The sequence below is a fragment of the Zootoca vivipara genome, chromosome 7 (assembly GCF_963506605.1).
Source record: "Zootoca vivipara chromosome 7, rZooViv1.1, whole genome shotgun sequence".
Classification (NCBI taxonomy): domain Eukaryota; kingdom Metazoa; phylum Chordata; class Lepidosauria; order Squamata; family Lacertidae; genus Zootoca; species Zootoca vivipara.
In genome coordinates this window covers 93259493-93362818 of record NC_083282.1, presented here as the reverse complement: position 1 = coordinate 93362818, position 103326 = coordinate 93259493, and the positions used below count along the sequence as shown (strand labels likewise).

At 49.1% G+C, this 103326-nt stretch overlaps 2 protein-coding genes across 2 annotated transcripts; both read right to left on the bottom strand.

Annotated features, from left to right (window-relative positions):
- Window positions 1-227: 227 nt before the first annotated feature.
- CCM2L (CCM2 like scaffold protein) lies at window positions 228-18645 on the bottom strand. The gene is made up of 10 exons (XM_060277387.1): window positions 18571-18645; window positions 14544-14711; window positions 14115-14198; window positions 13220-13403; window positions 10358-10866; window positions 9312-9447; window positions 7347-7410; window positions 5721-5868; window positions 3991-4129; window positions 228-2792 (listed from the first exon to the last, which is right to left on the bottom strand). Exons 1-10 carry the CDS (start codon window positions 18598-18600, stop codon window positions 2479-2481), a joined length of 1776 nt encoding a protein of 591 aa, XP_060133370.1. The 5' UTR covers window positions 18601-18645; the 3' UTR covers window positions 228-2478.
- Window positions 18646-32723: 14078 nt separating this feature from the next.
- On the bottom strand, window positions 32724-83630 carry XKR7 (XK related 7). Its single transcript, XM_060277500.1, has 4 exons — window positions 83600-83630; window positions 78700-79204; window positions 36456-36655; window positions 32724-33685 (listed from the first exon to the last, which is right to left on the bottom strand). Exons 1-4 carry the CDS (start codon window positions 83628-83630, stop codon window positions 32724-32726), a joined length of 1698 nt encoding a protein of 565 aa, XP_060133483.1.
- Window positions 83631-103326: the final 19696 nt, after the last annotated feature.

Below are 103326 nucleotides of genomic sequence, written 5' to 3'. Positions count from 1 at the left end.
CCGCCCTGCCACCCCCTCTCGCCTGCCCAACCCTCCCGTCCTCTCCAGCCAAGCAGGGTAGCCGCCAACGCTGCCAGCCCCAGAAGCACAAGGTGGCCGCCGCTGCCGCCGCCACGATGTCATTGTGCCCGCTGGCCCTGTAGCCCCGCCCACATTCTCACTTTGTGGCCCCTCCCCTCCCATGCCCTGGCCCCGCCCCTGAACGACCATGGCTCCCCCCCCTAGTTTTGATCCTGGCTACGCCCCTGTTTGGGATGATGGGAGATATAGTCCAACAACGGCAGGAGATCCAAGATCGAAGAACGCTGGCTTAGAGGACTCTCTCGCTCAACCAAGGACTGTCCGCAGAGCTGCAAAGCAGCCATTGCAGAGACCTCAGGAATGGTGAGCCCAGGGGCTTCCAGATGTTGTTGGACTCCATCTCCCATCTGCCCCTGCCAGAATGGCCCAGTGGGCAGGGACGATGGGATATGGAGTGTAGCAACGTTTCAGGGACCCCAGTTTCCCCTCTCTGCGTTAGAGGTAGGGCAATGGGGAAGGATAGGATGGATGAAGTCCCATTGTATGAGTGGAGGTCCACTTGCAGAAATGTTGGGCTCTGCCTAAGCTTTTAATGATTTTGTTGTGAGAGGGCCATTGCATAGGGCTGAAAACCAGTCCAGGAAAGCTTCTGTTAGTATGAAAACAAATAAATATTGCAATTCCTAAAAGAAATTCTAACCTCATTTCAAAAACAAAAGAAAAACCCTGCCATTGCACAAATTGTAAAAGCTTGAGTCTGGAAACAGAACTTGCACATGAGGGTGCAATGTGATACCTGTCTTGGTATCACTTTATAAGCCCACTGCATAGGGTTCTCCAAGCGACCAGCAGAGGGCAGCCTTGCTCTATTGAAAATTGCTTGGCACTTGACCAACTTCACAAGGCAGAAGCCAAGAGGAGAAGACATTGGAAGTCCATCCGAGGGGGACTCTCCTGAACCTAGCAGACCAGCAGGACGAACTTGAGCTGCAGAGAGCAAGCCATAGGTGGGACAGGTGCAAAAACATAGGCAGAATTCCTGCATTGCAGGGGGTTGGACTAGATGAACCTTGGGAATCTCTTCCAACTCTACAATTCTACAATTCTATGATTCCTGGTGGATCGGGCCAGAAGTCCATCTGGTCCAGCATCCTGCTTCTCACATTGCGCAGCCGGATCTTTCTGGGATATACAAAGGCAGGACATGAGCTCCACAGGCTTCTCCCAACCCCACCATTCAGCATATGATATTGAATGGTAGACTGTCTCTGAACATGGATGTTTCAATGCAGATCAGTTTCACAACTGGGGATAGAAAGGTGTCTCTCACCTTTGCTCGCCAGGATCCATGCCCTCCAACATTTCTCCGATGAAAATAGGGATGTCTTATTCAATAACAACAACAACAATTATACCGTGTCCATCAAACTGGGCTGCCCCAGCCACTCTGTGAGGCTTCCAACATATATAAAAACATAATCAAACATTAAAAAACTTCCCTATACAGGGCTGCCTTCAAATGTCTTCTAAAGGCTGTATAGTTATCTCCTTGGTTCTGTACTTATTCTACATTTCTCTGATGAAAATAGGGACACCCCAAGGATACTGGTTTTCCCAGTAGTGATGTATGGAAGTGAGAGCTGGACCATAAAGAAGGCTGATCGCCGAAGAATTGATGCTTTTGAATTATGGTGCTGGAGGAGACTCTTGAGAGTCCCATGGACTGCAAGAAGATCAAACCTATCCATTCTTAAGGAAATCAGCCCTGAGTGCTCCCTGGAAGGACAGATCGTGAAGCTGAGGCTCCAATACTTTGGCCACCTCATGAGAAGAGAAGAATCCTTGGAAAAGACCCTGATGTTGGGAAAGATTGAGGGCACAAGGAGAAGGGGACGTCAGAGGACGAGATGGTTGGACAGTGTTCTCGAAGCTACGAACATGAGTTTGACCAAAATGCGGGAGGCAGTGCAAGACAGGAGTGCCTGGCGTGCTATGGTCCATGGGGTGACGAAGACTCGGACACGACTAAACGACTCAACAACAACAACAACAAAGGATAAGCAGGACATTCTGTGCTCAAATCAGAAACTGGGATGGCTTCTGTAAATCTGGGACTGTCCCTGGCAAATAGGGGCAATTGGAGGGTCTGCAGGATCCAGATATTTGCTGAATAGAAGGCTCAAATAAGGATTAGCTGCCCCTCCACTAAAAATAAATGCAAAGGGCTGCAGCCCCATCGTAGAGCATCTGCTTTAATTGCAGAAAGACCCAAATTCAACCCCCAGCATCTCCAGGTAGGGTGGGGAGAGACCCCCCCCCATCTGAAATCCTAAAGAGCTGCTGCCAGTCGGTATAGACCATATTGAGCCAGGTGGACCAATTGTCTGACTTCATATTAAAGAGCTTTCAGTGTTCCTGGCTCTCCTCCACCATTCAGGCCTAGGTGGTCCCCCCTTCTCACAGGTAGTTGTCTTCATTATCATTGTCACCGCTGCCATTGCTGTCATCGCCGTCTTCCTCCTCTTCGTCCTCATCCCTCGCCAGGGCTTCGATGTCGTGGGTGATGTCCGTGATCATGCGGTTGAAGGACTCCGACTCCGAGCGCAAGGACCAGCTGTCGTAGCTGCGCACGGCGGAGGCCGAGGTGTTGCTCATGCTCTTCTTGATGCGCCCGAAGCTGTCAGTCAAGATCCCCCCTTCGCGGATGCCGATGTTCTCCAGGAAGCCCTCGAAGTAGCCGATGTCCTGGTCGGGAATGAAGGGGCGCATCCCTGGGGAGGCAGAACAGACAGGGAAAGATGCGAGGGAGATTGGGCGAAGGCTCCCTGGCCCATCAGGTAACCAGGAGCCCGTCCCTGCCATCCCCCCAAAGGGCAAAACACCACCCAATCTAACTCATCACCACGGAGGTCAGCCTCTTCCCAGCCCCTAGGAAACAAGGTTCATGTTGCATCGCACAACACAGACTTCTAGCATTCTCTCTTTGCTACCTGCCTGTCTCTCTCTCTCTCAATATCTCAAGGACCACAATACTTCAAGGACAGCCTCTTTCCATATGAACCGACCTGGACCCTGAGATCATCTTCTGTGGCCCTCCTTCGTGTATCTCCTCCTCGAGAGGTCCGGAGGGTGGCAACACGAGAACGGGGCCTTCTCTGCAGTGGCTCCCCATCTGTGGAATGCTCTCCCTGGGGAACTTCGCCTGGCGCCTTCATTATACACCTTTAGTCACCAGGCAATCACGTGCCTTTTTAACCAGGCCTTTGGTTGATCTGATTTACATCCTATGCACATTTAAAATGTGGTGGCTTTTTTGTGTGGGGGGATATTGGGCTGTTTTTTTAAATTTTATTATGTATTTTGTGGTTTTATATCTTGATTTTATTCTGTGAACCACCCTGAGACCCCTGGGGAAAGGGCGCTATATAAATTCAATAAATAATGATGATGATGATGATGAGCACAGAAAGTGGCGCTTGAATTCCAGGGCCCGAGAATCTCAGCTTTCGTTTTTTAAAGCGGAGACTATTAGGTCTGCAAAGACAGGCGTGGCAGAGCCTGAGATCCATTAGCCAAAGGTAACTGGGAATGAATGTGGGGAACAGGAAGACTTTGTGCTGCAACATGAGATGGGATTTAGTGGCAAGAGACCATATGCCATGCTGAGCATCCCAGTTTCAACCTCTGACACCTCCAGGTGTTGTTGTTTTTAAGGTGATGCTTCTTCTCAGTTCCCTGGAGAGCTGCTGCCAGTTAGTAGAAAAACCTGGCTGAGGTCATAGCACTGTAGTTTTGGAAGGGACCCCAGGCATCATCTAGTCCAACCCCCTGAAATGCAGGAATCACAGCTAAATGATCAGACAACCTGACCTGACCTCCTCTGTTAATTCCCATGATACCTCCCCCAGTGGCGATTTCCCCATCTCTTTCCTCTTCTGCCCCACCCAAAAGCAGAGATTTTTCATTTACCCAGCAGAAGGAACTTCCGCTTTTCTCCGTAGAGCTGGAGGAGGCCATCACAGTATCCCTCCACCGCCAGACCCATCCGGTACTCTCTCAGCAAGAAGGCAAACTGTTGTATCTCCTGCGGGGTCAGTTTGTTCCTGAGCTGCGGGGGGGAGGCAAAGAGACAGGACACGTTGCAACGAGGAACATTTATCATTTGCAAAGAGGGAACTGTAAAAACAGCCGTCTTGCACCTCTTTCAGACTTCTCCTTTTGGCAGCGGGTGACAAGGATTATAAATGAAATTACTGGTAGGAAAATAAGCCAGGGGAGGGGAGAGGGCTCTTGTGCTTGGATGCTTGCAGTTTTCCCACTGTGGGCCACTGTGAGAACAGGATGCTGAGCTAGACCCACAAGCAGGATTCAAGCACAACATCAGCTCTCCCCTTCCAGCAACTATCCTGGATAGGAGCCATCAATAGTCTTCTGCTCCATGGACTTCTCTAATCATATTTCAAAACCACCCCAATTGTGGCCACCACTGCCTCCTGGGGGAGGGAGTTCCACAGAAGTCCTTCCTTTCATCTGTCTCGAATCTTCCAAAATCCATGAGTTCTAGGGTTGCTAGAGAGGGAGAGAAACTTTCTTCTTCTTAACATATAGAACAAGAAAACAAGAAGAACATATGTTTAAAGATTGGAAAATGTTTATTGAATATACCGTAGGGGAAATAATTGTGTACATCTGAGAATGCCGGCAGCATTAAGATAAATTCAACGGTGTAAATAAGTTTTGATGGATGCAATAATGGAATAAGACAGGAGTGCCTGGCGTGCTATGGTCCATGGGGTCATGAAGAGTCGGACACGACTAAACGACTAAACAACAACAACAAAATAATGGAATAATGATTGGTATAGTTTTTGTAAATTATGCAGGGATTTATGATATGTAAAATGAACCATGGAAAGAGAATAAAGGACGCCATTGATATCTTAAGGATGTAAAATGAGTATTTTAAATTGTAAAACAGAAAATTTAGTAACACACACACACACACACACAGAGAGAGAGAGAGAGAGTGCTTTTTTTCTTTAAAAAATTGTTTTTCTAAAAAAAACCTCTCATTTTCCTACTCATATTGAAATACTGCCCCTCAATGAGACCAAACTTAGATTCACAAAATGTTTAGGGGTATGTGTACCCCTGCGTCCTCCCCAAAAGCAGTGTGTGTGTGTGTGTGTGTGTGTGTGTGTGTGTGTGTGTGTGTGTGTATCTTCTATGTACTTGCTCCATGCCCATGTAATGTTATAAACCAGGCATCCCCAAACTTCGGCCCACCAGATGTTTTGGACTACAATTCCCATCTTCCCCAACCACTGGTCCTGTTAGCTAGGGATCATGGGAGTTGTAGGCCAAAACATCTTGAGGGCCGCAGTTTGGGGGTGCCTGTTATAAACTTCTATCATGCTGCCTCCGTTTACATCTATAGGTGAAATAGTTTGTTTTGTAGTGATTTTAATTTTTGCAATAATAATGCTAATGGACATTTCCCAGGAGGAGGTTTCAGGAGCACCACCCAGTGCATAGCTGCCAAGTTTTCCCTTTTCTCGCGAGGAAGCCTATTCAGCATAAGGGAATTTCCCTTAAAAAAAGGGAGAACTTGGCAGCTATGACCCAGTGACTGCAAGGCTCATGGATTCAGGGCACCCAAAGTGCACCCCCCCCAGGCTACCCCCACACACCCAACTCACTGTGATCATGTAATCCTGCAGCTGCTCCAGGCCGGCATTGCTCTGGTCGCTGCCACTGCAGGCTGTGGCCAGGCTGTGATGGGACTGATGGAAGGAGGGGGACGAAGTGTCACTGCAACAGGCCTCAAAGGTGTCATGGGAACCATCGCTGTGGGAGGGAGGGAGTGGATCAGTAACCCTTCCTGTCTCCTTCTCCTCCCCACTCCCCAGTTGCCGAGAGCAGAGGAGGCATTGGACTTCCCCAATCTTGTGCCCTGGGACTACAACTCCCATCAGCCCCTGCAGCCAGCACGGCCATTGTGGACTACGACTCCCATCAGCCCCTACCGCCAGCGCAGCCATTGCGGACTACAGCTCCCAGCATTCCCCAGCCGGCGCAGACATTTTGGACTACAACTCCCAGCAGTCCCCTCAGCCAATATAGTTGTCACGGACTGGTTGGACGCAGAGGAATGGCAGGAGGCACCTGCTGGGGAACCGCCAAGGGAAGAAGGCTCAGAGTCAGGGGACTGGTAGTGGGACAGCGATGAGTGGTCAGAGGGGGGGAGAATGGGAGGAAAGAGGTGTCGGAAGCTGAAGAGCTAACAGGGCTTGGTGAGCAGGGAGATTCTGTGGCAGAGAGAAGTCCAGAACCAGAGGCAGAAGCTGAAGCGGGAGGGAGGCCAAGAGACAGAGATGGTTCATGCTGGTGAAGAAGCACGGGTGTCTTTTCTTTCTGCTGTGATGAGCTCCCCTTTGCGCTGGTCTCCCAGAACCAGGAGAGGCATGAAGAGGGCGGGGGAGAAGTTAGCTTCATGCAGGCGCAGTCTCAGATTGCTTGGGGGGGGAACCCTGGAGAGGAGGAGACTTAGGCAGCTGTGGGGAGGCAGGGAACTTCAGTCTCAGCAACTGCTTCTTGGGGGCAAGATCTGCCGGAGATGAGTTGCTGTGCTCATTAGGCCTGACGCCCCTGTGCAGATCCTGCTTTCGCTAATAAAGATTTAACTCTAACTCGCTCAGTGCAATTTATTGCTGGCTCGCTCCTGTCAACAGACATTTTGGACAACTCCCATCAGCCCCCTCAGCGAGAGAAAAACAACGACCAGACTTTTAGAAGACATCTGAAGGCAGCCCTGTTTAGGGAAGCTTTTAATGTTCAATATTGTATTTTAATATTCTGTTGGAAGCCACCCAGAATAATAATAATAATAATAATAATAATAATAATAATAATAATTGTCACCCAAAATATCTGGAGGGGACCAGGTTGGTGAAATCTGCCTTGGGATCATAGAACAGGAAGTGACCTCAGGCTATACATACACCTAGCAGGGCACATTCTAGCTGTCCAAGGCCTTTGAAGAAAAGTGCTCTTCCCAAATGGTGCCTGCTATCTTATCTGCACTAGTTTTAGAAATGATTTATTAAAGAATCCCATGGCGGATTAAGTGATTAAGCAGATGAAAAGGTGCTTAATTGGTTAACATAACCAACTAAATGGCAAATCAGGTCAGCCTTAAGAACCAGGTACTGTTCCGATGTCAACTCCCATCAGCCCCAGTTGGTGCAGCCATTTTGGACTACAACTCCCATCAGCCCCAGCCAAACATCCCGCTTGTTATTAGAGGTGGGGGGGGCAAGACTCACAAAGAGCTACAGCAGCTGAAATCAGCATCATAGCCGTACGTCCCATCCGTCCGACAGCTCTCACCTGGAAGCAGACAACACAAGGGGTGATACGGGATAGTATAGGAAAACAGGTTTCTGCGCTGCCAGACCTCAACCCTCCATCCTGTCCTCTTCAAATCTGTGGCCCTGGTGCTCATCACTTTGCAACCACCAGGTGGCCCAGGGGCAGCCCATGCAGTACTTGGCAGAGTTTTTGGACTACAAATCCCATTGTCAGGGTTGTTGTGACTACTCTTGAGTAAAGACCTTCCACATGCTTGTCTTTCAGACGTTTTTATTAGTGCACATTATTTACAGTGGAACGAACTGCTGGTTTCATGTCTACTCGCTCAAGTCAGATTCCGTCACTGCCCCCCTTCGCGTTCTTGACCAACATAAAAGCCTCGGAACTGAGAAGCGCATCCCTTTCCTCCTCCTCCTCAATTCCGGCATCGGGGAGACGGGTCTTCGGTCTGACCGATTCCTGTCCTCTCTTTCCGCCTCCCTCTCTCCCTGCCTATGGAGTAGGGGCTCTTGGATGTTGCCAGAGCCCTGGCACTTCCTTTCCGTTTCCTGACTCCCTCCATCAGACCCTTCGCTCTCATGACTGCTGGGAGATGTGCTGCTTCGGATGAGGGGGGGGGTTCTCTATAAACCCTCCCCCTTACACCCATTATCCACAGTCAGCCAAGCGCAATGGTCAGGGATGAGGCAAGTCATAGGCTAAAGCATATGGAAGGCACCCATAAACCTCTTTCCACCAGTTTTTTTTTAAAATCACTAACCAAAGGATGTTTGCAATGCTAAAAAAAATGTTTGCTTGCAATGAGATTCAGGAACCAATGGCACTGTTCTACTCATCTGAAGACCCATATCTAGTTTTGGGCACAAGAGTTCAATCACTGCTGGTCACAGCAGACAATACTAGGGTAGTATTGATTCTTCAATGTCAACTTCGTTGAACTGGTCATGTTGTTCGGATGCCTGATGATCGTCTTCCAATGCAACTAGGCTACTCTATTCCGAACTTAAAAATGGAAAGTGTAATGCTGGTGGTCAACAAAAGAGGTTTAAAGACTCTCTCAAGGCAAATCTTAAAAAAAATGTAGTATAAACATCGACAACCGGGAAACACTGACATGTGAGTGCTCCAATTGGAGAACACCCTTTACCAAAGGTGTCACTCAAATTCAGGACAAAAGGGAGAAACGTGCTAAGAGGAAGGCACGCTTGGCAAACCTTCACCATGATCAACTTCCGCCTGGAAACCTATGTCCCCACTGTGCATTGGCGTAGGGATATGGGGCGGTGGAGGGGCGCCCCGCCCCGGGTGTCATGCCTAAGGAGGGTGACAAGTTTGCCCCCCCGGGCGGATTGCCTCCACGCTGATCTGCTCGGGGAGCAATCTTGTCACTCCCGGCGGATTGCCGAGGTTTCGATCCATTTGCCGGGGGGGGGGTCCTGCGCAAGACTCGCAGCAGCGGCTGCGGTGGTGGCTGTGCCCGCACGAGGCTCATGGCAGAGGCGACGGCGGCCCCATGGGCAGGTTGCCCCACCCCCGCTGCACTGGGTACCAGAGGAACTAGCTACGCCCCTGTGTGGATCCAAAATTGGCCTCCACGGTCACCTATGGACACACCATTAAGACTGTGCTCATGGAAGTCAATCTTACTCGGCTACGTGGGATTGCCAAAGAAAGAAAACGCAAAAGTATCATGCACCCAATTTTATGGAACTCCTTTCCAGTTGAGGTCAGACATGTCCCCTCTCTGCTCAAATTCTTCATTCCAGCATGCATTTATATTTGTTTGAATAGTTTTAACTGATTTTTTCCCTATTGCAACTTTGTAATTTGCTTAGAGATGCTTGCAGTTAAGGGGTATATAAATTGTTCAAATAAATAAATGAGCTGACTCTGTCTAAGGCGGTTGCGTATGTACTCACTCCGGCTAGAAAGCCAAGGACGCTTCATGGTGGATGTGTAGTGATAGCCAGCCCGGTCCACACACTCAATGGTTTGGTCCCCGTAGATGATCTGGAAAACCTGGCAGATGAGAGCACAAGATTCCTCTGCCATGTCCTGCACCCAAGGGAGAAAGGGCAGTCAGATCCACGTTCCTGAGTTGCTTGATCATTTGTGACCAGTCTAGAGGATGTGGTTTTTTAGGTGGTATATCATACCCTCCAACATTCCTCCAATGAAAATAGGGATGTCCTATTCCATTACAAAATAAAAAAATTCCTTCGGTAGCACCTTAAAGACCAACTAAGTTTTTATTTTGGTATGAGCTTTCGTGTGCATGCACACTTCGTCAGATACACTGAAACAGAATCCACCAGACCCTTATGTATATTCAGAGGGTGGGTGGCGGGTGGGAATGGGTGATGGGCTGATAGGAGTGGTAAACCTGTTGATGGCTGTTAACGACTGCTGATGACTGCAATTGTTCCTGCGGGGGGGGGGGAGCAAGGGCTGAGGCGCTAAAGAAAGCTTGATCATGCATAATGCAGTCATCAGCAGTCGTTAACAGCCATCAACAGGTTTACCACTCCTATAAGCCCATCACCCATTCCCACCCCCCCACCCTCTTCGACTCAGACCAACACGGCTACCCACCTGTAACTAGAACTATTCCATTACAGTACAGTATTATTATTATTATTATTATTATTATTATTATTATTATTATTATTAACCTGCCCACCTGACTGGGTTGCCCCAGCCACTCTGGGTGACTTCTAACATATAAAAAAATACAGTAATAAAACATTAAACATTAAAAAACGTCCCTATCCAGGGCTGCCTTTTTCTTTTTTCCTCCTTTTTTTGTTTTCATATACATGCTCCGCCCCCTCTTCTTTTTCTGCTTTAGTTTTTATACAGAACTTTTTTTTATCTTGTTGATTCATAAAAAAGCTTTTAAAAAGATGAAAGAGAGAGGGATTGTCTATTTTGAAGGGAGGACGAGACCGGGCTCCTGGCCACTCACCCTGTTAGCCACAGCCAGGATGATGAGATTGCAGTAGGCTTCAGGGCTGGGCTCCTTGGGGTCCAGGGGGTTGTTCCCGGTGTGCCACCGGCGCTCCCAGCTGCCCCAGGTCTTGCCCCTCTCCCAGCTCCCGCTGTAGGCCTGCCGCCTCCTCTCCCAGCTGCCCCCAGCTTTGCCCGTGGGGCGGCGCTCCCAGCTCCCGCTGTAGGTCTGCCGGCGCTCCCAGCTCCCGAAAGGCCTGCCATCTGCGGGACCCTGCCTCTTCTCCCAGCTGCCCGTGCCCTGCTTCCGCTCCAGGCTCCCCCCTCCGCTGGGCCTGCCATCCGGCCCGCCCCGGGCCATCTTCCAGTCCAGGCTGCAGATGGTGTGGCGTCGCTCCATCGTGCCCCCCAGCTGCCGGCGCTCTGCTGGTCTCTTCTCAGCTGGCCCTCCGGGGAATTTCTTCTCCTGGGGGCTTCCAGGGTAAACATCCAAGCTACCTCCTGCAGGAACTGGGTCCACTCCCAAGCCTGGAAACAACAACAACAACAACAACAATTTATTATTTATACCCCGCCCATCTGGCCGTGTTCCCCCAGCCACTCTGGGCGGCTTCCAACAAAACATTAAAATACAGAAATCCATCAAACATTAAAAGCTTCCCTAAACAGGGCTGCCTTGAGATGCCTTCTAAAGGCCTGGTAATTGTTGTTCCCTTTGACCTCTGGTGGGAGGGCATTCCACAGGGTGGGTGCCACTACCGAGAAGGCCCTCTGCCTGGTTCCCTGTAACTCGGCTTCTCGTAGCGAGGGAACCGCCAGAAGACCCTCGGCGCTGGACCTCAGTGTCCGGGCAGAACGATGGGGGTGGAGATGCTCCTTCAGGTATACCGGACTGAGGCCGTTTAGGGCTTTAAAGGTCAGCACCAACACTTTGAACTGTGCTCGGAAACAACAACAACAACAACAACAACAACAACAACAACTCAAGCTTAACCTGAGCCAGCACTGTGATGTAGCAGCAAAAAAGGCCCGTGCTATTCTAGGCTGCATCAGCAGAAGTACAGTGTCCAAGAAAAGCTCACTAAATGCTGCTGAAACCTCCTCCTCTCAGTCTTCTCCTGCTTCTCCCTTTGACCACTCATCTCCCTCCCACCACCAACCCCCTGGCTCTGAATTTTCTTCCCTTGGGGGTTCCTCAGCTGGTGCCTTCCACCCCTCCTCTGCATCCAGCCAGTCCATGTCAGCTAGTACAGTGGAACCTTGGTTCTCGAACGTCTACATTGACAAACGTTTCGGAACCGGAACGCCGAAAACCCGGAAGTAAATGCTTCCGTTTCCAAACGCGCCTCGGAAGTCGAACGGCTTCTGCTGCGTGTTTTTCCGTTTTCTCGATTGAATTTGCCAACAGCCATTTGTGCCTCGGTTTTTCAACATTTCAGATGTCAAACGGTCTTCCGGAATGGATTACGTTCGAAAACCGAGGTTCCATTGTAGCAGCAGCAGCTGGTTGCAGAGAACTTCTTGGGATCTCCCTTTGGGACCAGAGCGAGGAAAGTTTACTGAACCGCAGTAAAACTTTGAAGGACTTTATTGCAGTGGAGACACATCATTTGTACGCAAGGTCCAGATCAGGGAACAACTCTAACACAGACTCCCTCGGAAGGTGGTGGACTCTCTTTCCTTTGGAAGTTTTTAAGCAGAGGGATTCTTTAGTTTTGATTCCTCCTGCATTGCAGGGGGGTTGAACTAGATGACCCTCTGGGTCCCTTCTGCCTCTGCAATTTTCTGATTTTATGCACAACAAGCGGTGGTGCTTAGGGAACTCCAGTGGAGAAGAGGCTGTACTTGCTTATCTCTAACCTTTCAGGATAATAGTGAATGGATTTTTCTTGGTCTAACCTCAGAACAACCTTGTGACGCAGGTTAGGCTGAGAGATATCTGACGAAGTGTGCATGCACACGAAAGCTCATACCAAAATAAAAACTTAGTTGGTCTTTAAGGTGCTACTGAAGGAATTTTTTTATTTAGGCTGAGAGATAGTAATGCTCATTTGCTTTCAAGTTGGCAACAAGAGGGCACACTTGTAACTGTTGCAAAACAAGACTGCGTTTTGGCAATGGGAGACCCATGCTGCTATAAGTAACTGGGTGAACAAATCCTGCACATTCACACATTACAGTGGAACCTCGGTTTATGAACACCTCGGTTTACGAATGTTCGGTTTACGAACGCCGCAGACCCATCTGGAGCGGATTAATTCACTTTCCATTACTTTCAATGGGAAAGTTCACTTCAGTTTATGAACACTTCAGTTTATGAACAGACTTCTGGAACCAATTACACCCATGCTTCGGGTTAAGTACGCTTACTCCGCAGACCCGTCTGGAACGGATTAATCCCCTTTCCATTACTTTCAATGGGAAAGTTCGCTTCAGTTTATGAACGCTTCAGTTTAAGTACTCCGTGGACCGTCTGGAACAGATTAATCCACTTTCCATTACTTTGAATGGGAAAGTTCACTTCAGTTTATGAACGCTTCAGTTTATGAACAGACTTCCGGAACCAATTGTGTTCATAAACTGAGGTACCACTGTATAGCCAAGGAGAGCCGGTTATCCTAGTTGAACACCTGAGCTCAGGAGAAATGTTTTGACTTGTTCTTGGTACTTCTTTGTATCAATTCCATAAAAATCCCAGTAAAAATTATGGCAAGAGAAAAGGGAAAAGATATTGCAAATAAGTGTGTACCAACTGAGCCAGCACATGCAGAAACACATATTCTGCCCTGAGGCCCATGGCTTGGAAGTGGCCTGGTCCATTTTCAACCAGGTGAGAATTCTCTAGTCGGGAATCCCCCAGGTTACCTGAACCGACCCACACCTGTTTTGAGCACCAGGAGGTGCAGGGCATCGTCCCGCAGGTAGGAAGCAGCTGCAATTTCATGGGTGGGGATCCTCAGGATCAGCTCCTCGTTGTCCCTCCAGGTAAGAAGCAGGCAGCGGGCTGAAAGGCTCAATATGCTATCCTGCTCTGGGGTTGTCTTCAGAGGAAGCTCCTTCAATTGCTGCAGGAAAGGTGAAGCAAAAAGGGGGGTAGGAGCCCATTAAATGGTGCCCAGTTTCGCATCCCTGGGAAGGACTCAGCTGTAGTCCTCCAGGCCAGCTGCTCTGGACCACAACTCACATCAGCCTCTGGAGGACTCCAAGTTGGGGGAAACTGGACTATGAGGCCATCCCATCAATGCAGAAAAGCACAGGTAGGCATTGCAGGGGGTTGGACCAGATGAGCCTTGGGGGTCCCTTCCAACTCTACAATTCTATTATTCTTTCACTCTTGGGGTTCCTCCCAACTCCACACTTCTATGAAATTGGCTCAGATAACTCAGGCAAGTCAGCCAAGCCACACACCACAGGGAAAGGCAGAATAGTCTCTGAGCCTAAAAATACATGCTTCACTGCTGCAAGATATGCTGATGATTGCCACCACCAGAGAGGTAGCTTCAGAAAGGGAGTAGAAGGACTGGTCCAATATGTTTTGCCAGCTGGGGTGGAGCACCTGGGATATATAGCATCCCAGGCCGGCTAAGTTATTTTGGCAGCCGAGACATGAGGACATAACTTCTTCATCCTAGTGGTTCTTTCTAGAGGCACCTGTCACAAGTCTCTGCAGGACCTCTGCATCCCTTTGCGTCCTCCCAAGCGGGCAGCTTCCGTTCCAAGCATATGACTGTTAATTGAACAACACCAAAGTGCATTGAAGTACATTGGAAGGTTACCCTTGCAGTGTCCAGTAGCTGCAGCAGCTCGTCACGGCTGGAGGGGTTCAAGGAAGTCGTTACCCAAGTCAGGTGACCTAAAAACTGGAGATAAAGAGATAAGAAGCCACGATAAAGTGGAAGAAAACTAAGGCAGGAATCTCCTAAGTGATGGTTCCATGCTGAAAGCAGAGGGGTGAGGAGGACAGATTGCGCAGATCCAGAACACACTTTGCGTCATTTTGGGATGATTTCGTAATTTAGGCTGTCAAATAGTTTGGAAGTTTTAATTGCATAGGAACACACAAAAAGCATGAGTTCTCACAAATGCAGAAGCAAGGGAAAAACCCTTTGCTCGAAATCCACATCGGCATAAAATATGTCACATGGCCCTCAGTTGCTGCATTGACACCAGCAAGTTTCGCACTCAGCCCCCTTGGGCACCCTCACCTTCACTTCCTTTTCCACGTAGTCGTGCAGGAGGATCTGAGGGTCGATGAGATAGTCGGGAGGGTAGAGTGGGACAGAGTGCAGGGGGCGGCGGCAGAGGCTGCTCTTGAGGGCCTGCCTTCGGGCTGCCTTTGGGAAGACCAGCCTCTTGATGGGTGACACGAAGCCCTGTTGGGGAAGCAGGCAGAAAGGGAGGCCCCATTGGTAAAGTTACAACAGGAGGGTGATGGAGAACGGGCTGCGGGTGGCCCAGATGCTGGAGATGCCCTCGTTGCAAACATGAGTCAACAGTGCAATGCAGCAGCAAAATAAGCCAATGCAATCCCAGGCGGCATAAACAGAAGTCTAGTGCCTAGTCCAGGATTCCCCAAACTTTGGTCTCCTGCTGTTGTTTGACTACAACTCCCATCATCCCTAGCTAGCAGGACCAGTGGTCAGGGGTGATGGGAACTGTAGTCCCCAAGCAGTTGGAGACCCAAGTTTGGGAAACCCTGGTCTAGATCAAGCTGGAAGGTGTGCAGAGGAGGGCGACTGAGATGATCAAGGGTCTGGAAACCAAGCCTGATGAGGAACGGTTGAAGGAGCTGGGTATGGTTAGCCGGGAGAAGAGGAGACATAGCCATCTTCAAATATTTGAAGGGGAATCACATGGAAAATAGTGCAAGCTTGTTTTCTGCTGCTGCAGAAGGTAAGGCTTGAATCAATGGATTCAAATGACAAGAAAGGAGATTCCGACTAAACATTAAGAATAACTTTCTGACACTAGGAGCTGTTTGACCGTGGACTGTGGAGCGGATTCCCTCACAAGGTGGTGGAGATTTTCAAGCAGAGGTTGGATGGTCATCTGTCACAGATGCTTTAGCTGAAATCCCTGCATTGCAGGGGGTTGGGCTAGAATAGATAACCTTTGGGAGTCCCTTCCAACCCTACAATTCTATGATTCCGTGATGAATGCAGATGGCTCTGAGCGCTCTCTCTGCCAGAAGGCCAAATTAAGTTCTGTATCAAGGAAATAAAAAGCCTGCAGCCTAATTGAATGCAATTTGCATATCATTGCTATTTTGCATTATTTATCTTTGCTCCTGCTACAGCAATCAATAGGAAGGAAGAGGAAATGACACCGGGCAAGGAAGCCCAGCCTCTGTCACCCCAAACAGACCCTCCTCTCACATTCCCAGAAAGCAACTAGGTAGCCCCTTCCTCTCTCCAGAGGTTTTGCCTCAGTTTCCAGCTAATCTCATCCAGTTACACACATTAAGGGCTCATCCACATTTACCTTTCGCCCCATGCTTTCCAGGCAACAATTACACAGTAATAGAATTTATCTATATCTATAATCTATTGAAAGATACAGATCATCATAAAAACATCTCAGCACCAGCCCTTTCCTTAAAAAGAGCCCGTGGTTTCCTCAGGTGGGCAGTAGCGACTCCTGGGGGGCAGTGGGGGATGCTAAGAGGCAGGGGGCACTAGAGGTCAATGACTATCAGATTTCAAAACCATCATATTTAATTGAATTTGATTGTTTTAATTGGATTTTGTGCAATTATTTGTCACTGCTTTGAATTTTATTGTGTTACTGTATTATCTTCCTTAGCGGGACATGCAAAGCACTCTTCTGGGTGATGCTTTCTATAGGGTAGAGGGCACAGGGGTCCACAGCATTTTGGAGCCAAGGGGGAGGCAGCTCAAAAAAGTTTGGGAACCACTGCATTAAGACAGTCATCACAAACAAATCGCAATGCATGTTCATTAACCGGCCGGTGTTACCCAATCTCCCTGCAAACAAATCAAGATGAATTCTCCATTGACAGGTCACCTGGCCACAAAGTGAGGTGGATGGATCCTTCAGGTGTGGGGGTTTGGAGATATGACACACACGCCTGGAGAAATTTTCCTGTGCAAAAATCTCACTGACGTGGGATCTTTTGCAGCTCCCGTTCATTTCTGTGGGGCTTCAACTGGACAACCTTATGACGGATCAGGAGGCCTCTAGACAGTTAGAGAGAAGGCAGGGGGACATTTGGATCACCTGCCTCAGGCACCCAAAAACTGCCTTCGCTTTGCCCCAAGCAAATCAATTTAACACGCTGGTCTTGGGATCGGCTGCTGCTGTTTTTCCGGCCAGGAGCCCAGGCTGCCAGCTGGGCTTCGCCTTGGGTAGCTGGAGGGGAAGTGTATCCCCAGAGGCTTCGGATGGTGCTGGATCCGTGACAGGGCAAGGAAAGGCCACCCAGGCCCATCTGCTCAGGATATGGGCAGGGCGGGGGAGAAGACATCATTGCCTCCCGCTCCTCAATTCCCAAAGAATTGCAAGCACATTTGCTTCCCTTGAAAAGATTTTGCAAGGCTCGAGATGAGCCTGGGCTGCGTCCTGGGACTTGCTGGGCCAGTTTAATGCCTGTTTGCCTCAGTCTTGGGGGAGTTCCTCTGATCATGTGCAGAGTACATCCCCCCCCAATCCCAGGGCTCCTCCACCTTGAAGGCATCTCAGTTGTGGTGAGTGACAAAATGAGACTGTCAGTGCCAGGTAAGGAAGAGCCATGAACAGCTTTCAGGTGATTCTGAAGCAGTCTGTGGCTGAATCCCAGTTCATAGAATTACCTGCACAAACACTATGCAATAGAACGAAAGAACATAACCCCCATGTCTCTCTCTCTCTCTCTCTCTCTCTCTCTCTCTCTCTCTCTCTCTCTCTCTCTCTCTTTCTCTTTCCTTTCAACCCCATGTAATCACAACTAAAGACTCCCTCACAGATGCTCCCCCCCAACCTCTGTTTAAAAACCTCCAGTGAAGGAGAGCCCAAGAACGTCTGTTCCACTGCTGAACAGTTCTTTCCATCAGAAAGATCTTCCTAAGGTTTGATCAGAATCTCCTTTCTTGTAAGTTCGGGTGCCTCCCTCTGGACGAGGAGAAAGCTAGTTTGCTCCATCTTCCGTGTGACGGCCCTTCAGATACTTAAAGATGGTTCTCCTGTCTCCTCCCATCCTCCTCTTTTCCAGGCTAAACATACCCAACTCCCTCAACCGTTCCTCATCAGGCTTGGTTTCCAGACCCTTGATCATCTTGGTTGCCCTCCTCTGCACACCTTCCAGCTTGTGAATATCCCTCTTAAATTGTGGTGCCCAGAACTGGACACAGGACTCCAGGTGTGGTCTAACCAAGGAAAAATAGAGTAGGACTATTCCTTCCCAAGGTCAGGCTGGGAATATAGGCTATCTGAAGCCCTGAAAACTTGCTGCCAGCCAGTGTGAGCAGTACCAAGAGAGGTGACCCAGTGATCTGATTCAGTCCAAGGCAGCTTCCTACATTCTGATGTGTAGCAGTTTGTTTCTAAAATCTGAAAGTGCTGGGCACCAATCCCAGCATCAGAGCCCTGCCACCTAACCCAAGATGGATTAAAGTTACAGGTAATTACTCAGTTTGCTCTCATGCATTGCACTTATTTTTTGCAAACCCTGGCACTCAACTTGCAGGATGAAATTCTGGGGCCAGCTCAATCAAAGCTCTGGGAGAAGCCGGATAGCAGCATGGGGCTGGGGCTGGGCAGAAAACAGTGATGGAAACGGTTCTAAAATAGATTCCGTGGCACATGGCTGTCTCCTTTCACTGCGTGCTGACAGTACAGTAGTGGCATCTTTCTTTGCTGGCTCCTCCTCCTCCTTTCTAAGGGCCGTATCCTTTTTGTGGCTTAGGGGAAAGGCTGTGTGGCGTTCGCATAGGGCAGTCGGGGTTCCCCGAATCCCTTACACAGCCCATGCCAGCCTGGTGCCTGCCAGATGTTTCAGACTACAACACATAGGAGTTTTAGTCTGAAACACCTGGACTATACACTTTGCTGCCGCACGCTCCCTTAAAAGATCCAAGGATCTGTTTTGCACCCGGGGCCACAACTCAGCCTGCCACATCAGGTCAGGTTGGAGAGCTGGAAACTGATGTGTCGTCCCCCCACCCCACAAAGCACCCAACACCCACTTACAGAAAAGCACCCCCATACGGCATTTGCCCCCCTCCACCCCGCACTCACCTTCTTGCCTTTCTTTGCTTCATGCTCCATGCCTCGTCCTCGCTCTGCTCCTGCCCCAGGAAGGCGGCTTTTCCTTTACGCCAGCCATCCTTTGTTTCCTCCATCCTGTTTCGGAAACTCCACCAAACGACCGGCCCTGATGTCAAATTGCCAAGTTCCTGCCCCTCCTGGGGATTGATAACCAGATGGAGCTGCTGTGGAACAGAAAGGGGGCTCGGAAGGGCTCTTGGATGTCGGAGAATGATCCAAGTGTAGAATGGAGAGGTCCCCCCCAAAAGCTCATCCAGTCCAACCCTCAGCAATGCAGGAATCACAGCTAAAGAATCCTTGCTAGGTTGCCAACCAACCTCTGTTCAAAAACCTCTGTGCAGGGGGCTGGGTGGAATAACAAGGCAGCGTGAAGTTTCTAGGTTCATCCACAATTCCTCTTGCCCTGCCACTTTCCCCCAGGATAAACCCACTGTTTACTGCTGAATCACAGCAAATGCCAACTAGGTTTTATCCAGATTGACATTTGCTCTGATTTAGTGCTAAAGAATAGGGACCCAGGTGGCGCTGTGGTTAAACCACTGAGCCTAGGGCTTGCTGATCAGAAGGTCGGCGGTTCGAATCCCTGCAACAGGGTGAGCTCCCGTTGCTTGGTCCCAGCTCCTGCCAACCTAGCTGTTCGAAAGCACGTCAAAATGCAAGTAGATAAATAGGAACCGCTACAGCGGGAAGGTAAACGGCGTTTCCATGTGCTGCTCTGGTTTGCCAGAAGCGGCTTTGTCATGCTGGCCACATGACCTGGAAGCTATACGCCAGCTCCCTCGGCCAATAATGCGAGATGAGCGCGCAACCCCAGAGTCGGTCATGACTGGACCTAATGGTCACAGGGTCCCTTTACCCTTTACCTTTAGTGCTAAAGAATGGGCTTTCTGGGAGAAAGCAAAACTGCTTGGACCTGTGGTTTCTAGGTATAGGAGTGGGGGTGGGAGTGAGGACAAGCCTGGAAACAAGAAAGACAAGTGTTTTCCAGTGGGAACAGAACACCGGTCAAGTCGTAGAGCTGTAGAGTTGGAAAGGGTTCTGAGGGTCATCTAGTCTAACCCTCCTGCAAGACAAAGGTCAGGAAGAATGGAATCTCCTGGGTGTGGGACGTACATGGAAATCATCTCTGCCGGCTGAGGCTGATGGGTACTGTAGTCCAGAACAGCTCGAGGGCACCAGGATTTCATTCAGGGACTTCTTTGAGGCAGAATGCGAGAAGGCGCCGAGCCCTCGCCTCCACCCTACAACAACAGATGATTTTGTTTTTCTCTGCCGTGGGGAGAAATGTTGGAAGTCGGCACCTCCTCTCCCCTCCTGCAACAGATAGGCGCTGTTCCTTTGTCCAGAAATGGCAACAGCTCTGAACGCAGCTGGTAACTTAGCTGTCTCTCTCTCTTTTTAATTGCTTGAAATGGCAGGAAGCCTGGACATGAGAAGCGGCAGAGAGCCAGCCAAGAGCCGGTCAGATGACAAGCGTAATCATGGCTAGTAGCCACCAAGAGACCTCTCCTGTGTTGCAGGCATCTGATCTTTGCATTAATCTGGAATAAAGGCCTGCGACCTTGCAAATGACCCCTAAGAAGGAAGACCATAAAAACAGCCCTGTCGGCTCCGGCTGAAGCCATACCATGCATTTAAAGTGCCATGATACCACACTGAACAGCCGCGGCTACTAGGGTTGCCAGGCTCAATAGAGGACCGGACTTCTGTGCCTTTCATTGCCCTGCTCTCTTTTGAGTCCGGAAACCTTGAAGAGAAACCAGCAGACCCTTTGTTTAATTTCCAAGCAATGGGTCTGCTGGTTTCTCTTTAAGGTTTCCAGACTCAAAAGAGAGCAGGGCAATTAAAGGCACAGAAGTCCTGTCCACTATTGAGTCTGGCAACCCTAGCGGCTACCCCAAAGAATTCTGGGAGCTGTAGTTTGTTAAAGGTGCTAAAGAGTAACTACGGTCCCTCCTGGGTGCTACCATTCCCAGAATGGTTTAACAATCAAGCCCTCTTCGCAGGGAATTCTGGGAATTGTAGGTCTCCTAACAACCCTCAGTGCCCTTAACAAACTACAGCTCCCAGAATTCTCTGGGGGAAGCCACGACTGTTTAAAGAGCACATCACTTCCCACAAGCAGGAAGTAAAGGCAAGAGAGTTCCTGGCAGCTGGGAGTCAGAGGGGCTTGTCCAAACTTGGCTTGACCATAAGTTGCAGGGGTGATTTGAATCCAAGATTTCTGGGCATCATTCTCATTGACGTTACCCTCAGCCAGAACCAACCTCACATTTTTTGTGTGTCTAGTGACTTTGGATTTCCCAAAACAGGGGCAAATCCACCCCCCAAAGGAAAACCCAAGGCAAATCTGCCTAGCTGCATACTACCTTTTCATGCAGTACATACTTAAACTATAGATCTCACTTGCATAGGAGGAGGGGAACAGGGTTTAGGCTGCTAGTTGAGCAGCAATGCTTCCGAATGCCAGCTGCTGGAAAGCCCCGAAGGAGAGAGGGCACTTGTGCTCGGATCCTGCTTGCAGGTTTCCTACAGGCATGTGGCTGTCCCATTTGAGAACAGGATGCTGGACTGGGTGGGCCATTGGTCTGATCCAGCAGGCTGTTATGTTTTTATGTACTGCCCCTCCTTGCATTCTCTTCAGTTACGGTGGAACCAGAAAGATCTACACCCTGTGGGGGGGGGGGCAGAGAATCCAGAGTGGAAGGGAAAAGAGGACCCTTTTCTGCTTCTCCACTTTCAGAGACCCGCTCAAGACAGAGTGGAAAGTGGGGGAGCATGGCTTTGATTTTGAAAGAGAATGGAGGTTTGTTTGTGGAGGGCTCCTTAAACCTTGTTAAAACTTCTGAGCACGTTGAAACTCTGAACGCCTCTGCAAGCAGCTGTTTGGGTCTCTTAGGTCTCTAAAGAAGCAACACTGAATTGGCTGTTTGGTTTGTGGAGCTGCGGGCTGCATTTAGGATCCTGCTTGCACTTAGGATCCTGCTTGCGCGTGTCACAGAATCATAGGATCATAGAATCATAGAATCATAGAATCATAGAATCATAGAATCATAGAATCATAGAGTTGGAAGAGACCACAAGGGCCATCCAGTCCAACCCCCTGCCAAGCAGGAAACACCACCAAAGCATTCTTGACATATGCCTGTCAAGCCTCTGCTTAAAGACCTCCAAAGAAGGAGACTCCACCACACTCCTTGGCAGCAAATTCCACTGCCGAACAGCTCTTACTGTCAGGAAGTTTTTCCTAATGTTTAGATAGAATCTTCTTTCTTGTAGTTTGAAACCATTGCTCCGTGTCCGCTTCTCTGGAGCAGCAGAAAACAACCTTTCTCCCTCCTCTATATGGCATCCTTTTATATATTTGAGCATGGCTATCATATCACCCCTTAACCTTCTCTTCTCCAGGCTAAACATACCTAGCTCCCTAAGCCGTTCCTCATAAGGCATCGTTTCCAGGCCTTTGACCATTTTGGTTGCCCTCTTCTGGACACGTTCCAGCTTGTCAGTATCCTTCCTGAACTGTGATGCCCATAACTGGACACAGTACACCAGGTGAGGTCTGAACAGAGCAGAATACACTGGTACTATTACTACCCTTGATCTAGATGCTATACTCCTATTGATGCAGTGCAGAATTGCATTGGCTTTTTTTAGCTGCTGCATCACACTGCTGACTCATGTCAAGATCCTAGATCCTTTTCACATGTACTGCTCTCAAGCCAGGTGTCTCCCATCCTGTATTTGTGCCTTTCATTTTTTTTTTGCCCAAGTGTCAACCTGCCCTCAGATACACTGCTTAGGAACACTGAGGTTCACCTTTAGCCATTGTGGCCCTCAGTCATCAGAAGGGAAGCCCTGCGCAGCCTTCCCCGCCTGCCTCCTCCTCCCCAGGCGGCGGCGCCCTCTCTGGCCTCCGGCTGGATGCCGACTCTAAATTTTGCCGCGATGTGCGGCGACGAGAAGGGCGATTTGCATTGTCACGTGCCTGGCGGCCGCCAATAAACAGCACTGACCCGCCAGAAAGGAAGCCGGCCGGGTCACGACGGCTTCCTTTCCGGCGGGTCAGCGACGTGACAATGCAAATTGCCCTTCTCGTCGCGGCACACTAGCCAGCGTCTCGCGGCACAGTAGTGTGCCGCAGAACACCGGTTGAGAAACGCTGGGGTAGAGTATAATCTCCCTGCAAGTTTTCTGCAAACAAATCTGGGTGAATTGTCAATAAAGAGGTTGTCCAGAGTCATTGTCCCCCCCTCCGGAGTCTGATCTGTTTTTAAACCATCTAAGTGAGTGATTCTCATCATATCCTGTGTCAATGAGTTCCACAAGTGGATTGCATGCTATGTTTTGCAAGCTATTCCCTAATGGCAATTAGAAGTGTGGGTGCCCTGCAGAGGAGAAGAGAAAGCAGCAGGAGGGAGAAGAAAGAGCCACACCAAGGCAGGCTTTATTGAAATGAATTTTAATATCATGTTGCAGCAGAATTAAAAATATACAAAAAGTTTGTGGTATACAAAAGAGTCTCAGTACAGATCCTCGGCTCCTCCCGCCCACCCGGCATGTGTCTGCGTGGGAGAGTCAAGAGAAGAAGGAGGCATTTGATGTATGTACAGAACGTGGTGGAGAGGACCAGATCCCAGGAGGGCGGAGGGAGAAGGGGAGGGAGGCATGGATGGGGAGGGGGGAATGTGTCCATGTGGGGTCCTCCGCCCCTCCTCCGTGGTCAGCGGCTGGCCCGTCAGCCAGTTTCTTGGCCTGGCATAGATCAGAGTGGCCCCGCCAAAAAGCCTAAACAGGGCTCTGGATTCTAAAACAGGTTTTCCTTGAGCATCATAACTCCATAGAAGATACTGAATGGCTCTTATCTCAGAACATCACAGCCACAGAGAGTCCTTGTCCTCCCTTTCCTCTTTTTTAAAAGTCTGATCTGACAGTCCTGCTCCTAATTTGCACCAGTGTAAGCCAGGAGTTCAGCATCCTCATTTTGAAAAGTGTGTGTGTGTGTGTGTGTGTGTGTGTGTGTGTGTGTGTAAAGCACCTCTGAAGACACACCTGCCCTGCCCCTCACCCCAAACCAGTGTTTCTCTTAAAAAGCAAAGCCGCTCTCCTTCCCCCTTCCACACGTGCTACCATTTCCAGTGAGACCTAAATCTATACAGAAGCACCCAGGTTCAAAATTCGGCACGTCAGCCTTCAACCTGGGCCAGAAATCCTCGTTTCTGGGTTGCTTGGTGGCCTTTAACTGGGGAGAGAAGGCTTAAGAGCGAAGCGAAACAAGGTCTGGTTTTTTAAAAATAGATTTCCTCATGGATACGATGCACTCTGGAGAGGGGGACCCCGCTCTCCCTCTTGTGGGGATCGCGGCATCCCTCGTTCAGGATCCAGGTAACTGCAAAACGTACATTTTTCAAAGGTTTCATTCTCCGTTTAGTTGAGTCAGCCCTATTTTCAACTTCCAAAAACAGTAATGGAAAAAGTTGCGAACGATGGGAGTTGGTTTTTTCTCTCTCCAAAGCTCCTTGGCCACCCATGATCCCGACTGATTCCCCAGCTGCATCCTGTAATCTCAGATGGATGTTCCAACATGGCAATAATAATAATTTTATTATTTATACCCTGCCCATCCACCTGGGTTGCTCCAGTCCATCTGCAGATCTCCCCCCCCCCCCAACACACACTTGTCCCAGGTCAAGGAGAGCTGTATGGCAGAGCTACAGAGACTCGGTATGGAAGGGGGACCCCCTCAGCCTGGGGAGAGAGGGGGGGATGCTATTGTGTTCTCCTTTTAATCTCCCTTCCATCACTGCCTTTTGCATGTAGAGACCCACACCAAACTCACGCACCTGTACACATCATCAGGGGGAGAAGATGCTGGCCGGCTGCAGGAGTGTCTGTTTGGGATCTACTCTGAGATTATTGCAAAGGTTGAGAGAGCTCACAGCCCAGAGGCTGAGAAGACCGTGGCGAGAGTGCATAGAGAGTAAACCCCCACTCCTTTTGCCAGCAAAAGCTCCCCATGTAGCGGATGCTGCAGAGATGCTGTGCATCTTAAAAGAATGGCTTTGCCCGGCTCTCGGAGGCTCCCCCAGCCCTTCTGAAAGACCCACAGAAGGTCGTTTCAAGGTCATTACTAATCACGCCATTTTCTCCACAAGGAGAGGGAGAAAAACACACACACACATTCATGCTCAGGACTGTCCAGTCCTTCATGTTCCCCATCCCAGAAAGGCCCGGCAAGCAGAAGCTTCAGTCCCTATCAAAACCCATAGCCATTATGGTGAGGGGGGCAGCTGGGCGCCCAAGAGATGTGTCACCAGGGGAAATGGTGCCTTTGGTTTGAGTGACAAGGGCATGTAGCACCAGATACCTAAAGCTGCATTGGTTGTTCTTTCCGTTTCAGCCCTCCTGAATTTCTGGTGGTGGTGGTGATGAAGGCGATGGTGATTTGCCCGTCCAAAACCATCCCCTCAACAGAACAAGTAGCATTGCGGAGACTTTACATTTGCTGCATTTTAAGAACCAGCCTGGCTGCGCTAAGCATCCCAAGTGCTTAGAAGGGCTACTATTTACTTAAAGGATTGGTGCCTGAGTGTGCTATTTTTCCTCTTCCCTCCCTGTTCCTTTTCCCTTTTGTGTCATGTCTTTTCAACTGTAAGCCTGCAGACAGAAGCTGAAACTCCAGGAACACAGGGGGTTGCCTTAAACTTTGTTGTTGTTGTTTAGTTGTTTAGTCGTGTCCAACTCTTCGTGACCCCATGGACCAGAGCACGCCAGGCACTCCTGTCTTGCACTGCCTCCCGCAGTTTGGTCAAACTCATGTTCGCAGCTTCGAGAACACTGTCCAAACTAAGTTGGAACAATGGTCTTTCTAGCTCAGTATTGTCAGCAATGGCTCTCCAGGAGGACTCTCTCCCTGCCCCACATAGGGAGGCCAATGGGGCCTGACCCAGAGACCTTCTGCATGCAGTGCAGATGCTCTGCAGCTGAGCTACTTCCCCTCCTCAGAAAGAGTGCAGAATCCTGCCCTTTCAAATTGGACCCGTGGCAAGACCTCAGACCAACAACTGCACATCTCAGGCAAAAGACCTGTGGGCAAAAGACCAGACCACCAAGAGCTGGTCCAATTCACCAGGCAGGTCACAAGGCAGGCAGGAGACAATGATGGGTGGCACCAGCCTTGCAGAGGAAGCATTTCTGATAGATGCTGCCAGGTGGCCTTTTAGGCACCTCTTTGGATCAACAGGATACGAACAGCAGGAATCAGCAGCTTCAGAGGAATGCTAAGGTACAAAAAAATAATCTGGGGGCCGTGGAAGTAATATGGGGGAGTGGAGGAACCTCCGAAAACAGCCTCTTGAGGACCAAGCATGCTTAGGAAAGGGAGTGCTCACTGATGCTTGCCGGTGGGGTGGAGGGACAGAAAATCAGGAGGGGAAAGGAATGGAATGGAGTCATATGCAGGAGGGCACAGCTGGCTGGCTGGCACAGTGAATGGGACCGCCCCATACTGCAGGTTCCATTTGCTTTTATGACTACATGGCCTGATATTGCTTCCTTCTTGCTGTCCCAATAGAGTCTCGGTTCCTAGGGAGCGAAATCAAGCTAGGCTGCCGAGAAAGGTGCAGGCAGGCAGCTGTGATCCGATTCGGAGCTATGCTCTGGACCTCGTTTTCAGTGCCAGGTTTCAGCCCTTAGATTGGAGCCCTTGGAGAGCTCCCTGGATCCTATGCCAAATCCCTTTCCCGATAATTGTGTAACCACAACCAGCCCCCCCCCCTACACTGCCCTTAACACGCACGAGAGGATAAGCCTTCCTTCTTCAGACAGAACCAGGGGAAGCTGGTTCAAGTGGGCTGCACCCAGAAGTTCTAAGACATCTAGTGGAAGTCTGGAGCACAGCAATGGCAGCCGCCAATCAAACCATCACCAAGCTGCCAAACACACGACCGAGCAAGCTCCTTTGCCAACCTGGCGCCCTCCAGATGTTTTGCCCTACAGCTCACACCAGCCCCATCCAGCAGTTTGTTTCCTTCGCACCTCGGTTAAAACTGTAAGCCCTTTTGTTATTTTTTAAATACCCCCATCTGCTTGGTGGTGTCCCACTAGTGAACTTTCCCTCACTGGAAGATTCAAAGCAGAGGTCAGGCGGGCATCTGTCAGGGATCCTTTCACTGCAATTCCTACATTGCAGGGGGTTGGACTAGATGGCTCTTGGGGGCCCCCATCCAATTTGACCATTCTATGATTCCGTGGTGGCAAGGAAGCCACCGGCCCCATCACAAACCTCCAGCTGGGTGAGCCCTCCCAGGACGCTGCCCTATGGCACCATGGAACTCAGTGAGATGGGAAGCTGCCTTCTGCTGAACCAGACCATGGCAATGCTACCTGGCAATGCTGCTGGAGATTGAACTGGGGGCTTCCTGCATGAAAAGCAAGAGTTCTGCATCTGAGCTATGGCCCTTATACTTTTTTGGAAGGAAAGAACCTGCCGCAGCCTTAGCCTTTACTAGCTTAGCTGAGCGATCTCCAAAGTGGCTTATATAAACTGGACTAGAGGTCTCAGCGCAAGTCAGGCAGGCACAAAGAGCCCAGGGCCCAGAGGAGGGCTAGATCTTCCATCAGGACCAGCATCTGCACCTGGCATTGGAGACAGTAATGTTTCTGAACCCCAGTTGATAGAATCATAGAGTTGGAAGAGACCACAAGGGCCATCCAGTCCAACCCCCTGCCAAGCAGGAAACACCATCAAAGCATTCCTGACAGATGGCTGTCAAGCCTCTGCTTAAAGACCTCCAAAGAAGGAGACTCCACCATACTCCTTGGTAGCAAATTCCACTGCCAAACAGCTCTTACTGTCAGGAAGTTCTTCCTAATGTTTAGGTGGAATCTTCTTTCTTGTAGTTTGAATCTATTGCTCCGTGTCCGCTTCTCTGGAGCAGCAGAAAACAACCTTTCTCCCTCCTCTATTTGACATCCTTTTATATATTTGAACATGGCTATCATATCACCCCTTAACCTTCTCTTTTCCAGGCTAAACACACCCAGCTCCCTAAGCCGTTCCTCATGAGGCATTGTACTCTTTGCAGCACCGCTTATTTTGCTAAGCCGAAAAGCAAAACACCACCGCCTATAGCTCCAGAGAACACAAAAGAGTCTGCTGGATCAAGCCAATGGCCCATCTAGTCCAACATCCTGTTCTCACAGTGGCTGAACAGTTGCCTATTATGGGAAACCAGCAAGCAGGATCCAAGCACAAGACCCCTCTCCCCTCCTGGGGTTTCCAGCAACTGGTATTCAGAAGCATTGCTGCTGCCAACTGTGGAGGCAGAGCAGAGCCCTCCTGGCTAGTAGCCATAAAGGCATCTTGCTTCCCTCCTGAAGAAGAGGGCAAACTTTGTCCGCTGCTCTCCTAACAGGTGGGGAACACACAAGCCTGGAACACACAGGTTATTCCACAATCACGCCACCCGTTTGCCCTCCGTTCTGTTTCCACACTGCTGCTGCTGCTGCTGGATTTTAGAGCCAGCCTTTCAGATCCTTTCCCAGTCCCGAAATAGCCCTAGCAGCAAGGAAGGCTCCCTGATAGCCGAGACTCAAAGAGTAGAGCAACAGGGACAAGACTGTCCCTTTCAAACGGCCCCCTTTGTCTCGGTGCCTTGGCAGGCGTTGGGGGCCTCAGCTGCAGCTTGCAGGAGTCGGATGGCACGGGTTCCGATCTGCCACAGAAGCTGGGAATGCTTTGCTAATTGCCCCGTCCGAGCTGTGCATGGGAAGATGGCATGACGGCACAGGCTGTTCAGGGGAGGGAGAATGCAGGGAAGACCCCCCATCTCTCCTCCCTTTGAGGGGCCCTCCCTGCTGCTGCTGCTGGTAGTGGGTGCTTCAATGGAAACTGCTAATCACAGCCTGAGGTAGATAGTTTTTCACATTGGGCGGAAGCAAAGCGATGGGCAACCGTTTTCAGCTGAGCTGGTGAAACAAGGTGGGAAATGGGAGCAGAACGGATCCGGGCCTTTTGCACAGCCGTCGTTCTTGCAGGGAGGTTTGAGGTGGGGCCAGGGGTCTCTCTCCCTCTCTGCAACATATCCTCTTCGCTTTTCTCTTCCTCCTATCGCTGCCCTAGCAGCTGCAGATAATTTTGCAGTAAATGTAGCACCAGGGGACTCTAAGCGGCTGCTGTGTAACTGCCCTTCGGTCTTGCACAGTTAAAGGCAGGGTCATGTGCATTCCATGCGCCTGAACCACGGCAGTGCAGAATTTAATATTGGCCCTAGGATGCGAGCGCTCCAGAACAAGTTTCTAGCCCTTATAGAACCCAGAGATAAACTCGGAAACGGCTGCGCAATGGCTGGTGGCATCTCAGGGGCTGAGTGGGTTCGAGTGCTCTCCATATCCCCATCAGAACCAATGGTTCCTATTTACATAATCTATCCACATCACAAAATTCAAGTTAGTTCATCACAGAAATATGGATGCACTGAGCACTGAATCTACAAGGCTTGGTTAGAGCTGGAGACTAATTTTCTAATCCAGCTAAGGAAAGCTTTAGAGAAAATTCAAATGGTCTGGACAATCAAATTCCACACCTAGCGAATGCCCAGGGGGGTCCCATCCACAATTGTGCACACATCGCTTAGCAATTTGGGTGGGAGCTTTTGCCAGCAGTAGGACTGACAGACAGTTTCTAAAAATATCCTGCTCACCCTCCAAAGCCTCGGCAGCAAAAAAAGGCAGCACAGAATATTTTCAACACAATAAACCAGAATGTACCCCCTTTCCATCTTTTACCACCCATATTCCCATCATCAGTAACGTCACTGCCCCCCCCCCAGCTGATAGGCCCCACCCCCCACCCCTGCCAAAATAGCTTCCCCTTGCTCCTCCCACCCTTATCACCCAAGTCACCTTCTCTACTGAACAAAAAGCACAGCCACTCATTCCACATTCTTCCTTCCACCTCAGCTGCCAATGCTAGACAAGTTGCGGGTATCATTCCACTCTTGACATGTGCGTGGACGATTTAAATGATGCTCCGATACACGCTAGCAGACACAGGGAGGCCAGTCCCATCACTGCCTAGCCTAGACCTAAGGATGCTTAATCATGTATGTGGCCTTTACCAAGGATGACACAGGTCCAATAGGAACCCAAAGAGCAAGGTTAGCACTTTGCAATCAAATCAAATTAGTTCCTTTTAAGATCTCTTAAGGGACTCAGGTGGCGCTGTGGGTAAAACCACTGAGCCTAGGGCTTGCTGATCAGAAGGTCGGCGGTTCGAATCCCTGTGATGGGGTGAGCTCCCGTTGCTCGGTCCCAGCTCCTGCTAACCTAGCAGTTCAAAAGCACGTCAAAAATGCAAGTAGATAAATAGGAACCGCTACAGCAGGAAGGTAAACGGCGTTTCCATGTGCTGCTCTGGTTTGCCAGAAGCGGCTTTGTCATGCTGGCCACATAACCTGGAAGCTATACGCCAATAATGCGAGATGAGCGCGCAACCCCAGAGTCGGTCACGACTGGAACTAATGGTCAGGGGTCCCTTTACCTTTACCTAAGATCTCTTACTCTTTTTCCCACTCCCTGCTGAGGTTCATATCAGTCTGGCCATGTCCTTTCACCTAGTTTTTGTTTTTATTTTTCTGACAAAGAATGCTTAAGTATGTGGGAACCATCACAATTTGCTATTTTGTTATTTCCCCTCCCCTCTTCCCCCCGTTGCCTCCCCCTCCCTCCATGCACATTGTTGGACGTTTTGGAACAGGCGGAAGAGACAGTTCCCTGCCCTGAGCAACTTACAATCAAATCTTCATTAGGGCAGTTGGTTTACTAGGCCAACCAGCATGATGCAGGAATACAGAACTCCTTTATCAGGCTAGATGGTAAACATTGACAGGAGCGGGTAAACATGGAGGAAAGGGATATCAAGGGCTACTTAGCCACGATGGCTCTGCTCTGACTCCACAGTTGGAGGCGGCAAGGCTTCTGCATACCAGTTGCTGGAAACCACAGGAGGGGAGAGGGGTCTCGTGTTCAAATCCTGCTTGCCAGTTCCCCATTGGGGCATCTAGTTGGCTGCTTTTGAGAAGGGTTTGCTGGCCTAGATGGGCCAGTGGGACTCTTTGTGTCATTATTTGCTCACCATTCAGCCCCATCAAGTCTTGCACATTATTCTGTAACCATCTGGCTGCTAGCTTTCCCTTGGAATCACGAAATGGTAGAGTTGGAAGGTCCCCGTGGGTCATCTAGTCCAACCCCCTGCAATGCCGGAGTCCCAGCTAAAAGCATCCGTGACAAAGAGATGCTTCTTCTTCTCTACATGTCATTCCAAAAAAGCACCAATGTATACTGATAGCGCTAGGGAGACGAATACCCACCCACTGCATACACTTCTGTTCTGGGTCGCTCATCCCGCGGGGGCAACACTGCTGCGATCGGCCTGAACAGAGCTTTTTGTCAGCCAGTTGGGGGGAAAATACATCATCTGGGAAGCCACGAAGCAGCGGCTGCTGCCACCAACCCACTCAGGTGAGAAGCCCTTTCCTCAGTGGGCTGAGCGGGGGGGGGCACACAACCCATTTGCTCCTGGCTAGAACACTCACAACACCTCCTTTAAGGCAGTGTTTCTCAACCAGTGTGCCTCCAGATGTTTTGGGACTACAACTCCCATCATCCCTAGCTAGCAAGACCAGTGGTCAGGAATGATGGGAGTTGTAGTCCCAAAACATCTGGAGGCACACTGGTTGAGAAACACTGCTTTAAGGCATATATCTACACTACAGACTAAAGTGGTGCAATGACCACACCCCTTTCCCTATGGAACCCTGGGAAATGTAGTTCTGAGGGGGGGAAGCTGGGGCTCTCTTAAACAGAACACTGTCGGTGACCTTGACCCGACTACAATCCCCAGGAATCTTTGGGGAGGGGGGAAGCTAAAAAGAGGTAAAGAAAGCAAGATAGGACTGCAATGTAGGTAACATGTCCTTAGAGACCGGCTCCTTGGCTTGGCGTATTAACGGTGTGTGCCCCGCCTTTTATGCCCACAGGGCTTGGAAGAAGACCCATTCATTCTGGAAGCCCTCCTAATCAATGTCAAATCTACATATATTTTAATGAGGGGACGTGTGTTGTGAGAAAACGGACACCCAATGGAGATGGACGAGGAACGAGACGGGCGGCCATGTTTTTGAGGGCTAAATCTGCTCTCGTTTCAGCCCCATGGTCTGTTTACAGAAAGGGGTATGAAATGCACCAGTGTGCCCCAGACCAACCTTCCCTTCCCTGGTGCCCTCCAGATGTTTTGGACTACAACTCCCATCAGGCTGGGGCTGATGGGAGTTGTAGTCCAAAGCTTCTGGAGGGCACCAGGGAAGGGAAGGCTGGTCTGGACCCTCACATCAAACCCACACAGATGCCAGCAGGCATCACACGGCCCCTGAAGGCCCATTCCCAGCCCCTATGAGCCACCCCTCCTATCTCCCCCCCCAGAAGCCATCTTTTGACTCTCCAGCACCCCTTTGCGTCCCCAGAATCAACGCCGCCAGCTGCCCACAGGTTAACTTTGACCCCATCATCACTGTCCGGCCACTCTCAGGCCGCCTATTCCCCCCATTGTCCAATGACCAGAGGTCAGCAAATAACCCACGGACTCGAGAGGCCTTAGCTAGCTGGGCTCAGGTGAACAGGTGAGGTAATTTGGGAGAGACCGCAGGGCCTCCACAGGGGCGTATCAACGGGGTGACTGGCATTGCCCCCTCCCCATTCAAGGCAGGAGGAGAAACAGCACACCCTGCCTGAGGGATGGGTGGTGGTGAGAAGCAACCTTACGGCCGGGCAGTGAGCCTGCAGAGGAGAGATAGCACCAATTGGCCTCGATAAAGCTCACCCCTGTCTCTGGAGGAGTTGTCAGTGCTGTGTGTGTGTAAGTTGGGGGGAGAGAAAGAAAGACCAAATCAAAGTTGGGGTCAGGATGCTACTTTCTGGGCCTCTGTCGCCTCGCCCTAAAGATGGCGGGGAGAGGACCACAAGGCCAGCTCGCTCTGGCTGCTGAGGAGCCAGGCGTGGCCCTCGGGGTCGGGAAGGGTCCCTGCAGTGTGGCTCCAGGCCCCCATGGGAGGGGGGACTCCGCTTTACACCGTGGTCTCGTACTCCAGCAGCTCCTGAGAGACCCCCACGGTGCGGTACTGCAGGCGGGGAGTCGCCGGCGAGGTGTACTCTAGCGCCAGGATGGTCTTCCGGAGGCGCCTGTCGATGAAGTGGGCGTCCCAGGCGGGGTATTTCTTGCGGGGCAAGTCGATGCGGATGACGGGCCCCTCTGTCCGTGGGGCCCGGGCGACGGGGGTGGGGGGCACGCTGGGCCTCACCTGGAAGACCGGCACGCAGCTGTCTCTGTCCCCCGGGACGCCCTCCCTCTCGGCCCCTGTAGTCCTCGGCAAGGAGCGTGGGGGGCTGGTGACGACGTCGGCCGGGGGGCCCGCCCCACAAGGGACCACGGTGGGCTCCTCGCCGCACATGCAGCTCCCGCCGTGCGGCCCAAAAATGGTTCCGTTGGGGTGCAAGAGGCAGTAGTAGATGAACATGAAGAAGACCCCTAAGGCGAAGCTGGAGGTGACCACGCAGACGACAATTAAGGCGTTGGACTCGGGGACCCCGCTTGGGTCCCTGAACCAGTACCAGAGGCCCGTCATGGCGGCGTTCTCCGACAGGATGATGACATAGTAGATGGACATGCGGCAGCGGCTGCGGCCTTCCTTGACGTTGAACCAGCAGAAGATGTAGATGATGCCCACCACCATGTTGTAGATGATCTCCTCCCACTTGGACATGCAGAAATCCGTCTCGCCCTGGATGATCCAGAAGGTCATGATGCACCAGTGGGTGACAATGAAGATCCCAAAGTAGAGGTGGAACACCGAGGCGAAGAGGGCGAAGGCGATGGCCCGGGCGGCGATGGTGAAGAGGTGCCAGAGGATTTGCGTCACCGCCCCCTTGTAGGACATGGGCATCTTGTCCTCCCGGGAGTCCCGCAGCACCTTTTGGTAAGAAGCCAGCGTCCAGGCCAGGGACACCAGTGAGGCGGAAGCCGAGAGACCTGCCCAGGCGAAAGAGAGAGAGAGAGAGAAAGGGAAAGCCGGGAATTAGGGGGGAGAGAAACGGTCTTACTGAGGGATTGCAGGGGGAGAGAGAGAGAGAGGGAGGTGGAGGCAGGAGGCGAAAAGGAGTGGATCAGCAGGAAGGCTGGTGTCCAAGAGGAGGACAGGAGACAGAGGTCATGGAGAGAGGCTGGAGTGATGGAAGGATGAGCAGGAGAATGCTGGTAGTAGCCTGAGTCTGTGTGCATGTGAGAAAGACACACAGGCAGGAAGAACGGAGTCATGGTTGATGAAGTCCCAAGAACATGGTGGGAAGGGAGCCAACTGTGGGTGCGGTGGTTAGAGTGTTGGACTAGGGTTTGGGGGAGGCTGGGGTTCAGGTCCCCGCTTGTTGGCCATGAAACTCACTGGGGGTGACCTTGGATGCCAGTCCTTGCTTCCCAGCCTAACCTGCCTCACATGGTTGTTGTGAGGATGAAATGCAGAGGGAGAGAATTGTGTGTGCCACCCTGAGCTCCTTTGAGAAAACATGGGATACAGGGAAATCAATAGATAAGAGGGGGTTGGGTCACAATTTTGTGGCCGCGTCTGTAATGCTGGTCGTGCCCACCTCAATGAAATATACAGCACACAGAGAGAGATGAGCTGTAGGAGGGTGGAGAAGTTTGGAAAGCAAAGAGGGGGGACACCCTGTAATTATCAGGAGGCCAGTGCAGTGCAAACACGATGGCAGGAGATCCTCTTTGTCACCTTCAGAACCATGCCCTTCTCTCTCCCAGTGATGCCTGTGACGGACCACTGCTGGGAGAAGGAATCTGTTCCTTATGAAGCATTTGACCTGCTTAGGGTGAGAGGTGGAGGAGCTGAGGGGCACAGGAGAGATTTGTGGAAGTATGGAGAGAGCATTGTGTTTTGCCTCCTCTTAAAAAAAACCCACTGGAGGTGCATTTGCACTGCGCCAAACTAAAGAGACTTGTAACTGTTGATGGAGCCAGCTTGTTTTCCACGGCTCCAGGAGGGGGTAGTAGAACCCAAACCAATGGATTCAAATGACAAGAAGGTGATTTTGGCTAAACATCGGGAAGACCTTTCTGAGGGTAAGAGCTGTTTGACAGTGGAAATGTCTCCCTCGGGAGGTTGTAGACTCTCATTCCTTGGAGGTTTTTAATCAGAGGTTGGATGGCCATTTGTCATGGATGCTTTAGCTGAGATTCCTGCATTGCAGGGGGTTGGACTACATGGCTCTCAGGGGACCCCTTCCAACCCTACAATTCTATGATTCTATGCTCTAGCCCAGCATAGTCGTTTTTATTGTGGAAACAGGAAGCATGAGTAGAGGATGCGGAGAAGATGGAGAGAGAAAAGAAAGAAGGTGACAGCCTGAAAATGGAAAGAAAGAGGTAAAATTGCAGGTGTACATCAAGGAAGCAACAGTAAGGTGGAGAAAGCGAGCACTACAGGGTAAAGGATTGAGGGACAGGAAGAGATACAACATTTCTGAAAATTTTGAAGGTGTGGAAAATATAACATTTTTTACAGATAGGTAGCCGTGTTGGTCTGGATCGAAGTAAAATAAAAAAAATTCCTTCCTTAGCACCTTAAAGACCAACTAAGTTTTTATTTTGGTATGAGCTTTTATTTTGGTATGAGCTTTCGTATGAGCTTTCTGAGTGATCCCCCCTCCCCATCCCCACCCCTCCCCACCCCTTCTCCACATAAGTGCCTGGAAACTTCCATTTCACTGTATCTGAAGAAGTGTGCATGCACACGAAAGCTCATACCAAAATAAAAACTTAGTTGGTCTTTAAGGTGCTACTGAAGGAATTTTTTTTATTTTATAACATTTTTTACCTCTCTCTTTCTTTTTTTAAAAATACGGAAATGCTAAGGGGGAGATGAAATAATTGCAGCAGTGACTTGATGGTTAATACCAATCTGAGCTGCAAATGCTGTTGCAGTCAAGCGTCACTTGCCCAAAACGATAGCTGGATTTGTGCAAAGGGCTCTGTGAAAAAGAGTGGGATTCTAGCCATGTTTGCTCAGAAATAAGCCTCAGCATGCTCAGTTCCTATGATAGTTAGGGAAAGGCAAAAGTGATGCTGTGCTCCCCACCCACCGAACCCCAAGTTACTGAATCAAATCCTCCTCCCATCACTTGGTCGGGAACCTATTGACGGGAGCAACAGACAACTTGCTCACGGAGCATTTGTTCTCATTTGTTTTTAGGGAGGTTAGATGAGGTTGCATCAAAGCCAGCGTCATCCCACACTTTCCTAGCGCATTGGAGATACAGAATAATGAAGGCGAGAACGAGCCGTCTCAAGAACAGTTTCTTCCCCGGAGCAATTTCGGCCTTAAATGGAAAGTCTGGACTTCGAAGTCATCTTGTTTTTACTTGCCATTTCATATTGTATTGTTTAATTAATGTTTTGTAGTTATCTTAAATTTATGTGGAGTGCCTTATCTGAGTGGATGGAGCAGCCGAGTAATTTTGTTGTTCCCGCAGGGGGGCAATGACAATAAAGATTATCTTATCTTATCTTTATCTTATCTTATCTTATTTTCCAATTTCCTTATCGCAAAAAAAAAATCAACAACCCATCTTTTGGAGAAGTGGGCTTGTAGTACAAGGCCTCCAGATCAGTTTTGCAGGCACCCCTGCACTTGGGTGCTATCAACTTAAATCACCCCCAGCTTGGTGAGGGCTGCTGCGCTTAGATGGGCTTTGATCTCATCCCTGGAGGGGGCTTCTCAGCAGGCTCCACTCACCCTGCAAAGGATCAATCCTGTTCTGCTGCACCATGATGCTGAGCTGCAGCACCAGCTGCGGGGCGCTCTTGAGGAAGGTCTCCAGGAGCCGCAGCATGCTGATGTCGGCGCTTTCGAACATCATCCTCCAGTAGAAGTGCCGCCGGCGATGCTCCGACTGCCAGCGGCTCTGGAGACCCAGGTACAGGGTCCGCAGGTACCTGCGCAGAAGAGGGAGGGTGCATGTGGAAGACAGCAGGTGAAGACTGGAGAACCGCAAGCCTGGGGGCAGGGCCGTCTTAAGCATACCTGGCGCCCTGGTGCCGTGGTGGAAAGATCCCTCCAGCGGCCCCCCCCTGCCCCGTTTCCCAGCGCGGCTGTCTGGCGGGCGGAGCGCTGCGCCACCCAGCCTTGCCGTAGGGCCGACCCTGCCTGGGGTGGGGGGGAGGCACCAAACTCTGAATTATTGCAATGGGATCAGGAGTCTTATCCTTGCACCTCTAGAGGGAGCTGCTGGCCTGATGCGCCACCACTGCAGCTGGCTGGAAAGTGTAGTGTGGTTTCCATCCCAGCAACGATCAGGTGATCGCACTAAGCCAATATGGTTGCATTTGGCCTCGTATAACTGGCGGCTCCTGCTTGGCAGGGGCGTATGAAGGGGGGCGGGGGGCGGTCCGCCCCGGGTGCCACCCTGGGGGTGTGTGACAAGATGGCCCACTCCCCCCTCCAGCTGTAGAGCGACCGAGGGCGCGTGGCGCCCATACAGGCTGCTGCGCATGTGTTGTCCGTACAGGCTGCCGCTTGAGCACCGTCCATTTGGGCACTGCTTGTGCACCATCCACACAGGAGTTGCGCATGCACCACCAGGTGGTTCGCCCCACCTCTCGACACCCCACACCCCACACTTCCTCCTCCACTGCTGCTCGGTTGCTCATTTTGAGCAAGAAGCTCTGATCAGTCTAGTTGGAGCCCTCCTTGAAAGTCTGCTACAAAGGTGGGGGGCCTGTAACACTCTGGTGTCATTGGACTCCGGCTTCCATCAACACCCTGCAGTCAACATGGGACAACGGTCAGGGATACTTGACATTGTAGTCCAGCAAGGACGGGAGGGTCTCAGTTTCCTCCCCCCCCTGTGCTTTACCAGGCTGTCTGAAAACTTGGCTTCTAAGTGGGTGGGTCACGCCTCTGCTCAGTTTGGTTTAAATAAATACAGTAAATGCACACCCTCCCATTCCACGGCCACACAAAGATAGCAACATACAAGATAGCATACAAGATAGCAACAATTTATACCCCGGAATAATCATTGCACAATTGTTCACACAGCACCACTATGCGAATCCCATGAGCTAGCAGACCGGGTCCCTGCCCTAGGAGTTTACTAGGAGTAAGGAAGAGAAGAGGAATTGGAAGTGCCCAGGGAACAAAGGGTTAATGTGAGCAAATGCATTCTCAGATACTGTACTGAAGCTGCATCCTGGTTGAGTTGGATCAGGGGTCAGCAAACGTTTTCAGCAGGGGGGGCCGGTCCACTGTCCCTCAGACCTTGTGGGGGGCCGGACTATATTTTGAAAAAAAAAAAGAATGAATCCCTATGCCCCACAAATAACCCAGAGATGCGTTTTAAATAAAAGGACACATTCTACTCATGTAAAAACACCAGGCAGGTCCCACAAATAACCCAGAGATGCGTTTTAAATAAAAGGACACATTCTACTCATGTAAAAACATGCTGATTCCCAAACCGTCCGCGGGTCAGATTTTGAAGGCGATTGGGCTGCATCTGGCCCCCGGGCCTTAGTTTGGGAACCCCTGAGTTGGATGATTGAGCGGGCTGGGGGGGGACGGGGGGGGGGGGGGGAAGAAGCAGCACCAACAGAGGTAGGGCACTTGGAGGAAGCTGCCTTACGATGAGACAGAACACTGATTTGTCTAGCTCCGTAGTGCTGACACTGACTCGAACTCCCAGTGGGAGGATTTGCAGACAAAATCACAAAGGCATGATTGCAAACCGGGACAAAGCTGTTTCAGAACCTGCATGGAGGGGACTCTATACTTCCAAACCTGGTGGTGGGGAAAATACAATGGGTTAATCCCTACCTGCCGGCCACTCATACCCTTTTCCCAATTTGCATTGAGTGAAGACAGTATCTTCGTTCTCCTCCAGAGAGCAATTTCCATGTTGAACTGAACTATGGATATTTGTAACATTTTAGGATTATTGCCTGCCTGATTTTCATCACTGTATATGCATATGCATCCTAGCAAGACTTTTGATGTGAGTAAACCTCGTGGTGGTGGTTTTTTTTGGGGGGGGGCGGCACGAAGGAACTTTGGCTCCTAGGAGTTTGCTCCTATGATTTCCAGTGAGATCTCATGAGCCTCGCCCCCCAAATCTCACAAGATCTCACCCCAAACTGCCACCACTTCTTACCGCCACAGCACAACCTAGGGAAAGGATGCTTCAACAGGGGTGGCAAGGGGGTGGCAGAAGGGCAGGGCGACAGTTTCCGTTCCTCCTTAAGAAAATCAACAAGCAGGAGTGTTTTTTTCCCCCGCCATCCTTTTCACTTTTAGAATCATAAAATCATAGAGTTGGAAATGTCCCCAAGGGTCATCTAGTCCAACCCCCTGCAATGCAGGAATCGTGACTAAAGGTTCCCTGCCAGCCAGGTGACCATCCAGCCTCTGTTTACAAACCTCCAGTGAAGGAGAGTCCGCCATCTTTAAAAGCCCATGAGCCATGCCAGGCGGTGGCGAAAGAGGTAGCTCTGATAACTTGTTACCAACAGAGTAGGCTTGTGTCTGTTGGTCATCCTGCACTTCCTTTGCACTGCTGTCTCCTGTCCTCCAGGGGGCACTCATACCTGTTGCAGGTAGATCCTCCCCTCAGGGCAGCTGTAGGCAGAAAATTAGCTTATATGGAGAGGGAAGGACTTCTGTAGAACATTTGTCTATCTTCCTCTAGGTCTGCCAGCTCCAGAACGAACCTTCACCCGACTTCTAGTGAAATGCCCATCAAATGGGTGCTGTGATGGGGAGCAGGGGGTGGGGAGGAGATTTTATAGACAGCGGGTGCAGCTCATTGCACTGATCAAATGTGCCAGAGAAGGAGGCAGGAACAGCTGGTCTCCCAGAGCCACATGGAGCTGTAGCAGTGTACTCCTCGCAGGGCCGGATGACGAAAGGATCCTTGGCTCCTGCTGCCGAGGACTGTGTCGACCATCTGCCCGTCAATCTGCACTTCGTGTAGGTGTTTGGGGGAGACGTAGTTCTGCTGCTACCCCAAAAAAAGGCTTTTCTTTTAGGTGTTTATTGCAAATACGGACACGCTCATCCCTGCTTCCACCGTACCTCTGCTTTCCCTGCACCCCATCTTTCTGAAAGGTTCCCTGAACCCGAAAAGGTTGCACAGAGTCAAGTGCAAATATTCTGTCGTCGTCGTCACAGTGCTAAAGATTCCAGGCCAGTTCAGCCGCAGGCTCGGCTCTCTGCAAGTGACATATTGATCCATCTGCATGTCATAAGTCACTGTTTGGGGCGCTGATGGGGCAAACACCATTTCATGTATGTACGGCTTAGGCCCAGGCTATTCTAAATGGCAGCGTTCTCCCACAAAAAGAAAAAGAGAAGTGAGATTTATACCTGATCCTGGAGCCCAGTGCAGTGCAGGGAAAAAGCTGAAGGACTGTATTATCCCAAACCTCCCATACAAATCTGCCTGGGCTCTAAGGTCTTTGGGGGAGCACTGTGATGCAGCAGCGAAAAAGGCCAATGCTATTCTAGGCTGCATCCACAGAAGTGGGCCTCACATTTTAGAAAGGATGTTGACAAGCTGGAACATGTGCAGAGGAGGGCAACCAAGATGATCAAGGGCCTGGAAAACTAAGCTTTATGAGGAGCAATGTTTATAGTTGTTGTTGTTTAGTCGTTTAGTCGTGTCCGACTCTTCGTGACCCCAAGGACCAGAGCACGCCAGGCACTCCTATCTTCCACTGCCTCCCGCAGTTTGGTCAAACTCATGTTCGTAGCTTCGAGAACACTGTCCAACCATCTCGTCCTCTGTCGTCCCCTTCTCCTAGTGCCCTCAACCTTTCCCAACATCTGGGTCTTTTCCAGGGAGTCTTCTCTTCTCATGAGGTGGCCAAAGTATTGGAGCCTCAGCTTCACGATCTGTCCTTCCAGTGAGCACTCAAATGTTTATAGTACAGTACAGTAATTGAGGAATTGAGTATGTTTAGCCTAGAAAAAGAGGATACTGAGAGGAGATATGATAGCCATCTTCAACTATCAAAAGGGCCGTCACATGGAGGATGGAACAAGCTTGCTTTCTCCTGCTCTTGAGGGTGGGACCCAAACCAATAGTCAAGTGACAAGAAAGGAGACTCTGACTAAACATCAGGAGGAACTTTCTGACAGCAAGAGTTGTTCGATAGCGGAAAGGACTATATTGGGAGGTTGTCGGCAAGGAGATTCTTAAGCAGAGGTTGGATGGCCATCTGTCATGTATGATCTACCGTAGTTGAGATTCCTGCATTGCAGGGGGTTGGATCAGATGTCCCTTGGGATCCCTTCCAACTCTATGATTCTATGATAATGGCATAAGACTTCAGGGACTGCAGTCGCTTCACCAGATGCATTAAATTCTATCCTGGCTTGCAAGTACAGTACATATACAGCATGCATGATTTCAGGGATGCTGTAATTGTCTGTACTTTTTGGCATTTTGTTTACTGACCTCATGGTTTATCATCCTCTACCCCACCCAGACAGACACAGATATTTGTATTGCAGGACAGCACTGCGTGCTTTTGATGAAGCGGACTGTAATTCACAAAGGTTCATCCCACAAGAACTTTGAAAGTTTTTAAGGTGCCACTAGAAGACTCTCTCTCTCTCTCTCTCTCCCCAAGAAATTAATCGGAATTCTATGCCAGCATAAGAGAAAAAGAGACTGGGGTGGAGAAGAGTGTGGGGTGGGCAGATTTTCTAAATTGTCATGATGGACACACAATGGAACATTTCAGACTGCCGGGGGGGCGGGGGAGGCGGACGGACACACAAACAAAAGCCGTCAGAAAACTGTAATTAAAAATCAGTATGAGTTTTGCTCTTGACTTCAGCGAAGCGTAGATTGCAGCACATGTGAAGGGGGAGGGGGGGCATTTTCAAACAGGTTGAACTTTCTATTTACGCTCCAGCAAGGAACTATTTTCGTCCTGTGAATATTAAACCATGTTTTGATTGAGCTAAGGTACATTTCCAAATGAGAGCACTGGGAGAGATTTTGTTCCAGGGCATGTTTGGAACGGATTCAAGCCCCCCCCCCCCCCGCCTCAGCCTCTTCCTCTTAACAGTTTTTTTCTGCTGGGGAGAGCTGACTGCTCCATGTCGCTTCTCCAGTTTAGCAGAACCCCTGGCTCCCCAGTTCTTGCCATAAAACACCAAGACTGTACATGGACTAAGAACATAAGAAGGGCCTGCTGGATGAGGCCAATTGGTCATCTAGTCCAGCATCCTGTTCTCACAATGGCCTGTGGGAAACCTGCAAGCAGGATCAGAGCACAAGAGCAACTCTCCCCTCTTGTGGTTTCCAGCAACTGGCATTCAGAAGCATTGCTGCCTCCAGGCACCCACAAATATTTGGTGCCAAGGCCATCTGCATGGCACCCATGGCCCCGGATACCCACAGTCGTGGGGCCATGTTGGCACTCCTGTTGCCATCTGTGGTGGCAGAGTATAGACACCCTGGCTAGTAGCCATCAACAGTCCTCTCCTCTTCCATGAATTTGTCTAATCCTCTTTTAAAGGCATCCAAGTTGGTGACCATCCCTGCCTCCTGTGGAAGAGAGTTCCATAGTTTAACAATGCGCTGCATGAAGAAGGACTTTGTTCCGTTCCTCTCCAGTCTGTCCTCTCACAGCGATGCAACAGAGGCTTTTTAAAGCTTGACCCAAGGTCACTCAACCCAATGGGGTGTTGTGGCCAACAGAGTCCTGATTCCCTCTCTGCAGGGCAATCCCAGCCAGAATTTCCATTCTAGCTCTGCATTCTAGACAGCAGCTCTTGAATTATTCAGTTGACACTAAACTTGTCTGGCTACGAAAAGGAGAGGTGTGCATGAGCAAGGACTTGGTGCAAGGGTGTTATTAAAGGAGGGTTGGGCGCCATTACTTAGTGGCAGACGATGTGTTTTGCAAGCAAAAGGCCCCAGGTTCAATCGCTGATGATGCCTCCAGGTAGGGCTGGAAGAGACTCCTGCCAGAAATCCTGGATTGCCACTGCCAGCCAGTGTAGACAATACTGAGTGTGATGCAGGGTTCAAATCCCCACGCAGCGATGAAGCACACTAGGTGACCTTGGTCCAGTCACCATCTTGACAGCCATCTGTCAGGAATGCTTTGATGGTGTTTCCTGCTTGGCAAGGGGTTGGACTGGATGGCCCTTGTGGTCTCTTCCAACTCTATGATTCTATGATCTCTCAGCCTGTCCTACCTCATAGGGGTGTTGTGAGGATGAGATGGGGAGGAGGAGAATGACCACCTTGAAATCCTTGGAAGATAAAGGTGATATATAAATGCAACCAACCAACAAGGCAGCTTCCTTGGAATCTATGCCCTGGGTCTTTTGGGTCTAGCCCAAATCCTGTTGTCGGTGGATCTCTGTGTGTGTTTTTGCTTGTGTGTGTGAGCCAAGTGCTAGCAGCACACATCAGCTGTGCAGTGAAAACACCTCTTCTTCTTCTTCTTTTAAACTCTTTAGCAAAGGCAAGTGTGCTGCTGAGCTGTCACTGCCGTGTGCTATGCAGCGCTAAAACCACAAGTGCATGGGGAAAGCAATGGCGGCAGCCAGGCTTGCGCTCTGGTTTAAGTTATTTTTATTATCAAAGAAGAAAGGCCACCACGGGCCACCTTGTCTCAGAGTAAAATAATAATAAAACAAAACCCCTCCACCACTTGCAGGAAATCTCAGTGAGCACCCTATTAGTTGTGACTTTAATTTAATTAGGGGGAGGGGTAATGATGCAATATCCACAAACCGGGGGGGGGGCAAATGAAGAGAAATTGATTGCGGAGCAGGATCCAGAATAGATCGTCTGCATGAGGAATTAATTGGGAGTAATGGTTAAATAAATTGAACTGATACTGCATGATCTGGGAAGCGGTGCAAATGAATCGGAAAATGTATCTAGTGTGATTTGGAGGGGAAATCAATGTGTTTGCACGCCGCGAAATGTAAATTCTACCGATTCTTTGTAAATTTGCACATATGCATATACATTTTCATGCAACTGTGGAATCAGAGCAGAGCCATCCAGGCTAGTAGTAGCCATTGACAGCCCTCTCCTCCTCCTCCCTGAATTTGTCTCATCCTCTTTCAAAGCCATCTGGGTTGGTGGCCTTCACTGCCTCCTGGGGGAGCAAGTTGCATTGTTTAACTATGCACTTTGTGAAGCGGGAGGGGGGGGGAGGAGGAGAGGGAAAGAGAGTCTTGTTTCCTGTGCCCCTTCTGTACCGAAAGGGATTCCTGCCTTTGTGAAAGGGGAGAGATGATGACTGCGAAAGGAGAAGGATTAAGCAAGAGGTACAGGGGCCATAAAGCTCCCTGAGTCCCTCCAGACCTAGTAAACCTGTCACCCAAACGGATGGCTTTTATATCGGATCCATAAAACGCTCCCAGTCGACTCCATTAGGCACCGAGGGCAAGGAGAAAACCTTATTCCAGCACTTTCGCCCCATACATCAGCTCTAAAGAGGGCTGCAGGAGGGGAGGCAGAAGGCTGAGCTTGTCAGCCCCACTGCTCCGAGACACCAAGGGGGCCTGCCAAATGGCCTTCTGCGCATGAGGGTCTAGATGCCTCCGGCAAGTCGGCAGGGACCATTTTCTCACCTGCCACCATAAGTCAAGGCTCCTTAGTCAGTGTGACTCTGGCTCGATGGAAGGCTTAAAGGGAGTCTGAAACAGCCTTCAGAGAGGCTTGTTGTGGGGGTGTGGAGCACCAGGGGATGGGCAGATAGCACCCCCCAGGGAACGTGGGAACGTGGTCTGTCTATCACTGGACAAAAGGGGAATCTTTGGAAGCAATCAGCTGACCTGACCATCTGTTCGTGACAATGATCCTATGTGCCCCCCCCTCTGCTTTTAATGTAACGTAAGAACATAATGGGACCCAGGTGGCGCTGTGGGTTAAACCACTGAGCCTAGGGCTTGCTGATCAGGAGGTTGGCGGTTCGAATCCCTGTGACGGGGTGAGCTCCCGTTGCTTGGTCCCAGCTCCTGCCAACCTAGCTGTTCAAAAGCACGTCAAAATGCAAGTAGATAAATAGGAACCGCTACAGCGGGAAGGTAAACGGCGTTTCCATGTGCTGCTCTGGTTCACCAGAAGTGGCTTTGTCATGCTGGCCACATGACCTGGAAGCTATACGCTGGCTCCCTCGGCCAATAATGCGAGATGAGCGCGCAACCCCAGAGTCGGTCACGACTGGATCTAATGGTCAGGGGTCCCTTTTAGAACATCATAAGACTGCAGTGCCTGGAGACAGGCAGGCCGTGCATCCATAGCAGTGACCAGAGGAGGGATGACCGCTAGGAATGACCACAGAGAAAAGAACGCCACAGTGCATCTGCATCAGCAAAACTGGACACCTTCATCTGCCCCAGCTGCAACAAAACATGTCTCTCCCCTATTGGTCTCCACAGTCCAGGCATGCCAGCTTGTCCCCATGATTGAGGAGGCCGGCGTCATGCAACCTGCTGACGCGTCGCACACATGCCGCTCGTATCACTCATGCAAGTTGTGCGGCATGCACATTTTAAAAACTTTTTTTAAAACGTCGCAAGGGATTTACTGATGGTTTTATGCTACTTTCCTATTTTAGTTTTTAATTCATCCGTTTGTTTTGAGGGTTCAATAAACATTGTATTTATTCCTTGTTATAAGCTGCCTTGTGAGGCTTATACCGTAAAAGGTGGGATATAAGTACCTTAAATAAGCAGACAGTCCCGAACATGACAAATCCCCTCCGCCAGAGTTATCCTCGAGGGAAATTAAGTAGCAATTATGCATATAAATTGCTGCGTGTTTATTCAGCAATTTTACACGCATGGAGGGTTGTCATACACAACAATCTACATGTGGGATTCATCTCACACACGACCAAAGTTTGGTTTTGGCTGCATTTGGCTGACCAACACATTTTTATTTGACTCCACTATGGCATAAGCGCGGATCTGCAGCCCTACCAGAGAGTAAGTGATACTTTCTTCCAAGAAAGCAGGCACACACTTGAGTTGCAAATTTTAATCTGTAAAGATGCATATCGCAATCTGCGTATCCAAAAGGATCAAAGAAACAAGGCGATAAACAGAGAGGCTTAATTTGCTCCTAGTTTTTTTGTGTCTGTTAGGAACTAGAACTGGAATAAGATCTAGAGGAGGAAGGCTTGAAGGAAAGCTATCTGCCATTGTTGTACCAAATCATCTCCTCCCATACAGCTAATTAAATACTGGAGTTTATATCCCACCCTTCAAATACATTCTCAGGGTGTCCCAGGAACAACGAAAACACTAGTATAGATTAAAAGAATCTTCAAAAAAACTGCAAATATCTCATGGCAACAAAACTGCTTAGATTAAAAGGAGTAACGGACTAAAAAGATCTTCATGTGGCGCCCAAGTAGCATCCAGGTAAGGTGTCAGACAGGCGTCTCTGCAGGAGAGCATTTCACTCGCAAGGGTGCCACCACAGTGGAGGCCATGTTCCTAGTAGGACAGCTGCTGCTACTGCTACATTTTAAAATAGTGGTTTCCCCCTGTCCTCAGCATGGTGTAGTGACATGACTTTTTTGTCTGGTTCATTAGAACGGACTTGTCTTGCTCATGTTGCACTGCATTGTGGGAAACAGTCCCCCTGTAACCTCGAAATTACTTGTGACTCTGGGAACCTAAGAGCTGGCATTCTGGCTTCAGAGATAACTGACACCCCCCCCCAATAAGGAAGGACACAAAATCCATAATTTTCTCCCCCTTTAAGAATGTGTCTTCTTCAAGCAAACAGAGGTGCAAGTTTACGATCTAATGTTTGACATGGTAAAAAAAAAGCCTGTTCTCTCACCATCCTCCCATGGATGAACATATTTTGCACCTTTCACAGGAGACAGAGAGGAGGCATTGGAAGACCCCCCCAGATCACCTTTCCAACAAATCCTTTCGAATGCCTCTTGGTCCATTTCCACTCCTATTTTACATTGGCTCCTACAAGATCCCAAAGCACATTTAAGGTGGAGTTTTGGAACAGGTACTTTGGCACACTCTACTCCAACAGAGCTCTACCCACTCCACATCACTGTCGAGGATCATAGAACTGTAGCGCTGGAAGGGACCCCGAGGGTCATCCAGTCCCACCCCCTGCAATGCAGGAATCTCACCCTGACAGGTGGCCATCCAACCTCTGCTTAAAAACCTCCAAGGAAGGAGAGTCCACCACCTCCCAAGGGAGTCTGTTCCACTGTTGAACAGCTCTTACTGTCAGAAGGTTCTTCCTGATGTTTAGTTGGAATCTTCTTTTTGCTACTTGAAGCCCTTGGTTCGAGTCCTACCTCCAGAGCAGGAGAATTCCCTCTTCCACGTGACAGCCTTTGAGATGTTTGAAGATGTTTCGGACTACAATGCACACCGTTCAGACTGATGGGAGTGGTACTCAGAATCATCTGGAGGGCACCGGGTTGGCAAAGGGCGATGGAAGCAGAATCGATGTCAGGAATCCTTAAAAAGACTTGTGTTATTTATGGAATTTATATTATCCCACCTTTTCCCCCTCCAACAAGTTCAAGGGGGGCATGTGGTTCTGTCTCCCCACTTAATCTGCAAAACAACCCTATGAGGTAGGTTAGGCTGAAAGGCTGTGACTGGCCCTCAAGGTCACACCCAGTGAGCTGGGATTTGAACCCTGATCTCCTAGTCCAACACTTTAACCATTATACCACACTGCCTTTCACTGTATTGCTAGGTCCTTTTCTCTTTCCTGACAATCAACTACTTTCCATTGGGACTCCTGAGCATCCGATAGAAAAATGGTCCGCAGCGGATGTTCTTGCATTGACACCTCACCCAACTAATACATCTCAGCAACAGAAGAGCCCCTCAGCAGCTGGGGAACGTGGAGTGGAAAGGGGAGGCAGCAAAAGGCAGAGAGGAGGGGAAGCCTCCCCCATAGAGTCAGGGCACAGAAAAGGACCAGCAAGGCCAGTTCAAAACCATCGCGGGGTCAAGAGCAGCCGAGGCAGCCTGGAAGCCCTGCTCTTGAGCTGTCAGCCGGTGCTCTGGACGGCTGCAATACCAAGGACACTGACATGTGACAGACTCTGTTAATCCCAGACTTCAAATATTCAGAGAGAAATGCGGGGGGAGGGGGAGAATGAGGATTTAATGGGCTTTGGACAGCTTCCCGGGCATTCAAATATGTCCAGAACGCTGCAGCGGCGCAATGCTCTAGGAAGCAGCTGGATGAGAAGCGCCAAGGGCATGCCCGTTGCCACCAAGGAAGATGCCAAGCTCAACATCTGCTTTTCAAGGCGCAGGTTATGTTGGGGGAGCAGCAGGTGTAATGACTTGGGGAGGAGGCAGCCCCCCTCCATCTCAGGCAGGCATTCTGGTCTGCAAGGGGGTCACCTGGAGCCAGGGGGCGGCATGGTGATCCGCCCGGGGGGGGGGGCAATTGGCTCAGCGATTGGCACCCATTTGGGGCGATCCGCACGGCAATCTGCCTGGGGTGGTGGTGATGCGACAATCCATCCAGGGGGGGGGGGCAGCGTGGTGATCAGCCAGGAGGGGGGGCAGTTGTCACCTCCCTCAGGGATGACACTTGGGGCGGACTTCCCCCCACCGCCTCCCCTTCCTACGCCCCTGAGTCCACCACCTCTTGAAGGAGTCCGTTCCACTGTCAAACAGCTCTTGCTGTCAGAAAGTCCTTCCTGATGTGTTTTTCCTGGGTATGTTTAGCCTGGAGAAGAGAAGGTTAAGGGGTGATATGATAGCCATGTTCAAATATATGAAAGGATGTCATATGGAGGAGGGAGAAAGATTGTTATCTGCTGCTCCAGAGAAGCAGACACGGAGCAATGGATTCAAACTTCAATAAAGAAGATTCCACCTAAACATTACCGGTAGGAAGAACTTCCTGACAGTAAGAGCTGTTCGGCAGTGGAATTTGCTACCAAGGAGTGTGGTGGAGTCTCCTTCTTTGAAGGTCTTTAAGCAGAGGCTTGACAGGCATATGTCAAGAATGCTTTGATGGTTTTTCCTGCTTGGCAGGGGGTTGGACTGGGTGGCCCTTGTGGTCTCTTCCAACTCTATGATTCTATGTTTAGTCAGAATCTCATTGCTTGTAACTTGAAGCCATTGGTTTTGGTCCTCTCCTTCGGATCAGCAGAAAACAAGCTTGCTGCATATTCTTTTTGACAACCCTTTAGATATTTGAAGATGGCTATCATTATCTCCTCTTATCCAGGCTAAACATCCCCAACTCCCTCAACTGTTCCTCATCAGGCTTGGTTTCCAGACCCTTGATCACCTTGGTCACCCTCCTCCTGCACACCTTCCAGCTTATCAATATCCTTCTTAAACTGTGCTGCCCAGAACTGGACACAGGCCTCCAGGTGGGGTCTGACTGCTTACTGCTTAATTGGAACAAATGTCAATCCATAGAAATCCAAAAGGAAAATTTGTCCCCCTTCTGAACCAGTCCTAAAAATAACTCCTGAACAGGATTTGCTTTCCCAGAAACTGTGTTGTTGATGGTCCACTCAAACCCCTTTTCTTCCTTTGCTTACCTATCCCTGCAGAATAATTTTTCCAGTTGACTTTCCAGCTCCCAGCAGTGCACTTCCAGTTTTCTCTGTGTACTTATTTTGCTTTCCTCTGGCACTCGTATAAGAATTACAATTCAACGCTATATGAGCTCTCTCTCTCTGTGTGTGTGTGTCCCACTCATTTGTTTTGATTGGTTGTGATGGCTCCAATCACAGCTTTATTTTCTGCCTTTAAAAATACACGTTGGAAAGGTCCCAGCTCATTTTGTATATGTCAAACGATTGCCTGTTCATCCGGCTTTCTGATTATCCGGTTTTCTGATTCTCTGGCTCCCTGTCCTGAGTGGGCAGGACTGAAGGTGGAGACAGCATGAAAAGTGCTGTCCTATTGATTATAGGAGGAACGAACAGGAAAACACGGCCCGGGAAACTCAGGCCCGGAACAAATTGAAAAAGAAGAGGCATGGCCTTAAGGGAAACTATGACACTGGGCTCTGATCTGTAGAGCCGTGTAATAGCATGTGCTAACCGCAGAGTATTCTGTGCAAACTCTGCCAAATATTTCTCCCCTCCCTCTCCCTCTCCAGCTCTTTCTCACACACGACTCCAACCTTTTCTTCCGGCTTTGGAATGGCTTTTAGCAAGAGATTCGTGCAGCAAGTGAAAGGTGGTTTCTCCCCAAGCACAAAAGGGCCGCCTTGCAAGCGGCCCATAATAACCCCTTTGATTTCCCCCTCCCCGCTTTAATCAGCAACTTTCAGTCATCCCTCCACCCCTTTCTCCCCCCCCCAGATGGTTTCAAGTCTCTCCTGCTGTGAGTCGTGAAAGGGCCGAGCAAGTGTTGACAAGTGAACAGGGCCCGTCTTGTCAGCAAACAATGTGATTTTAATAGCCACATTTCCAGCGTCATTATGTCCCAATTACTGCCATGTGGTGGTCTGGAAACCCAGTGGCCGGCTTCTCTGGCTTCAGCAGCTAGGTTGCAGCGGGTGGGGGAACCAACTCTTAAGATTTAATACAGAGTTTGGCTCAAGCTGCTAAATTTAGCAGCTGGCGTAACTTGCGGCTTCATGTGACCTTTCAATGCCCAAGCTATGCCCTGGAGCATGTGAAATATTAATAAAGAGCCTGGAATTATGCACAGAGCACATCTTTCCTAACCACAGGCAGCCTGTCCTATCTAGGGCACTTCCAGACTGTTGTGATTTTCGGGTAGCATTTGTTGAGCTTTTTTCTTCTTCTTTTTAGGAAAATCTGAAAGTTGTCCAGCTTTTTTTCTGAATTGATCCATGACAAAATGCCACCTTCCAGAACCCCCCCCCCCTGGGTGTCAATTCCTCCTTTGAAATCCCAGTAATGTCCAGGAAAATCTGGACATATGGCAGCCCTAGATTTGGTCACTTGCGGACAGGAGTTATTGGTTCAGAAAATCTGGAGGGCATCAGGTTGGGGAATGCTGACCTAAGATCACCAAGACTGCAGTGAGGGTCCAAATCACACAGAAGTGTTTTTTAAAGGTGATGCTGCTCAGGTATGGAGTGAATCAGGCTGAGTCTCCAACATCAAACACCATCTCCAACTCCTCGAAAGATTCCATCAGCGGTGTCTCCGAAAAATCTTACACATCACTTGGGAAGACAGGCGAACTAATGCCAGTGTACTGGATGAAGCAAAGATCACCAATGTGGTAGCAACAATTCTTCAACATCAGCTTCGTTGGACTGGTCATGTTGTGCGGATACCTGATGATCGTCTTCCAAAGCAACTACTCTATTCCGAACTTTAAAATGGAAAGCGTAATGCTGGTGGTCAACGAAAGAGGTTTAAAGACTGTCTCAAGGCAAATCTTAAAAAAATGTAGTATAAACACTGACAACTGGGAAACACTGGCCTGCGAGCGCTCCAGTTGGAGAACAGCCTTTACCAAAGGTGTCATGGACTTTGAAGTTACAGGTAGGTAGCCGTGTTGGTCTGAGTCGAAACAAAATAAAAAAAATTCCTTCAGTAGCACCTTAAAGACCAACTAAGTTTTTATTTTGGTATGAGCTTTCGTGTGCATGCACACTTCAGTATCTGAAGACACTTGAAATCAGGACGAAAGGGAGAAACGTTTTAAGAGGAAGGCACGCTTGGCAAATCTACACCGTGATTAACTCCCGCCCGGGAACCAATTTCCCCACTGTGGAAGGATGTGTGGGTCCAGAATTGGCCTCCACACTCACTTACGGACGCATTGTTAAAACCGTGTTTATGGAAGACAATCTTACTTGGCTACGAGTGATTGTCAAAGAAGAAGTAATTTCCAAAGATTCGCAAGTAGCATGCTTGTATTTTCTCTTGCGACCGTGAGAAGCAGAAAGTTGCTCTTGCTTTCGGAGAGGAGGTGCTCAGAATGCTCAATTTTTAGCACCAAGGGTTACTACGGATGTGCTTTAAAATACAGTACCTGATTTCCCTTCTCCGTGTGTTGTTGGCAAAACATAAGAACAGGCTCTCCGTTTGTGGAATGCTCTCCCCAGAGAAGCTCACCTGACAGCAGCATCATTACATATCTTCAGGCACCGACCAAAAACATTCCTTTTTAACCGGGCCTTTGGCTTTGGACAATCTAGGAACTTAAATGTTTTAATGCTTTTGTCCCTCCCTCCCTTGGTTTTAATATATGTGTGGTTTCCTTTCCCTTTCCTTTCCTTCTAGATCGTTTTGAGTTGCCTGTGGCAAAGGAGTGCATAATGTGTAAAGAAATAAAATTAATAATAATAATAATAATAATAATACAGCACCCAGCTCTCTGTGTTCCTGTTGCTTGGCTATTTCAGCTAGAAATGCCATAGGGACCCACATTTCTTTGCTTCATAGCATCATTGTCAGGAGTTAAAAATCAGAGAGCACAGCAGAGAGATGGATGTGATCTGTTAAAAGCACATTCAGCCAGTGCCTCCTTTTGCGATGTGCAAAGGACAAGCATGAGCCGCTGTCTGTGCCTCTCTGCCCTCTGTCTCTCTCCACACCCTGCTGCCTCTCATCTCATTCGCCCTGCTGGGTCCAGACCTCTCTGCTAACGGATATGGGTGCAAATGAAGATAACCCTGATAGTGACAGGACAGCCTTTTGCCAACCTGGTGCCAATCTGGATGTTTTGGACCACAGTTTTAGACTACTATCATCCAGAGGGCATCAGGTTGGCAGAAGGCTGATATAGAGTTGTGTAGAACAGATGAGTCCTGGAGAAGAAACAGCTGTCAGAAGAACAATTATAGGCGGCATCAACAGAGGTCTCATGCCCTGATCAAGGGAAGTCTTCTGCTCTGTTCTGCCTTGGTTAGACCCCACCTGGAGTCCCATGGGGACCACAGTCTAAGGACGATATTGAAAAGCTAGAAGGTGTGCAGAGGAGGGCGACCAAGATGATCAAGGGTCTGGAAACCAAGCCTGATGGGGAGTGGTTGAAGGAGATGGGTGTGTCTAGCCTGGAAAAGAGGAGGATGGGAGGAGAGAATGATAGCCATCTTCAAATATCTAAAGGGTTGTCACATGGAAGATGGAGCCAGCTTGTTTTCTCCTGGTCCAGAGGGAAGGACCTGAACCAATGGCTTCAAGTTACAAGAAAGGAAATATCAACTAAACATCCGGAAGGACTTTCTAACAGTAAGAGCTGTTCTACAGTGGAACAGGCTCCCTCAGAAGGTGGTGGATTCTTCTTCATTTGCCGTTTTTAAACAGAGGGTGGGGGGGCTATTGCTGGGGGTTGGACTGGATGTCCCTTGGGGTCCCTTCTAAGCTCTACAATTCTACGATTCTATGGTGCTTTTCGCAGCCCATGTGTTTTCTGCTTTGTCCCTTTCCACTCTCCCCTGAGCGATCATATGACAGCCATCTTCAAATATCTATAGGGTGGTCACATGGAAGATTAACCCAGCTTGTTTTCTCCTGCTCCAAAGGATAAGACTGAACCAATGGATTTAGAGTACAAGAAATGAGATTCCAACTAAACATCAGGAAGGACTTTCTGACAGTAAGGGCTATTCAACAGTGGAACAGACTCCCACAGAAGGTAGTGGACTCTCCTGCATAGGAAGTTTTCTTAGCTGTGATTCTTGCATTGCAGGGCAGTGGACTAGATCAGGCACCCCCAACCTGTGGCTCTCCAGATGTTTTCGCCTACAACTCCCACGATCCCTAGCCAACAGGACCAGTGGTCAGGGATGATGGGAACTGTAGTCCAAAACATCTGGAGGGCCGAAGGTTGGGGATGCCTGGACTAGATCGCCCTCTGGGTTCCTTCGAACTCTACAGCTCTATGATTCTAGGAGCCCATAAACACAGCATTTCTGCTGGCTTTCAGATACTGAGCTTTCCCCAGTCTTACCCGATGCTGCTGCCAGGGATGGAAACTGGGGCCTTCTGCACACAAAGCCCATTTTGTGAATGCACAAGGATTCTGCCCTGACTTCCATACTACTTCATAAGTGCCTATTCAGATAATAAATGTTGCTGAGTCGGCTCATGAGTCACGGCTATTCAGTAAGAAGGACAACAATGTCTGCTACGAGATGAAACATTCTCAAGAGTGGACTTTTTTTTTTTAAAAAAAAAAGGGAAATGGCCCCTTTGTCAACACAGCTGCTTTTCAGAAGCCAGCGCAAGTTAGGTTCTTGCGGATTAAGTGAACCCAGTGATACAGCAGGTGGTGGAAAAAGTCTTAAAAATAGGATAGGTTTGCATGGTGTATGCGCCTGCAGAATAGGGACATAGCACTTGAGACCACACTTTCCAGGCAGAAGGTCCCAGGTTCAAAACCTGCTCTGTATTTATGTATTTTTTTGGGATGCGGCTGGTGCTGTGGGTTAAACCATTGTGCCGCTTGGGCTTGCTGATCGAAAGCTCAGCTGTTCGAATCCCTGCGACGGAGTGAGCTCCCATTGTTTGGTCCCGGCTCCTGTCAACCTAGCAGTTCGAAAGCACGCCAAAGTGCAAGTAGATAAATACAGTAGGCACCGCTCCGGCGGGAAGGTAAACGGCGTTTCCATGCACTGCTCTGGTTTCGTCAGAAGCAGCTTAGTCATGCTGGCCACATGACATGACCCGGAAGCTGTCTGTGAACACCGGCTCCATAGAATCATAGAGTTGGAAGAGACCACAAGGGCCATCCAGTCCAACCCCCTGCCAAGCAAGAAACACCATCAAAGCATTCTTGACATATGCCTGTCAAGCCTCTGCTTAAAGACCTCCAAAGAAGGAGACTCCACCACACTCCTTGGCAGCAAATTCCACTGCCGAACAGCTCTTACTGTCAGGAAGTTCTTCCTAATGTTTAGGTGGAATCTTCTTTCTTGTAGTTTCAATCCATTGCTCCGTGTCCGCTTCTCTGGAGCAGCAGAAAACAATCTTTCTCCCTCCTCTATATGACATCCTTTTATATATTTGAACATGGCTATCATATCACCCCTTAACCTTCTCTTCTCCAGGCTAAACATACCCAGCTCCCTAAGCCGTTCCTCATAAGGCATCGTTTCCAGGCCTTTGACCATTTTGGTTGCCCTCTTCTGGACACGTTCAAGCTTGTCAGTATCCTTCTTGAACTGTATAGGCTCCCTTGGCCTATAGGAACTGTATAGGCTCCCTTGGCCTCTATAGGCTCCCTTGGCCTATAGAGGCACCTGCGTCCCTAGCTAGCTAGTAGCCATCCCTCCATGAATTTGGCTAATCTTCTAATGTTGGAGACCATCCCTGCCTCCTGTGGAGGTGAGTTCCACACTTTAACCGAGTGCCGCATGAAGAAGGACTTCATTTTATTCATCCTGAATCTTCCAACAAGAAAGTCGGGAAGGAGAGAAATCACAAAAGGAACCCCTAGGGAAAATCTGCACATGGTCTCTCAGTTCAGGTAGCTAGCTCCCTGTCTCTCTCTCTCTCTCTCCCCCTCCCTCCCTCCCTCCAGCTTCATGAACAATAAGGAATCAAATGCATCTCTCTCTCTCTCTCTCTCTCTCTCTCTCTCTCTCTCTCTCTCTCTCTCTCTCTCTCCCTCTCTCTCTCCCTCTCTCTCTCAAAAACAAACAAAAAGAAACGCTTAAAAAGTATTTAATTCTCCAAAGCTGATGATCAAGCGGAATCCCACAGAGAAGACCCTCGCCACTAATTGCTCCCTCCATATTAAGGATGGTGGTTGTGGTGGCAGAGGCTAAGAAGCTTAATTATAACAATTAACATAAAGGCTGAAGGTGTAATAGAGATAAGGCGAAAGCTTTCCCTGGAATAAATAGTGGGGTCATAAGACGCTGGTTGACCACTGTTGCTTGTTGGCTTAGCCACAGTGGCCTTAACTAGCTTATGACTTCTTTGTTGGTGCAATGCTCCTGGATTTAAAACTGAACTGCTGCATTGCTGCAAGGCAAGTAAAAGCTACTCTCTTATTCTGCCTTGGTCAGAGCTGCAAGGGACCCCAAGGATCATCTAGTCCAACCCCGTGCAATGCAGGAATCTCAGCTGAAGACAGATGGCCATCCAAGCTCTGCTTACAAACCTTTTCTGAGGGTGTCTCTTCCACTGTCAAACTGCTCTTGCCATCAGAAAGTACTGTACTTCATGATGTTGAGTCGAAATCTCCTTTCTTGTAAGTTGAATCCATTGGTTCAGGTTTTAATTTGGAGAGCAGGAGAAAACAAGCTTGCTCCACCTTCCATGTGGCAGCTCTTTAGATATTTATTATTATTATTATTATTATTATTATTATTATTATTATTATTATTATTATGCTTTCCCACAATAGTTCAAAGGGCAATTCACAGCAAAATTTGAATATGGCTATTATATCCCCTCTCAGTCTCCTCTTTTCCAGGCTAAACATAGCCAGCTCCTTCAACTGTTCCTCATATGTCTTTGTTTCCTGACCCTTGACCAGACCCTTAATGTATGGTCCAGAAACCAAGCCTGATGAGGAACAGTGGAGGGAATTGGGCATGTTTAGCCTGGAAAAGAGGAGACGGGGGGGGGGGGATATGACAGCCATGTTATCTGGAGGGCTGTCACATGGAAGATGGACAAACTCATTTTCTGCATTATGAGGGGTTGGACTAGACTGACCCTTGCGTGTAGTTTGCAGCTTTACAATTCTAGGATTCCACAATTGACCTGCCGTGTTGCAGTAAAGCTATATATAAGAACATAACAAGGGCCTGCTGGATCAGGCCAATGGCCAATCTAGTGAAGCATCCTGATCTCACAGTGGACGACCACAGCTGGAGGCAGCAATGCTTCTGAATGCCAGTTTCTGGAAGCCGCAGGAGGGGAGAGTCGCTCTTGTGCTCGGATCCCGCTTGCTGGTTCCCCATAATGGGCACCTGGCTGGCCACTGGGAGAACAGGAGGCTGGATGTGATGGGCCATTGACCTCATCCAGCAGGCTTTCCTTACATTCTTGATATCACCAAAGGAGCCCTTTCTATTATACTCCAAATGCCTACTCCTTCACACAGTTAAATGGTGGAACTCCCTCCCACAGGAGGCAGTGATGGCCACCAACATAGGTGGCGTTAAAAGAGGATTGGACGAATTCGTGGAAGAGGAGAGTACTATGGATAGCTATTAGCCACAATGGCTTCTGAAAGCCAGCTGCTGGAAACCACAGGAGAAGAGATTTGATCCATAATGGGCATCTGGATCAAATCTCTTCTCCTGATCAGCCCTGAGTGCTCACTGGAAGGACAGATCCTGAAGCTGAGGCTCCAATACTTTGGCCACCTCATGAGAAGAGAATAATCCTTGGAAAAGACCCTGATGTTGGGAAAGAATGAGGGCACCAGGAGAAGGGGACGACAGAGGACGAGATGGTTGGACAGTGCTCTCGGAGCTACGAACATGAGTTTGACCAAACTGCGGGAGGCAGTGCAAGACAGGAGTGCCTGGCGTGCTATGGTCCATGGGGTCACGAAAAGTCGGACATGACTAAATGACTAAACAACAACAACAAGGGCATCTGGTTGGCCCATGTGCGCACAGGATGCTGGACTCTAGATGGGCCATTGGCCTGATCCAGAAGTGTTATTTGTATGGTCTTAATCTGAACGAGTAACCATCACTTCGAAAGTGCGAGCTGCCTCAGCACCCTCCGTTTGCCACAAAGCAGACAATCACAGGCTTTGAATGTGCAGGATGTGTATGAGTGTGTGTGTGTGTGTGTGTGTGTGTGTGTGTGTGTGTGTATATATATATATATATATATATATATATATATATATATATAGTGCCACAAGCGCTTCTCACTTTACCCCAAGTGCCATTTTAAACATTGCACTCCGGAATAGACCTGTTTGGGGGGGGGGGATGTTTCGTATTCCAGCCACTGCCTGGAGATGAGCCTCACAGCGAGCGGCCAGTTAAAGACCCTCATTATTAACCTTCTTCAGAGCGATATAAATAATCCAAACCAATCTGAGCGTCTCTCTCCCCAGCTCCTCTCCCCAGCCAGCCACGGCTCTTAAGTTGTTCCAATTACAACCACCCATTTCTGAGTGTCGGGAAGGAGAAAAGCAAGCCCCCGTTGTAACTAAATTCATTAATCATCATCTAGGATTCCCTCCCCACCCCCCCCCACTTCTTCTATTAAAAGAGAGAGAGAGAGAGAGAGAGAGAGAGAGAGAGAGAGAGAGAGAGAGAGGGAGAGAGGGAGAGAGGGAGGGAGGGAGGGAGGGAGGGAGAGGGAGAGGGAGAAGGTGGTGGAAGGATAGGTAAAAACCCACAGATCTAAACCTAATTGATACGGAGTAGAATTTTCCTAAAAAGTAATTTGGCGATATTAGTCTATAATCCTTTATTTAAAACAAGGCAAGGAAAAATGGCCTTTGGGAGGGGTGGGTGGTGGGCTGAAGCCGTTTAAATCCATTATGCATCGTGCAAAGTCAGATAATTAGACAGGCCTCCGAGTGGCAAGTCAGTCTGAATGATGTCACGTCAAAGAGCATTGATTAAAGGCTTAGAGCCCCCCACCCACTTGTCTCTCCCCCACCCCCCATCAACACCATCATAAAACAGGCAGCTGTGGGTTTGTTAGATCACACTTGTCAGCATGCAGACCAGAAGGGAAGGTGATGGGTTCAGCGCTAGATTTAGGGGGGTGCAGGTGGTTCCCCCGCACGGGGCTCTCTGAGCAAAATAATAATAATATTTATTGTGAAAATAAGAAATATTTGGCAGTTCCAAATTTTGTCCTCACTCAGGGCGGCAGAGTACCAAAGTCCACCCCTGAAGGGCTGCTGGGGTGGGGAGAGCAGGATTAAGGGGCCAGATCCTGGGAGGGTCTTCTTTTATTATTTTACGGTTACAGTATTTATTTATTTTACTTTGATGCCCTGCCTTTCCTTCAAAAAACTCAGCATGGCACAGATGTGTCTCCTCTCCCGATTCCATCCTCACAACCTTGTAAATTAGGTTCGGCTGAGGGGAGGGGGGGGACTGGCCTAAGGTCACCCAGTGAGCTTCATGGCAGAGTGGGGATTTGAACCCGGGACTCCCAGTCCCTAGCCCAATGCTGTAAAGCACTAAACCATGGCGGCTCTCATTTAGTGCATATGGGCCACCTAGAAAAAAAAAAGAGAAAGCCATTCTAGAGAGCAGCAAAGTTTCGGTGGAAATCCGAGGATGGGGGAGAGGACAGGGATATATAAGAAGATGCAGAGAAAGTGGACAGAGGAAAGTTTTGTCTCCCTCTCTGAGGACGCTAAAACCCAGTGGGGTTATGCAGCTATTGGCAGCCGTCTGTCTTGAGAGACAATGGAAGAGTTCTCCTTTTGGGTCAAACAACTGGAAAGTCACAGCGCCTGCTGTGGCTGTAGAGGCCCATGGGGGAGAGATATGTTTTGTTGCAGCTGGGGCAGAAGAAGGCATCTGGTTGTGCTGCTGCAGGTGCACCAAGGCTCCTCCCAGCAGTCATTCCTCCTCTGGTCTTTGCTATGGATCCACAACCTGACTGTCTGTCTCCAGGTACTCCAGCCTTCATGTGACATTTGCATGCATCCTTGTAACACAGAGTTGGTCCATCAACAGGCCTGGTGCCAGAAGTCAGCTCCCTGCAGAGCTCGTCATTGGGGATCCATTCGGGACTGACAGGAGAAGGGCCTTCTTCGCACAGTTCATAGCTAAACTAAGTACCCTAACTAAATCCCATGGGAGCAAGGGTTCTGTCTTGGGCCCAGTCTTATTCAACATCTTTATCAATGACTTGGATGATGGGCTTGAGGGAATCCTGAGCAAGTTTGCAGATGACACCAAATTGGGAGGGGTGGCTAATACCCCAGAGGACAGGCTCACACTTCAAAATGACCTTAATAGATTAGACAACTGGGCCAAAGCAAACAAGATGAATTTTAACAAGGAGAAATGTAAAGTACTACACTTGGGCAAAAAAAATGAAAGGCACAAATACAGGATGGGTGAAACCTGGCTTGAGAGCAGTACATGTGAAAAGGACCTAGGAGTCTTGGTAGACCACAAACTTGACATGAGTCAGCAGTGTGATGCAGCAGCTAAAAAAGCCAATGCAATTCTGGGCTGCATCAATAGGAGTATAGCATCTAGATCAAGGGAAGTAATAGTACCACTGTATTCTGCTCTGGTCAGACCTCACCTGGAGTACTGTGTCCAGTTCTGGGCACCACAGTTCAAGAAGGATACTGACAAGCTAGAACGTGTCCAGAGGAGGGCAACCAAAATGGTCAAAGGCCTGGAAACGATGCCTTATGAGGAACGGCTTAGGGAGCTGGGTATGTTTAGCCTGGAGAAGAGAAGGTTAAGGGGTGATATGATAGCCATGTTCAAATATATAAAAGGATGTCATATGGAGGAGGGAGAAAGATTGTTTTCTGCTGCTCCAGAGAAGCGAACACGGAGCAATGGATTGAAACTACAAGAAAGAAGATTCCACCTAAACATTAGGGAGAACTTCCTGACAGTAAGAGCTGTTCGGCAGTAGAATTTGCTACCAAGGAGTGTAGTGCAGTCTCCTTCTTTGGAGGTCTATAAGCAGAGGCTTGACAGCCATATGTCAGGAATGCTTTGATGGTGTTTCCTTCTTGGCAGGGGGTTGGACTGGATGGCCCTTGTGGTCTCTTCCAACTCTATGATTCTATGATTCTATGACTCTAAGTACTGTAAGTAAATCCCATGGGAGCAAGTGGTGGCCTTGAACCTAGATGGCTTTAAAAGAGGATTGGTCAAATTCATAGAAACATGGGGTTGTGGAGTGGGAAGGGGCTCCCAAGTGTCATCTAGTCCAATCCCTTGCAATGCTCAACTAAAGCATCCATGACAGGTGGCCATCCAACTTCTGTTTAAAAACCTCCATGGAAGGAGAGCCCATAACCTCATGAGGGAGGCTGTTCCATTGTCAAACAGCTCTTACCGTCAGGAAGTTTTTTCTGATGTTTCAGAATCTCCTTTCTTGTAGCTTGAAGCCATGGGTTCGAGTCCTACCCTCCAGAGTGGGAGAAAACAAGTTTGCTCCCTCTTCCATGGGACAGCCCTTAATTCATGGAGTTGGATGAGGCTATCAAAGGCTACCAGCCCCAGAGGCTATGTCCAAAGATGGAGGCGACATGCGGTTGAAGTGTAACAGGGAAACATAAGCAGGGAAAGATCTGTTGCGCTAAGGGCCTGATTCTAGGCTTCCCATAGGCACCTGGTAAGGATAGGGTGCTGGACAAGGTGGTCCTTTGGCCTAATTCTGCAAGCTCTTCCTTTTTTCTCATGATGCTTCCAGCCTCGCAGCTTTGAACGCCCCCCCCCCCTCACAGACACACTCCTCGCTCTACCACTGTAAGCTACGTGAGGAATTGCAGGCTCTTTTCACACACTTCAAGGGGCATGGCATTTTTTAAAAACATGCTCATCCCTCTTGTGTTCTGTCCACACTGCTGAACACCACATGGCTGCAGGGACCGGCAAGTGACAATGAGCTTCAGCACGCTATATTTGTAGAAAGAAAATAGCGATACTGTTCTGAACTGTGGAGATGCGACAAAAGGCGCAGGCACCTGAAATGTCACTGCACACCGGTAGAAGCCTTACTCTTTCAAAAGGCAGGCAAGGAGGGTTAAGGCAGTCTTTGCCAACCTGGTGCCCTCCAGATGTTTTAGACTACAAATTCCATCAACGTTGAGCAGCTCTATGCAGCCTGTAACAGCAGCTGCCTCCCCCATGAATTTGTCTCATCCTCTTTTAAAGCTGCCCTATATCTTGTGGGATGAGACGCAGGTGGCGCTGTGGTCTAAACCACTGAGCCTAGGGCTTGCCGATCAGAAGGTTGGCGGTTCGAATCCCTGTGATGGGGTGAGCTCCTGTTGCTCAGTCCCTGTTCCTGTCCACCTAGCAGTTCGAAAGCACGTCAAGTGCAAGTAGATAAATAGGTACCACTCTGGCGGGAAGGTAAACAGCGTTTCCCTGTGCTGCTCTGGTTTGCCAGAAACGGCTTAGTCATGCTGGCTGCATGACCCGGAAGCTGTCTGCGGACAAACGCTGGCTCCCTCAGCCTATAGAGCGATGTGAGCAGCGCAACCCCAGAGTTGTCCACGACTGGACCTAATGGTCAGGGGTACCTTTACCTTATATATTGTGGAAGCAAAGTGTCAACAGCCAAGAGGCACACTTGCAGACTTCAGGGTGGGAATCAGTCACATGCCAGCTAGTTTAGGCTCCACAATTTATAGTTTGCGCAAAATGCCCACTTCCTCAAAGGATCAGCCTTTTTGCATTAAGGAAAGTGATAGGGGAGTGCGAGATAGCGCTAACTTTGATGCACCCATGCGGGCTCTCTGCAAACAAATCAGAGTGAATGCTAATTGAATAGCCAGCAATGTCTAATCTCCCTGCAAACAAATCAGGAAGACAGGTTGTCCGGAGGTGTCCAAGCAAGGAGGGAGTGGGCAGGCACTCTACGGAACCTGCAGGCATTATAAGGCATTATACTTTGTGCTCGGTTGTCCTTTCCCATTACAGTGGTGCCTCGCTTAACGAATGCCCTGCTTAACGAAATTTCCGCTTAACAAAAGGTTTTTTCTAGTGGAGGTTGCCTCGCTAGGCGAATTCGTTTTATGAAAAATTCGTCTAGCGAATCGCGGTTTCCCATAGGGATGCATTGAAATTCAATTAATGCGTTCCTATGGGCAAAAAAAATTCAAAAAAATTTCAATGCATTCCTATGGGATTCACTAGACGAATTTTTCGTTATAAGAAAAGACCCGTGGATGCCTCTGGAATCTCTCAAGCAGGGCCTGAATGTGGTGGCCAATCCTCTCTTGCTTCTCTCCAGCATCTGGTACACAGCGAGAGCTACATTGTCTCTGACCATAGAGGTTCAATTTAGCTGTCATGGCTAGGAAGAGTTAACAGACTCCCAGCCCTCTCCCCGAGGTTGTCTCACCCCTTCTTTAAAGCCACACTGTTGACTCAGATTCAGTTTGCTGTCCACTATAACCTCTAATCATTCTCGGAAGTCCCACTGCTGAGCTGGTTGACGGTTATTCCCTGGCATGATGACAAAACCAAAATTACTGCCAGTCTCTGACCGGAGACGAACGGCAGCTTGTATTGCAGTTCTTAGGGCTCAGCTTGACTTCGGCCAGTCCCACCACTTTCCCCCAGGAAAACCTGATCTTTACTGCTGGATCGGAGCCAATGTCTATCGGGTTTTCCACGGATTGATGTTTGCTCCGATTCAGCAGTAAAGAACAGGTTTTCCCTGGGGAAGCAGTGAGGCAAACAGCTTGGACCCGTGCCTAGAAAACACAGGGGAAATGGAAAACGGCTCAGACACATGCTTCCTAGGACCAGGACAGGCAGAAATGTGGGGGAGCACATAATGTGGAAGCACCCCCTTGCAGATGTTAAAACAGCCTCCCCCAACCTGGTGCCCTTCACGTGCTTCAGACGACATCTCTCATCAGCCTCAGCCAGCCATGGTGCAGCTGGGTAATTATGGACCCTGGACTTCATGGTCTTAGCTACTCTCTCTCTCTCTCCAGCCATGTGCATTATCCCATAATATCTCGCTTCTGCGTTCCAGATACATTAGAGCAGAATACAGAGATGAAAGTTTGCCAAACCTGTGAAAAGCAAATAAATCCTCAGCTTACAAGAAGTTGCCCAAGGAGTGTATTCTGCAAAACTACATTCTGCACACAAAAATAGTGGTGGATTTGTACTGGACTGTCTACACATATCATTCCATTTTGGCAATTGCTCTGTGATGCTTCCCCAACGTTATCAATAGGAGTATAGCATCTAGATCAAGGGAAGTAATAGTACCACTGTATTCTGCTCTGGTCAGACCTCACCTGGAGTACTGTGTCCAGTTCTGGGCACCACAGTTCAAGAAGGATACTGATAAGCTGGAACGTGTCCAGAGGAGGGCAACCAAAATGGTCAAAGGCCTGGAAACGATGCCTTATGAGGAACGGCTTAGGGAGCTGGGTATGTTTAGCCTGGAGAAGAGAAGGTTAAGGGGTGATATGATAGCCATGTTCAAACATATAAAAGGATGTCATATAGAGGAGGGAGAAAGGTTGTTTTCTGCTGCTCCAGAGAAGCGGACACAGAGCAACGGATTCAAACTACAAGAAAGAAGATTCCACCTAAACATTAGGAAGAACTTCCTGACAGTAAGAGCTGTTCGACAGTGGAATTTGCTACCAAGGAGTGTGGTGGAGTCTCCTCCTTTGGAGGTCTTTAAGCAGAGGCTTGACAGGCATATGCCAAGAATGCTTTGATGGTGTTTCCTGCTTGGCAGGGGGTTGGACTGGATGGCCCTTGTGGTCTCTTCCAACTCTACGATTCTATGATTCTACCTCATTACTGCTGTTTGCAGGGGTGCTGTGGTGCAGGGGCAGACTTTGGTTTTTCAAATTTCAGCAGTGCCCTGAACGAGGCCAAAATTTGGCATGCCCCTGCTTCTCATCTTCCGTTCCGCTCACCCTGGGGTGCCCCCCACTTAGCTTGGCACCTAGTGCGGGGGAAACAGTTGCACTGCCCTAAATCCACCTAAAGAACCTCTTAATGAGGGTGAAAGAGGAGAGCACAAAATATGGTCTGAAGCTCAACATAAAAAATAAAAACTAAGATCATGGCCACTGATCCCATCACCTCCTGGCAAATAGAAGGGGAAGAAATGGAGGCAGTGGGAGATTTTACTTTCTTGGGCTCCATGATCACTGCAGATGGTGACAGCAGTCATGAAATTAAAAGACACCTGCTTCTTAGGAGAAAAGCAATGACAAACCTAGACAGCATCTTAAAAAGCAGAGACATCACCTTGCCGACAAAGGTCTGTATAGTTAAAGCTATGGTTTTCCCAGTAGTGATGTATGGAAGTGAGAGCTGGACCATAAAGAAGGCTGATCGCTGAAGAATTGATGCTTTTGAATTCTGGTGCTGGAGGAGACTCTTGAGAGTCCCATGGACTGCTAGAAGATCAAACCTATCCATTCTGAAGGAAATCAGCCCTGAGTGTTCACTGGAGGGACAGATCGTGAAGCTGAGGCTCCAATACTTTGGCCACCTCATGAGAAGAGAAGAATCCTTGGAAAAGACCCTGATGTTGGGAAAGATTGAGGGAAGAAGAAGAAGAAGAAGAAGAAGAAGAAGAAGAAGAAGAAGAAGAAGAAGAAGAAGAAGAAGAAGAAGAAGAAGAAGAAGAAGAAGAAGAGGAGGAGGAGGCGGCGGCGGCGTTTGGATTTGATATCCCACTTTATCACTACCCAAAGGAGTCTCAAAGCGGCTAACATTCTCCTTTCCCTTCCTCCCCCACAACAAACACTCTGTGAGGTGAGTTGGGCTGAGAGACTTCAGAGAAGTGTGACTAGCCCAACGTCACCCAACAGCTGCATGTGGAGGAGCGGAGACGCAAACCCGGTTCCCCAGATTACGAGGCTACCGCTCTTAACCACTATACCAAGCAGAAGGGGATGACAGAGGACGAGATGGTTGGACAGTGTTCTCGAAGCTACGAACATGAGTTTGACCAAACTGCGGGAGGCAGTGGAAGACAGGAGTGCCTGGCGTGCTCTGGTCCATGGGGTCACGAAGAATCGGACACGACTAAATGACTAAACAACAACAACAAATCTACTGTACCTCTGTTATAGCGCAAGAAGCAAAACCCAGAATATTTGTGGTAGGAAAAGTTACAAGCAGGAAGTTGTGGGACGTGAGCTATGTGGAAATGAAGCACTATGCCCTCCCTGTAACCTCTGCAGGAGCAAAACAGTACAGTTGTACCTTGGATCTCAAACGCCTTGGCTCCCAAAGAAATCAGCTCCCGAATTATTGAAACCTGCAAGTGAGTGTCCCGGTTTTCTAACGTTCTTCTGGAACCTGAACGTCCAACGCGGGTTCTGTGGGTTCTGTGCTTTGCTTTCCGAACTTTTTGGAAATCTAACAGACTTCCGGAACGGATTCCATTTGACTTCCAAGGTAGGACTGTATTGAAAGCCGGATGAAACCTATGTGTCCTGAAACCATCACGTGCACAAATCATTCTCAATACACAATGAAAACAGCAATCTGAGAGGAGTCGTGCAAGTCAGCTAAGCAATATCTCACTTCCAACTAAACATCAGGAAAAAGTTTCTGACAGTAAGAGCTGTTCAACAGTGAAACCGTCTGCCTTGGGAGGTGGTGGACCTCTCCTTCTTGGGAGGTTTTTAAGCAGAGGTTGGATGGCCATTTGTCATTGATGCTTTAGCTGAGATTCTTGCAGTGCAGGGGGTTGGACTATTACATGACCCTCAGGGTCCCTTACAACTCTATAATTCCATGAGTCCATGATTCCCAAATGCTGCACTTTTCAGTATTTCATCTCGATACAGAATGATACATATCTGAGATCAAATATCACGCTTGGCAGGTGAGTCCCATTTTTCGGAACAAATTCAGTTCACTCCAGCACCCTGTGAGAAAATAGGCACTGTAGCCATTCGGCACATATGGTTAGAGGGTAAGGATCTCCTTACTACCCACCTAGCAAATGCATTTTTAAACATTTAGGTTACCCCAAATCTATATATTTTCCTGTGCACCATACAGATTTGCCTTCCAAATACTATAATTTTCAGACATTCAAAACAGTGTATTGTTGAAGATGGGGCCATTGGACAGGAGAGGGTTAATGGGGCCAGAGGAATAGCTGAAACTTCCTTAGGGTACTAGATGGTGGCAAAGTTGCAGAGCATCTTTTATTAGGGAGATTGCTAGCTTTAAATGGGGAGTGGGTGCTTTCTAAATGGCTAGGAAATCCCTGGAGGCCCTAAAGGGTCATATGCAGTCATCTTCCCCTCATCCCAGCTAAGAATGATGTAATCTGTAGACTGCTTCCAGAGTCCCACTATTTTGCAGATGGGATTCAATTGCATAATGGCAAATTAAGGTTACACAGTGGATCTGATACTCTTGTGCCTCAAAAGTAACCAGAAAGTGGGCAACACGTGACCAATAGAACCATATGAAATATATTTACAAATAAATAATATAAAAAACAAGACTCATAACTGAGAATATCATGTTGTTGTTGTTTAGTCGTTTAGTCGTGTCCGACTCTTCGTGACCCCATGGACCAGAGCACGCCAGGCACTCCTGTCTTCCACTGCCTCCCACAGTTTGGTCAAACTCATGTTCGTAGCTTCGAGAACACTGTCCAGCCATCTCGTCCTCTGTCGTCCCCTTCTCTTAGTGCCCTCAATCTTTCCCAACATCAGGGTCTTTTCCAAGGATTCTTCTCTTCTCATGAGGTGGCCAAAGTATTGGAGCCTCAGCTTCACGATCTGTCCTTCCAGGGAGCACTCAGGGCTGATTTCCTTCAGAATGGAGAGGTTTGATCTTCTTGCAGTCCATGGGACTCTCAAGAGTCACCTCCAGCACCAGAATTCAAAATCTTCAGCAGTCAGCCTTCTTTATGGTCCAGCATATCATATCATATTTGTAAATATATTTCATATGGTTCTTATTGGTCACATGTTGCCCACTTTCTGGTTACTTTTCAGTATTTGCAACAAAGGGGTTTGGTTTGTTCTTATTCTTGTGCCTCAAGCCTGCCACCCTTAAAAAGCGGGGGGGGGGGGGATTTTGCTGTAAGCAAAGGGGAAATGCAATGCAAGTATGAGATAGCAATTGATGTGAGGATGTGTACATAACGTCTTTGCAACCCACCCAATCAAAATGAAGTATCAGTCAACAGCAGGCATTATACAACCTCCCTGCAAACTTTGTGCAACAAGTCAGGTTGAATGTTCAATAAACAGTACGTTCGGAAGTGACCTCAGTCTGGGACACAGCTGAAAGGGAGGAAAAGGAGACAGGCAGCAATAGTTTTGGGGAGAAAGAGAGGATCTGGAGATATAGGGTTGTTTTCTCACTCTGGAGATCTGATGTGAAACAATGAAGTCAGCTATCTGCAACTTCGCCTTTGCCTGCATATAACGCTTGCTAATAACTTACAAAACACCATGAGCTTCCAGTGATCTGGAAAAAGAAATGAAACCCACACCAGCACTGTGTCTGGGCAGCCTCCAGCTTCTCACCTTGTGGGAAGCTTAGGGCAAACATAATAACAGGCTAGCAGTACGATCTCCATGCAAAAGCAAGGAAGTGGTACTTTCAGATGGCAGCATTGGCAGAGCTTAATTTGAAACAGGATATCACCAGGTTGTGTGTCATTATGTCGTGGTTTATTTCTATGCCACCTCTCTGCCAAAAGGCTTGTATGCCCAACCCATGCCTTCCGAAATGCCCTCTTCTGCACAGCTGTTAAGGATGCAAGAGCTTTGTCCTCTTTCGCATGTGCCCCCCCCAATTTGCCCTCTTTTTTGCAGTGTAAAGGAGCAGGCATAGGGTGTCACCAGTGCATGCGCAGAGAACCTTTCCCTTACCACCCTGTAATCACAACCAGCCTGCCAAATGTCATGGGGTTAGAGACAAACGCTTCCATGGCATGACTGGGGTCGTCACCATTTCCCCACCTAGCAGGTTTCCTGTCCTATGCCTTTAATAACTGCACATCAAGCAGAAATTCAACAGGTCAAGCCTTCCCCAATTTGGAGGGGCTGCAGTAAGCTAGATTGCACCTGTTGAATTTCTGCCTGCTGCGCAGCTCCGTGAAAGGCATAGGGCCTGTGGAAAGGTCTGATTTGCGAACAGGTCTAAATCCCAACACCTCTCACTTGAGAAATTGTGAACTGAGTAGGATAGGCTTCCTCAACCTCGGCCCTCCAGATGTTTTGAGGCTACAATTCCCATCATCCCTGACCACTAGTGGTCCTGCTAGCTAGAGATCATGGGAGTTGTAGACCAAAAACATCCGGAGGGCCGAGGTTCAGGAAGCCTGGAGTAGGAGATAGAAATTTGGACGATTTGCATATGGCCCCCTTAGGAGATGAGATAGAAAACCCAAATTGTCCTCAGCCAGCAGTAACATAATAATACTTTAAGTAACTCACAATTTTCTGCCTCTTGTGGTGCACAAAATTGGCTGCTTTGGGCACAAAATCATTGGAAAGTAAAGGTGCTTAGGTATGCCAGGTGCTTAGTTTTTGTGGAAGCTCTTCCTACAGCACAGGCCTAGGCAGGTTTACTGATCTCATTGGGCCATGTTCAGAAAGTGGTGGTGGGGGGATGAGTGTTCAGACCCCTGGGCTCTCACTTGTGGGGTGCCTCAGGGATCTGTCCTCTCCCCCATGCTTTTCAACATCTACATGCAGCCGTTGGGAGAGATCATCAGGGAGTTTGGGCTGGGTGTTCATCAGTATGCGGATGATACCCAGCTCTACCTCTCTTTCAAATCAGAACCAGTGAAGGCAGTGAAGGTCCTGTGTGAGTGCCTGGAGGCGGTTGGAGGATGGATGGCGGCTAACAGATTGAGGTTGAATCCTGACAAGACAGAAGTTCTGTTTTGGGGGGACAGGAGGCGGGCAGGTGTGGAGGACTCCCTGGTCCTGAATGGGGTAACTGTGCCCCTGAAGGACCAGGTGTGCAACCTGAGAGTTATTTTGGACTCACAGCTGTCCATGGAGGCGCAGGTCAATTCTGTGTCCAGGGCAGCTGTCTATCAGCTCCATCTGGTACGCAGGCTGAGACCCTATGTGCCCGCAGAGTGTCTCACCAGAGTGGTGCATGCTCTAGTTATCTCTCGCTTGGATTACTGCAATGCGCTCTATGTGGGGCTATCTTTGAAGGTGACCCGGAAACTACAACTAATCCAGAATGTGGCAGCTAGACTGGTGACTGGGAGCGGCTGCTGAGACCATATAACACCGGTCTTGAAAGATCTACATTGGCTCCCAGTACGTTTCCGAGCACAATTCAAACTATTGGTGCTGACCTTTAAAGCCCTAAATGGCCTCGATCCAGTATACCTGAAGGAGCGTCTCAACCTCCATCATTCTGCCCGGACACTGAGGTTCAGCACCGAGGGCCTTCTGGCGGTTCCCTCGTTGCGAGAAGTCAAGTTGCAGGGAACTAGGCAGAGGGCCTTCTCGGTGGTGGCGCCTGCCCTGTGGAACGCCCTCCCAACAGATGTCAAAAAGGAAAACAACTACCAGATTTTTAGAAGACATCTGAAGGCAGCCCTGTTTAGGGAGGCTTTTAATGTTTAATAGATTATTGTATTTTATTTTTCTGTTGAAAGCCACCCAGAGTGGCTGGGAAAACCCAGCCTGATGGGCGGGGTATAAATAATAAATTATTATTATTATTATTATTATTATTATTATTATTATTATTAGGCCTCACCCCCCTAGGAAGTGTGCACAGGATTGCAGCCTGCAAATGCCCGTTAAGTTTCCAAGTCTTTGGCAACCAAGGGCTACAACTCAAAGCAGCCTTTATGAACTCTCACATGGATCTCTCATGTTTGTGGACAGGGGGTGCTTGTTCCCACAATGAAATGCATGTCTGGGGAAAACAATTCAGAAATGCTTGATCTGTGCAACTGCACGCAGATTCATGGGCGTACCCAGGAACAAATCTAGGGGAGGGCAAGCCATGGTCGTCCAGGTTGTGACATTTCAGCATGGAAAAGGCGAATGAAACCAAAATTTTATTATATATAATTATATCAGTGTTTTATTATGGTAGTTATTACAATTATTTGCTTGAGTTTTTTTGATTTCTATTCTAATTACATGTCTTATACTAATATCATTTTTCTTGGGTTTGAAGAAAATGTTGAGGTTTGTTTGGTGCGGCCTTTTTACGTACCTGGACTAAACAAACCGGCAGTTGTGTGGTTATAGTAATGCATATACAGTCCTGCCACCATGTACACTGGTTAAAGCAGACTACTGTGCTACACAAACTCTTCACCGGGAACAAAACTGAATTCAATAACCACATCTTTTAAAGATGTAGGAAAATTAAGGAGTACTCTCACCGGAAGAGAGTATGGTAGGGTGCCCCTCTTTCCCTCAGAAAATGTTGAAGCGTTAAGCGACCCCCAAGCTACATCTCCTCCTGGTGGTCATCTAGTCCCGCCCCCTGTAATGCAAGAACATGCACCTATCCCATATGGGGATTGGGCCTGCAAAATTTTGGCTTTATCAGCACTACTATCCTGCCAACCAATAATATGCAGCTTGCCCAAACGGGGATTGAACCTGCATCATAGGGGTTATCAGCACTACCGGTATTATCCTGTCAACCCAGGAATAGTACCTCAAAGTTTGGATGGAACCCTGGGGGTCATCTAGTCCAACCCCCTGTACCACAATAATATGCAGCTTTCTCATATGGTGAAAGAGCAATTGCCAAAACAAATCTGATAAAATGGGCCCGAGGCTATGCACAAAGAGGGGGTAGGGTAGGGTAGGATTAGGGTAATTTAGCTGCTGGCTACAAACTGCCAAGCCCTTAAGCAGCAGTTCAGCCCAACACAGGACAGCACGGTGATCAGGGAAACAAAGAAACTAGGATTAGAGTGATTTAGCTGCTGGCTAGAAAGGGACTTAGAGGGAACCTTTACGATGCAAAAACCAACAGAGGTGACCCAGCAATCCTTCCCTGTCCCAGGGAATGGTCCACACTGAGGATGAACACTGCAACTCCGCTCTCCGCTGCTGGCTGTTTTTTTTTGCTGTGTGGGAGCTCCCCCCCTTTTTTGCTTCTCTAGGGAGGGGCAGCTGCACCCCCCTGCCCCATGCTGGGTACACCCATGCGCAGATTGACAAACCCTTCAGATTTGCTCAGGGCTGCTGCCACAAGACGCTTTGGCATCCCAGGGACCTCTGTGGTTGCTTCCTATAGCCCATAGTGAACTCTTGCTCATGGCCCATTTGTTCCAGTTGGGCCTGCAAAGTTTCAAGAGCTCTTGAACTACATAGAGACTCCCGTACGGCTGCAACCTAGATCCACTCTGCTTTTTGTATTATTTAAAGGTACGCTCTGCTTCCTAGCTGTGCCCTTACAAGATAGGTGTCATTCTAAAATGATACATATGCAATCTAAACTCACGGTCACAATTAAAAAGGTCAATACATACAACCCACAAAACAGCAGAGCAATAGCACTAATCCGAACCCAGTCGAGATTGCTGCATAACACCAATTCTGCATTTGTAAAAAAAACTGGATCTTTTAGTGGGGCAGCACCTATATACTCTGGAACTCCCTGCCTATTGACATCATGCAGGCAACTTCACTGTTTAGTAAGATATCCAAAATTATAGCTCTCTGCTTTATTTTATGTTGGCAAGGAAGCTCCCCCTGGGAAATTTTTAAATTTGGAGTGCAATGAATGGACAATGCTAGATCTGGTGTGGGCCTCCCCTCTTTAGCCCTGCTCACACACAGCAATTAGGCTTAGCCCCATTCATGCAAATGGGAGCTTCCCCCCCCCAGCCTAATTGCTACAGGAGTGTGCAATTTGGGGGCTGGTGACACCTAGGGAAGGATAATGCTCCTTGCATGCTGCAGTTTCCCCTTCAAATCACCCTTGCACAGCAATTTGGCTTACAAAGAAAGCTCCTATTCCTATAAATGGGACCCTTTTCTAATTCAAATTGCTCTCTCTCTCTCTCTCTCTCTCTGTGTGTGTGTGTGTGTGTGTGTGTGTGTGTGAGAGAGAGAGAGAGAGAGAGAGAGAGAGAGAGAGAGAGAGAGAGAGATTTTCCAGAGGGGTGGCAGCTGGGGTTCTGTAACATTAACCTATTCCCATCCCTTGGCCGACCCCAGTGTGAAATTTAATTCCAGCTAAGATGACAATGTTTGCTTCCCTTGCAGAAGTTGGATTGCAAACTGCCTAGTTCCCTAAGTAACTGAGTATGGGTGGGGGCAGACTGAGGGTACATGATAGGTGAAAAGCACCTGAAAACCTGTGCAAAAATTGTCCCCCCAACATCTGACTATGCCTGAAGGATCTTTGTTTCCCTCTTGACAGTTCTACAATGTACATGATGAGAACAGGGCTTTGACCTCGTGTAACAAGGCACAGGGGATCTCCCCACCTTGGAAATCTTATCAGCCCAAGACAGAAGCTGACGGGCTCATCATGTTAAGGTGGTTAATTATGTCTCCACAAGCACATCACATTGGTGCTACAGTAGGAGAAGAGGCTTCTGAACGCAAGGCAAGGAAGGCAGACCACCTCCTTTCATGAAAGGCACTTTCCTGTAGGAATTTCCATGCAGCTTCTATGAGAATCATTGCAAGTGACAATGGCTCAACATCACTTTTTGTTCCAAGGTGGTACCATGGACAGAAAACCTGCCTGTTCAGTGATCAGTCTGCGCAGAAGGTCACACATGAACCAAGCTATATAGGAACATAGGGAACTGTCTTGAACTGAGTCAGCCCATCTAGCTCAGTATCGTCTTTACACCAGTGTAAAGGGGCAACTGCCCCCCTGGTCGCCTACCCTATAAAAAGCATTACTCCGAACATCAGTTTTCACGACCCACTAAGGAAAATAACAACACAATAATATTCAGAAGTGTGGCAATTAATTGCACATTTATTCAAAATTCAATTGAAACTACTTAGTTTAGTTATTTCAACGTAATTTATGAACTGGATCCAGTGATACCAGCATCTTAAACTCTGATACCGGTAGTCATTTGCACCTCCAGAACCCCACAGCTGTTCCTTTCTCTCTTAGCACCCCACTAGGTAATTCCACTTCCCACCAGGGGGCACCACTGGCCACTTTGGGAACCACTGGGCTACAACGATTGCACAGAGGAATTGTGCAATGCATGACTTGGCTCAGGGAGGCTCAACATTAGCCTCTAAGAAAATTCATTTCAGAATTGCAGGCTCCTCACAAATGCAGCCTCTCGGCAACGAAGTAAACCACAAGCACTATAGTTGGTTTTGCATGGAAACAGATCCTGCGATTTTTGAAGAAGAAAAAAATGTTTTGATGCAAAATTATGCTCAGGGACAAGATCCCAGGCCTTGCACACAGGTACATACACACACACACACACACACACACACACACACACACACACACACTGTAATTGCAGAGATGAAATTGGGGAGAGTTTGAGAAAACAAACCCACCCCCTACCAAGTAAAGTCAGAGCATGGGTCCATGTAGCCAAGCATAGTGCATGCTAGCAGGCAACAGTCTTACAAGCCAAATATCCTACGATCAGATGCCAGAGATTGAACCTGGGACCTCTGCCATGCAAGAAATGCCTTTCTTCACAGAACTGTGGCACCAGCCCTAATATCGACTGCGCACAACAGGCACTGTCTCCAGAACTGTGCTATAAAGGAGCTTATGAGATGCAAGGGGACGGGGAGGGGGTCGTGAAGAAGCCCAGGCTCACATTCTCCTCTTCCAGGGCACAGTTCATCCAGCAATAATTCATCACTTCTTAGAAACAACTGTCTACTCCCTGCACCAAATCCAGCCTCGCTAATGGGTTTAGCAAACCGCATTTAACTGGTCAGTGGAGCAAGTGCCACAAATCCCAAGATTAGGAAGAGACTGATACACAGCTCAAGAGCATCAGTGGCCAGGAGGGCCTCTCTGAGAGGGACAGCTTTAATTGGCTTAATGCCCTGCCTGGTGGAGCAGATCAGGGAGGGGGGGGGGAGAGGGCCAGGCTGGAGAATAGAAAAGAGAAACTTCATAGCAATTGCCATGCCTGTTACTGTATAATCCAGCAGTTCAGCGGGTTTATTTGTAGAGATGTGTATAGATGCTATAGGAGAGGATATATTTATTTGATATTATCCTTCCTTCCTCACCCTGAGTTCAGCAGAGTCCCATCCCTTTGCAGTTTAAAAGGGAAGTTTTCATAGGCTACTTTTAGCCTTTTAGTTTAAGTAATCCAGGATGCTATAAGGCAGAAGGGATTCTTCTGGTGTAATAATTACAGACAATCTTATAAAAGATAAAAAATGACATTTACTCTCTCAAAATACTTGTTGAAGAGTAACAGGTAACAGCAGCTTTGTTCAGGCAGGCTTAACATGGTAATCCAGTTACAAAGACATACTTTGGTCTAGTTTAAGATGGTGTCTGAGCACATGCAGATTGTTCTCACATTGCTGGAATGGGGTCAAAGAGCAAAGAGGAAGCAGCCTGGCCAGGTGAGGAGATTCTATGTATGGCTATGCCCTCCCCCTAACAGGGCACAGTGGGAGTCTCTCTCAGAGTCCACTCTGGGAAATTTACAGGTCCCTGAGCTTCAGCTCCTCTCATGTGCCTAACCAGCAAACATGCATTCTTGGTTTGACTGCATTGTAAATACAGCATGCCACATAATCGACTCAAGTGGCTTAAAACCAATTCATGCCTGGTTGCTTATTTTCACCCACACAAACAATACATTGCCCTGTGCCTGGGCAATCCAAGACAAGCTGAATTATGCAACCTGCACATAGTGGGCAGATTTGACCAGTTTATTTTCTTTGGCCTGATTCAAACCAGCTTTGATAGTTTGTAGGAAGGGCCAAGGAATATAGAAAGGTACTGGAACTCTGGCCCCGGCAACTGGGAGTCTCATCCAGCCACTCCTCTGGCTTTTGAGGTTTCGGTGGGTATTGCTCACCCACTTTCTCTGTGGCCACTATCTTGGAGATACAGTGGAGATAGGAAGCTGAATCCAGTGTCCAATATCACATGCTGTGCCCTGCAGATGCTCAGGGTACACACTGTTCTGTTTATTTTCTGACCAGAGCTCCCATGCCAAAGCAGTGGTCTGAGTGGATCCTGTACCAGGGCACACACAGGACCAGCCAAAGGCGTTTTGTTGCTTGAAGCAAAGGACCAGATTCCTCCCACTTCCTATTCCATGTATGGAAGCCAACTGGGCTGCCATGGATTCTTTCAAGGGGGTCGCATCCTGCACCACAGGTACAGCAGTAAAACAGATTAGGGGGCCCAGGTCAGGCCATGTGAAGTAGCTGGGACTAAGGGCACCAATACAATTTTCTGAACCCAGTACACTGTATGCAGACTGAACCCACTAAGTCACAAGAGAGAAGAAATTCAGATTCCAGCCCCTTCCCTTCTCCAGCCCCCTCCCAATAAATTTCTGGTTCTCTGTGCTGAAACCACTTGTAGCAACCTTCATTGTAACTCACTCAAATGCATCACAAATACTTTGGGGTCTCAAGGTTAAGTCCTGCAGCTCAAGTCAAGGCCCTGCTACATCTCCATGCCCAAACTGAATCATCATGCTTTTTTCCTGGTAATTTTCTTCAGCTAGCAATCAGCAATTTCCTCCATTCATAACCGACAAGCTGTACTTCATGAATCTGCAACAACTTGATCCCGTCCTTACAGCAGCTGAATAAATGTGGGGTGGGGGTGGGCGGGGGCTCCTCAACGTCCAAGCAGCACAGAACAAAACCACAAAAAGCTTTCAATGGTGAGCTGCACAAAAGGAAATATGCCGGAGCCTTTTGCAAGCTCCACACGTGGCAATCCCCGGTGTCAGGGAAAATTCAGACTGGCGCGATGTTGCAAACGGATGAAATCCACTGAGACTGCATTTCTCCATGAAGAGCACATTCTGCCGCTTTCCCTTGTCAATTCCCCATGTCAACAGCTGCGATGAGAATGGGCTGGAATCATGAATGGGAGGGGACGTGGCTCGCCTTCTTTTGAATGGGGAGAGGAGCAGCCAAGGAGGCAAAGCTCTGTACCGTATTACGGATGTGCGCTCTGCGTTCTCCTTCCTTCTCCTGAGCAAGGCCACGGGCAGCAGGAGCGGGCAAAACACCCACCACATGGCATTCCTGGGAGCCAGAGGAGACCTCACCTTACATCGGAGCGTAAGGGCGAGAACTCCCTTCTGCAGCTCCAATTTGCAGCGATCGATGAATAGCTAAGCAGGCTCTTTCAGAAATTCACCATTGTCTCCAGCTCAGCTCCAACTTCCCTAGCAGGAAGATCCATTACAGACCGGTTGTGCTGTGTGGAGGGAGGGAGCTCTGAGGCTTAGGAAAAGGAGAGCTGTCTGGAGTGGGGGGGGGGGAGAGCGAAAGGTCAGCTCAATAGTCTGGCCTGAGGAAATAGACCTGCCAGGAAATGATCCTCTAAGAGCCCTGGAGTGGAGGTGGTTGCCGGAGAGTCATTCAGTGCACCTACTCCATCTGCGTTCTTCCTCTCAAGCCGGCTCCCAGGGGCCTGCTTGGCTCCTCCCCAGTCTCAGCTCCTTTGGAGGTGGTCTTGGGGAGTGGGGCGGGGGCGGGGGGCTGTGGATAAAACACAGGGAAGAAGAGGAGGACGGGTGGGGTGGGGGATGAAGAGGAGAGCTCTGGCTGGAAAACACGCACACAGCTTCTGCCCTCGTCTCCAGTTGGACTTTCATTTCAATGGAATCACAGGCACTGTGATAAACCAGGCTGTGGTTGTCTGAGAGCAGCTCCCATGTAGCAATGATCTGCTAGCTTCAGTTGCTGGGGGGGGGGGTTAGGGGGGTTAGGCATGCCACTCCCCCACCACCACCACCAGTGCCATCAAAAGGAAGCAAACAATGTGTCGGATCAGCCTTCCTCAGCCTGGTGCCCTCCAAATGTCCAGGGCTGCAGCCAACGGGGTTGGGGACCATGTTATGAACAGGACAGCTCAGCGCACACTGGTGAATTCTTAGAAAGTCGGAGGCGTGGAGGAAAGGAGGCAGCGCTTCTCAGGTTTCTCTGGGAAGCAGAATGGGGTGGTGGACACTACATTGCCCCCCCCTGCCATGCCTGCCTAACAGGGCTGTCATGACAGTGAAGTATGACTGGGATGGGCTCTAACCTTCTAACCTTCTCCTCACCCCCTTGCGCGTGTGTGTCTCCTGGGGTGGAGAATCTAATTCTATTTCTGACACCTTCTCCCCTTGAAAGAACCCATGATTGCCTTGCCCTCCAACCTTTCATTTCATGGGTCCCGTTCCCTCTGGTCAATGATATGCACGGATACAGTTTAACAGCAGAGACACCCAGTTATGTCATGGCAACCCTTCTCTCTCCCCCCCCCTCATTGCAGCACCTTAGATAAATCATATTTAGTACAGCACTTAAAACATCTCCACACAGAGCACCAAATCAGAGTGACTCCACTGTCGCCTTCCTTTCCCATTGGTGAGAATTCGTTTAACAAAATCAATGCTGCTTTCCGATACCAAGCCAAGACTTGGCCCTGAAGAGAACGAGGGTGCCAAGTCCCCTTTAAGCATCCTTGAAGCTGGTCTGGAAGAGGGATCAGATGCATAATAGGGACCAGCCAGGTGCTGCTAACCTCCCCTCCCCTGCTCGGAGCCAGATGGTTCAGCAAATGTCTCAGATTTGTTGCCTGGCAGGGCTAAAGGACTGATAATTCTCTCTATGTCCAGGACGCCTTAAAGCCTCAGGCTACAAATTAGAGCTGGGAGGCCTGGCAGAATAAAGTGAATTATGTATTAGATTTCTAGCCCACCTTTTAGGGAGTGTTATCTTAAAGAAAGCACAGGCTCAATTCCTACCCCCTGGTTTGCAGGGGTGAACAAGAGAATGGGGAGACGGAGCACCGAGGTTCCCTGGCCTGAATCAGGCCCCTTTGGGGAGAGGGGAAGGAAGTGGGGTGCTGCTGGGCAGGGCTAGGAAAAAGAGGCAGGGAGCCGGCTTGGCCAGGAACTGCCGGCGTGCCAGAGGGCTGTATGGCTGCTCTCTCTTCCTCCTGCCACGGGGACGATTCCCCCGCCCCCCTCTGGCTCGGAGCCCCCGCCCCCCTCCAGGCGGGCCGCGTCTCCTCTGCTCCCCGAGGTTCACGAGACGCGGACCTCCACCACCCTAAAACTTCCCCTAATGGGGAGCAGCGCCCGGGGGGGGGAAGCGGAGGGCTTCCCACCCACCCCGATCTGCCTCCGCCCCCCCCCCGCCCCGTTTCCCGGAGCGCACATGGAGGCAGCCCACCGCTCGGCCTGCCTTTTGTGCTCGCAACGCCCTCCTCCAGCCCCTCGCAGACACCCAGCCCCCGGGTCCCCTGGCTCGCCTTGCTCACCTCCAGACCTGGCCGAGTTGCAGGAGGTGGATGAGGGACTGGAGGATCCAGACGCAGAGGCGGCAGCAGCCGCCGCCGCCGGAGGAAGCCCGCGGAGAAGGCGGCGGCGGCGGCGGCTGGAGGCCGGCTCGGGCGCTGTCCTTGGTGCTGGCGCTGTCCTTGGTGCTGAAGGCGGCGGCGGGCGGCCCCGGCGAGGCTCTGCTGGGCGCGGAGAAGTCGTAGACGAACCACCTGAAGCTGAGCAGCTGCACGACGAGCGAGGGCAGCAGCACGAAGAGCAGCGTGAGCCCGAAGAAGGAGTACTCGCCGCGCAGGTAGTAGTGCGCGGCCAGCCACAGGTCGCTGGCGCCGTCCGAGAAGAAGACGAGCAGGGCGCCCAGCACCCAGCAGCAGTCCAGCAGGCTATACTCGCGGCCCGGCAGCAGCAGCGACGGCGGGGCGGCGGCCGAGGCACAGCCGGAGGCGGCGGGGCTGCCCGGGTTGGGCAGCGGAGGGGGCGGCGGCCCTCCTCGACGGGACCCCCGGGCCAAGCTCGAGCTGCAGCTCCCGCCGCCGCCGCTCCCGCCGCCGCTGCTCCCTCCGCCGCCGCCGCCAGATCCCTCCCGGCGCACGAGCGACGACGAGGCGGAGGCGGCGGCGGCGGCGCCTGCCGCTCCTCCATCCGACTTCGCGGCCATGTTGGAGGAGAGGCGGAGGGAGAAAGGAGGGAGAGACGGAGACTTCCGGATGGAGGGAGAGAGGGAGAGAGGGATGGAGAGAGAGAGGGAGAGGGAGGGAGGAAAGAGGGAGGAGAGTGGCCAGATTGGGGTGGGGGGAGGAAGGGGAGGAGGTGATGGAGGAGAGGAGGTGGGGGAGGAGGGAGGGTGGGAAGGAAGGAGGCAGGCAGGCAGGCAGCGCCCTCTTTCTCCCTCTCCCTCCTCTCTCGATCACCTCTCTAGAACAGGAGAGGGGGGCGTATGGAGGAGCACGAGAGCCGCCTGCCTCCGCCCCGCTCCCTCCGCCCCCCATTCATTCCTCTAACTCGGCTCATTCACGCGCTCCCTCCGGAGCTGCTTCGGGCGGCGCCCTCTCCACGCTCTCCCTCGCCGCCTTGCAGGGGTCCCAGATCGGCCTCTGCTCTCCCTGCTCCTCCCCACCGCCGGCCTGCCACGCCTCCCTGCTCCTCTCGCCTAATCCTGCCGGCGACTCCCTGCTCCCCTCTTCAAAGGTGGGAGGCAACGGGCTAAGGCTCTCCCCCCACCGCCCCAATCTAGAGCATGCATGATGTTGGATTCAAGAATGCTGCTGCCCCTCCCACCTCATGCCGGTTTGGGGACTCTTCTATCATTTGAGGGGAGGGGGTCTATCTTCCCGTGCAGGTGTGAAGGGTGGGGGGCTTGACAAAGGCTAAGAATCTCCTGGGTGGGGCTCCTGCCGCTGCCTTGACCGTTCAATTCAGATTGCTATAGCCCTGGCCACACATGTGCTCGGTGCTGTGCAAATCACATCAGCCGGGAGGGTTTTTCCTCGGAGGTAAGGTGGTTATTGGGGATTTAGCCATTTAAACTGGGGAGCCGGCAGGGTGCTTGGAGTCATCACCGCCAACCCCAATGATTGCGCTGCAACACACGGGGGGGCGGGTAGTTTGGTTGGTTCTTGCCAATGTTACAGAGAATGCTTGGCAGTGGGAGATTGGACTTTCTCCAGTCTAGGGTTCCTGTGACTTGCATGATCTGTGCTGAGTACCGACTCTTTATGAGACCTCCCTGTCCTGGCTACTGTGAGGTACTTTTGTTGATTGCTGACTCCAGATCTTCTCAAGGCACTTCCACCCTGCCTCCATGTTGCCTTAAAAGAGAATCGGACCGGTCCAGGGATGATCAATGGCTCCAGTTCATGATGGCTGTGCTCTAAGGCTACTACTGAGTGCCATTTGCTGGTAACCACAGGAGGAGAGAATGCTCTGGTGCTCTAACCCTGCTTGTGGGTTTCCCAAAAGAGTCATCTAGTTGGCCACTGTGAGATCAGGATATTGGTCTAGATGGGCCGTTGGCCTGATCCAGCTGAGCTCCATTTAGGTTCTTATGCTTGAATCCCTCCCAATCCTCAGGTGCTTCAGCTGCCTAGCTAGTGTGAAAGGTCTTTAAACATTTGTGGGAACATTTCATGCCCCTTCTTTTTCAAGTGACAGATACATAAATGTCCTTTAAAAAAAATATACTAGCAATTAGACTGCCTTACCTTATGTGCCCACCAAATGTCAGATTTCAAGCTCGTACATATGCGCCTTACAGGGTGTTCTTTCATGGGTATACAGAAATAAATCCTATTGTATTCAATAGAATTTATTCCCAGGTTAAGTGTGCATAGGATTGCAGCCTTAATAATTCTGGCACACCAAGGAGACAGCCAGATGATCAGTCCTCCCAGTGCCTTAATAAAGATGATGTGTTTTAAAACACACACAAGATGCATTTTCAGCCTTTGTTATGCTGCCGTTTTGGAACCCACTCGGAGCCTTAGGAAAGTGCAGAGCAAGAAATCAAATAAAAGGAGAACAGAATATTGCCTTCTTTTACTTCCCTCCTCTGCCTTTGTTTTCTTCTCTGTCATTATGACAGGCCTATATGACCCCCTAACCCAAATGGGGCCTCCCTCGTCATGTCACTCCTGCTTCTCAGGGTCAGGGACCATGAAGGGAAGGTTTCAAAGGGGATTCTCCAGGGGGCTCACAGAAATGATGGGGAAATAATTTCCCAGTAATCTTTAGTCCTCTCCAGAGGCTGCCCAGATCCCCTGAGCAGAAAGTGAAAGGATGCAATAGGGCAATAGGTTCTACAAGTTTAGAAATGAAGCATAAGTAGGGAGGAAAAGAAGCTTTTTCTCTGCTAACCAGAGGAAGAAAACCTAGCAAAAGGGCAAGCCTTGAAGCCTCGAAACAGGAGAGATAAGGGCTAAAGGGAAGCAGCTTGAATGAGATTGGGCATTTGATTAACTGTCTGTCATTCTCGCTCTCAAGCAAAAACTGGATCTGCAGGATGTCATGTCTTCTTCAGCAGGATGAGAGAGCGGGGTGCGGAATGGCACCAGCAACTCACGGTTTCGAGATTGTGTCACAGCTGCAGCGCATGAATGGCGCCGCAGGTGTTGGGAATGCTCACAAACATTTGTCCTGGATCAGCACATTGCCAACGCCAAGGAAAAGAGACTCTTCTAGCTTAACTAGGTGTTCTGGGGCCCTGGGCAATTCTCAGGACACCATCCCTGGGGTGGGGGAGTTCTCCTACACAAGGAACGTCGGAAGCTGCCTAATAGTGAGTCAGATCATCGGTCTATCTGCCTCAGTACTGTCTACACAGACTGGCAGAGGCTTTCTGGAGTCTGTCCCAGCTGTACCTGGAGATGCCTTCAGGGATTGAACCTGGGACCTTCTGCATGCTATGGCCCTTCAAGCCCCACTGAAAGGAACAGGTGATGCGCAAGAGCATGTACTGTGTCCATCATGGTTAATTAGCCCCTGACAGCTTATCAAGGACCCTTTCCACCCAGCTAGCCTTTGTGTTGCACTTGTTGTTGTTTAGTTGTTTAGTCGCGTCCGATTCTTCGTGACCCCATGAACCAGAGCATGCCAGGCACTCCTGTCTTCCACTGCCTCCCGCAGTTTGGTCAAACTCATGTTCGTAGCTTCGAGAACACTGTCCAACCATCTCGTCCTCTGTCGTTCCCTTCTCCTAGTGCCCTCCATCTTTCCCAACATCAAGGTCTTTTCCAAGGATTCTTCTCTTCTCATGAGGTGGCCAAAGTATTGGAGCCTCAGCTTCAGGATCTGTCCTTCCAGTGAGCACTCAGGGCTGATTTCCTTCAGAATGGATAGGTTTGATCTTCTTGCAGTCCATGGGACTCTCAAGAGTCTCCTCCAGCACCATAATTCAAAAGCATCCATTCTTCGGCGATCAGCCTTCTTTATGGTCCAGCTCTCACTTCCATACATCACTACTGGGAAAACCATAGCTTTAACTGTGCGGACCTTTGTCGGCAAGGTGATGTCTCTGCTTTTTAAGATGTTGTCTAGTGTGTTGCACTTACAGCAGAGCAAATCAACAGAGCAGGGAGGACATGTTTTTCAACCTCACCCTCATTTCTGTATATTTTGAAAAGCGGACATACAGCTAAACTATGGAACTCACTCCCACAAGAGGCAAAAGTAGCCACCGACTGAGGTGGCTTAAAATCAGACAAGTTCATGGGTGGGAGGGGCTGCTGTTGGCTAGGCTCTGCCTCATAGGAGCTAACTCCTAGGGGCCGAGGCCCCTTCACCCTCCCCAATTAAGTATTTGAGGGGGGGCAGTGGGCCCAAAGTTGATGGGCATTGCCATTCAAATGGCGTGCATGTGCCATGTCTTGGGATCAATTATGTGGGATGGGGCTTATTCCCCCCCCCCAATATTTTATTCAAACTGGCACCCCTGCGAGTCTGCCTCCACAGTTGGAAGCAGCAATGCTTCTGATTACCTGTTGCTGGAACTACAGGACGTGAGAGATGCTCTTGCGCTCAGATCCTGCTTGCGGGTTTTGCACAGGCATCTGGTGGACTAGATGGGCCGCTGGCCTGATCCAGCAGCCTCTTTGCATGTCCTTATATTATTACATGAGACTACAGAGTAATGCAGAGCTGAGCATGCTTAAAACCCTTGAAGGGATGGGTGGGGAAGAAGGATGGCTTGAGTTTCCCACTGGGCATTGCAGTGGTCCTTCACATAAGGTCAGGCTATTGGTCCAAGTTGGCCAGTATTGCCTGCTCTCACTGGCAGTGGCTATGCACACCCACCGGCTGCTTCTAACTAGGGATGCCAGGGACTGCACTTCTGTATTCAGAGCATGTGCTCTGCCATGGAGTTATGGTCCCTCGATGAACACTTACGTCCAATGCGCAGGCATTTGCTGGTGATCATGCTTTTATTCCATGCTGCAAAAAACAACAACCCTCCCCCTGCTCATTCCTGCCTGCCAAGATCTGTTAAGGGTACAAAGAGAGGAGGCTGGAGAAGACATTCCCCACCCCACAGACTTCTAACTTCCTAATAATAATAATAATAATAATAATAATAATGATAATAATAATTCATTACTTGAACCCTGCCCATTCAACTAGGTTGCCCCAGCTGCTCGACCCGCATACATGTGAAGCCAAATCGGCACCCCAGAGCATAAAAGGGGGTAGTAGATGAGGGGGAAAACCTCAATATTTGCAGTAGCGTTGTGCACCAGAATCCATTTAGATGAATTTGGGTCAGTCTGGGATGTGGCTGGGTCGAGCTGAGGCAGCCCCTGGTCACTCTGGGCCAGGTCAGGTCTATCTGGGGCTACCAAAAGGCGTGGCAGTGAGGTCTGGCAGCGAGGAGAGCGGGGAGGAGATGCACAGGTAAGAACACAAAATATGTAAGAAAAACAGGAAGAAAAAACAAACTAATAACCCCCCACCCATGGCACATTTTAAAGTGTCTTGGGTGTTTATCAGCCAAAGGCCTGGCAGAAGAGGAACGTTTTCACCTGATGCCCAAAGGTGTATAATGAAGGTGACAGGTGACCCTCCCTGGGAGGGGGGGCATCGCACCAATGGGGAGCAACTGCAGAAAAGGCCCATTCTCATGTTGCCCCCTCTGGACCTCATGTGGACGATCCAGGTAGGTTAATATGGAGAGAGGCGGTCCTTGGAGGTATTGAAGTCCTGAGCTGTTTCTCTAGTGACAGAGAGTTCCACAGGACCAGGCCAATGATACAGAACGTTCTATTTCTTCTTGCCCCAGACTCAACCCAAGGAACACATGTTCCAAATAATGTTTATCCACCTCGTTGATATTCTCTTAAGTGTACTTCCTCCCTCCCTCCTCCACACCCAGCCTCTGCCTGACTTCTCTCCCAAATTCCTAAATACTTATCTACATACTTAGTTTAGCCTTCCTCCCATGCTTCCAGCTGCTTTGTATATTGTTCACTGTTTGACAGTTTATACCATGATAAGGGAGGTGTGGGAATGTTAGGGATGTGGATTAGGATATATTATTAGATAGATCCTATCCAAGCTTGTGTTAGCAAGCTTCCAATATCAGCAGAGTGACATTCCCCTTTTGTGCGCAGCAAAGCATGAGCGTTAGGTTTGTTAGAACCTCTGCAACAATATTATACTTCAATATTATACTTCCTGGCAAATCCCCTTTTTCCCTCTTAAAAGAAATACACGACACAATAGTATTAAAATAAGATAGAGTTTACTCACATGACATCCTGAGTTAACAGCATAATCTCAGAAAGGCAGGCTTACGTACAAAAGTTACAATTATATACATCTGGAGTCTTCTTGGTAAATTGAGGTTCCATCTGGTCTCTCTGTTGGCAACAGGCCGAGAGGGAGAACCATCCTAACTGTAGATTCTCTGGAGATGTGTTCCCATGGAAGGAGAAATGGCTAAGAGAGAGAATGGCTGCTGGCTAGGGGCTTTTCTCTGCCAGCTAATCCATCTCATCTGCATATCTGGAGGAACAGGAACTGAACTTAGTCAGGTGTCCCTCCAGGTGAGTTCCTCTTAGTGGACACTCTAGGAACTGTTGTGACTTGTCTGCCCCAGTGTTCCATCCCACAGGAGGGGCGGGTGCTCCCATCCCTGTCCTGGCAGCAACCGAGGCAATCATTTCCAGCCATACCCTGTTTACATTCAGCCATGGTGAGGCCAGAGAAGACTGGAGACTGGAGCCACCTGTGGACAGTCCCTGGCCAGGGCCTTTTGGGAAGGGGGCTGACCTTCTGTGCAATGTGCAGAACGGCAGCAGATCCACCCTAGACATTTAAGGCACACCCAATGCACATTTAAAGGACACAACCTCTCCCAGAGAATCCCAGCAACTGTAGCTTGTTAAGGCGGTTGGGAATTATAGTCCTGTGAGGTGGGAACTCCAAATCCCAGGACTTTGGGGGGTGGATCTGCACTGAGGCTTAAAACGCAGCTCGGTCATTCTTGTCCTCAGTTTGGATCAAAGCTAGTTTTTTGGGAAGCACACCAAAAGCCAGCTTTTTCTTTAAAATAAATAAATAAATGACACGGAAACGGACACGGAGCAATGGATTCAAACTACAAGAAAGAAGATTCCACCTAAACATTAGGAAGAACTTCCTGACAGTAAGAGCTGTTCGGCAGTGGAATTTGCTGCCAAGGAGTGTGGTGGAGTCTCCTTCTTTGGAGGTGTGGTGTTAGGTTGTGTTCACAGCTACCCAAGAGCCCTCTTAGAAATCTGATGTGGCATTAATGCCGTGAATTTCCACCTATGTGCAACCAATGGATATGTATAAATAAATATACAGTATCACAGAATGCTTTTAAGTCTTCCGTGACTTCATTCAAAAAGCATCTGCAGGAACCCCTGAAATCTCTCGTGGCTTAGAGACCTGGGTGCACATTAAATGGTACTGCCATGTATAGTTGTTGCCTGTTACATTTATATACTGACCTTCAGCCAAAGATAATAGGACTGTTTACAGCATAAAAACACAAAATAAACAACGTGATCAAAATAATAACCCCACCCCCACATGTCTAATAAACGTAGTTAAACACCCATCATGCAATCTGCTTTTTAACTTCTGCTGGTCCCCTACTCTGTATGATCTGCCCTAGGGCTTCAGTCCGAAATGTTCCTTCCATACTCCATGTGATTGGTTGCTTATTGACCAGCACGGGCAATGAAACCTCAGAAAAGAGGAGTGGAACAGTTTTAACTAAGAAATGATGGAGAACTCGAGAGCTGAAATCCAGTATTAGGAATGCTTACTGGCGACTGATGTGTGAATTGCAGACACACACACACACACACACACACACACACACCCTCTGCCCTATGGAGTACTGTGTCCAGTTCTGGGCACCACAGTTCAAGAAGGATACTGACAAGCTGGAACATGTCCAGAAGAGGGCAACCAAAATGGTCATAGGTCTGGAAACGATGCCTTATGAGGAACGGCTTAGGGAGCTGGGTATGTTTAGCCTGGAGAAGAGAAGGTTAAGGGGTGATATGATAGCCATGTTCAAATATATGAAAGGATGCCATATGGAGGAGGGAGAAAGGTTGTTTTCTGCTGCTCCAGAGAAGCGGACACGGAGCAATGGATTCAAACTTCAAGAAAGAAGATTCCACCTAAACATTAGGAAGAACTTCCTGACAGTAAGAGCTGTTCGGCAGTGGAATTTGCTGCCAAGGAGTGTGGTGGAGTCTTCTTCTTTGGAGGTCTTTAAGCAGAGGCTTGACAGCCATCTGTCAGGAATGCTTTGATGGTGTTTCCTGCTTGGCAGGGGGTTGGACTGGATGGCCCTTGTGGTCTCTTCCAACTCTATGATTCTATACCTCTTTGGCATCTTTGCCTTCCTTGGTTCTCTCTCTTTCTCGCACAGTTCTTCCACCTCCAAAGCTCTTTTGCTTCTTGCCCCCTGTGCACTTGCTGCCTGTGTCACACGCCTCCTCTGGCCCTCCTAGACCCCACTCGAAACAATGACTTCCAAGTTACAAGAAAGCAGATTCCGACTAAACACCAGGAAAAAAACTTTCTGACAGTAAGAGCCGCTCGACAGTGGAACCGCCTCCCTTGGGAGGTTGTGAGCTCTCCTTCCTTGGCGGCTTTAAAGCAGAGGTTGGATGGGCACCTGTCATGGATGCTTTAGGTGAGATTCCTGCATTGCAGGGGGTTGGACTAGATGACCCTTGGGGGTCCCTTCCAACCCTACAGTTCTATGATTTGCTCAGTGCGCAATGGGAGTCATAGGTGAAGGGACAGACAGGTCAGAGCCAGCTTCAAAGTCTATATTTAGCACTTTGGGGTTTGCCTGACTGCCTGCTTGCTTGTTGTTTTCCCTTCATGGAAATGCTTCATTGACGCCGGTGGTGCACTTTGTCAGAAACGGTCAGATCAGGCGCTCACAGGCAGGCGTGCTTGTCTGACTCATGATGAGTTGCTCTCTTGGCCAGTGTTCAGCCCGGGCAGCAGTGCCAAGCTTGGGAGCTGGTGCCAGGAGCTGGTAAAGGATCAGGGAGCAAAGAGACTTATGGGAGAAGAAAGAGCTAGCCACGCCATAAGAAAAGGGAGAAGAGGTGAGCTGCAGCTATACAAAGACACACACACACACACACACCCCGATTCTGAACACCTATGTGCTCAAAGAGCACATGGAATGTCACAGGGGGAGGTCTGCAGAAGACTTTTGCCCACTGCTCTGTACAGTATCTACAAGGACCCAGATTTCATCTGCAGTCATTTTAGTTCAAGAATTTCAGGGAGCAGCAGAGAGGCTTGGGTAATAATAATAATAATAATAATAATAATAATAATATGTTTATTGGAGAGGGTTTACAGGTTTGTTTTTTGTCATTCTTTTGTGTCCTCGTTTTGTGTTTTTATGCTGTGAACTGCACTGTGATTTCCAAATTTAATTAAGTGTAATAATGATGATGATGATGATGATGATGATGATGATGATGACAGAGGCCTTTGGGGAACTGCCACTAGTTGGAGTAGACACCGCCAGGGGATATGAAAACCTGGTTCGACTCAGTGTAAGGCAGGCGTGTGTGTCTTAGCTGCTCTTTCTGTACAAAGTGTGGCAATTCCGTTCCCTTTCTTCCCAAGTGGGCAGAAAGCAGGTCGCTGCAGTTGCAAATGCTCTAGGATAGCCTTCACCAGCCAAGCATGCCAGCTTTGGGGCCGATGGGAATGGCAGTCTGAAACATGCAGGTTGGCAAAGGCTGCGCTTGGCCACTTTCAGACTGTTACTGTTTCTCAGGTGAGATTCAGCTGCATACCAGCACATTCAGATTGGGTAGTTAAAGTGGTGTTGGAACCCAGGGGAAATGAACCCACTTCAAAATTGTGCTGCTATATATTTGCTTTGTTGTGCAGGTGGGAGGATTTTACTGATTTATTGTTTTAGATGCTACTTCTCTCTTTCTTTCTTTCTCTCTCTCTCCCTCCCTCCCCCTCTCTCTCTGCCTCTGCAATATTTGTTACTTTGTAAACTGCTTAACAATTGCCTTAATATTAAGCAGTATATAAAAAGATACAAAGTAAGGAAAGAAAAATCAGACTTCTTGCAAGAAGGAAAGTGAGGGGGGAAATGGATTGGGAAGTGTGGGCTGAAAGGATGTCATATGGAGGAGGGAGAAAGGTTGTTTTCTGCTGCTCCAGAGAAGCGGACACGGAGCAATGGATTCAAACTTCAAGAAAGAAGATTCCACCTAAACATTAGGAAGAACTTCCTGACAGTAAGAGCTGTTCGGCAGTGGAATTTGCTACCAAGGAGTGTGGTGGAGTCTCCTTCTTTGGAGGTCTTTAAGCAGAGGCTTGACAGGCATATGTCAAGAATGCTTTGATGGTGTTTCCTGCTTGGCAGGGGGTTGGACTGGATGGCCCTTGTGGGCTCTTCCAACTCTATGATTCTATGATAATTGCTTGGCACAACACCTTTTCTCTTTCCCACCAACAAATCAAAACAAACATCCAATAAACAGCCAACCTCCTTGCAACCCCCCTTGCAAACTTCTGTAAACAAATCAGCCTGAATATTTGGTAAACAGCTCATCCTACGTAGAAGTGACCATGGCATCTTACAGAGTGGTGGGTTTGTTTGTTTTTTACACTGACTCCAAGGCTTGAAGGGATGAGAAGGCAGCCCTCTCTGTGTAAGAACTCCTCCCCCCCATGATTAACCCACCACACAATCCATTTAAAGAACAAAACAGACGTAGGGTATGAGAAGGAATGGTAAGCAGAGCTGACACAAGACGCTTTGCTGCCCAAAGTGGAGGTCTCTCAGCTCAGCGTGGAAACTGCATCTTGTGTACTGAAGGCCCCAGGCTCTTAGTAAGAAGCTTCCTGGGCAAAGCCTTGCCACCAATTAATACTCAATTATCTCAGTGGGTCTTGGCAAGAAGGCACAGCCACTGATTAATGGGTGCTTTCAAGTTCACCCTTCAAATACATTTGGCCAGTCAGCTCAGCGGAGGAGTTCCTTGGAAACCTATGCAGAGGCAGAAGTTTCGAAGCAGAGAAAGACTGAAGGAAACAGCTGAGACTGATGGCAGTGGAAGTCCATGACAAGAACTCTGCAGGATGCAAAAACCCTCCCTGTAAGTCTGTGATTCATCCTGGTAGAGACAAGGGCAATAAGTCCTTTGACTAGGACCACCAGGTATTATATAGCCTATGAGTTAAGCCATTGGTTCCAGGCAAAGGTATCTCTGAACCTGGGACCTTCAGATGCAAAGAAGATGCTCTTCCACTGACTTATGGCCATTTTGTGAGGATTCCTGGAGGCTGGATAAAACTTGTTAAAGGAATGGAGTTGACAACCTTCATTTGAGGTCCTCTGAGGCCTCTCTAGCATTCATCCTGCTCCACACCCATCATTTGGCTAGCAATTTCCTTCTCAAACCAGCTAGAGAGGTGGTTATTCTGTGCTTGCTTGCTAGGTGGTTGCTTGCTAAGAAGGGTTACCTGATAATATAAAAGTAAGAGCGCCACTAAGCATGAGAAGAGTGCCACTTCTTCCTCCACAACCACAACCAGTCTCCAAATTTTATGAGTTGTTGTGTATTAGGTAGTGTGCATTAGGTGTGTGTGCAGTGTCAGACCACAACTGGAATACTGTGTCCAATTTTGGGCATCATGATTTAAGAAGGATGTTGACAAGCTGGAAGGTGTGCAGAAGAGGGTAACCAAGATGATCAAGGGGCTGGAAAATAGAAAAAAATTCCTTCAGTAGCACCTTAAAGACCAACTAAGTTTTTATTTTGGTATGAGCTTTCGTGTGCATGCACACTTCTTCAGATACCTGCACACGAAAGCTCATACCAAAATAAAAACTTAGTTGGTCTTTAAGGTGCTACCGAAGGAATTTTTTTCTATTTTGCTTTGACTCAGACCAACACGGCTACCTACCTGTAACTAAGGGGCTGGAAAGTTAGCTTTATGAGAAACGGTTGAAGCTGGGCATGTTTAGCCTGGATAAGAGGAGACAGAGAGGGGATATTATAGCCCTCTTCAAATATCTTAAGGACTGTCACATGGAGGATGGAGTGAGCTTGTTTTCTCCTTCCCTGGAGGGTAGAACTCGAACCAATGGCTTCAAGTTACAAGAAAGAAGACTCTGACTAAACATATGGAAAAACTTTATGAAGGCAAGAGCTGTTTGACTGTTGAACAGTCTCCCTCGGGAGGTTGTGGACTCTCATTCCTTGGAGGTTTTTAAGCAGAGGTTGGATGGCCATCTGTCATGGGTGCTTTAGATGAGATTCCTGAATTGCATGGGGTTGGACTAGATGACCCTCGGGGTCCCGTCCAACTCTACGATTCTATGATTCTATAATCCTTAGAACGTATTTGGTGCCATTTGCAAAGTGATTTATGTACAATATCTCAGCAATCCATGCAATAGCCCTGTGAGATAGATCCCCACATGAAAGCAGTGGGGCAGCAATGGAGAGATAATGGTTTGTCTTTGTGATGGGTTCAGGGCTTAATCTGGGGCAAGGCTGAGCCACTGTCTATGTTTTCCATGTCTTGGCTAAATCTTGGAGCATGTGAAGTAGGAATAGATCCACTGTTTTCCATGAGCACCTTCCCATGGCTGTTTAAAGAGGAGAAGCAGTGGCCACGCCAGCCTTCCCCAACCTGGTGCCCTCCAGATGCTTTGGACTACAACTCCCATCATCCCCTGGCATAACTGCTTGCATGCGATCTGATAGCTGCAGCCTCTACCCACCCAACATCTCCTGCAATGCTGCAAGGGATTCTTGCGGAGGGGGGGGAGGGTGCTGTGAGGGACAAGGGATACAGGGAAGTCCCTCCCATCTTAAGTTCCAGCCCATCCCCAAGCGCTGGAGAGAGTAAGGAGAGCTCTGCCTCCAGCGGAGAGTCAGGAAGTGGTGTCCGAGGCTCAGGCAAGGTTGTGGAGCCCAGGCCGCAGGTGGGACAGGAAGTTGGACGCACGGGGGGGGGGGGGAGGCCAATCCCCCCAACTCCCGAATTGCGACGCAAACGTAGGGGGAAGAGGTTGGGTCTGCCAAAGCTGTGGTGCTGGAAGAAAACGCGCCAATCGCCATTCGGGAGTTCTGACACCTCACCTTAAGGATGCATTTTTACTGCTCTGAACACTGTAAATAATCAGCACTTAATAAAAGCCTTAAAAGACCATGCTGGAGTCGTCACTCTAGAGTAGCCATACCAGGCCCTCTGACAGGTGCGTTGCATTTCCTTTGGCCTCTGGACCTGCAGCCGTCATTGAACCGTGGCAGCACTGAGCTGGTTTTTGAATAAGGACCCTCATTTCCTATTCATGACTTCCCAATGCATCTGCTGAAATATTTAAACCACCAATAACACAGTAACCCCATCCTAGGAAGCTGACTCACCCTCATCAGTAAAATGCCCAGATGAGAAACAATGAAGTTGCAAGTTATCAGGGAAGGTCTGGAAGCTTTAGCAGACCGCCTGGGAGTGTGGCACAAGGCATTAACGTGGAAGCTTCCGGATGGTCCGCAGGAAGCCAGTCAACTGCACTGGCCCAAGGTCACCCCTAGAGCTTCGTGGCTGAGTGGGGATCTGAACCCTGGTCTCCCAGATCCTAAATGTTGTGAGATTTTAAGTTTATGCAGACTGGTCCCCATTGCACTGCCAGTTTTGTTGGAATCCTGCTTGTCTGACTAGTACAACACTCTAACCGCTGCTCCACTATGGACTCTCTGTTAACATTTTGTGATTGGTCCTCCCCAAGGAACTTCTGTTGGCACTTTCCCTGCCTCATTCAGAAGAGTGGTCCCTTCCCGGTAGATCTCCTTGATCGTGTCATTGGCACAGTCAGTCTGAGGCCAGCTCTGAGTCATCCCATCTTTTTCCAGGGGCTTCACTGGTTCGTTGCTTCCTCCCTCGGAGGGGAGAGGTGGTCAGCTCTGGACCACATTTTCAACTGCGTTGCTGAACTCTGAGGACGCACTTATTCCATTTTTGCAATCCTGAATCTGCTGACAGGCCTAATGAAGCCAGGACATGGCGTCCTGAGAAAACAATTTTACCAGGCCCTCTCTGACCCTTTTATCTCAGGCAATCAAAATAGCAATGCAACAGAATTGTGGGATGTTGGGGGAAGAGAGTCCAGAGCACTGGATGCTTTTATTTCATAGGGACTTAGACTCAAGGACTACAACAATAGCCTCCTCCCAGGGGTTTAGGGTCCAACTCACCCTTACAAAAAGGCCGTCTATTATGATTTCCAAACTTCCCTTCAAGGAGATATATCCCAAGGAGGTTTGCACACATATAGTTAAAGCACCAAATATACACAATAAAACCATCGACGTTTTAAGATTTAAAACCAAATAAAAGTTTTCCCATTCAAAGCAATCCAGACTTAGCAAACCACAGGAAGAATCTTAACAGACCCTCCAAGTGTCCCTACTTTCCAGGGACAGTTCCAGATTTACAGAAGCCTGCCGGATCAGGCCAGTGACCCATTGAGCACAGCACCCTGTTTTCACAGTGGCCAGCAAGATGCCTGTGGGAAAGCCACAAGCAGGATCTGAGCACAAGAGCGACTCTCCCCTCCTGTGGTTGGTATTCAGAAGCATTGCTGCCTCCAAAGGTGGAAGCAGACCATAGCCATCAGGGTTAATAGCCATTAATAGCCCTCTCCTGAATGAATTTCTCTAATCTTCTTTTAAAGCCATCCCTGCCTCCTGCAGGAGGGAGTTCCATAGCTTAACTATGTGCTGCATGAAGAAGTCCTTTATTCTGACCTGAATCTTTCAATGTCCAGTTTGTTAGATGCCCATGAAGTCTAGGGTTACAAGAGAGGGAGAAAAACTGTTCCATGAGCGACTGATGTAGATCACAATCTCTCTGAGGGCATAGTAAACAGCTACAAGGACTAGCATTTTGTCTCTTGCACTGGCTGCCCAAATGCTCCAGGAAAGCTTACAAGCAGGGAATGAAGGCAACCCACATACACAAACATGACTTGCCCCTCTGCATGACCCTTCCCTGCTCTCCCAGCATGTGTTCTTTGGAACACGTTTTGTCATTTCTTTTTTTACGAGGGGTGGGTGGGTGGGTGGGAAGAACCCTACAAACAGTGCTACTCAGAACCACCATATTCTGTGGGAATTTTCTCATTCATTCAGCCAAATATGGATTGAAACACTAGCTATCCAAGAATCTCCATAGAATCATAGAATCATAGAGTTGGAAGAGACCACAAGGGCCATCCAGTCCAACCCCCTGCCAAGCAGGAAACACCATCAAAGCATTCTTGACATATGGCTGTCAAGCCTCTGCTTAAAGACCTCCAAAGAAGGAGACTCCACCACACTCCTTGGGAGCAAATTCCACTGCCAAACAGCTCTTACTGTCAGGAAGTTCTTCCTAATGTTTAGGTGGAATCTTCTTTCTTGAAGTTTGAATCCATTGCTCCGTGTCCGCTTCTCTGGAGCAGCAGAAAACAACCTTTCACCCTCCTCTATATGACATCCTTTTATATATTTGAACATCACCCCTTAACCTTCTCTTCTCCAGGCTAAACATACCCAGCTCCCTAAGCCGTTCCTCATAAGGCATCGTTTCCAGGCCTTTAACCATTTTGGTTGCCCTCCTCTGGACACGTTCCAGCTTGTCAGTATCCTTCTTGAACTGTGGTGCCCAGAACTGGACACAGTACTCCAGGTGAGGTCTGACCAGAGCAGAATACAGTGGTACTATTACTTCCCTTGATCTAGATGCTATACTCCTATTGATGCAGCCCAGAATTGCATTGGCTTTTTTAGCTGCTGCATTACACTGCTGACTCATGTCAAGTTTGTGGTCTACCAAGACTCCTAGATCCTTTTCACATGTACTGCTCTCAAGCCAGGTGTCTCCCATTCTGTATTTGTGCCATTTTTTTTGCCCAAGTGTAGTACTTTACATTTCTCCTTGTTAAAATTCATCTTGTTTGCTTTGGCCCAGTTGTCTAATCTGTTAAGGTCATTTTGAAGTGTGATCCTGTCCTCTGGGGTATTAGCCACCCCTCCTAATTTGGTGTCATCTGCAAACTTGCTCAGGATGCCCTCAAGCCCACTTCCAGTTTTAATTGGAAAAGTTTGAAAATATGGACAATGCCTGGTAAAATCTGGGAAGCCAGAGGGGGAGAGGCAGACTGAGTGCCCCCCCCTGCATTGCTTCCTGCAGCTCCTCGCCCTTCTTTAATAGCCAGCAGAAGCAGAATGCACTATGCAAAGGACCATGTACATCTGCATAATTTATTCAAACTGCAGAATTAGCATCCCTTTGTGCAGAATTAGGAGGAGGCCTTTTTGCAGAGAATGCTCAGCTTTGTTTGCAATTCTTTGCATGAGGGCTTAATGAGGAAGGGTAGTTTTGGGCTCAATTTTTCTAAGCCCAGTGCTTCATTCACTGGACTACACAGTCTCACGGGTGAAATGTTGCTTTCGAGCTGGTCCAGAAATCAGCCTCTCACCCCCCTCACCCCCAGCAAACAATGAAGGATGTTTTGGATCAGGTTGCAGAGTGCTGAGCTTCTGCTCAACGAAAAAGGGGAAAGAGATCTCAGCAAGTTCTTGGTGTGCCTACTCCTTGGGCAACGTAAGCATTGGGAATTGCAGAGCACAGGACTCATTTGCAAGCACCGTCTCTCTGGCGCATCCTGTTGCTTGTCAGTGTGGCATCTCTAGCTAACTAGAACAAATAGCCTTACGTGATTATGACCCATAATCTTTCAATTTAGAGGTAATCTTTCAGAAGAGATTATATCCAAACAAAACTACTGTATTGTTACTGCTTTGGGAGTATCTGTTGCCTTGCCTTGTGCTAGTTGACGGGCAATGGGGACATAATCTGGCTGGCTGTCATCCCCTGTTAAGGATAATGGATAAGTATTTTCAAGAACAAGGGTAGCCTAAGCCTGGCACTGAATCCACTGTGATGGAACTAGAAAATGGCAGAAGGAGTCTTGCAAAGTCCAGATTTTTTTTTTTAAAGTTCTTATTACGGAGAGGAAATTAAGGAAAAGTCTAGGTAGGATTGGGATCCTCAAGACTGCCCAGTGCAAAAGCCTGGAAATCTAAGCTTTTGATTTTCTTTCTAGGATTTGTAGTGCCTTTCACGGATACAGCCTCCCAAAGTGGTTTACAAAAAGATTTTAAAATGACTTTCAAGTTTCTAGTCCTTATGGCTATGAAGATGAGCTTGAAAGGGAGTGGCCAATACTTTCTTATCTCAGAGATCAAAGAGGCAGGAGGAGGAGATTTCTAGTGGCTGGGGTGCATGTGCAGCTTCAGGGTCACCCAGAGCTCTCTGCCCCTTCCCAAGGCACCCCCCCCCACACACACACATTCAGGCTGCAGAATTTCCTTGCTCCCTTCCTTTCCTTGCACTTCAGAATGTTGTTTGATGCACACAGCTCTGCCTATAATTCAGATGGCGTTTGCCCCAGGAACAGAACTTCAGGACTACTGCAGCCTCCTTAATGTAGAAGAATGATGGCTTTTGGCAAAGCTAAAGAGAGTCTTTGTCTCCCTTTTCCATTTCCTCCAGAGGAAGGAATGATATGTTTTTCAGCTGATGCTTAGAGACACTCAGGATGAGTGATAAAAGCTTTCTTCTGGGTGGTGGTTAAGGAGCTGCCTTCGAGAATCCTTGTGTGCTGCACCTTCTCTTCCTTATAAATGAAGACAACTTCATTTACCAGGAGAGGCCTGTGTCTTTCCATCGAGACGATGGCTTTTTGAAACAGAAGGGCTCCTTGACCTTTTGGCTTGGCCCATATCAAATGCGAACGTGGCAGTGGGCAGGCTGTATGATTCATGCCCTGGTCTGTGGATCTTCTGCACGATGTCACTAGATGTGAACAGTCTTTGATATGGGAAACAGAACTCCTCTCCAGTCTCTCAGCTATTATTCTGAACAAAGTTAAGTTCCTAGACCTCGTGGAGCCTTATGGGAAAAGGTACAGTGGTGGTGGTCTGAGATTATACAAAAAGAAAAAGAAATGTTCTCCTTTTATTTCGCTTTTTGGTTTAGGTTTTAATTTAGATTCATTTCTTTTATCTTTAATGTTCTAAAAAGATATTGGCTACGGTATTAACTTTTGTATATCTTTTCAAACTTTATTAAAATAAAATAAAGGGAAAGGTGCAGGGGGAAATGTTTGACCCCTTTCCCCTAGGTACTAGTAAATGCTTCTCCCCGCAAAGCAAACTTCAGTCCTTTGTTCCTTACACCCCTGTTTCCTATTGAGCCTCACCTCAAAGGGGTGATATGATAGCCATGTTCAAATATATGAAAGGATGTCATATAGAGGAGGGAGAAAGATTGTTTTCTGCTGCTCCAGAGAAGCGGACACGGAGCAATGGATTCAAACTTCAAGAAAGAAGATTCCACCTAAACATTAGGAAGAACTTCCTGACAGTAAGAGCTGTTCGGCAGTGGAATTTGCTGCCAAGGAGTGTGGTGGAGTCTCCTTCTCTGGAGGTCTTTAAGCAGAGGCTTGACAGGCATATGTCAAGAATGCTTTGATGGTGTTTCCTGCTTGGCAGGGGGTTGGACTGGATGGCCCTTGTGGTCTCTTCCAACTCTATGATTCTATGATTCTTCCCGGAATTGATCTCTTATGTACTAAGCTGAATCCTGGAACAATAGGATCCAGAATGCAGCAGTCTGATTGGTCCACAGGAGCCACCCAATCCAGCTCCAGGTGGAAGTGAATCAGAAACCTGATTGGCCTGCAGTAGCAGCCAATCAGACTTCTGGCGGAAGTGAATCCGCAACCTTATTGGCCTACAGGAGCAGCCCTGAAGTAGCCAATCACACAAGGCCCATTGTGTAAATAAAGTATGTATAGCAGACGTTTTGGGGAAAGAGCCATTCTTCTTTTGCTACTACAAGCTGAATAAAGAGCATGAAATTCACTCTCGATTCCGAGCATATTCCATGATCTCTACTTGTCCTTCCCATCTGTGTTTTGCTTCTTGCTCACTTGCCCTCTCAAATTAAGGACCCAGCATTGCAGGTGTCGGACTAGATTACCCTTTGTGTCCCTTTCAACCCTACAGTCCTATGTTTCTAAAAGCCAACTAGGCAGTGGTGTCCATCATAATGCCTCTTCACCCTGGGCATCCCACAAACAGGGCCCAAAGCTTTCCAGGTTGAAATATCCACTCTATGGACTGAAAAAATCTGAACCCTGGATTTCTATGGGTACACACCAGGTGAACTACTTGCTCAGAAAGGAATGGAAACGATTCTGTACAGTACGATCACATCTTGTGCATGTTTAGCTTGCGGAATTTCAACCATACACAGTTGAAGGCAGGCTGGTTGAAATTGTGCAAGCTGAGCCCAAGCAAGGTGGGTTACCCAGCACAAAAATAAGTTTTAAGCTGGCTCTAGAGAGCCCTGCAAGATCTCACATGAGCACCCCAGAACCATCTGAGGATATACCGTTTTATTGGGTCATGATGAAAGGCTGTTCCCTGAAATGAAGAGAGGATACAGGGTGGACTCCTGGTTCATCTAAAATGAGGATGCTTCCCCCAGGTATTGAAGGGGGATGTTGAGCTTCATTGGGTCCTCTAATTTATTTGTCTTATGAAATGTACAGACCATTCTGTATACCAGAGGAGTTCACAAAAAACCAAGCACAAGGCAGAAATTATACGCCAAAGTAAATAGAGTTAAAATGACAGGCAAACACTATGAAATGGTCAACAGACAACAATTAAAATGTTCTTTCTAGAAGAGGCTGAGGGTTTTGTTTTATTTTTAAGTCTTAAGCATATATCTGAAATAATGGATTGTCAGAGCATGCCTTATACTATAGATAATAATGAATTGTTCATTAAAGGGACCAAAATACTGAAAGCCCGACTTCCTCATGCCATGTCACCACTGCTTGGAAAGTCTCCCATTTTGAAGGGTTCAGGATTTCAAACAGCCTTTGCCAAGCAGGCAGCTGGGGAGAGGCTGATGGCTGAGACTTCCTTTTTTCGGACCAAAATTATTTCCCATTACCTCCGCTGCTGATGACAGAGGACTGGACGGAGCCTTCTTGAAATGCACCTGCTTCTCCCTCCCCCTCCCCCTCCGGTCCCCCCTTGACCCTCGGAAATCTGTGAGTGACGTGGAACGCTATGATTTTAATCAGGAGAAGCAGGGCTGGAATGGCAGGGGAAGGGGATAATAATGACTGCTCCGTAGCAGCTTTATGCAGGGGGAAAAAAGGCTCACGAGGCACTTCTGGAATGCTAAATTGCCTCTGACAAATTGTATGGCAGTCAACAGCTGCTAAAAAGGGAGATGAAGGGGGACAAATGGCTCAGGGGGATCCAGGGCGGGAGGGAGAGAGCCAGGCCTGGTTACGCATGGCACGATCTGATGGCTCCCTGGTGGCGCAGGGAAGCCAATTGCCAAATCATTCAGGGGGCTGAAGGGTGAATCTCGGCTGGATTAGGTTCAGAGCTGGGGCTGTCCCCATATCTCCTCTGGCGACATTATCATAGGACTGTGTAGCATCAGTGATGTGATTGAGGGTTCCTAATCTAGATGAGACACCTCCATTCTCACAAATGATTTCACTTTCATCATCTCTTTCTTTCTTTCTTTCTTTCTTTCTTTCTTTCTTTCTTTCTTTCTTTCTTTCTCTCTCTCTCTCTCTCTCTCTCTCTCTCTCTCTCTCTCTCTCTCTCTCTCTCTCTCTCTCTCTCTCTCTTTCTTCAGCTCCAAACAGATTAAAAACAGAATAAAACATCAAACATAAAAACTTCCCTAAACAGGGCTGCCTTCAGATGTCATCTAAAAGTCAGATAGTTGTTTATTTCCTTGACATCTGATGGGAGGGCATTACACAGAGCGGGCGCCACCACCGAGAAGGCCCTTCGCCTGGTTCCTTGTAAACTCGCTTCTCGCAACGAGGGAACCACCAGAAGGCCCTCGGAGCTGGACCTCAGTGTCTGGGCTGAACGATGGGGGTGGAGACGCTCCTTCAGGTATACTGGGCCGAGGGCCGTTTAGGGCTTTCAAGGTCAGCACCAACACTTTGAATTGTGCTCAGAAACGTACTGGGAGCCAATGTAGGTCTTTCAGGACCGGTGTTATATGGTCTCGATGGCCACTCCTACAATGTGCACACAGGAACAGTGAAGAAGCTGCCTTATGATTAGTCAGGCTATTGCTCCATCTTGGTCAGTACTGCCTACACCAGGCATCCCCAAACTTCGGCCCTCCAGATGTTTTGGACTACAATTCCCATCATCCCTGACCGCTGGTCCTGTTAGCTAGGGATCATGGGAGTTGTAGGCCAAAACACCTGGAGGGCCGCAGTTTGGGGATGCCTGGCCTACACTGACTGGAAGCAGCGGCTCTCCTGGATTTCAGGCAGGAATCTCTCTAAACCCTACTGGAGATGCCAACAGAGATTAAAGCTGAGACCTTCTGGTGGCAAGGTAGATGCTCTCATCACTGAGCTATGCCCATTCCCAAAGTGGGCATGGGGATATGAACATGACACCAGGCACCGCAGCAGAGATTTCACACCACCCTTCCCTGTGTTCTTTACGCATTGACTGAAGCATAAAAGGGTTTTTGCCTCTGGAAGCTCACGCCACTGGTTTGGGGCAGCTGTCTGCATGGCTAACCATCTACGCATACCGTCCCTTTGATGCTGGTTTCCCGGGTTCCATGAAACGACTTCTCGGCAGCCCAGTGGAAAAGTACACCAGCCCTTTGATGCGAACTGCAGCTAGCAAAGTGTGTGTGTGTGTGTGTGTGTGTGTGTGTGTGTGAGAGAGAGAGAGAGAGAGAGAGAGAGAGAGAGAGAGAGAGAGAGAGAGAGGAGGGCCCTTCCAGCAGTGATAAAACACCAGCGCCAAGCCAGTCCTTGAAACATCAGCAGAACAGCCAGATTTACCATTGGCAGGCTGTCAATGAGGGATGAATGGAAACAAGCAGCAATTTGTCACCGTCAGGCCTCTCCAAAAACGCCGGCAGGAAGGGAAGAAGCTGGGAGTGTGAGCCCGAGGGCCAGGGGAACAGCCCTAATGCATCACAGGCTAACTAGCCCAGTATATTACGGTCCTGGACAAAGGAAGTGTGTAAGAGCCTCCTTGGCCATTAATACGGCACTTGTGAGCTCCTGTCGATCATGATCTAATTGTGTTTTCTGTTAAAAATGCATGAGGGCCTGAGCTCCGGTAGCCACAGAAGGGCTGATGGGACTGAGCAGGGCAGCAGCTGGGAGGCCGGAGCTTAAACAGCCCCTCCTGTTAGTTAATGTTCAAATTAGCACCCGCCCTGTCTGAGGAGTCACAGAGACCCCTTTGAGGTGCGTGAGCCCCGCAGAACGGCAAGAAGATCACACGAGGGAGTGACATGAAGGCTCTATAGATCGTGTGCCTTTCGCAAATCCCAAGTGAGCGTGCAACAAAGGCTTCAAACCCCACCCCCTTGTATGGTGACGAGCTCATGATGTGAGAAATTAGCCCCTTATTGCACACCCGAGACAACCGGTTTTGCCTCCGCCACTTCCAAGGCTGCAGAGAGGAGACATGAGTCACTGTCCATTCCCCTGCCCTTCTGTCACTTGTGCTTCCTGTCCCAGCCAATTTTTAAAGAGAAAAGAAGAAAGATGGCAGGCCAAGGAGCCATCGAGTCTATGCTGTCTCTAACAGAGGCCAGCCAGCTGCCCCCAGGAAACTCTTAAGCGGCAGCGAAATGGATAGAGCAACTCGGGGGCAATCAAAGATGTGCTCTCCATTCCGCTTCTCGCTATTGCAGCAAAGAGCCATTGCAAAGACCTCTCCTCCATGCGCCTGTTTTAGCAACACTTTCTTAAAAGCCCTCTGAGCTAATGGTGACCATGTGAGAGCAGCTCTCCTGGGTCAGATCTAAATACTTTCTAGTGTGTCATCCGGTGGCCCACAGCAGCTACCAAGATGCCTCTGGGAAGCTCAGAAACAGGCCATGAGGGCAATTGTCCTCTCCTGCCTCTGTTTCCTGGAGACAGTGTGTGACCATTGTGACTTGAAGCCATTGATAGACGTCTCCTCCATGAATTCGTCAAATCCCTTTGAAAGCCACCTTGTGTCTGTGGCCGGCACCTGGCAGGGAGCTAGTGTGATGTAGTGGTTTAAGTGTTCAACTGTGACCTGTGAGACTAGGGTTCAAATTCAGCCATGAAGCTCAGTGAGTGAGCTTGGGCCAGTCGTTCACTCTCAGCCTAGCCTACCACCTCACAGGCTGTTGTGAGGATACAATAAAGAGGGAGGAGAACCATGTGTTTCATGTCACCTTGAGTTTCTTGGCGGAAAAACGGTAATGTCGCTGGGTGTGCAGGACTCACAACAACAACAACAACAACAACAACAACAACAACAACAACAACCAGCCCATCTGGCTGGGTTGTCCCAGCCACTCTGGGCAGCTTCAAACACATATAAAAACACGATAGAACATCAGACATTTAAAACCTCCTGATACAGGGCTGCCTTCAGATGTCTTCTAAAAGTTGTGTAGTTCTGTATCTCCTTGACATCTGATGGGTGTTCCACAGGGAAGGCGCCACCACCAAAAAGGCCCTCTGCCTGGTTCCCTGTAACTTCACTTCTTGCAGTGAACTTAACTACATGAGTTAAGCCAAAGACATCATAGGAGAAACATGTTCGAACGAAGGATTTGAAGCGCTGGAGGAGAGCTCTCTCCTTTGCCATCTCCCCAAATGAGTTCTCTTAACCCATGCTGCCAGCCCACTGGATTTCCAGTGTAAGAGTCCACTAACACCACACACACACACACCTTTCGTCAGATCCAATTTCCTAGCTCCAAATGTCAGTCCGTGTCGTGTGTCAAGACTGCAAAACTGGCTTGCAGGCAGATGTCTATCTGGGAGGACAGCCCAGCTGAGTCGTGGTAGGATCAGGTGTGGCCAAACTGTCAGGGAAGATTAGGTTGCTATTCCTAGCAGGAGCACAGGGGCACAGCAACAGGGCTGGCCATTGGCGGATCGTCCGTGCCAGCTGAATACAAACAAGCAGCAATTTGTCATCATCTCTCTGCAAAACGCGAGCGAAAGGGGAGTGTGTGTAAAGAAGGGATGCTTCACACACCACGTTGCAACAAACTGAGTTTGCCGGGAAGTGGACACTCAGTGTTGAGCCCCAGCCAGTCCGCATGTACAAGTCCAGCATCTGCAAATACATGTGGGTCGCATTCAGGGTTCATTTGTGGCACACACAAAAACATGTACTGTGGGACTTATAGGGGAGTAGCCAGGTTAGTTGTGAAGTAATCGTAAAACCAGCATGAGTTGGGGAAGGATCTGGTCCAGGTAAAAGTTTTCACAAGGGGCATCAAGGGCGTGGGGGAGATTTTGGTGCCGCTGCTGGAAGATCTGAGGCTGGAAACGATGCCTTATGAGGAACGGCTTAGGGAGCTGGGTATGTTTAGCCTGGAGAAGAGACGGTTAAGGGGTGATATGATAGCCATGTTCAAATATATGAAAGGATGTCATATAGAGGAGGGAGAAAGGTTGTTTTCTGCTGCTCCAGAGAAGCGGACACGGAGCAATGGAT

Bases quoted from the DNA above. Each gene is read 5' to 3' on its own strand.
- CCM2L (XM_060277387.1), bottom strand. From the start codon at position 18,600: ATGGAGCATGAAGCAAAGAAAGGCAAGAAG. The intron at 14,712-18,570 runs GTGAGTGCGGGG...CTTCCCCAACAG, and splicing joins AAGCAAAGAAAGGCAAGAAG to GGCTTCGTGTCACCCATCAA. The intron at 9,448-10,357 runs GTGAGTGGCCAG...CCTTGGGTGCAG, and splicing joins TCCTGGCTGTGGCTAACAGG to GACATGGCAGAGGAATCTTG.
- XKR7 (XM_060277500.1), bottom strand. From the start codon at position 83,630: ATGATCACCAGCAAATGCCTGCGCATTGGAC. The intron at 79,205-83,599 runs GTAAGTGTTCAT...CCCGTCGAGGAG, and splicing joins CAAATGCCTGCGCATTGGAC to GGCCGCCGCCCCCTCCGCTG. The intron at 33,686-36,455 runs GTGAGTGGAGCC...TCGCCTGGGCAG, and splicing joins CAGGATTGATCCTTTGCAGG to GTCTCTCGGCTTCCGCCTCA.